At 40.6% G+C, this 144179-nt stretch overlaps 1 protein-coding gene across 9 annotated transcripts; it reads right to left on the bottom strand.

Annotated features, from left to right (window-relative positions):
* Window positions 1-23585: 23585 nt before the first annotated feature.
* Window positions 23586-133630, bottom strand: ARHGEF7 (Rho guanine nucleotide exchange factor 7). Of its 9 annotated transcripts, XM_090128900.1 has the most exons (24): window positions 133440-133630; window positions 122416-122549; window positions 97472-97497; window positions 91913-91941; window positions 90380-90464; window positions 87134-87264; window positions 84514-84715; window positions 78741-78829; window positions 72279-72373; window positions 71884-71979; window positions 63894-64016; window positions 54503-54641; window positions 53558-53617; window positions 52249-52395; window positions 50873-50959; window positions 48299-48377; window positions 47145-47284; window positions 46266-46490; window positions 44272-44365; window positions 41867-41956; window positions 38473-38649; window positions 30133-30232; window positions 29492-29546; window positions 23586-27055 (listed from the first exon to the last, which is right to left on the bottom strand). In XM_090128900.1, exons 1-24 carry the CDS (start codon window positions 133602-133604, stop codon window positions 26933-26935), a joined length of 2691 nt encoding a protein of 896 aa, XP_089985026.1. In that variant the 5' UTR covers window positions 133605-133630; the 3' UTR covers window positions 23586-26932. The 9 variants fall into 9 exon arrangements, with proteins under 9 accessions (XP_089985026.1, XP_031469653.1, XP_031469652.1 ...); XM_031613792.2 differs by lacking the exons at window positions 91913-91941; window positions 97472-97497 and having other exon boundaries at window positions 23592-27055; window positions 122463-122549; XM_031613791.2 differs by lacking the exons at window positions 38473-38649; window positions 91913-91941; window positions 97472-97497 and having other exon boundaries at window positions 23596-27055; window positions 122463-122549.
* Window positions 133631-144179: the final 10549 nt, after the last annotated feature.

The following is a 144179-nucleotide window of genomic DNA, read 5'->3' as shown; positions in this document are numbered from 1 at the left end:
CATCACAAACAATTTCTTTCATAGGTGCTTTCAAGTGCAGTTGGAAGTAGTTGTTTAGAAGAATACTATCAAAGAACATGCTGTACCAAGAAATGGTATATTATAAACCTGATTCAAGCAGCCACATCTAAATTTCACATGCAAGTGGATTGAATGATTGACTGATTATTACTGGCATTTATTTCACAGAAAGAAGGAGGTTTGGTAAAAGTGTATTATTCAGTCAATGGCGTGCTATGATGGATAAAGAGGTGAAAATCACAAACATTTAAATCCAACAAAAGGAAGAAGCCAAGGAAAGCAGTGAAAAAGAGGAGAGAAAATTTATTGCTAAGTGATCATCTTTTAGTCTCATCTATTGATGGTCTACTCTAGCAAACTGTCTCAGAAACAGAATCACAGCTTGTCTTTAGAGCCCAAAACATGAGGAAAAGCTGTAATTAACAATAAGATATCACACTAGTCCTTGAGGAATCAATAGGTAGAAGCATCATTGTTTTTACTCTGTACTTTAAAGTCAAAAAAGAAATATGTGGAAAATTATGCCTTAGCCAGAATTTACGAATTGCTTTCAGGCAAAGGAGGAGCAACTACTCTTTCTTTTCCTTTCTGCCCGTGGCACATATCCCACTGATATTTGTTTTACTAGCAAGACAGGTCTTCGTTGTTTAACTCTTGCACACCAAAAAGCAAATAAAATTGCAGCAAATATTGGTCTCGTATGTCAGGGAGCCAGTGTGCACTACTTCAACATATTGTACCACATAAACCAGGCATGTCCAACCTGTGACCTGCTTGCAGCCCAAGCACAGCTCTCAGTGCAGTCACCTGTGACCCTACACCATCATGGCAGCTGCCCTGCTCTGCCAAGCCAAACCATCAGTGTGCTGTTAGCTCTGTCTGGGCTGAAAGCAAGGCAGAGGGAGGGCACTGGGCAGTGCCAGCTCGAGAGATAGCTAGTAGTTTTATAGATTTTGATGCTTTGACTAAACACAGTCCTGTGAACAACAAAAATACGGAGCCATGCTATCCGTTGTGATAAAGGAATTTGAGAACATTTCGAGACTGCAAAAAAAAAGTTTTGGTTTTTTGTTTACGATTCTATTTTCAGTTGACATAAATTACCTGCACATTTTCAAATGGAACATATAGAGTTTCAGTCAGAAATTCAATTCAAAGAAAAATGTTATTAGGTCTCTTTACCAGGGAGCCATAATCCTTCTCTTACCAGAGAGAGATAACCCTAGCTTCACAGTCACGCCGTATTCTTGCTATTCATAGAATCAAAGAATTGCTCAGGTTGGAAAAGACCATAAAGATCATCAAGTCCAACCACAACCTAACCATTCTACCCTAACTTTAACTGCCCCCCAACTAAATAATGTCCCTGAGCACCACATCCAAACAGTTTTTAAAAACTGGGGATGGTGTGACTTCTACTTGCTCCTCCATGGTTTACTCGCACAGTGTTCAGACAAAGAGGGTTTGGAGAGCCTGTTACCTGAACAATGCTATATAAATCCTTCTAAAAAATGGCATCTCAATAATATAACATTCCATTTCTTCTTAGCAGACTTATTTTAAACAAAAAAGTTGCCGGAATTACATGAGCTGGTAAAAGGTACTGTTCATCTTTATGCTCCCACTTTCCCTAGTCTTTAGGTTCATACTAAATGACCAAAAAAACCAGCTTATATGACATTTCTCATGGCACAAGAATGGAGCTGGGAGAGGTAAGGATGGTAGAAACAGATACATCTGGAAAACTCCTATTCTTAGTTTTGGGCCTTTAACACTAACATTCCCCAACACTAGAAGAGATTCTTGTAAAAGCGAACCAAGCAAGGAAGCCTTGAAGTACACTGAGAAATATCTGAATCTTTTAAATATTTCATTCTTTCAATATTTTCTAGATACAGGAAAAAAAAAAAAAAAAGTGAGGTTTGCAAATAATTTTTTTTCTACGCTTTTTTATTTTTTCTGTCAGCCAGCTCTTGCAATAGAAATGGCCGTTGTATACTGATTTCTTTTGCTTAAAAAACATTGACTGGAAAATCCTTGCTCTCCGTAAGTCTTTTTTGGGGTGAAAATGAGAAATCAGCACCTGTTTGGTGCTGGAATAGCAGCTGCACATCTCACTCTGCCCTCCTCCTGCAGAAGAGCAGTATTCAAACAGTGTATTCTGCTCCTTACACTACCACTTAAGCCCCTGAAAATCTTTAACACTTGCTTTTCATGGTAGCAAATGTCCCAGCAAACAGAAAAGTAATGAGGACTACATTATTTGGAGGTTTTTATTAATCATAGCTGTCAGATGTGTAAACAAGGACACCTCTTTCTATCTCTTGCAAGTTTTCCATAAGGAATCCGATAGTAATAGCATACCTCATTTGTGTATCTCATGGCCATATTGTGAAGAGGGACCCACAAAAAAATGTCAGCAAAGATTAATCATAATCTCTGTTCTCCATTCATGAAGAACCTAAGAACTTGGATTGACCCTTAAACAAAAATTGTTCAGACAAGGTTTAAGCAGAAGCTGGCCATCCAACTTAACAGAGAGAATACATGCCTGTAGATAGAGTAGCTACTGACAAAGCCACATGTCAACAAAAACAAAAACCCACAACAGCCCTAGGGAAAAGTACAGTGAGAATACAAAGCAACTGTGTTCTGTCAAACACAGAAGTTCTGGTGGACATATTATTTAAAATAGGCTTAGGTAGTCTTCAACTCAACAACTATAAGTGAGCAAACAGACTGTATTGAATGATTTGGATGTTCTTTGATACAAGGTCAGCTGCATCAGAGAAATATCTTACTTCATCATAGGCTTTGTTCCTGACACAGGAAACTTGCTAGAAGTCTGAAAATGGGACTCAGCAAGGACTCTGTACAGGGTCCAAAAGGAGTAATGTTACACACTGCCTTCTCCTACCTACCTCCACTGCCCACCCCTTGCAGCTCACCATGCTTATTCATACAACAGTCTCGTTCTTCAAGTGAATCTACAGTACTGTTGTCATGGGATAAAGAAATCATAAGCTGTTTCCACAGATCCAGATGTACAGAAACTTTTACAACAACTAAATTAGATCCATAGTAGCGACTTGAAAGAAAAAGTGCAGTATACAGTATGATAATCCATACAAGCATGCACTAAATTTTCTTTCTTAATGGAAGTTTTTTTAATCACACATGGCTTAAAATTATTCAGGATCCCCAGAAGCAACATGCCATGTTCATGTTCTCATGAGTTTTTCCTTTGCAATATAAACTTGGAAGTTCACTTAGTTCAATTGTATATGAGGAAAAGCAAGGAAGGGAAGACATTTTGCAGCTTCAGAATGGTAAGTTCTTATGCATATGGATTTTTTTCAGATAACATGATTGATAGGAAACAAAATTTTTATTTCCTAACAATAACTGCCTGCAAAACAATCATTTGACATAACATTAAGAATTAAAAGTCACGTCAGAAAGAGGTACTACAGCCAGCATTTTTTCTTTTAGAAAAAAAAAAAAAAAAAACAGGAAAAACTAAACATACCTGAAGCTTTTTCATGCCACCTGTAAACTCACAAAGTCCTTGGGAATCAGTTAGTGACAAACCTGTTATAGAGAGGGCAGGCGGACAGCCACCAGAAGGGCTCTTGGCAGTGAGGGAAAAACTAGTCTCTCAACATTAGGCTCAGGGGAGTAAATAGAAGAGCACAATGTTGCCCCTGCCCAAACAAGGCTCTCACCAAAACTCTTCTGTCAGTGATACCCCTAAAACCTCCCTGCAATTTCTACACTCCAGACTGTCCGGTTTGTTTAGAGAGCTGCAGTCTGCTGCCCCTGCATAATATTCCATTAGTCAATAGAAGCTCTCTGCATGGTGGATGTAATTGTTCCTGCTGATGATCTCTTACTGGTGGCAACTTAATGTCATATAATGCATCTCTGAAAGGTTTACTTGTTTAAGTGTCTCAGAAATCCCCATCTCTTAGACTTACAGACTTATGAAAGTATGTGAACAGGTGTAAAATTGCCCACATTAAACTATGAAGGTGTTAAAGTTGCCTACAGCACTTTTGTAAGGCCTCTCTGCATGCAAGCACTGGACCTTCCTTCCATCATCATGATCTAAGTATTGTAGGACGTAGGCATGTGTTGTACATACTCCACTGCCCTCTCACATTTCCACATAGAACATCCTGAGATCTTTACCATAACACACTCTCATGCCAACCAGCTACTTCTGAGGTTGCCTACAACCTCAAAACACACCTTTCATCTAACAGAAACATCTAAGCAGCATCCTCTTTCTGATCGACCGAGGACAACCTAAGCTTTCTATTAGAAGAAGAACAACGTAGCAGAAGTGGGCATGCTTTCAAACCAATTATTTTAACCAAATAGGAGGTTGTGTACTTGTGCACTTAGAGATGAAACCTGTTGCTTACAGTCTAGGAATCAGATGTTGAGAAAGTATTCCGTACATTTTTTCTATCTCATCTTCTTCAAAGTTTTACTCAGGCCTTGACAATGATGCCAGCTATGAACATCAGTCTTTACAATCTGTACAACTCTGAATGGAGATAGATAATGAGAAATGATGAACAGTCTTTTCTGCCCACCCAAAATATCAGGAATAAATGAAGCACAATCAATTTCCAGAACTGAGACCAGTGCATCCTGCTTGTGACAAAGTGAGTAGAAAAAGCTACAGCTTCCTGAGAGAATAGATGCTTTGGTATACTTTAGTGGTAGAATTTTAAGCATGAGATTATCTGCATAGCTAAGGGTCTCTTCCCACACACACTTCCCAGACAGTGAAGTCTGGCACGCTCCACACCAGGGGTTTTTCTCTCTGCCATCCCTTCTCCAACACTCCACACCTGGGCTGCCCCTTAATTGATAATGTAATTATCAGCATAGTCATATTACTTCACACTAAGCATTTTCAACCATTTATCACAATGTTGATCTTTATTTTAAATATAAATCAGGCAATCATTTATGTCTTTTATGTTCTTTGTATTTATTCAAGAATATTTAACTGTAGACAAAGGGTGACTTATTCATTATTCATCCTGAACAAGGCAAGTATGGCAATTTGAAAAGCCTGACATTTGAGCTTTTTGCCAACACTAGCAAAATTATATCCTTCCCATTGTAAATCAATGAAGTAGAATCATTGTGCACAAAAGAATTAAATTGCCTTGTCACTTTAATAAGGCCACCTTATATACAACCTTCAACCAATGCCATTGTGCAGAAAAAGGGTGCATCCTTTGCCTCAGCTGCTTCAGATCTCAGTAGGCTTTCCAATTAAATGAACATCCTCTTAGTCTTTCACTCCACTCCACTCTTTCTCTTTTGTGAGAAGCAATGTCAGAATGTCATAGGCACAACTTGCTATCAGTGGCATGCACACATCAATGCGAATTAACTTCCTCCAACTACTGCTTTCTTTTGGCAGCCTTTTTAACTTGTTTGTCAATTCCAAAATGACGGAACTCCAAGAAAAGGGATTTATTTTTTTTAATTGTTTACCGTGCTTGAATAAAAGTTGGATGGAAATAGCTATCTGCAAAACAAGAACGCTATACAAATGTGAGAATCCTTTGCCGGCGACGCAGATAATGTAAAATGGCAAAGAAACAACGTGTCCAATCAAGCAGAGCACAAGTGGCACGAGCCAGAAAGAGAACAACTTTGTGTATTCTCAATTCACAGACTAGGACCCTATTATTATAATCAGACCTGATTTTTTCCCATCTAACACCCCTTGGATGCATTTCACCCTGAGAGCAGAAACCTTTAACCAGCCATTTCCAGGCTTTTAAATGGCCATCCAGAACAGCTATTTCATAATTCAACAACAGATGGCTGTCTGCAGTAGTCATTTGCCTGCTCCTTCTTTTCAGCGGTGCACCGGCGTGCAGAGGTAGAAAAAGGAAATTCAGCCTGGATGTTTCTCAGAATCAGAGAAACAGAAAACAGTGAAACAAAGCTGTGTGTGCTAACAGCTGAAACGCGGGCACGTGAGCAAATCTCCATCTTTCAAAACATATTCAAAAGTTTGCTGCGTTACAATTGTTTCGGAGCATCAATATTTTGCCCTGTTTTGATAGCTAGCTGAAAGGTACACCGTAAGGAAAAGCACGCGCAAGCGTAGAAATGGTGGCAACAATATTCCTGATGTTGTTATCATTTTGAGTTTAGTCAGAACATGTTAATAACAAATGACCTTTTTCTGAAGGGTATTTTAAGGAGACCAAGCAATTTGCTGTGATGTGGTTACCATAGTGATTGGCCTCTAAAAAGATCAGACAAAAAAAAAAAAAATGATGTACATCTGTAATCAAACAGCTACTGCAACAACAAATGGTCTGATAAAGCAACACTTTGAGTTTAATTCTAAGCCGGAAGGATTCTGTCTTTTGAAGTATAAAAGAAACTATTTATGGATGAAAAATAGCTCCTTCAGTAAATATTACAGAACATTTATGCTGACCCAGAAGGAATTTTCCTTGAAAAATACATTAGTGCATAATAGAGCTTTTTTTTTTTTTTTTCTTAGAAAATACATTAACTCTACTTTACTGAGTAATTCAGAAAAATAGCCAAGTACACAAACATGACAAATAGGAACCTCTGCCTCCCCCACTCCCTGTCCCTTGTCTTTCTCAGTGCATCCCTCTAAAGAAAAAAAGAAAAAGAAGAGAAAAAGTTAAAATAATTGCAACAGGTTTAAACATTTTGTGCAGCTAGACTTACAAACTAGCACTGCAGCATTTTAGCTCATCATCTCATGTAAGGTCAGTGATCACCACATAGTAGTAAAGGACAGGAAGTTCAAAGTGCTCATTAGAGAAAATATAATGGGACTTTTACACTCAAAATTAATGTTTTAATACTACAGCCACCTTCTGAGTTCTTTTCACTGCTATTTAACTCTGGACAAACATCAGAGCCATCCTATTTTCCATGATAAAGACCCCTGGAAGCCTAGTGTGATGAGCCTGTCCTTATCTGAGAAGCCCTTGCCATGGCAAAACGCTGCAGTCTGAAGTCTAGAGACAGATATCCCTCCCTTTATAACTTCCAAGATTTAGGATCTGTCTAAGAAACACAGCTGTGCCAACTATGATGTAACTTGTTGCTTTAATTTGAAGTATCTTTAAAAAAAACTTTTGAGCAATCATCTTCCAAATGTTGATAATAGAGAACAGAATAAGAAAATACAGCTTAGGAACTCACTTTGTGAATGGTGATTCAGAAGATGGTTACTCTTTAATCTCAAAAGTTTTTTTTTAAAGATTCTTCAAATTAAAGCAACAAGTTGCACCATAGTTGGCAATAGATGGGCTGCGTTGAAGAGGATTCTTCCCATTTGATCTCGAATACCTGCAAGCATGGTCGAATCTCTGCTTCTTTTATAACCAATGGAGAGAGCAATTACAAGCAGAGAAATTCACTTGACTAAAATTTGCTTGTTGGGTTATACAATAGCAGTTCATCTGCACACCCACAAAGGAATAAAAAAAAAAGAAACAACAGCAATTGATGACACCCAAATAACACCTTCCCTGACATCTCAGAGGTCCGTTCTAGGAGACATCTGCCCACCAAAGACCAAACTCCACAAGCTGTACCTAAGTCTACATAAGCAATATCCACTCCTGTTTCATCTACCAAGCCAGACATGTAATTATAGGAATGTACCAGGTTCACAAAGCAACTCTTTGGCCAACCCATGCTGCCTCCTGATGATTTTCTTGCCATTCACATGCCCAGAAAGATTTGTTTCTGGTAGTCCTCAATCCTCAAATAGATTCCATCATCATAAAAATCCAGTTCTCTTATTTTTACCAGCTACAGAACTAGAAGATTCATAAATACATAGATCTCAGCTGGTTCCCACATATAAGGCGGGACCACCATATAACTCCTAATCTTTCTTTCAGACCTGTTACTAGAAGAGCAATTTTTCTCTTTTCAATTCTGTATTAGGAAACAGAAACATGCTCTCTCTTTCTATCCTACCTCTGACCCTACCTTTGCCATTATGAAGAAGTCTCCTTAAGTTTACTTATCTGTGTAACAAATTACTTCTCCTAGATGCGATATAACTCTCGAGATGCACATTCTAGGCAGATACTGTGCAACAGTTAGTATAGCAAGAAACAAAATTACAAAAATCTCCCTGATTTCTGGTAGTGATAAATAAATATTTGAAATTATGGACATACTGACCTGAGTCTCTCTGTTGATATATCACCACCTCTTTCAAGAGTTTCCTAAATAATTAAAACAAAGAAACTCGGGATGCCATCAGGCAGGCAAGCAGTGTGATTGACATAGCTGTTAGCTCATGAATACAAGCCACTGTTTTAACAGCAGTCACATTATTTTCTTTTCCAGCTATCATTTAAATGACTTTAAAAACAACGATTTACTTGGATAAACAGTTGAAGTCTCTATACATAATTTAATCAGGCATTAATGACCAGTTCGTAATGAGAGCATTTCATGCTCCCAGTGTTACTGTGTTAGTTTGATCTGTTACAGCTTGAAGATTGTTTGGATTATTTGACTTTTTCAGCGTCAACATATGTTTGGTTAAAGCATATCATTGGAATGCTTGCTAATGCGTGCCACTGTGAAATGAATTTTGATTGTGAATTTATGATCAACTACAAAAGAAGTTTCAGCAATTTAATTCCCATGCAAACTTTTTTAACCAAAATACTTCCCCCCCATAAACCCGCTGAGCATCATTTCATGGATATCTTTGTGCTGAAAGTAAAAGGAATAAAATTTTCAGAAGTAAAACTTTTGTCAGGAAGGACAAAGTGGAATTCAGTCAGTGCAAGTGGAAAAGCTTCTTTAGAATCCTTCTGAAGTGCCAAGAAACCCTTCCTAGAAATGCTTGAATTTACAACATCCACAACATACTAACTTGCACATATTAATGACCCTATGCAACCCTTGGTTCTCCAAGCCACTGTACAAATATGAGTAACTTGCAGCTTCTGATAAGAGTTTATTTTTAGGTTCATATCAATCGTCACCTGTTGTTTTACCTTCACAGTCTTCTGCACTGCCCCAAACCAGTCAGGCTCAGACAGAACAGCGGTAAAGTCAGGCTCACAGGTCTAGCCTTTCAGATTGCATAGGCTTCTAATAGCACTGCACTGCCTGTGCACACCTGGGGGAGATCTAATTCCATACCGAAATGGGTAAATTCAGGTATCTGTATGTGCTGCACCTCTAAGACACTACTGCACACAACTGAGATCTAGTTAACACAGTGCTAACTAGTTACCATGAAGTAGCTGCCAAAGTATGGATAACTGATTAAGGCTCTAATCGAAGCACAGTGTCAAACTGACCAGACATAGGTGCTCACAATCAGCAGAACAGTGGCACTGGGGTTCCTGAAATACTTGCAAACAAAACCAGCTGCGACCCAGCAAGACTGTCTAATTTGGTACCTCTATAACTTGTAGGACTTCACAACATTTATGCTCAGTGATGTGTCTGGAAGGTCTTTGTTAAGGAATACAAAGCATTCAGGTTGTTCACCCCCATCCAAAATGTAGTGCTGTTTGAAGCATCCACACAGAGCAGGCAGGTAGGACATGACTTGCAGGACATGCATCTTGCTGCCCACTTTTGAACTGGTCAACAAGGATGTGGAAGGAGTTGGGTTGAGCCTTTTGTTGACCGTGCCTCAGGGACTAGGCCAGGAACTTGGATAATAAACTTCTGTGGAGAAACCTATCTGAACACATAGAGAGCTGTGCCTTTGAGCTCAGAAGATGCAGCTTGCCAAGCGCCAGGATGTCACAAGAGCAGGAAGGCATTAAATTCTCTAATAATAGACTGAAAGAGGACAGATTGATGAATTCCAGGTTTTTAAATTGAAAAACAATAACTATAGAGAGTTTTTATATGCTTTGAAATGAGAAGAATGGAATTTTGGGAAGTAAAGCCTAAAGATACCCTTCAAAATTATCATTTATGATCACACATGGCCCGATTTACAAATGCAAAGAAATGTGTGACATCCTAGGTGAGGGGAAGGGAGGTCCCTTTGGACCATAGACTGAGATTTCTGAACCTCACTTACGAGATGGATTTTTCTCCCTTAATGTCAGCATAGATATTTACACAGACCAGAATAACATCCTGAACTGGACTGCAAAGGCACTGAACGAAGAACAGGAACATTAGGGTTACAGAGCAAGGCTAGTTCCAGCCTTTTATCAACAGAAAATCCATGGATTTGCAGACAAGGGATTGTCAGGCATGAAGAGGCATCTCACATAGAAAGTGATTTACAAATCAGAAACGTGAAAAGTCAGTTTCTGCAGTGTTTCACAGAATAAAAATACACAAGAGAAATAAACATCTTGAACTGCTAATATTTCAATAGCATGGTATGTAAAAATAATGGGAAAAACAGAACAAATATATTATCTTTCAGGGCATCATCTGATGCATCTAAAGAAGAAATAGAAGAGATTTTAGGCACACAAATCCCACTCCAGGTCTGAAGAAGCATCACACTTGAGGCTAAGGTCAGAATGAGCAGAAGGCCTGGGAGCTTACATTAATTACGTTAATTAAACAGTCAAAAATACTTAGCTGGTACCTGTGCAGCAAAGGGAGGCAGTTAGTAAAAGCAAAAGCCTAGGGCACAGGGGAAAGTCAAATAGGTCAAATGAGGTACAGTGTTGATAAACACAGAATCATGTCAGCATTTGGTCTAAGCTAAGAGCAGGAATAACTTCAGTCACCACTGAGCCACAGCTCAACAGAACACCTGGTCTTTTCACAGCCCTGCAGCCCACACCTCCACGCTGTTTCAATGCCAGCTGAAGACATAACCAAGTTCACAGCTTTTTCCCTTTCAAAAATACTCCAAAATGTTTGCTGAAATAACTATCCATCTCACTCTATATTTTTTCATAGATAATATTACAGAAAACTTGAGCACTTATGAGCTCTCAAAGAGGTCCATAAAGTTGATGTGTATCCCCACAAGCCCAGTCATTAATACAAGTCTCACAAAGCCCAGAGAATTCTATTCAATGGGATCACTTAATAGTGGTGACCACTACCTTATAGGCAAACACCTTTTACAAATGATTTGGGTAAATCAGAATGTTTTTAATAGATCATACTGGTGCTTGGGATACACTGAGAGCTTTGCAGTCAACAAGACTGTCAGAAGATTCAAAATACTGATGTACACTTTTGTGCCCTATGGAAATATAAGATTTCATCCGTGGTTGTTCATTTCTTCTCCTGATTCTTTCTACACTACACTTCAGCTTTCTACAAATAAACAAACAAACAAAACCAACAGCATTGTTAGAAAAGAAAAAGCCTCCTTGCTAACATTTACTTTAGTACATTAGCAAATTGAAGTGGGCTAGGACATCTGTCTTTGGGCAAGTCCTGGTCTGAAGACTGATTGTATCTGGGCCTTCCCCAGCTGCTATCAAAGGCCCAAGACAGACAGAAATACTCTTCACATCCACATGAGAGGAAATTGTAGGGCAGCAGCTACACCTGCTACCATGAAAGTCTGGCTTCAAGAGTTGGTAACTCCATGCCCAGCTCTTGTGCAAGGATGTACTTGGACTGCCCTTGCTCTACCTATCTTTGAAATCTAACTCACAGTTTATGTAAACATGCACAAGTGAAACCTACTATAATCTGCATGAAGAGCAGCAAGTCAAGCCACAGCATTGCTAAGTTACTGAGGAACGAGAGAGAGACACTGGGAAAGTGAGTTTAGAAAGGATTCAGTCTTAGAATGAATCACCTAAATGAGTAACATGAGCTATGTGCCTAAGATCCCATTACAGACCATGCAGAGATAAGGCTTGTTTCAGTTGCTTATGTGTAGGTATCCAGTATTGTTTAAGATGAGCTGAGTTTTCTGATCAAACTTCAGCAAGGCAGGGGCATCTATAAGACATCTACTGAGGCTGACAGATGTCTTAATACCATAGGGCACCAGATTTGGCAAAATATTTTGAATTTAAGCAACTGAATGAAGTCCAACTCGTTGACAGAATATCTGGAGCCCAAAGTAAGTTCAGCTCATCCCATAAAGCAGACAGCAAATGTCTGCATGCTTCTCTAGACTCCACAGGGTATGTTGACATGATCCTTGGGCAGCTTGGATACTTAGCTCACACAGAGGTGATTTATTCATCTTGATTGTAGTTGACCTTCACAACCAGGGCAGGACCCAGCCATCTAAGCAAGGATCCTGTCAAGTCCATTCAAAAAGACCCAGACAATTTTTCTCAAGACCTCTGTTCAGTGGAATAAAATTATAATCAGCCTGTCACTCCTTTTCCACGGCTGAAAGAAGTTTGTCGCATCAAATCACCATCCACTCAAAATGGCTTTGCTGTGCTTCACCACACAAATAATTCTCATCTCCTACCTCTACTTTGTATTCAATGAGCAGGCGAGCACAGATGTTCCTCTGGAGAAAAAAAAAAGAAGAAAGGAAAGAAGTTCAATATCTGTGAAAGTTTCTCTATGCTCAAAACCAAGTTATGGAAAATATTAATTCAGATTTGTCAAAGCCAATAGAATTAAACAGCCTTAATAAAGTAAAAGCACTCACCTGCTGCACATAAAGGCGATGAAGGCCACCAGCAAAAATATTATTAACCTGAAGAACACATTCATGTGGGCTGAAAAACAGTTGCAGTTAGTCATCAACAGCTCCTCAGCATTATTCCTTCCTCCTCCTCTAAATAGTGACAGCAGCAGCACTCAGACTGCAGGCAAGAATGGCACAGACAGCAACATACTTTGAGATGTGATGAATGTTAGGTATCACTCCCAGTGCTGGAAAAGATACTGCTAGAGCAGACCAGTAGCTGGGCCTTCCTTCTAGTTTTCCTTAAAGGAAGGAGAGCGTTCTCTACTTTTGATTTGAATCTGTAGGGCTATAAGTTACCAATTATAAATGGGGAAAAGCAGAGAAGTAATTTTTATACAATGTGGAATAACAGAAAATGAAACTGAAGAAGGTGGACATGCATATGGGTGTCTCACATTTGTTTCACATAGAAAAAGAAGTTAGAGAGAGGAAAAAGGTTATGAGGTGTAGGGGAGGGAAGGGAAGCTTGCAGCTCTGTAACCTGAACATGAAGACACAACCACTGTCCACTGTTCCTCGAATATCCTAAACTTTTTTTCCACTCTGGAATTAAAACCTGCTGAGCAAAGAGAGTTTTTCAGGCTACACAGGTATAAGTCAGTATTTTCCCCCACTTTGGGTTTCATTTATTCATTACCTACCCAGTCATACATTGGCACTACAATTGGATTTACAACATTTTCTAAATTCTTCCTTATTGTTTATACAGGCTTTTCACAATGATCTGGTTTAATTTTACCCTGTTCAGTCAGTCTGGCCCACCATTTTATCTGAAAATCAGACCTTTTCAACCATAACATTTTTAAGAGGACAGCATTCCAGACATCACTGGTTTGCATCAGTAAGATCCAATTTACACATGTACAACCAATGCAGAAAAAGTCAAAAGAAAATCACCCCTCTCATTTCTCACTGAATGTGCTCTTCCACAGATTTCTCTCTCCCCCATGACAAAGGTGTTTGCTTTACATTTATACAGGCTCCTTCCTTAATTCTTCTGAGTGTATTCATTTCTACCCCATTATTCATAGATATCCTGTTTTCTAATGTGTGAATGCAGTGAATTTTACCTTAGCTTTTCATTTAATTCCACTGAAAACAGTTGCATTATCTGAATAATCACTGAAAGTGAAATCTGCAATGCATATCCAGACTAAATTAAAGCTGGGAGCAAATAAAACAAAAGTAGAATTGACTATTCACAGCAACATAGTCCTCAAGTCATAACACACTTGAGTGGAAGACTTTTGGTGATGCCAGTCTTAGAGCTGAGAACACAAAACAGATTGAATACAGTAGAAATGGCGAGACTCCATTAGTAATGTACAATTATTTCATATTCAAACATACGATGAGTCTAAATTATCCACATCAGAGGAATTCAGGATCTCTAGTCTGCGTAATGGAACAGAAATTTTTACCCCCAGTTTGACAGGAAGGAAGGACAATAATGAATATGTACTACAGAAGAAGATTAAAGAAAAGTACCAATGCTGTGACTGACCGTTTTCAATGCACTTACAATAAGTAAGCTCAACGTTTTCATCAGGAAGGCTTTTTATAGTGTAAAGTGAAAATGGGAATGTAAAATGATTACAGCTAGAAAAAAAAAAAGCTAAAAATGGAGAGCAGACTCAGTGCTGGCACACGGAGTGGCTCACACAGGACGCTGCCTGGAGCAGAAAAGAAGATGCTGAACTTACAGTAGGATGCTTCCCAGATGCAGAACTGATTTCAATTGAGCACAAACGTTAGAAAGGCAAAATTAAAAGAGCTGTTTCTCATCAGAAGTCCTTCGGCAGCTGCTCATTTGGATGTGCCTGTGGTGCAGAGCCATTGATGAGAGATTCATACCTGCCACCCCTTAACTACTGTGAGCAAAGGGAGAGACTCAGCAACCAGTGGTACAGCCCAAGGGCTCCAGACAGCAGCTTCTATTAGCCTTGTCTCACAGAGCACATATAAAAAGATATCTATGTTAAAGAAGTGTGGGCACTGCAGCACACTGCTGTCCAGTTCAAGCATGCTGTGTTCTCTGGTTAGTTCTTCATCCTTTGGGTTTCCAAGACCTGAGCAACTTGATCTGATCTCTAGAAGGACCCTGCTTGTAACAGGGGGTTAGACTGGAGACCTCCCTACGTTCCCTCCAGTCTGAATGGCTTTAATCACATCAGTGTCTGTAGCCTACTCTGAGTCCAAACCACTTTAGCTGACCTCTACCATCAGTGCTCAGACTGAGATTATAAGATGATAAACTTCAGGTGCGTTTCTCTTTGCTACATCAAATCTCTAATTTCATATAGTAATATAAGCTCTGAAATGTATTAACTGTGGCAAAGATGAGTAAAAACCCATCTAAAAACAAAACAGATAAACAAAAACACATGCAACTGCCTAGCCAGAAAAGGACAGCCCACTTCATCTTTTTCATCATCAGTTTGGAAGCTTTCCGAAGGTCCACAGCAGGGTTCAGGTACTTAGATCTCCTTGAGCAGAAACAGCACCCTGGGCCTGGAAGGAGTTATTGTGGTTTCTTAGAATCATAGAATCATTTGAGTTGGAAAGGACCCTTAAAGGCCATCTAGTCCATGAACAGGGACACCTACAGCTCAGTCAGGTTGCTCAGAGCCACGTGCAGCTGACCTCGAGCATCTCCAGGAACGAGACATCGACCGCCTCTATGGACAACCTGTGCCAGCTCCTCATCACTCTTACAGTAAAAAACGTATTCCTTATATCTAGTCTCAATCTCCAATCTTTTGAAATCGTTTCCTTTTGCACTGACACAACAGACCCTGCTAAAGAGCCTGCCCCCTTCATTTTCATAGCACGCAGCCAGACATCAGGCTCACAAGGCTTGGTCTCATGCGAACAAACATGAGCCTGCATGCAGGCATCCTCCCTGCCTGCAGAGTTTCATCGCTTTGTTAAAAAAAAAAAAAAAAAAAAAAAAAAAAAAAAAAAATAATAATAATAATAATAATAATAATAATAATAATAATAATTTAAAAAATAAAAATAAAAAAAGAGGGGAGAGGAAGGGAAGAAAAAAAGCAGGGGGTAAGACCCAATCGCACAACTAACCGAAGCCAAGTCTTGCTCGTGGGAAGCAGCGAGGCCGCCGGGGCGAAGGAGGAGCCAGCAGGAGGAGCTCCGCCACCGCTAATGGTGACCCGGGACATCGCACCCAGCAACGCTATTCCGAAGTTATTGGGCAGCCGTTCTCAAAGCAGAATTCGGCAATTAAACAAGCAAAGCGCTGTTGGCTTTCTAAAGGGATTTTTAGCAAAACTGCAAACGTTCACGGCTGCCCACGGGCACGACCTCTGGCCATCAGGAGGCACAGGGTGCTGAGCTGTGCGTGCTGCTGGGAATCCTTTCTGCACACTGATATCCCCAGACAGTGTTGCCCTGGTAGGTGCTGCATTAAGTCTTGACTCATTGCTTCTTGGGGGAAAAACGCTGCTTCAGAATGAAATGCCAGGGAAAGTGGCATTTTCAGTAAGATATGAAATGGCAATAAAAATGACAACTCTATCATATGTACAGTTGCCTTCTGCCCCGTAAAACAGTTGTGTTTGATGTGGACCAGATCTGTCGTATTATTTTTAGTTGCTTCAAGAGTGATGAGCAATTACTTGCTCCATTCCAAGTCTGCACACACCATTTTGACACTGCCTTCCTGGGATATCAGGAGCCATGAAATCACTTGGCCAGCTCACCTGCTTCCCAACCTGAACAAGTTTTGAAAGTCCAGGTGAACTTCAACCACGTTTGGCAAAGGGACTGAGTTCTTGAATTTCATGAATCAATATCAATTGGACGTGAAAAGCTCCGTAGAGAATGCTTTTTAAAGGAAGACAAAAGCTGACAGCACATCATTCTGATCAGTCATGGAGCCATTATAAATATTGCAAATACGGCAAAATGGGTGTATGAGCAGAGAAAGATTTGTGACTGCATTCCAACCCTACCTGAAAATCTTCCTTGTGGGTTGGTTAAAGACATCCTCATCTGAAAGCACCAATTGCTTCGCATCTGTGCTGTTGCTTGACCTAGCATAGTTCACGTACTTGACTGGAAGGAAACATTCTATGAGGATGAACAAACTAAAAGTAAATGCTTGCATGTGGAGAGCACCTACCTTGCTGTTCTTCTGTTGATAATGCTAAGTCTGCAAGTTTCATGAAATCCACAGGTCCACCTGGACATGAATGGAAGCAGTGAAGGAGAAGCCTAATGCTTCTGCATGAGAGAAAACACCAAAGCATTGGGTGCAGCTCGGGTCAGCAGCTGCTTCCAAGCTGCTCAGGACCTCATTCCCCACCTTTTTCCAACAGTGAAGTCATGCATCTACATGGTGTTCCAGTGTCATAGACACCATCAGGGAGGCAAAACTCAGAGCAGAAACAGCAGAAAACAGCAGAAGGAGGAGCTCAGCACCTATGGATCCAACATTTCCACTTCTGTTGGGATCATACTCATGGGCTGTATGGTATTTTCAGCCTTTTTCATTCCTTTGCCTCAAACAATGGCTGTGGTTCAAACCCCTTCCAGCAGCTGAGGCTCTGAGCATCCCTAAGCTTGTCTGTCACATCGTGCACAAGTTTTCACACTCACATTCTTCACAGTGTACAAAGCATACAGGACGTGCTGCCATGCTGAAGGACTGTACCAGCATTTCCTCCATTAGGATAAAAAGAAAAGGGCATTATCGCTGTCCTTTTCTTACCACAGAGCCCAGTCCTGTGTCACAGCTCCCAATTTCCTTGCCCACAGCACCCCATAGTGCCCCTCTGCATGAGGCCACCTAATTTAACTGCATACAAACCAAGTGACTGCCATTCCCTTGATGTGAAACGCAACACAAAGGGCAACCATTGCTACACCATGGCTCAACTGCTCTGCTCGAGTCTCTGCTTTTTTTGTATTGCCAAGAGGAATCCTTCCAGCACACACACACACAGCACCTTGGGTCTGTGCAGGACACTCCAGCTTCAACACGCAAACATCACTATTTAGGCAGAAACAACCCTTCCTCCCGTCCCATGTTGTTTCTGTTGCACAGATGCTTCTGAGTAGCCTGTCCTCTGCCTGGCAAAGGGTGTAACTGATCACTGTGATCACATGCTGATGAGATCTGACACTCGATGAACAGGAGGCCACTGGGAATGGTGAGAGAAGCACATGCTGCTCCTTTCAGGCAAATGTTTCCCCAGTCAATGCTTCTCACATCAAAATCTTATTTCACTTTTCTTCCTAATCTGGATCGTTTTAAAAGACATTTCTAATAGAAATTCAATAGGCTACAAACTGACAGAAGCAAAAATAACTGGAATACAATTTTTGCTATGCTGGAAGCCTTCACTGCCTTCAAAGTAACAGCAAAAAGAACAACCATTTCCAGGAACAGATTCCACTATGCTTTGCACAATGGTGATGAATGCTTTAGTTTAGTCCTGATGTTCCTACAGAACAGCTTCCCCCTGTCACGGCCTGCAGCAGGCACATCATGCAGTGCTGGTTTGCAGCCATCCATGGCAGCTCCTCAGGTATGATGCACTTCAATTTGATCATCGATGAATGTGCTTTGCAGCCCAAAAACTGGGCACAGAAATATTTCCATGCACCAAGTCCTCCATTCAACCAGAAACCAAACCTGTTCAATGAGAGTAACTTAAGATTCTCAAATCCATTTCTTTCTTACTTTCACAGAATAACAACACACTGATCTAATCACTAGGCTGTGTGACTGTTAGTCATCTGCTTTCTTCTTCTCTTCCACAAGTAGGAAAAACTACTCTTGGTACCCAGGTGCGCTTGTCTAAGCACACAAGACCACTCAAAATTGAAGGATGTTCTTCCCATGCAGGATTCGTAGACAAAGCTCATCTCCAGCTCTCACTGTGATGCAGGGGGCAAGATGCAGGGTAGGACACATTGCGTGCCCCAGCTATCCCTGAAAAGCTGTATCCCAGACACAGGAGTCTTGCATTGAGTCTGTCAGAGTAAATGAGATGCAACAGACTCTGTCAGAGAAGTCTGCTTTTGGGTAATGCCCATTTTGTTTCCTTTCCTCTAGCAGACAACCTGCTCCTCTATACCAGCGCTGCTCCAGGCAGAGGTCCCACAGCAGCACTGCCTTTTGGATGGGAGCTGGGAAATCCTTTACACCAGCACTGATTGTAGTTTTTACTTGTCATTAGCATTATACCGCTGCTGATGCACTGGTTAAACTCAGTACAACCCTTCTGCAGATTGTTTGAACAGACAGGACCTATGAGGCTGCTGGTGCAGCTGGGAGCTCTGCCATCAGCCTCTGGCTACCAAGGGTGCTTCCACTTCAGATGTTTGATAAAGCACTATGGTAAAACCCATCATTCAGATGGACAAATTCTGCTGAGGAAGCAGCTGACACTTTTGATCTTCTGGCCTTAGAGCCAGGTCAGGTAAACTGAAGGGATCAGCTCTCAATGATTAATTGGAAAAAATGAATCAGAAAACTACCACATCCCCTGGCTATTCAAACATAAGGATATCTCAGCCCTGGGGACAGAAGTTGATGGATGAAACACCCAATCAGCTTGTTCAAATGAACACCAGAAAACTGTATCAGAAGATATAATCAGAAAACAAGACTACATAGCAAGGATTAGCAATAAACACTCAAATCTCATTTGCTTTCTGTAACCAGGAAAACCATATTTGAGGAGTCACTTAGAGAAGAATATCTATGCTTGGCTGAGGAATGCAGCTCTTTACAAATGGAAACCACATGATGAAACCTTTAAGGAAACATACAATCATAGAATGTTCTGAGTTGGAAAGGACCCAGAAGAACCATCAAGTCCAACTCCTGGCTGCATACAGGGCCACTCAAAATCCAAACACTGCGTCTGAGAGTGCTGCCCAAATGCTCCTTGAACTCCAGCACTTGGGGCCGTGCCCACTGCCCTGGGCAGCCTGTTCCATGCCCATCGCCCTCTGGTGCAGAACCTTTCCCTAACCCCCAGCACTGATGACAGTAAATACCCAGTTTAATTATTTCCACCAAACAACATGAGGTCACTCATGCTGAAGGCTGTACTGAAGAGATGAAGATCATTGACCACTAAGACGACAAATTATTTTGTTGAAGCAAAGAAGCAACTTGGTTGCAATCATTTCTGCTGTTAATGAAGTAATAGACAAAAAGTATGTGTTCTCTCACAACAAAATCTATCCATCTTTTAAGTTAAGAAACTGCGTGCAGGACCGAGATAGAATAGGGCCCTGGAAAACTTCATTCAAAATTCATAAAGGAAGATAATGTCTTCCCATTTACAGATGACTACACCAGTGAGAAACCCAGCAGAACCTCTGGAAACAAACAGGACAGGAAACACACTGGGTAGGACCTGAGCTCCTCAGCAGCAAGTCCAGGACATCTTATTGGTACCTGCAAGAGGAGTCACCACATTCAAGATGTGAATCTGCACCTCTTGCCTGCATCTCAGCTGCAACTTGAAGTACAGGACCTTGCACATGGTCTTTTGGAACATGTTTGCACAGGCCTGCCTCTCAAGCCTGTCCAGGTCCCTCTTGAAGGCATCCATTCCTTCTGTTGTGTCAACTGCAACCACTCAGCTCGGTGTCATCCATAAACTTGCTAAGGATGCACTTGATCCCACTGTCTGCATCACTAGCAAAGATGCTCAGTAAGAATCTCAGCAAATACATGGAACAAGGTTTGAATGCTGAGGCACAAACCATTGTGAAATACTGGTGTTCCAGTAGCCCAGCATCAGATTCCTGAACATGTAGTTTCACGTCCTTGGTAAACAAGCTTCCCTCGTTTTACTAGTTAAGACCACTATACAGTGTTCTACCTTGCACAAGTAAGACAGTTCTGCATCTTCAAGTAGAATCAAGTAGCATCTTCAGCAGAAGTATCACTTGATGAAGTAGATACCAACAAGAGACAGTAGTGGATGGAGTAAACTGTGCAAGAGAGGACCTTGGGGAATGGATGAGACCTGTCTTACAGCAGTGAATATTTCTCAGTTTCCCTGAAATTCTGCCTGCCTCATAACAAGCTCTAAGATTAAATGAGCTGCTGATCACAGCACATTATCTCAACACTGCATTGTACTGAGATCCCTCATGACACCAGATATGTAGATGTTACAGTGATTCATGTGTGCCCCACAGAAATGGTAAAAACACACACAAAAAACATATTCATGGCTAGGTCAAATTTTAAGTTTCAAATTTTAAATCCTTTCAGCCCGTGTCTGGTAAATTTTGTCCAGTGGAACAGTAGGTTCAAAGAATCATAGAGTGGTTTAGGTTGGAAGAGACTTTTAAGATCACGTAGTTCCAACCCCCTGCTATAGGCAGGGACTCCTCCCATTAGACCAGGTTGCTCAAAGCCCCATCCAGCCTGGCCTTGAATGCTTCCAGGGAGGGGGCATCCACAACCTCACTTGGCAACCTGTTCCAGTGTCTCACCACCCTCACAGTAAAGAATTTCTTCCTAACATCTAGTCTAAATCTATCCTCCTCCAGTTTAAAGCCATTTCCCCTCATCCTGTTGCTCCATGCCCTTATAAAAAGTCCCTCCCCAGCCTTTCTGTAGGCCCCTTCAGGTACTGGAAGGCCACTATAAGGTCTCCTTGGACTCTTCTCCAGGTTGAAGAGCCCCAGCTCTCTCAGCCTGTCTTCATAGTGGAGGCTAATAGGTGATGTTATTTCTCTGGAGCTTCAAAAACATATTCAAAAAAAATTTTCTAAGTAAAGCACGTGTTAACATCTGCCATGCAGAGACAGCCTGTGCACATTCAAGCAAGGAAGGGAAGGAAATCAGTACCAATATTAAGGGACTAATGGGCAAGTTTTGGACTGCCATGATTTTTGCTATTTAAATAGCAATAAAATCATCACTGTTCACAGTAACTCATTGAACTTTAGCTCTCATCTTCTTTTAACATAAGAATTTGGCCACATAAATTAATAAAGAGCTCAGAAGGCTGATTTAGCCCCAAGCCCAGGCTCAACTACCATCCCAAGATTATACTTGGTTCATGCCAGGAGAAAGCTGAAGCACAGAGCACACCAGGTGAAACACAGCAAGTCCACATCCCTTCTCCCAATTACAGAGCATGCCTTGCAGAGCAAATCCATCTCAAATTTCATCTCAGCATTTCTCTTAAGGGCAAACTCCACAATTCCATGACAGCTCAGCATCAGCGCATACAAACACATACATTTCATCTACATCTCCCATTTCACCAAACATACCCTCCGATGATTTTAGTCCTCTCACTCCTATAATTAATAGCAGTTTCATACTTTCTCTTTACCCATCTGTTGCTGTATGAGATAGAGTAAAAGAGTTTAAAACAATTGGGTTACACTGGGTTCTGTAGCTAAATGTCTGAGCCTACTACATGCAGCAGATCCATCAGGACACAAATTAGATACCCCTTGGACAAATAGCAGCATATTGGAGGCATAGCCTTAAATTAGAAATGCTAGCACAGCTGCAATCATTTGTAGCGAAAAGCATCCCAAGATCTTTTTAGACTTCCTCAGAAACCCGTCACAATGTGAGCAGAAATAACTTTGTGCTGTGCTGGCAGCAGCGTATCTTCTATCTGCTGTATTTTCAATCTGCAGCTTCTACCAGCGCAACCTACAATATCATTTTCAGCTCCAGGTTCAGCACTGCCTGAAGGAAGGGTGGCCAGCACTGACATACTCCCATAGCTATCAAAGCATACAAAAAAGCCAAACGTTCTTGATCTGTTCCTATCAGGCTACTATTTCCCACTCACATCTGCCATAAGGTGTACCCACCTACCAAACTTGCCAGTAGTTTTGGTGTACTATACACAGGTTTTGGGGACATTTCCCAATCCCAGTGAACACACTCCTGGGCATTACTAAATGCACTGGGCTTACAGCAAGTTGGTGGCACCAAGGCCTGCAGCATGATCTGTGTAAGAGGCCAGGGACCATCCATAATGGATATGGTCAGTTCTGGCCAGCTCCACAATGGCCCACCACAGGACACGATGAGACCATCAGCCAGGCTGGTAGCACCTCTGGCAGAAGATATTTAAGAGTGCAGCAGTGATGAAAAGACTGAGGAAACAACCCTGCAAAACATACAGATCAGAGGAGGGGTGGGAAGAGGTGCTCCAAATGCCAGAGCGGAGATGGGCCCCACAGGCTCTGAAGACCACCATGGCAAAGCAGGCTGCCTCCCTGCAGTCCATGAAGACATCAGGGCAGACCTCCATGCTGCAGTCCATGGAGGATCCCAAACAGAAATAGGTAAAAGCACGAGGAGCAAGGAGTGTGGGAGGAACTGCTATGGACAGATGGCAACTCCCAACTCCCTGCCCAATCTGTGCCAGTAAGGACAGTGAAGGGAAGGCACAAGAGCCAGGAGTGAAGTTGAGACTGAGAAGAAGGGAGAGCTTGGGGAAAGTTTTCAGTTTGTTCTTCTTTCTCACCACTTGTCTCTATTTTTAATTGGCAATTGATGTTCTTGAAGTGACTAGTAAGTGATCCCACTGTCGTTATCTCAAGCTGCACCATCTTACTCTCTCCCCCATCTCCTATTGAGGAACGTAAGAATGACTGAGTGGAGATGTGGCAACAAAGTAAGGTCAACCCACAGAAATAAAAGACATACAAAAAGGGGATGGTGGGAGGAACAACACAATAAGAAAAGTAAATGTGGATTTCAAATTGTGGTTAAACAAACAACCTTCTTCTACCTTCTTCCTACTTCTACAATGATGAACCAAGAGAAGAGTGGGAAAAAAAATTCTTCAAAGAGAAGTTGTACAATGCTCCATTTCAAGTCCTCTTCTTATTCTCTAAGAATACCTCCTTGCTAAACTGAACTGAAATAGATGCTTTATTTCACAAATCTAAGCTCAGCTATTAACCCCTTCAAATATCTTTTGGAAAGACTGATACTTTTTTTAAGCAAATGGCTCACACCCCTCTCAACAACCGTTGCTTGGTTTTGTTTTCAAGGCATTGATTTGCTGGTATAAAAGATGATGAAAAGGTCCTTTCAAGACAGTATTCCAGCTACTAAATAGAGTTATTTTTTATGAAAAGTAATTTTAAAAGAACAAAACCAACAGGTATTCCTTCTCAACCTCATAAGCCACGCAATTAGATTAAATGTAACACTTCATTAGGTAGGGGGAAAACCATGGTTTAATTACAACAATGTAGCATGAACACTTTAGTAGTCGATACCAGGATATTATTGTGATGTCTAAACTAAACTTGACTTCTCCACAGATACTGTAAACAGACACCCTAAATGCACTAAATAATTGGCATTAAGAAAGTTTATACAAAGGCAGTCAGTTGTTTAATCTTTAAGATGCCATGACACGGTGAGACAAACACGCATACATCAATAAGTACAGAAAAATGTTATGCTACATTTTGGACAGTTTAGAACTGAAAGTGCTTCACATCTACAGGATAAGAAATGGCTTCATCTCCTCATCCCTAAATGATGAGAGCAAAGAAATAACCCTTTAATAGGTTAAATAAACAGTGCCCCTTTTATCCATGCTTATATAAAGTTTCCAACAATTCAGAAGGTCCATGGTGAAATTTACACTCTATATACAGTATAACAAATTGTAAAAGAAAAAAAGTTCAGATATTCCTTGGTTCCCAAAAGCCTGAATCTCGCTCTCTGTGCTAGAGCTAGGGACAAGAGCTACATATAATATTACGTGGGTTTGGTTTGGTTTTTTTTAAGCTTTTTTTCTTTTTTTTTTTTGTAAAAATTCATCATCCCAATCCACCTCAAATAAAAACAGTCCCCAAGTCCTGGTCATATTTAACATCTGCTTGATCCCAGTGTTTAAGGCATGTTCATTAGATATCAGTATAGGGGTACTGTCAGAAATTATTGTAACCACAGGTACTACGCGTCAGCAAATTTACACAGCAATGCTACTCTTTACAATATGATGTAAAACAAAGTTATGTTATGATCCAAGTTGTTCCTGAGTTAAAATTTGCTAAATACTGCTAAGATTCATGTTTCTCCTTTTATACTTACTTCCTCTGGAATGTCCTTTCACATATGCTCAACTGAAAGTTACAATTCAATCTGAGAACGGCCTTAATGTCAGAAGTAAAAGTGTTAGCAAAATTTTAATTACACTGTCATTCTCGACCCTAAATTTAGCCAATTAGCCATGAATTTGCAGGGCTTAATATCACTTAGCTTTTAGCAAGATCATTTTCTAAAGATGAAGATCATTGTAAATGCCAGCACATTATTTGTGCAACTGCTACGATTTTGCTAGGAAAAGATTTTGCTATCAAGAATTGCCAAAAACCTAAAGTTCAGTCAGTATATTTAACTAGATATTGCAGACATTCTTAAGTTTTCTTAGCCAGTCTGCTCCTTTAGATCTAAAGGAAAACCTTTAGAAATCAGAGGAACACAGATGAAAATACTAGAAATCTATTCGGTTTTTAAAAATCAGACAACTAGTTCAGATTAAGTACCCATTCTCACTGAATTCTGCAGTAATGTAATCATTAATATTCTTTCCTATTAAAAAAAAGAGAGAAAGCTATCCACATTTTCCTAGAAAGAACAGCTTTCAAAATATTTTTCATTAGATTCACAATGTGCATGATAATTTTTACCACCCTAACCATTTTGGCATCAATTCGTTACAGTTTACATAAACATTTGCTTACATTTAATGGGCAGCAGAAAATCAAGATGGCAAAAGGTGCAACTTGAGTCTGCGCTATACCTGCACATCTGCTGTCAAGTGAAGAAAAACTCCTGAGAAAGTTGTACCACCTACAGTTTGACCCACAGTTTACTGAAATCAAGGGGACTCTCACAATGAGTATTGAATGGGTATTTTAAGTGCTCCAAATGAAGCTCGACATCTGTGGTAATGTAGCATCTCCTACTTTAAAGAAGGGGAAGGATTGTGGTAATTGCACCTATCAGACTAGGGAATAAAAGTCTTCAGGTATGTTCATGATATGTATTTTCCAATCTGTCAGTGATGCAAAAAAAAATGAATTACAGTATGATGAAAAAAAATAGCATTTCCAGGTTGTTTCCATTTAACTCCTAGCAGACAGAAACCAGCAGTATGCTGAGAAAACAGGGTGGGAAAGGAATGACTACTTCCACACTTTGGGAATTCCAACCCAAATCTTAAACAGTGGTGAAAAAAAACAAAGCTCTGAGTGAAGTTTGCCCTGGCCCATGCATCTTATGCAAAAAAAAAAGTTAGCTAGAATTTAATTGTTGTGACCATAAAAAATAAATAGCAACAATTTATTCACAAAATTATGGATTAGATTGATTTTTTTTTTTTTTTTGCTTTAACAAACTGTATGATCCATTAAATTACCAGCCAGCTGTATGCTTAAGCACAACAACAAAAAAAAATGTAGTACATAAACACCTAAAAATCACAGTCAAAAAGCAGGCAAGTACATCAGTCTTCTGGTGGCCAAAGCACAACAGATTAGTCTGCCAAATAAAAGTACATGAACATAAATCATGGGCATTAGTATTGTTAAAATTTGTTTCCACCATCAACAAACAATTTTCTGTAGTTTAATACTGTTTCTAAACAATTGTAAACTGTTTCAAATGTATGTGCAGACATAAATAACAGTAAAGGATTTAAATACAATGGTCAATAGGAAAAACAAGTTTTTAAATTTGCATGTGTGATGAGTGAGTAATTTGGAGCAAATCCATAATTAGCCACAAAGAACTCTGACCCTTCTTAGCTAAGACAGTACTGCCACCTTTCTAACACTTGTGACCATTTTAAGAACAAGAGGAAAAAAACAACATATCAGCCCTGATATACCAACCACATATGCATTCAAAATTACAGATATTTACAAGAAAAATATATATATTTAATTAAAAAGCCACTGAAAAACATGGACTTTTAGTCAGATGCTGCACTCTCTGCAAAATGAGGTAATTTAGATGCAAACAAATTAAGTTTAGTAGAGTTCAGGATCCACAGTCTCCACACTTAACATACAGATTGCTTCAGTGAATGGCTTGACTGTTTCTATATGTTCAGAGCAAGAAATCACCAGATCCAGTTAAATCCTGTTTTGTAGTGCTCTTGATGCAACTCTGACTAATGTCAGAAGGCTTCCCAGCTCAGTTTTACAACTGGTCTTTCAATAGAAAGAAAAAAAAAATAGTTATAAATTGGTTTCATCCCAAGATGGATCATTCATGTTCTTTAGAACTTTTCTAACAAGCTTCTCCAAGTCCTTGCGAGCTCTTTGTTCTTCTTCTAATGATTTCTTCATCTTTTTGTTATCCTGTTTAACAGAGACAGAACTATTAGTTTTGGGTTGAGGGTTGTTTTTTTTTTTGTTTTAAGAAAAGATTTTTTCTGACCACACACACTATCAATTACAAATTCAGAAGCATGTTATTAACTATTCACAAGTACAGTCTTTTAATAAAATTTAAAATGTTACAGTTGTTTTGCATTGTAAAACTAAAAACAGAGATCAAACTATTTCCTATTTATTTGAAGGACTTGGGGGTCCTTCATAATGCAAGTGCCAGTTACAAATGGCCAGTAATCTTGCATTCTTCTGCCCAAAGCTAATCAACAGCAGCAGAATCTCTCTTGTCAATGGAGAAGGGAAACAGAGCAACAACTGTAGAATAAGTATCCCTCTAAGAACTTCCTGTAATTATACCTAGCTTTAAAATCCTAGAAAAGCATCTGAAAGCTTAATGCATATTAGCTTCCTTCAGTGAGTAAGCAAACAGCTGAAAGAAGTACCTCAAAAACCATTATGTTCTCAGAGAAGTGTTTTGTGACTTAAAGTTTAACACACACCAATACCAATAATCTAAGACGATTCTGAATTTTACTGAACATCAGTATTGAGAATATACACTAATGCACCACTGGATGATACTGAAATACCACAAACAACAAGACTGTAAGGATGTTTCTGACCGAACCATAGAAATTCTTACATTCATTAATCCTGAAGAGGCCAAGCTGATGCTGGCAACAGTGGGGAAGCAACCAGAAGATGAGACAAGGCCCTCAAGACAAAGAGTCTACGGGTGTTTAACACAAACAGGTCTGCAATCCAGGGGTCCCACTGGACTCCCATCAGCTGGGATTTACAGAAATTTCTACAAACAGAACAAGATCAACAGTTGCCTACATTCTCTCCTCAAATTTTTGAAAAACTTAGAAATTTCAACCTTTTCTTGTAAGTACTGAGAAACTTGTTGCCAATTCAGGATGAAAAAGTGATAAATAACTGATGAAAACCACTATGAGAAGGATCCTACTTTGGTTTACCCTTGGATCTACACTAACTAGTGCACCATGTACTCCCAGACAGCTTTTATGCATGAACTCTGGGGTCATTTAGGACCTTCCCAGCTCAGAGATTATTTTTGCTACTTCTCCACCTGACAACATCAGAGCAGCAGACCAAAAATGGTCTTCTAAGTTAACATCCCTGATATTACAAGAAAAGGAAGTTCGCCTTTAATAAGTCTTGGCCTTGGAAGATGCCAGATTACGAAGTATATTTGAAAAAGAAAAAAAAGAAGCAAGCTGTGGCTCTAAGTTCAAGAGAGGGTGACTTTTTGTTTAGGATCACAAAGACATCAGCAGGGCCTCAATGAGGCAGCACTTCTACCTTTGTACAGAAGCAGCCAGGCCACAGAAATATTAGTGAGTTATATTGCCTGTTTCTAAAAAGACTGCAAAATTCACATCAAACCTAGAATACATATGTTTCAATGTACACTGAAAACAGCAAAAATTAATACGTCAACTGTTTTGTTGCAAGAAACAAGCACAACACCCTTAAAAATATTTACAGATGGGCAAAGAATTCAGATACATGGTTAGAGCTCAAAAATTGAAGTAATTTGAATACAAACACATTTTACTTTAACACAAGAGATTTTATCTGGCTTCAGTTAAAATCAATTTGCAAATTCACGCATTGGAGAATGGGATAATTCTTTTTCACCTACGTTTTGAGAACTGAGTATGTAAAGTAGCATATAAATATGGCTTAAAAAGGCTTTGTCCTGTCAATAAAAGATTTTTACAATAACTCATTTGGATATATAAAACATGCTCAGAATATCAGCTGCAACTTCCCTACAGCAACTGAAGTGTAATATACTGGAATTTCCCACATGACAAACAAGCACACTAAGCTATCCCTAGGGTTAGACCTCATTAAAAAAGGCACATGATAGGCATACAATAGGATTCCAACTCCTGAAATGAGTATTTGTAGGAGGTGTTCAGGTCACTGGAAGACTGTAAATCAAAGCCTAGGTAAATCCAAATAATTATATTACTAAAAATCAACAGCAAATGCAATTCCAGTCTCTACGTACTTATTTTGCTTGCAATACACCAGAACTGAATTTAATGCTTTAAACATTTCAAAAGTTGCAACATCCAAAATCAACGAAACATAACTAAGACACCTAAAACATAAAACATAACTAAGACACCCCTCAGACACAGGATACATCATGTTCTTCCCAAAGGCTACTAATGACAACCACAAAAGCTGGTGGCTCTCTCTCAAATTGGTGTTGCTTACTTTTCAAACTGAATCTCAGATATGAATTTAGTCCAAAACCAGAGTTAATTCCTATGAAACTAAATCAACTTACAACCTGCATTTGTTTTAGGAACAAGCCTTATCTTTCCATTCTCCATGTTGCTATATATGTAGCAAGTTACTAACCTGTCTTAACTCCTGTACTTCATCCTTTAATGCATATACTGTGTCAACAAGGCTTCTAAAATGAAAAAAAGATCATCTGTTACAATGGTTTTCATAATCATGTTTAAATCTATTATTAGACAAAACAAATGAAATCTGTTCAACTTCGTGTTAAAAATTCTCTTATCCTGATTTATATTCTTTAACAGTAGCACAGGCCCACTATCAGCTTCTCTGAACAGGTTACACCCCTCAAAACACATACTGACTTATAGTAGTTCCTACGTTATAGTTTTCTTTAACAGAAAGACATCTGATTTCCAGAATGCACCTTAACAAAAGAAAACAGAATGACACCACACGTGAACTAGAAAGACAACATCAATTTAATAATGAAATCCTAAAGCACTTGGAAAAATTATTTACAAGTAAAGCATAACATTCTGGGGCATAAAAGGAATAAATTGAGAACCATTTGCAGAGAAGTCAGGCAACAAGCATTTAATTGAAGGCCAACTGCACTCACAAGGACTGGCAGCATACTCCAAGCAACTACATCCCCTTCTATTTATATACCATGCACATTGCAGTAAGAAATGGAAGGAGGAAGAGAAGTACAAAGTTTACTGTTTTAATCCATCATTCATTAAATGTTCTCTTACTTCTCTTCTATAACAGTCTGACCATTACTTTTAGTTTCTTCTACAATGATTTTCTCTTCTTCTGGAAGCAGGACTTGAGGAGCCGATTCTTTGCGGGAACCTGTTGTAAAAATAGATGACAAAATGAGAACCTAGCAAGCAGCACTGGGGAATTTTAAAGATCATTATTTCATTCACTGCATGATACACCCGCATGACCAGGATATATCACTTTCAATTCCCCCCCTTCCCTTCATACACACAGATTACTAATGCTTTTTTTTTTTTTATATTCAAAACCACAGCCTTACAACAAAAAGCTATAGTCTAACATTTCCATCCTGGTGATGACAACTCCTCTGCATTATTGATGGGGATGCTACACAGTTCAATGAATAGGGCACTGGTCACTACCAGCCAGATCTATACAAATTCACCATAGCTGAGTCAGAGAAAGATAATTATGTTCAAGAAGCAGCAATTTAAGCCTCAAGGACAGATTCTGATCTCACACTGATACAAATCCAAAATGATACAGTGACAGAAAAGTTAAAAACTCTTTCCCCAGAACACCAAAAACAACACTATTGCATATGTGCATAGACACACATACATGCACATATGCTTTAAGACAATCTTTTAGTCACATAAATGAAATACAGCAACCATATTTTAAAATAAGTTTTTAGAAGTACTTAACGGCTTAACAAATACTCAAAACATTCTAACATCTTCAAAATGCTTTCTATAATCATTACAGTTTTTAACATTAAAATAATTCATACAAATTCTAACAGTGTAGCTTATAATAGAAGAATCTAACTGCTATGCATCCATTCATAAAGTATGTACTCTAGAAACACTATTTAGACTGCAACAAATTTTTTAAAGACGGGCTGTAAACAAACTGCTGTCTAAACATTTGTCTAGAATTCAAATACCACTGATAAGACATAAAATTCTTGCATATTTTGACTGATATACAAGTATTAACAATGTATGCTTGTCTACCAATTCACTGTAATGAGTTTTTACTAATGAAGAATGTCTCCATTCCAGCACTGTTTGCACAGCTCCACAGGTACGGCAGGGTTACGTGCCTGTCAGGAGACAGCCCCCTCTGAACAGCTGTTTTGTGATAACAGTGTTTCTCTTTCAAAATTCATGATAAAACATATGACCTCAGCACACCAAGTTAAGGAAATTCAAGCTCCCCGGAAAATTGTGACTTTCTAACACCTGCAGTCTTGTGTTCTGAACAATGAGCTTTAGAGAACATAGTTTTGCAGTACACATTAAGCTCATTAGACTATTTAAACACCTGTAACGTAGAAAATAGGTTCCTTAACCTGAAAGTAAAGATCAAACATATCAGTACATGATGGTCAAGCTTCATGGAATAAAGACAACTGCGTATCTGAGAACAGAATCTTGTCCTTGAAAGCTGTAAGTTCTTGATCTTGTGAAGTGAACAAATACTTTTGGAATTAATAACCTCCCTCATTTTGCAGGGAAGGAGCAATCTACAAAACAAGCACAGCAAATCAGGCTCATGGATGTTTGTTTGCACTATCAACCTTTAGCTGCAAAAAAGTCACCTTATGTTTATTTTAATTAATTGGTTACCTCTTTGCTTCATTTGCCTGAGATGTAATATTTTACATTTAGTGAAATGTTATCTCAGGACGTTAGTTGGTACCAGTTACTACTAAATACTGAGTCTCTGTATCAGTCCTTATAATCCAATACAGTTATATACACACATGCATGTAAAAGTCTACACTGGCATGTTCTCATCCATGTACAATAAACAATACTAATGAGACAGAATACACTGCTTCATAAAATGTTCACCAACATTATACATACAAAGAGACCCACAACAGACATACACACAGTTACACAAGGTAAACTGCTCATGCGAACACTGGCTTTCCTGTGCCACAGAGTATCAACTACTGCAGAATTCAGGACATCACAGGTGTGACCCTCACCTTCACTGCTCTCATGTAAATAGAAAGTTGCTTTTTAAACTCGTATGCATTTGCTAACGAACAAATAGCTCATGTATCCTGCAACAAAGGAGGATCTTGTTATCGACTCAGTATGTGCACAGAAATGTCAGGTTTGATGTGTCAGGTCCCATTTGAGGTGTTAAGTTCAAAAGGCAAAATGAAGCTACATAATTGCCCTGCTTTTTCATAACATTTATGCCAAAAGCCTTATTTCTTTTCTGCATCTCAAATGAACTTCAAACAGAGTATTACTTGGTAACTAGTATTCAGCAATATTCCATAAACTAAACTTTCAGCCTCCACAAGCTTCTCAGGGACTGTTCTCCATATAACTATTTCTCTCCAAAAAGGATTACAAGCTACAGCTTTAGGACTTGAAGAGGGAGCTGCATTCTAGTACAGTGGAGGCTGTGCACAGAGCTGTACTAAGAGGACAGGTCAGGAAGTTGTTGCAACTTAAGTAATCCTAGATACTGAGCACAGAAGAATCCAGAGTCCAAGCCAAACAGGCAAAAAGAGAAGGTTCACCACCAAAAACTGCTCCTAAATGCCCTGATTCAACCAGAAGTCCTAGGTTAAAAATAACTATAGTGAAAAAAAAAAATCTCAAGCTTCACCAGAAAGGTTTAGTTTTGTTTTATTTTTTGGTGGAGTTCTTAAAAGAAGGGAGAAAAAGGAATGTGTGGCAAACTCAAATAATTGCTTGATGATCAGAGAAATATAAAAGCTGAGGAAGCTGCCATAACTTTTCAGTAGGGAAACTCATAAATCCAGGATCTCGGAAGAATGAGATATCCCACGTTGAGTGCTTTATAATTCAGACAAAGGCAAAATAAGAAACCGCTATTACTGAGATTCAACCTTCACTTAGATGCCATCGAGAAAGTCAAGGTTCAGCTTTAGTATTTCCCAGCCCTAGAGCGGTAAACAAAGGGTTACAATGCTTCTTACCAATACTGCACCCTAAATTGGAGATTGAGTTTGCTAAACCAATAGAATCAAGCAAACAGTAACACAGCCCACCAGGCCTTGAGCAACACATACATGTGACACACAGAGCAGGCCTGTCAGTAGCAGACCACTGCTTTTAGTTTTCAGCTCGATCTCCACCTCAGCCTAACAAGCCACACTGGCAAGCAGTTCTCAGCATGTCTGAAACAAATGAACTCATTAAGCCAATAACAATATGGAGGCGGGTACTCATTTCACATTCTTTAAGCTGTTGAATTCAGGCCTCATTTCAAAGCTTGCTCCCCTCACAAGTGAGAGAACAGAGCTCCTTCCTCCATTTAGCCATTCTGAGTAGAAGGCACAACCCGGGTACTTTACATTCACAGTGGTGCTATGGGTTTGCCTTCTTTCCAGTGATTATGAGGTTCAAGTTTAAGCTAGAAAGTTAGTTTTGCAGTGATGGTCATTAAAAAAAACAAACGAAAAAACCCTGACAATTTCAGACCATCAAGTTTTTACTGCACAACTTGAAAGAATTGCAATCTTATACATTTTCATACTCTTATTATGATTAGGAAAGGGGGTGAATAAAGCACAATAAAAAGATCAAAAATTAGAAATAATATTTACGAATGTATAGGTGTTTTCTACTGACTTTACTAGGCTCTCTTCATAAGCTACATAGTTCTAAATTATTTCAAGTTTCAGAGACAGAAGTCTGACTTGCCACTGAAAGACAAATACAAGGGCAGCTCCAAGAGTAATGCCTCCTATCTGATTTGTTGGCCCACAAAGTCAGAGGAGGATAGTGGTGGTGCAGCAGCAGGGGTTGAACCTTCCCACCAATATCCCATTACACGTTGTTGCCCTGCAACAGATGGCAGCAGAGGGGCAGTGTGACACAATGGTGTCTGACACAGAGGTGTGTAAGAGGCAAAGGAGCACAAAGGAATTCCTCCATGCAGGAAAAAAACTGCCATTCACAGACACGTGCTGAACACTTATGGACGACAAATGGTGGATGTGAGCACCCTGAGGCACTGCGCAGTGCGTTGCAGCAATGGCAATAGCAATATGAAAGACGAGCCACGTTCCTGACAGTCATGCAGATCATTAAATGCATTGCCCAGAGGCTCTTGTTCATTGATGGCCAAAATGAATAGCTAATGATGGTGACAGTGTTGAAAAAGTGTTCTGTAGCTGAGAATTTGCTCTACCAAATAATAATATTGTGCTCTTTGTATTTGTTGCAGTTTTCATGGAAATCAACAGGAGGCATTGCTTTCAGAGCGACCTATCCATGCTCATATACAATTTTTAGACAAGTTAGCCACTGGTATATTCAGACACATCATTTTCCTGTGGAAGGAAATGTTTAACAGAAAATAAGAATTACTTATTTAGAACACAGTTTTTCATTGTATTAGTTACATTCAAGTTGCTGAAGTGGATAAGCAGACCTGCAAAATTCATCTTCTGTTTCTCACTGCATCTGATGTCAAAGCTCCCAAGCTGTGTTGACATTAAAAGAACTGAGAGGAAAAGAAAAGCAATCCTTCATGCTACAGATCTGTCAGAAGTCAAAAGGGAGTCTACCCTTAAATATCTTGTGCAAAAACACATAATTTCTTTGTGAAACTTTCAAGTAGCAAAAAATTCTAGCACAAAAATTTTACTTTTTTTTTTTCCTCCTAGCAGCAATTCACAACTAGAAAAGAACCCCTCAAGACTCAGATGACAGATCTAGGCAGCTTACAACAAAACATTCTGATGAATAAAAAGAAAATAATTAGATCACACTGAAACAAACATACAACTCCACATCCAAGCTTTAGTCACTTAAGAACAGAATGAAGAGTTTGAAAGACAAGTTACATTACTTGAAGAAGTGGCAAATTTTTCAAAGACAATAATTTGAAAGAGTTATCCCACAACATTTACTACATTTCACTAAGCAATACAAATAAAAATGCAACCACAGTGCTGTAGGATAAAACCTAACCTTAAGTCATAGCAAAAAAAAAAAATATTGACCTTTCAACAGAACGGGATTTTGTATTTTGTTTGTTTGATAGAACTATTTTGTTCTATTAGTACATATATTAAACAATTATTTTAGAACACTCAAATATGACTTTTTTAAATAGAAACAAGATGACTTGCTTTAAAGAGAAAAATGTACGATATTAAATCCTGAAAATAAATAAAGTTGTAGAAACATTGTAGAAATCAATATATTCATAAACTGTATCTCTAGTAACAAGTTCTGCAGTAGCACATTTGAAATTGTTCCAATTATTCAACTGTGCTTTTACTGAAAATATACCAATTCAGAAAATGAAAAAAGATAATTAAGGAGGGAGGGAGACTACAAAAGCATTCTATGAGTGACAAAATTTCTGAACAGTTATTTGAAAATAAACACCAAGACACATACTTCACATTATACGGAATTTCCTGTGGTTGCCAATTACGTTAAACAAAGATTATACACAACTCAAAAAAGCTTTTTCACTTTAGCATTTGATTCTTCTATGGAGAAGGGAGGGAAGAAAGGAGGTACTGGGACAAAAGGGAGTCAAGTGTTAACAGTTATGCTGTACTTTCCCCCTGTGTAATAATTAAATATTAAAGTCACAGTCTAGCAAATGCAAAATTTATTTCAACTGTACATAACAGATGTCCTTTTTTATATAAAACAAAACACTTAATTGATATATGCAACCACAAACAATATGCATACTGTACAGTACAATGCAACATTCAGATATACATCCATTTTGTATTTTCAAAAGGCAGTTACCTACTGAAAATGGCTTCTCCCATTCACAAATGAAGTGCACAATATATATTAATTTTTCTATGTTTTACGTCACTATATACACATTACTGTGTTTTGGCAAGATTATGCAAAACACGCACTTAATATTTGTTGGCTTCAATTTATAACAAATATCAATTTATGGGAACACTGTGTAAGCCATGTGAAGAGGGGCTGACAATGGCTTGAACCTACCTTCTAACTCAGATTCTCCATCCTTCCAGTATATTAGTAACTGTACACATATATAATACAGAATTGCATAAACAGAAGGTACTATTATTACCATGACTGAAGTTCCACAAAAATAGAAACACTGAACCTTTGGACTGAATACCACCATTTCCACTTGGCTTTTTATTTTATTTTTTTTTTAAGCATGTTGCAGTAATACTGCTAATCAATTCACAATAGTTAGTGGTCTGTAACACTGCATGATTTAAACGTGTAATAACATTAGGGATCATAATTATGAACTTTAACTAAAGTTAACGACTTAAATGCTACAGTAATTAATGGTGGTAAACTGTCAAAGCTTTGGTGCATAGAAAGTCAATAAAATCTTCAAATCTTGACAACAAAACATTCTGCGTGATACGGAAATTCAAGTGCAGCAACTGTATTTCCAACTTATTTTACACTGTAACATGAAACAGACATAAAAGAATTATCATTGATCTAATGCAGAAAACATTACTTAACTAGAACACCACAGCTTAACAGGGTAAAAAAAAAAAAACAATCCAAACTTTCCATACATGTCAAACAAAAACTCAAAGGAAAAGGGGAAGTGAAGTGGCTTACAGATGCACTGTGGAATGGTATGGAGCACACACACTTGTTTCATTTCTCTAAGCAACACTCCTCCTCTTAGGAAAAAGTTCAACATATACAAGTTCCTGGCCATTCAGTTAATATATGACTGCTAGTAAGATGTGCCCCTAAAAATTCTGTTTAGTAAGCATTACTGCTTTTGTTAGTCAAGCCTTCAAATACAAGCAACAGTGATAAAACATAAAGCAGGTGATCAAACAATGCAAGATGAAATGCAAATCTACAAATATTAAGTGTTTTGAATTAGCTTCTCCATGTTGATCACCTCGTGGAATCATTCATATCTAGCAATTACCAACTTTCTGATCACGTAACCTGCAGGACGGTATTAATTACTTGTAAACTTTTAAATGAGTGATCAAATCCCCAGGCAGCAATTAATGGCACCATAATTACTCTGAATTTGCTCAGAGTAATAGCTGTACACTGGATAACACTTAAAGGGATAGAGGAATTGCATTCAGAGATCCTGATGAAAATGAGAACTATTTCTGTCCTTTTATCATCTGCTTTTCTCTAATGCTAAAGAAGATTTGGAAAACACTTTATTTTTGTTTCAATCCCCAACTGCATCATCCACAAGACAGAACACACGCTTCACCCCAGCCATGCCCCAGGTACAGGTTCAAGACCACCAGCCGTGTATAAGGTGCCACAGTTCTCTGAAAAGCCAACATGATTGTAGGTGAAGAGCTGTTGCTGAAAACAAACCTGCTCGTGAGAAAAGTTACAAGACAAAATCTGTCATGGACATGCTCCAAACAGTAAAACCAAAAGCCAAGCATTCTGTTTTCAAGAACTTTATACAAGCCAGTTTGATTGCAGTTGTACCTAGAGTTTCAGGTGCTGAACACTTGAGCTTTCATCTGGGGAACGATTTTCATCTTGTCTTTTGAGGAAGAATGGTCATTTGAAAGCTGTGCATTTTAACAGGGAAGTAAACATCTAAACCCTGTTTTCTGCCACACTACTGCATACAGTAAAGTGACAACATGACCACGGGTAATATGAGATTATCAAAACACTGCATGTGATGAGCATGGACTGCTGGGTTTTCATGACAAGCGCCAGACTGAGGGTGAGGGGGAGAGCAGTGCAATCCTTCATATAGATGTCTAAGCAACGAAGAGACAGTAGTATAAAAACAAGTTTTCACGGATTAGCAAACGCTTTTCCAAACAAACGGGCCAGATACGTGAATCTGAATGATTTTATAGCTCTTGTACTTTTTATTTTTAAACCATATTTTTCTTACTACCAGCTCCATGTTTTGTTAATAAGGTGTAGAAAATTCAACAGCTATCACTGAAGTATTTCCATATTGCTGGCATTCAGCTCATAAGCCAGTATGATTTCAGTACAAAATACAAAAATGTGCTGTATCCAAAAGGAGAAAAAAAGAAAAAAGGACCTGTTGCTACACTGACCAAAACCAAAAGTACATTCAGAGCTACAAATTAATATCTGTCACTTAAAAAACCCTCAAGAAATATCATCCTTGGCAGGATATACACTTTTTAGAACCACTTATTTGTATGTGCATTGGCAATAGAGCCTTCCACCAGGTATGACTGAAGTTTCAGAAGCTCCCTCAGAAGTTGTTAAAATATCACATTAAAGAGACAAGGAACAGCAAGAAAACATCTAAGAAAAGCAGGCTGTGATACAACAAGCATTTGTTAAGAAAAAGCTCAGAAGTGCATTAGTTCTGGTGAGAGATATATGAGCAACAGCTCTTACGAGATGTAGACCCCATTCTGTAACTATGGGCTGTCCATATACTGTCATAGTCAGAGTCTTCTGAGAGGTCTGAAGGCTCCAAACGAGAAAGACTACTGCGACGACCCAAGGAGTCTAGACTTGATTGGTCATCATCAGCCAAGACGTGATTATGCATCAGGTCAGTGCCTTGCCATGCTAAGGATGTATAGGTGAAATGAAATGGTGGATGTGGATAGGCAGAGGTGGGATGAGGAGGAGAACGTAAGGAATAGCCACAACCAAACACATGAAATAAAAGCAAAAGGTGATGGGAAGAGAAGGAAAAGAGAAAATATTGTTAAAAAGGCACCAAAGTTTTTTCTATTTTTCATTTTCTTTTTTAATTTGTTTGGGATTTAGGTATAAATTACACTCACTGTAGTAATTTTTGAACTGTTACAATAAAATTTTTGAAGCATTTTTTTAAGCTTACAAGCAGTCTCAGCTGAGAATTTTGAGTAACCAAAATCTTGCTTGAGGGTAGATTTTTTGGATGAAGGAGTTCGGTTCTTTTCAAGTAAAGAATCAGTTCTGGTCTGGGGGCATTCTGATTTGGGACAGATCAATAAACACAGCAAGCCAGCATGACCCAGTGCTGATGTGAAAAGCAACAGCCCCTTCCCCATTACACATCCATACCTTCATCCTTCCCCTCCCTTGCAATGACACAGCCATTTGTACAGCTGCTTGGTGAACCAGGTCAGGGAACAGCTTCAAATGGTAATTAACCCTTCATTTTTATTTTTCAGGTAGACAAATTATTTCCCACCAGCTCACAATACAGCCACATAAGTGCTTGTGTCACTACTACAAAGAGGAAAATGCAGGGGGAAAAAAAGCAAGGTTCTCATGCAGAGCAGAGCTGCCAACTTTCTACATGTGCAGCACCATCTCATACCCACTCAAAGGGATTGCCAAGCTGAAGCTTATTTGTGCCTGTAACCCTATTATTTGTTTAACCAAGTAGAAACTGGATTGATAGAAAAACAAGGCCAAGAGACTAACAGCAGTACAGTCTGGTGCCTCACACACCCTCACACACCTCTTCTAACTGGCCTCCATCTGAATCTGTCTTTGCATTTAGATACTTTAAATGCTTAGAATAGTAGATAAAGATGGTTAAAGACACTTTCTCTCACCTGTTTGCCCTTTTTGATTGTTGTTGTTGTGTTGCTATTTTGTTCTGTTTTTTTTTTTTAATAAAAAAAAGCTTGGCAGATTCTGAAAACTGAAACTATGTAAGTGGCCATGTTACAAGCCACAATCTGCATGACACTGCAAAAGATTTAAGCCTTCATTTGGAACAGAGATGTGAAGTAAACGTGGCATATAAGCAACAGAGGAAACTGACGGTTATTTTATTTGCATATATAACTAATCCCTACATCTGCCCCACCTTCAAAAAGAAAAAGTTGCACTGTTACCTCTAATGCCACTCCCATCCAACATGCACTAGTGCCACAGCAACACTAAGCTGGCATCACCAAGGGTAGCACTTCTGAGGCTTTGCATTAAGGTGCAGCTAGCAGAAATACCAAATCAGTGATGGAGGGCCAGGCAGAGAACTAGCACAGAGGTAAGCCAGTGGTATGTAAAAGTGGCATATTTCACTGATGATAGGCAATTCTTTCATTCTGTTTTTCTATACTGACCAATGCTTCCACAGAAGGAATCCCTGCATCATTTTCCCTTCAATTTCCAATTCCCATCTACAAAGGGATCTTCAGAAACTTGATATCTTAGATGGCAACACTACTCTTTCCAAACGAAGCAGCAAAACACTTGTTTCTTGCTGCAATTACGAGCAAATAAAAGCTGCTGATTTCTGATGTATGCAATGATACCAACTGCACTATGTATATTTCTTAAATATACATAGAAAGGAAAAAAACAGCAAGCAAAATATCATATCCATTAGATGTCTGCACACACACATACAACTGTGCAAGTGCAAATGTTTCCCCAACCATTTCTTGTCACAGTATCCTTGAATATAATCAACAAATCCAATTAAATACATTTAACAGCAACGTCTCAATTTTGTCGGAACAGCAGCAGATCTTCACAATTTTGAACACATTAATTTCCTTTTATCCAATTCAACACACTACAATAATGACTGTAGAGCCAGGAAACTGGTCAAACGTTAAGCAAAAATAATGTTATAGCAGCCAATTTTTGAAACTGATAATTATCACCTTGGAGATCTACAGTCTGTCAAGATCAAGAATTAAAATGAAGGTTTTTGCTCTCACTTCAAATGTTTTAAAAGCCTAGAACAAGGGTTATATTCCCATTTTTGAAGTACACGCGTATACAAAATTTCTGCATTTTTCAAGGTGATAACAGTAAGTGAACATGTATTATGTAAATATGTGATCTATGCCTGCAACTGCACTTTGAGACTTCTCACTGTCTGCAGAAAGTGCTTCTGCTTAGACACAGGCACAGAGACCTGTGGCTAGCAGTAACAGTGTTTAACACTAATTTAAACAATGGACTAGGTGTTATTCATTATATCTATCCTTCTAATTCCTGACAATAGCAAAAACAGCCAGGTACTCCAGCATCATTATACAGCATTTCAAGGACACCTCAATTAAATCCCTAATCATCAGTGGGAAAATGGTGCAAATTGGAACAAACCTAACAGCATTTTCTCCTTTCTTGTGTAAGCAGAACACATGCTGATGGACTCCCCTGCTTTGAGCAACATCTTACTTACAACACAGAGGAACTCCACATGGCAACCTTGATTTGGATTAAATGAAGGAGGACCCCAGAGGCACGTTACAAGTTTTCAATACACTAGATATTGAAACTGAGAAACTATAAATGGCTTTAAGCAACACAAAGATCTGAGAACAGTTTCTCCTGAAGTTACGACATAGGATTAAAGTTTGTAATTAATACTAAAAACAATGGATGGCAATTAAAAAGATTTGCACAGGTTCATGTTACTTTTCTGTAAAAGAAGACTGTTGAACCAAACAAGACAGAAGTACACTTCTCCACAATTGTGATTTATTCTTCATTCCTCAATACTTACCAACAACTTCTAGAAATTAATCAAAAACCACATTGGACAGCTGTCGTATTCTAGCAAGACAACTCAAAACCTCTGATTTATTGGCAATTTTAAATCCAAGCAGCCACTTCTAATTTATTTAAAATAAGCATTGAAAGAACTATATAAATGTGAATCTTGGCTTCCAAATACATAAGCACTATTACTAAGCCAAAATCAGATTATTAACTTATTTCAGGTCCAGCTTGTTGTTTATAAAGTTCGAGACCACTTACACTACACTTATCTTTTTTTAAACAATCTGATAAGTGGCTTAGTTTGTTGTATCGGTGTTTTCTAACTTACTTGAATTTAGTGTTTGACGTGTTTTGGCACTTGTGCAATATGCTTCAATGACTTTAAGAATTTGAGCATCTTCTTCTAAAGCAGCTGTACCTAGAAGCAATGGAAAATAAAGTTTTAAATATGGGCATGTGTTTCTTACTACAGACAGGCCTTTGTAAACAACGTTTGTTTAAAGCTAAATTGTACATATTTGAATTGAGACCAAAGTTCAGTCTAATCAAACCTTTAGAATTCTTAATCATTTCAAAAATCAAGCTTCAATGGCTGAAAGTAACAATGGAAAGAGAAATTACTATAAAAAATATAATGCTTTAAACATCATGATGTAATAGTATCATCTGTGAACCAGCGCATCCAGATTTGTTTTTTGTAATTTATTATTGTGACAGTAAAGTCAACTGTCCAATATTTTGTCAGGATTGCATAACAAACTAACTGTTGAAGTATCTTGACCAGGTATGGTTTACCCACAGTACAAGAGATGCAGGCATTCCAAAGTACAAGTTCCCTCTCTTTCAAGGCAAGAAAAATAATTGGATTTTGTTGTAGTTAGAAAGCAGCACCATATCATTACCACAGCAAAACAAGTATTTCACTTCTGAAATCAGTACTCAGCTGAAATGCCTTTCTTTCGTTTGTCTGCTATAAAACACAAACTTATTTATCAGAAAGCTTTAGTTTTGATAGAAATCCTTCAATGGAAAACTCTTACATCTCCACAGACTGTAACAGGCTGAAGGAGCACTACCACAAAACTTAAGCTCCTAATTACTCACGCAAGGGGGAAGAAAAAATCCCATTTTAAAGGTGAAGCTTCTATTTATGCCTGATACTTAGGCTGATGAAAACAGCAACTCACCACATGCTATCTTCTACAGCAAGGAATAAGACCGAACTAGAAAAAATGCTCTGTCATATTACAGAGAGCCATAACCATACTCAGTTACTGAGGTTTTTAAGAGTTTGGACAGATTTGGTCAATTCATAACAAATTTTTTAAAATTATAGAAAGGAATCATGTTTAAATGAAGTGTGAGCCAGATGACAAACAAATATTTAGAAGCTTCTTTTAAACTATAAACTTTATCACTAAAGAAAAACACACCCAGAGATTCATGGACTAAATGAGGGCCAAGACTCACACACATATACACCATCCAAGCCCATACACAGACGTCTAGTGTTCATGTAATGCTGAGTATCAGAGCCTGTTATTACCTCAGCTCTCACTGATACTGATACTCAGTTAACCTGGGTTTCTATAATCCAGATGTATTTCTAATCTAATCTGAACAAACAGAAGCTACTCCCCATATTTACTAAAAGACTATACACATGCTGCACACAGAAGGCAATAAGGCAGACCTAAAATACTGTAGCATCAGGGACATGACTAGAATGGACTGCACTGTATAATGCAGGACAATAGACAACCAATTTACTATCATTTTGTAGTTAAATCTAATTTTCTTCCTTATGCCAGTAACAAGATGAAAACTAAGGAAATCCTGAAAAGCTGTCTGATAGGAGGAGAGACAATGTTAACAGTAACATACTTCATGTATTCAGCAGTCAAGGCACATAGACTTAAGAAGCTCATGAGCAAAGAGCAGACACAAAAGCAGAAGCTGGAATAAAAGGTTCTGGCCTTCAAGTGTGAACATCAGCTATTTTAAACACCTTATCTATCTTTTACTGACACAAGCAATTGGATCGTTCATTCACACAAATTTACAAGGCACTTCAACACCCTACATCACCTGACCTAGTCTGCCTGTCTGCTTCAGGACCAAGCACCTTTCTCTGACCACAAAGGAACCTGCAATGATTAGACCTCATAGAACACATCTGATCAGAGGGTATGAGTGCCACCTAAAGCAAAGGTACCAAAAACAGTTACTTATTGGTGGGAGCAATAACATTATCCAAGTGGTAAAAGTAAAAAAAAAAAGTTTCTAAACATACTGAGATTAAGTTTGCAAGTTATTTAATTGCTAATTAGAAAAAGCAACACAGTACAAGTGCTGCTGACAGAGCCATAATTAGAAGTAAATAAATATCTGTGCATCATCCTGCTATTTCTGCCTTCCTCCTCACACATTTTTTCCCCATCTACGTACATACACTAACACAGGAAAGTAGGATGCCTCCCACCTAGCCTTGAATAAGTTCCTGTATTTTGTAGTCAACTGCATGACTCTAGAAAGCTACTTATGCTGGTGTGACATAAGTGCCTAAGGTGAATAAAAGAAACAGTCCTCTGTAGATACCTACCTTCTCTCCCCTGCCAGGGGAGAGGAAACCAGACTGTTTAGACTTACATCTAACTTGCTAAAATCTAAAGAATTTAAACTGATGTTAATTCCAGTCTTTGTACTATGCAGACATTTGTTCAAGTCTCTTACTTTTTCTCAGTGCAAATTCTTCATCTGATGGCTTCCGTTCTGGCTTGCGTTTGGGAAGCAGCTTTTTCATGGTTTTAGGGCTCTTACTTAGATCCTGTGTGGGGAGAATAAAAAAAAAAAGAGTAGAGCTTCTCTAAAATATTTCAAAGGTTAGTTTCTAAGACGCACAGTGCCATAATTCAGTTTACTAATATTCTTTGGCACATGAGATTTGCCTGAACCGGCTCATTTCCTTTCTATTCCTCCTCCAACTATACACCAAGTTGGATATTTTATCTGTTCTGTGAACAGAAATATACAGAAAAGCTGCTGCAAAAGCATGCAGGCTGTTTGGGAACTGGAGCAAAAGAAACACAAAAGCATATATTAGCACTTTTTTCCCTTAATCTTTGAAGAAACAACCCATTTAATTTGTCTACTTAGAAGCAGGTTAAAAAAGGACCAAAAAAGGAAGCTTGGGAGGTAGTATACTTATATTCATTAAAGTCAGCATTTTTAAATGTTTGGAGCTTTATCAGAACAGACCTACAGCAAAAGAAATACAGCTACGAACAGCATTTCTGCTCTAAATATAATCATGCTAATTTAGAGAAACAATGCTAACTTTGAGAAACTGCTAATTTTACAGGAACAAAAAGGAATATTCTCATCTACCCCTTACCTTACAGGTATGAGCCATCCTCTATAAAAGTACAGAACAAGAAAGTAAAAAGGTGAATCAGCAGGACAGATTGGAGATGATGAAGATAGACTGAATACCATCATAGGCTAAACACCTGATGAGTAAGACTTAACCATACTGGAGAATGCAGTGCCGTACACAAAAGACATGAAAACAATTTAACTTACAAAGAGATGAATATGTAGTACAGCTAATCTGGAGAACCTCTTGTAGCAACCAAGCCCAAATACTAAGCATCTAATTGAAGGCCACCTATCACTTACACCCTGCTGTTTAGCAGATGTACAAAGTGAGGAAAAAAGAAAGTCATAACTGTCACAAGTGCACACCCAGCACAAACAAACAAAAAAAACAACCACACTGCACTGTGTTTAGGCTGTGTTTAAACTGCAAATTCACATGCCTGCAAAATAACATTTTTCTCTTAACATCATATGGTTAAAGAAAAAAAATACGTTCACAGGCACAACTTTAGGCATCTTGATTTAGTGGAAAGTGTCCCTGCCCATGTCAGGGGTTTATAACTAAATGACTTTTAAGGTCCCTTTCAACCCAAACCATTTGGTGATCCTATGATTCTAAATTCACTACTCCTTTTGGGTCCTGTTGCTTAGTACTAAATTAGAATCATAAGAATGCCTAACAGAAAAATATTAAACCTGAAGATATCATCATGACACACAACATTCAGTATTCTCCTTCTTATACCCAGACCTTCATACATAAATCCAATAGTTTCTCAGTATTTACAAAGGCACACACAGTGTAACAGAAGGACCAAATTAACCTATCCCCATCGTTGTATTTCTCTTAGAGCAGATTCCTGCTTCATACCATATGCTAATTAAAAACTACAACAGCATCTTAAAATTTAAGCTGTGAACCAAGAGCCCATTATACCACCACAGCTGTTCAGAATGATTTCATACTGCACTTTCAAGAACCATAAGATCCCTTATACTAGATGCTCCTCAGTATGCTTAGCAAGCAACTTCACAGTAAGCTGGAATGATCAATTGCTAGTTTTTGTTGGATGGGTTTTAAAAAAAAAACTTCTTAAAGTTAGAAAATAAGTGGAAATACTTGGCAGGGAGGAAAAGGTGTCAACATACTCTTCTAACAAACCTTTGTATCTTCTGAGCCATGAGAATAAATGTCTACTTGAAATGAACAGCTTTCACTGTCCATTACCACTGATTCAGAGCTAACTCAATGCACACACACTCAAAACTGTAAAATGTTGGTATGTGAAAGTTACATTTCTCACCATAGGCAGACTGCAGTAATATTTTTTTTGTCTGCTGCACCTCACCTCTTTGTAACAAAGTGCTGCTGAAGGCCGTAGCGGAGGCGCAGGCCGTAAACAGCTCAGACTCCAGGGCTTGGGTGTTTTAGGAGGTTCCAGAGGTCCCCAGTTTATCGTGGTATGCGGAGTCCCATGATGTGACGGATGAGGGAGAGTGTGGTATGCAGGGGTCAGTGGTATCTGCTTGCTGTCCGAGTGCTTGCTGGAGGGTGTTACTGGATGGGAAGGAAGCTGTCAAAGACAGTGGTTGTGGGAAGGGAAAGAAAGCATGTCATCGTCATAAAGACAAACTATCACAAGGAACCAGTGAAAATCTCTTATCTAGTCCTTCTGTGTGTTACTTAAGTTTTTAAAATTTTAACACTGAACTATTATTTGGAAAAACTGAGCATAAAAACATTTTGTTTAACACAGAGAAAGCATGCATTAGAAAAAGAACAGCTACAAGCAGCCCAGCTCCCATTTCTTTCACCACAAAGGTCAGAGTTAAATTAAGATCTATTCATACCAACTCCAGAATACAAAAGATGCCAACAAAAGGAAATTGTTTCTCCAGACTCAAGTACACCATCACCAGTTAAAACCTACTATTCTAAGGGTACTTAAAAGATGATGACATATTACTTAGTCAACACAGAAGTCATGATAATTGTTTGTTGTTTTATTTTAACCTTGTTAAACTATTATACCAAGAACTAAACATTCTACTCTTCCCTCATGCAATTAAAAACAAAATGATATTTTGAAGCAAACTGTAGTTGTAACATATAGTTTTTGTTACTAATGGTAACATAGTAGAAAATGCTTAACATAGCAGCACCCTTGCAGATTACTTAATTCTGTACACACTGCTGATTCACTTCAATGCCTAAAGAGTTTTCTTACCGTGTGAGATGGCACAGAATGAGGTTTAATGGTGGGATTCCCAACAGTTGTGACTTTGGTTTGTTTCTGCAGGTGATCGACCCACTCATGCAAATCTTGTTGGTTGTTACATGACACCAGTATCCTTTCAATCATAGTTCCTAGGTGACAGAAAAAATAAGATGTAGGAAACCACAGAAGAACAACTTAGTCAAACTGACATGATAACACATGATGCACATTTCATAGAACATTATATTGATCAATTACTATGCAAAAAATTTAACCAGTATTTTTGGAAAAAAAGCAAGACATTTTTCCATGTGATAACATTTCTTCCACATATTTATTCCTCTATGAAGCAAAAGAATTCTACCTGTTTTTCTATCTTTGATAATTAAACACCATTATTATAAGTAATATATGTAAAACACAGGTCCACCCTCGGCTCCAGAGGATGAATCCACTAGCTTTACACTTTTCCATTTTTTCCAGGAAAGCTAACATATAGCCTACAATGTCACCCGTTAGTACATAAGCTTCAGTATAGGAAAAATCAAAGTATTGTTCAGAGAAGGTCGGAAGGTCAGGCCGAATCTAATATGAAAGATGAGGCAAGAGTCACTTGGGAACACCACTGGAAGATTTTACCAAGGGTTACTTCAATTTCTGCAGTTAACTCCACTTTAACCCATCACATTCCTCATCTGAGGTCAGCTTCATAGCTATTATCTCAGAAGAACAAGTGCCATCAACTGCTTTTTCCCTCCACCTTGAAGCACTGATGTGTTACGCTCCCTGCCACTTGAGAGCCTCAATTTTACTTCATTGAAACACATCCTGCTTGGAGGCAGAAGTGATCCAGGAAACAAACAAAGGCGTAAGTCTCCACGGTGAGGATTTTGCTCCAGAAGTATATTCCTATGCTTCTGACTTTATGGCCCAGGGAATTAAGTTACATGCTAAAACAAATCACTTGATAGACAGAAAACATCCAAAACAAGCACTATTGCAATCGTGAATAGCAGAGCTACTGAAGGTCCCTCAGTAAAGAAATTGACCATTCCTAAAAGAAAGATCTTGATTAAAGCTCCTCCAGACTGTCTGAAATTCTCTTCCTTAAAGAGAGCAGCACAGTCTAGTAAACAGCAAATAAAAATATTTATAACTAGTACCTGATATTTCAAATGCATTTTTATGGTTTTCACTGTCTTCTAGCTTTGTGATAGTCATTCCAGTCATTGGTAGCTTCCCCTTAAAAAAAAAAAAAGCAGTTAATGGTGAAGTTAAAGCCAAAATATACAAAAAAACATTAAATTATATACGTTTTACTTGGTAAAGTCCTGAATGAACACGTGCAATACAGTAAACTAGCAATCATGCAAACACATGCTGATGGCTTTAAAATATTTTCAAATCCACACAGACAGCTTGTAACAAAAGTTTTTAAGCCAAACATCTGCAAATAGCATCTGTGACTTTAGTGAGTCTATTTGATACCTATGCAGGCTACAAATTCATACAATCGTAACAGCAGTCATTCATCATAGTCTCATGTTCTGGGAACTGAGACATTCAGGGTCATCCCTATTACAAGATCAGAAGCAATGGTGACTGACCTGAAAGCATATATGTTTGCTGCAAACAAATTTTGTTTGTGGTATATTTAGAAAGGAAGATTTCATTAAACAAATCCATCAATTATATACTGAAGACTTGCATCAATTTGCTATCAAATTCACTCTCAAATATATTAAGAAAACAAACCTACTCTCATTTTAAGCCCAACCAGTCTGGAAAAAAAAGTCAGTCTGGGTAACTTTTTGGCCCTTTCAAAACACAGAAGAACAGGTAAAATGCAACACTGTCAGGATGAAAGGCTTTACCAAAAATGCAATGTTATTAAGAAGTTCTTTAAGACAGATTCTTTATTCTCTTACACAGAAGCACTATTCAGAACATGCTGGCAAAAGTGCAAACGCCATGTATTGAGGAATTTTGGCTCCAAAGAAGGGGAATTTTTATTATTATTTTTTTTAAATGACTGCAGGATGGACAAAGGCTTCTTACAAGCTGAACTGAAATCACTTGGTGTTCTCTATGCACAAAACATGCTCAATCACAAGATGCCAAAGAAAAGATTTTTTGCTACAAATTTTCCAATGAAGGAAACATGGTAGTGCTGTACCTTACAATGCAGCCTAAAATCTGTTTTTCAGTTTTTTACTGGTTCCTGAACAACACAGCATAGCCACAATAAAGTGAGGTGCAAGAATTGAAGACACGAACAAAAAAAGAGAATCTGGGAATGCACCAGGCAAGAGATTGACAACAGAATAATGACCACCTGAGCCACATGGAAACCAGAAGTATAAAGATATAGAGAGAGCTTGCGTTCTCCTTCCTTTCGACAGACAATTGTGAGACCCTCTCATAAAACACTGTTTGCACTCCTGACAACTTCCACTTACTACTGCTAAATACACTCCCCATTAACTCAAATGGCAAATACCAGCACTATGACCCCAGAACACCTGACATCTACTGACATCAAATACTCAGAACTACAAAGAGAATACACTGTAAAGTCAGAGAAGCTGCAGCTTACACCTAAACTTCAAGAATCAGGAACTTTCTTCTTTTCTCAGTTTATAAACATGCACCAATCAGGAAAAGAGACATCAGGTACAGATGCTGACTTCAAGGACACTGTTTCTTTTGGAACAACTGAGGGAGTTGCATCTTTCATCTGCTCATGTCCTACTTAGAAGACAAGAACCTCAAAATAGAAATCCGTATGGCAAATACCATGCAATCCTGACACAGCTCCAAGCCACTGTCTCACTCTCCAAGCACTCAGTGTGATTAAACAATTTTGCCTTGCTATGAGAATGCAGACATTAAGATATAAGGAGTTCTTAATGTTGAGAAAAAAATCACATTAGAACTTATGAGAAATTAATAGTTTAGCATTCAACAGAGCATTGGGCAGTAAATACTAAGGAAGTGTCATGAACATACTGAACAGATGCTGAAAATAAGTGCACAGAAAATTGCTAGTTTACTGAACAATGCTGTGCACCTGAAGGACAAAATGGGACAGAGAAGGAAAAAAGCATATGCAATGTAAAATAGGAGGGCAGAATTAAGCCTGACAGATTCATTGTTTAATTCTATATTGTGTGTTTCTTAGCACAAAAATTTACAGTCAGTTGCTTTTGTAACCAGAGTACAAGCATCTTCCTTCATTGAGAATTCTGATTGTGCTACTTGAGATCTAGCACTCACCTGCCTTTCTTAATATCTTTGTCCATCTACATCAGGACAGAACACTGACCAAAGGTTATTGGGAGCAGCACAAAGCTAACAGAAGCTTAATTATCTAAATGAACCACCTAACACACCACAGTCAGATAAATTCAGCTACTCCCATGAATACAAAAAGTGAACTTTACAATTTAATTGCTCCTAATAAAGTCACACAGTTTGTGACTGGATGCAGACAACCACGTAGGAATCTCAAATGGCAGATGAATCACTACTAATGAAGGAACAATTTTTTTCTCCTCATTATTCTAGGTTGTTTTCTTGGTGTTTTCTGTTTTGTTTTTTAAATAAATGATCAGTTCTTGTTGCAGAAACTACCTTTTCTACTTGTAAAAATAGAAGTTTAACAACCCAAGTTTTCTATGAAATATTTGGCAAAAATACATGCCAGCATTTACACAGATGTAAACGTATTACCTTACCTGATAGATGAACCCACTCATTCTTGGGCTGGCAGACAACATTAACAAAATGTTAGGGAAGAGAAGAAGATACCTTTCATTCTTTTCCTTATCAAAAAAAGAAAATGAAAAAGTAAATACAACATCACAAGACCCCTTCTCACGTTTTATATTATTTAAAATGATCAGCAAAATTACAACTCTACAGTTACACCACAAATACTTGCCCCTGGCAAAATTAAACTCCCATAAAGGTAGAACAAATTAGAATTATTTCATTTTCTATTTGAAAACTGCTAGTGACATGCCTATACTCCTTCCTGGAAAGCAGAGCTTTATCACTTAAATAATTAATTTTATAGTTTGGGTGAAATACTAGCCTTGTTTAATTTAGTAACACCCAATTTGCTGACTTCACTGAATCCAAGAACATTAATATATATGTGTATATATATATACACACACACACACAATATACAAAACTTGACCAGATACTGTTACTATAATGGCAAAACTTGTGTCTCTCAAATATAAAATCAGATTTTTACAAAATATCAGATTAGCATCAGAACTAGAAAAAGATTATGAAAGTAATGATGCTTACACTCAGAATGGAAACAACATTGCTTTGTTCTCTTTTAATTTGATGGTTGCACTTAAGATGAGCATTAACACAAAGTTTTCATTTTAATGACTAATATATTCCTTTTAAAGTGATTGTTTCAATTTCTAACACCTCTGCTATACCATACAGGTTCTTACCAAGTTAAAATGTTTCTATTTGTTTCTCAGTCTTTACAAACGTGTACATCATTTAAAAGACAAAAAGCAAATGCTTTTGCACTCATTTGTTCTATATCTAGTCAAAAAGCAGTTGCTACACAGAAGCTTCTAAGAGTCCATTACATTTGACACTGTAATTATGAGTTTGATGTGGATTCTTTTTCTTTAAAACAAGATGCAGCAATAGGAGATGCATTATCAGCTCTATTGATAGATTTGTTTTAAACAGCTAACATGATATCTGGTAGCAAGTTATCTGGTGACAAACTTTAAAGAATTCAGTTGCAAAAGCACTTTCCTCTTTCCTCATACATAAGGGAGGAAACTGATTGAATATGGTTGCAATACAAAAACTCCCAACAAGTTCAAAGCTTAATTGATTATACAGGAGAACAGCTTATCATTAAACCACATCAGAATCTATCTACAAATGAGAACACCTATATTCAAGTAGCTTATTTCTTATTTTATTATAAAAGCCTTAAATCAATGCAGAAAGATTTTATTCTAGATCAATAATAAAAATACATTCTTATTCTGCTACCAAATGATTATTATCAATTTAACTGCAAAAGAGAAAGGAAGACTGACAATAAAGATGAGAACTACATTACCTCACTTCCAGCACACTGAATCATGACCTGGGACATGTAAATCACATTGCCAAGTGTTTTAATATCTTCCCCCTCCCAACAACGGATCGCTTCTGTTAGTATTTGTAGTTCAAGTTCTTTCCTTTTCCGTACTTCTTGACATTGTGCCTAACAAACAGAGGCAAAAATATTCTCTCGTATCAACTCTATTAACATGGAACAGGCTGAGGGTAGAAATACAACTATATATTTACCACTGTCACTGTAGTACACAGAAGACAGGACCTAAATGTGAAGCATTTTTTTTTAACATTACTATTACCAGTATAAAACTAATCTTGCTAAACTTGAATATTATTTCTTTCTTTAATAGACCGACTTCAATTACAAATCCATAGTTACATCCTTGTTTTTTTAAATTTCCCTTTTCTTTACATTTTACATTTTTGGATTTGTAACAAAAAACAGCTAGGAAGCAGCAACACAGCTGTCTTGAAAACATATGGCTATACACAAAGAAGAGACTTGTTAATTGTGCAAACTGAATGCGTATAACCTTCTGCTCCTATTTCTATTACATTTCCTGCCAACCTATTTTCACTAACCATACTCCCAACTTGAATTTTTCTCAAGAACTGTTTCCTCTCATTTGTGAAGCACTCAGAATCGGGGATCCTCAAACCTCTTCTGAACACAGAAAACAGTACAATTTCTGCTTTAAAATGTAAAAATAGGAAGTGCCACCAGGATGCACTGCTAACAGGAAACAAAAGTTAAGTCTACTGTAATTGAGAATGCAAGAAATACACCTGTTGCAGTTGTAATTCTTAAATTCAAAAGTTATACTCTTTAAATTTAAGATTTATTGTCCTTTAAATGACAATAACAACTCATCTGTTCAAAGCAGGCTTATTCTCTTCATTACTTAAAGTTCCTACATTCCCAGCCTTGTTTGCACTATACCCATTATCACTTCTCCCTCAACTCCAACCCTACACCCCTAGAATGAATGCACCCTCGTAAAATCTCAAAAATGCAATCTTTAGGTCACAAATGCACATGGAAAGGAAAATGAAGCACAAGTAAGAGAGCAGACAGATGCAGAATGCTCACATGGCTCTTCTGTCATTAGTCTGTTTGCTGTAGCTCCCCAACAACATGCAGTTCTTAGCTCTGCCCACAAACTACATTATCTCCAAAATCCCAAAACTTTCACAAAATTTTCTTATACAGATGTGTACAAAAATGTTTCACATTTTAGAAGCAACAGAGATTAAGCTGAAAAACATGGTGCTGAAAATATACGTGATCTATTTTTCATTCCTCTTACAGAAAGGTTTTTGAAGGCTGTCATGGATTTCTGAATGTCTGGACGATCTGGATGATAATCCTAAAAGCAAGGAGAAAAACATACAATAAAAATTTTTGTTTTAGTAAAAATAATCATAAAAATGTTTATAGGCTTACCTAAGAGCAAATAAACTATCCCATAAAATAAAAGCTTTCCCACCTTCCTGTTCTCTTTCCATAGCCTTCCCATTCAAAATACTGGTGATCTTCCTCTCAGTAAAAGTGAAATAGAAATGTTGTAGATGACTCTTATGCTTACAACAGAGTCAAGGAAATTTTATACGTCCTTCTGGACACAAAAAAATCGCTTACCAACTTGAACTCCTAATAAAAAGCGTATATTTTAAAAGGTTTTATTTGGCTTGTTGCCTTTCATTGTAAATAAATCACACTTCCTTCAGAGTCATTGACTGACAAACCATGTGACTCAGAAACTAGTGATAGTTTCTATTTCTCTTTCTCCTTCACAGCTCACAAGTCTAGCCTATAAGATGAAAATGCAGAAAACAGTTAATCTTCAAACATCTTCCCACTATGGAAAGATCATCTTGACTTCTGCTGAACACTGTCCAGAAATGATATGTCCAACAGGTTGAAATCCTAAGATGAAAAGCAGCACTTCTACAAGATAAAGTTGCTTCATGTTGTGTGCAGGAGTCCAAAAAAAAAACCCAACATCAAGTCAACTGTAGACCCTGCAAGACTGTTCTAGGAGTGAAGGTTAGCTTCTCTGCATAGCTTTATTGTAAACATTTAGCTTTCTCAGGAAGTCTTACTGCACCACCTTTTGAAATATGGCAGCCCATATTATGGAAGGAAGACGAAACAAAGGTCATTTGGGGTCCCATCATGTTTGACATGTACCTTTAAAATAATTGTTGTCAAATCATCATTAAGCTGGAACATAAATGCTGATAAGATATACCTCCATGTGCCTTTCAAGCTCTTTGAGTAACGTGGGGTATTTATCCAGACGCATAAAAGGTTTGCTGAGGCCTGTGGTCAGTACAAGGATCCCAGGACTGTTGGCACCCTTCACCTCCATGAATTCTCCTAGCTCCTCACTGCACACACAAGATATTTAAGCAAATTAATATCAAATTACCAAGAAAATTAAAATTAAATTAGATTCTTCTCTTCAGTTTTTCACACTCAGTTAATTCTGGAGATAAAACATTAATTCAAACAAATTAAAAAATTCAAGAACTCAAGTACAACTTAAGAGCTCTCATTTGATCTACTAACCAGCAGCTATACAAGTAGTAAATAATCAGATACTGGTGTGCAGTCTATCCTCACGAGCTAAAGTTTCAAGGTCTTTATAACTACATAACACGTTTTTAACATCAGCATTAGTTTAAGAAACCAAAACTCTCCAAACATCATGAATTGGTATTTCCTCTACCCATAGTTCTTCATATTTGGATCATTTCTCACAACTGACTTCCAGCACATCCCTTCCAGTTGTTACATAAATTCTCATGTCGCTTTGCTACCTTTTAATGGAATTAAAGTTCACTTTGCTACCAATGAAGCTTATGATATCTACATTCTCTGCTTCCTTACACAGCAGAAATTTCAGAAAAATAAGGTAGAGGACAAGTTGCTATTGGTCATCTAAACTTCAAAAAAAAAATCAGCCTTTTCCTTGAGGAAAGGAAGGTACAGCAGTACCTGGGCTTATTTCTGAGCTTGAGAAAACACACGTTGCAGACATACATGCATATCTGAATATAAAATCTAGTTAAGAAAATTCAGAAAGCTACTTATTAAAAAGAAAATCCTTTCTGCATTCAAGCTATGCCATTCTAGTCATCTGCAGATGGAGCTGTTAGCATTTTGAGCAGTTGTTACTGTAAATTAACTAGCTCTCAAACAAACCCCTATACTATCATGTGATAATCATTAAAATCTTTTGTAAGTTATCCTGAAAATCATTACTTTCAGCTCATTAACAACAGTACTTCCCTGTAAATCAAGGCTTAAAACACTTGTTTGCCTTTGTAGTCTTACTTTTCAAAGAAAGCCTTTGCCAGCTGTCAGATTAAATTCTTTTGACAACAGTAAATAAATTAAGAAAATGTAACTGTTAAACAACTATTTGCAATAAAGGAGGAAAACTTGCACATTAGGGTCTCATTAACAAAATTCTTTTATTTAAGCCTAGGTGACAATCTGGGAGGTGCAAGTTTCTCCAAAATTAGGGCACATTGTTTTGATGTACTGAAATGAAAGCAAATCCTGGTCTGTTCAGCTTCCTAAGAAAAAAAACACTGACAGGACACTGCTATGATACATAAAAATACATAGGTTCAAATAACAGTGAGCTGTCCATATAAAAGCACAGATTAAGACAGAATTGACCCTGTCTACCCCTCCCCCCCCGCAAACACATCCCTTCCCATTTCAGAAGGTCTGACACTTTTATTAGCATAGTTTGTCCAAATAGATAACGAGAGCAAAGCAAGAACAGAGATCTTCTCATGCAGATACATCTTCCCCAAAATCTCTCTCCTTCCAACTATTACTTTCTTCAGGTTCAAAGAACAGAAAGTACTTTTCTTATTTGCCTTTAGTTAATTGGTATTTACTTACATTACCTTGTTTAAATACACCAATACTGCTTCTGTATTGCCGCCTGGTAGGACACAACCTCACATAACCTCCTTCAGAGGACACCAAGCCCTGGCACTTCTCAGTGCATACAGGTGTGTTTCTGAACTTCTGAACCAGAAGTTAAGAAAGCAGATAAGGAAGTTTCCCAACACTTTCTTTGTACTGTCAAGTTGTATAGAGAAGGGATCGGCACACCAGATCACCCAGGAGGCAGGCCTCCTTTCTCCATCACTTACAAGCAGAACACCTGTGTGACTCTAGGTCAGCCTGTGACATGACCAGGTTTGGGCCAAAACTCACTGAAAAACTTCCTACAATAAAACTGAGTACTTCTCCGGCTTAAATTTAGATATAAGAAGCTACCCAAGAGAATATCTTGATACTCAAGATTTACTTTGGTTTAAGTTTTTCTTTCGTTGTTGGTTTTTTGTTTTTTTTTTTTAATCACAAACCCTTACTCAGTGTAAAAAAAAATGTTATCAACTTATTCAGGTGGCACTCTCAAGGTGACTTAAGCATGAGTCGAAGTCCCTATGTTGGTTTACAGGGGTGCCAGCTACCCGTTCAACCCAGGATTTATGGCTGATTTCCTGGAACATTACATTGACTGGCTGTGGTGTGGTCATACATCCTCTATCTCAGACAAGTGAATGTGCAAGGTGACATAGGGGGTGGGTGGAGAGGGGACAAATCAGGACACCACAGCTAGATTCTACACAAAACTTTACCAAAGCTCACCTGTGAAAGCCTTTCTGTCACAAGATACAATGCTTTACATTCCTATTCACTCTGTATATAGTATTGATCTCAGGTATTCCATTGGGTTGATCTATCTTGTTTGTAATTAATTCTCCCTGTAAGCACCCCATACCCCCTTACCTATTATTGTTTTCTCTCCAGTGATATATGCCACAAGAACTAACAAGAAATGAACTCATTCTTTACTTTTTCTTTACTTCAGCCAGATGCAGCCCCTGCTGCCTAACTTTACAAACTATTTCAATTCTCATCCCTTGTTACTCATCCCCACTTCAGATAGATGTACATGTCTATACAAGCTTCTTTCATCTCCAAAATATCAGTATGTTTTATAGTACAAGCCAACCATTGATTCCCCTCATTCAATATACCATCATTCTTTCATCTTTAGATTGCCAAGACACAAACATCCCTAATTATTTTTTGCTATCTCCATGCTGCTGTGTGCATACAAATCCATTATAGAAATGGCAGTTGCTGAGCTACCCCACAACACGATGCTTTTTAAAATAAATATTTCATTATCTAATGCCTCTACAGTAGGAGGACCACAGTGCCTACCAACTCCATTTCACCCACATTCATATCCCCTTTGTTTGTCACTGTGCCTTTTCTTCCTGACCTCAGCACTGTTAACACAGGCATGTCAGAAAATGGGGGGAAAAAAAAAGCTCACTGAAGCCTGGCAGGTGACTACTTTAAAACCTGAAATAAAATATAAACAAAATCTTCTCTGCCTACTCTGCAACCCCTGACTTTAAGAAAGAGATTCTACCCTTAAGCGAGGTTACAGCGGTTGCCATGCTAGCCACTGCTCTCTAGCACAGGACACTGTTGTTTATTGCCTCATTTTTAATCACAGTGCAAGAGCCTACAGAGCAAGTTGAAGTGAGCTGAGGTTTAAAATGTACACAGCGTCCTGAAAAACTCGCTTAACAATTGCATCACCAGGAAGCCTTTTACACAGAGCTGCGTTAAAAGGTGCAATTAAAACTGAATTACGCAGTTTCCCTCCTGACGTTCCCAAGAGGACAATGTTTTCTTTCATTCACTTCTATAGGTCGCTCTGACAAGTTTCGACATGCTTGCTTGTTCAAAGTCTAAAAGGAACACGCACACACACTTAATCACAGGAGGCAAAGCTTTGTTCAAGCAGTGTGCTGGTGCAGTGCTGGTGCAGACCCTGGTACCTCTCTGGCTCAACCTAAACCAACCTCCTATCCCTACAGGTAGAGGAACAAAAAGTATCTGGCACAGAAGGAAATTATTTTAGCTCAAAGCGACCGTCCCTCATTTATTCACAAAGGACAAATGCAACTCTGAAACATAAGGGAAAGATTTGCTTCCAATAAAACGTGGGTGGGTTACAACGCTGTTTGAATACGACAACAGTTTCTTTAATTAATAGCAGCTTAAATATATCCGTGTTGTTAGCTTAAGAGCACAGCTGCTTTGACAAAGACAATGGCTCTTTCATGTCGCTGTTTCAAATGATGCTTATAAGTACCACCTTTCTAGTCAGTATATACTAAATCAAACTCTGGCCCACAATTAAGCCATATGTTACTTTTGTGGCTTTTGTGTTATTTTGTTGTTGTTGTTTGCTTTTTTAATAAAGAATAAAAAATAAAAATCAATTTTGCTGAACAGGAAAAGCTTTTTAACTGTTCAATCATCAACTGACTCAAAACTGCCTACATAAGTAACTTCTCAGAAAGAAGCAGTCAAGATTTCAATACGCAGCCTGCATCACTTTACAGAATAAAAAATGTTGTGCTTCAAATCTTGAGCAGAAGAGTTTTCCCTCCTCTCCAGACTACAGTTAGCTCACAGCAAAATAATTTTTAGAAAAGTATCTTTAAGCCATATTAACATATTCAAATCTTTCTTAGCACAGCTGCCTTGAAAGCTGCAAATCAGACCGGGGGAAGGGAAGAAAACAAGTTCAGATGTGCGCACAGTCACAGAAAGAAAAACACATCCAGGAACTAAAATGTAGCTTTAAAATCACAACTTACGCTTCTGAAGTAGGTCTCTGTTTGTAATAGATGGAGCACGAGCTATCACTGCTGAGAGGTCTGAGGACTGCACACAGGCACCGCATTTTGAGAGCGTCGCAGCACAGCTCGGCTCAGCAATCCCTCAGCCTCTGCTTTCAGTTCCCAGCTTCTCAGCTGAGCTCCTCACTCAAGGACTGCTGATCAGCGTATGACATCAGCCTGCACACTTGCAAGCTCAGAGATGCACATAAATGGGGGAGGCACAAAGAGTTTTCTGACTCAAGCTGATCTGTATTCCATGCTCCAGTTACACGGAGTAATTGTGATGTTTCAGCTTCAGCAGCTTTCTCCAGACTGCTAAGCCAGTGATGCAAACACAGAATGTACGTGGGACTTGTTATCTAAAAAAACTGAAGGATCTAACAAAACTAATACTTGAACAAGTGGAGTTCTGCAAATAGCTCCCAGCAATTCTTGCAGCTGAAAACTGGCTCAGAAATTATTTTGCAATAAAAGCAACAGAGATTACTGATTTGAAGCTTCTTTTTGAGCAAAATATTTTTCTTTTAGAAACATTTTTCATCCACATTGTTTAAACAATGCCATGTTTACTTTAAATGAAAGTCAAAAAGCTTAAGAAACCAGTCTCTCCCCAGTGATTACATATTTACTACCGATTACATTTTCTCCATGTTAAGAAGAGTTTCATTAAGAAGAGTTATAAAGTCCCACCAGACAAGTGAGGTTTTGAGAGTACCTCCACCCACCCATTACATTATCCACCTTCCAGGTAGCTCTGTACTTAAGTATTTTTTCCTTTGTCATTTTGGATATAGACTGCATACGTTCCCATGCTAGCTACTACTTCCACTTTCTCTTTGCTGGACTCTGTCTTTGCAATTAACTTTGTGGTTTCTGATCTTCCCAGAGGTAAGTAACAGCTCAAGTTCCTGGGACTCCTCACTCCTCTGCAATTATTCATCACTGTACTTTGTATTCAACTGTTTTGTTTGTTTTTTTATTGGTTTGCAAGAAATTCTTTCATGTCTTAGGTTGCTCATCCTGTTTCTTTCTCTTACTAGAAGGCAAACCTATTTCTCTGATCAGAAGCACAAATGGCAAATAACACTATTTAACATCCTTAAGGCAGAATAGCTTTGACCAATTTTCTCCAAAAAATAACATAACATTATTACAGTTGACCACCTACCCCTGCACTTGAACTGGGATTTTCAAGAAGAACTATGGAATAGTGAAACTGATATCTCATACAGTGCTGCCAAAGAGGTATGACTGTTACAGAATGCAGAAAAGAAAATAGAGGTTGTGTACAGTGGCACCACAGCTACTGCTGGAGAAGGGAATGTGGACAACACACAATGGTGGAAGCAGAACACTGATCTCAGCAAGGGTCACCACCCAGCTATGGCTGGCAAGCTCCATCTCTTAAGCTCTAGCCTGTGGCTTAAGACAATTACAAAATCTGGTGACAAGCCTCAAAAAAAATTACTCCATTCTTTAACATTCTTGAGTTTTTAGACAGAAAAAAATCTCAATTCTGGAAAAAAATATGCCATGGCTCAGAAGAAAGTCCCCAGAAGGCACCTACAAAATTTCAGGACTGCATGAAAGGCTGGAAAAATTATTTTGACACTTGGATAACATAACTGGAACCAGAAACAAGGATCTGCTCATAAAGCTCCAACCCTAATAGAAATCACACAGCTGTTTTTATTGTTGTTGTCAGAGGCAAGTAACTTGAGAAACATTTAGCTGTGGAATTTGAACACCTATATAGACTGTATTAGGCTTCATTCCTACTTCTGTACACTCACACACAGGTAAGTCTCTTTTGTATTCATTTTAGTAGTTTAACTATTAATAATTAACTTAAGGAAATGAAAGATGTTTGTGGCTTTGACAGTCTGAAGATGAAAAAGCTCACATAGTAATACAATGATTAATCCCTTTCTGTATTATACACATACATATGAACATACGTGTATACATGCACAAACACCTTATTTTCTACAAAGGAAGAAACTACCCATGGTTGCTTCTAGATATGATAGAGAAGCATAGATGATAGAAACAGGAAACATCAGGCCAACATCCACATGGAACAGCATGGGCAAAGAAATGCCACTTTCTCACTGAATGCCTCTTTTTAAATCTCAAGTAGAATTGTTTAAAATTATTACCATTTATTTATAAAATTGCTGTTCAAAAATATCTTTTCACTACAAGATCAAAACAATTCTGTATACGTTGGTATCAGTTTGCATACATATATACATATATGTAGACTCTTTACCAGGTGTCATCGACCTCTTAACAGGTACTACTACACTGTTCAAAGAGAACACTTACAAGACCAAAAAGTGATATAAGATCTTCATAGGTGGCATATTTCACCAAGGCAGATGCTGCTTACAGGAATTTTGATATTAGTGATCTATCTGGCTAAAGAAACAGCACAGTTAATACTTTAAAATGATAGCACCTAGAACAACCACCCAGATTTGGGTTTGTTTTTGAGTTTAATAAATTAAATGAATTTAATCAACTGCAGAAGTTCCTAACTTTGTGATTTAAGAATCTGACTTAAAATAACCCACTAGTTTCTCTGCACAGTGTGTTTCAGAGTTAAAGCACATGCTCCCTTTATGAAGCACACAGTGTTTATGGCAATAAACAATCTGAAGTAGACAATAAGAATTTATATTCTGTACCAAACTGCTGTAGACTGTTCCCCTTTCCTCACTCTAAAATGCCACTGAAAAGCACAGCTGTTAGAAACATGATACTCAAAATCCAAGAATCGAAACATTTCTCTGCCACATTTTTATTCGTATTAAAACACAGCCATACACAGCCATACCACAGGAAGAGCAAACAGATCATTTCTTCAAAGTCCAAACCTACCTATGAAGGTAGAGATTTTCCTCCCTGGAAGATCTCATTTTAATATTAATCAAGTATTAAATGCATGTATCTGTTTCATTACTATTACAGTCACAACAAGCCTCAAATCCCACAGTAATTTTTACATTAAAGTTTATGAGGGATGTTCCTCTATAATGAAGTCAACTTTCATTGAGCTGCTTGCTACCTATAGCATTGGCAGTCAACAAAACTGAAGGGCTCAGAATAATAAAATAGAGGTAATTAAAAAAAAATAAAGGATTCACTTCTTTTGACTCATGCATTGGTACACAGTAGCATTAAAACAAAACTGTTTATCAAAAATTCTTCCCCCTTGAGCTATCTCCTACGAACAACACAATTGCTGTGAGCTCATTCCCACACCTGATTGACTTAATTACCCCACAGTACTGACTCCATCAGGGGTTGACATGAAGCTGACTTCACAGATCAGGAGCTATTTTTTGCATAGGACAAGCCATGCCCAAAGCAACACAGAGGAGATTAAACACTTTTCTTCCCAATTTGGGAAACAATTCACTTACCTCCCTCACATTTTTATCACTGTTTCTCAAATACAACTTTTAGAAAACAAAGGAAACAGTTTTCTGAAAATTAAGATAATCCTTTACAAATGCCTTAAAATCTTAAATGCATGTGCTCGCGCATTTCACGATCACTTGCCAGCTCCCACCTACAGATTAAAGCCCAGATCTCTGTATGAAAGGAACATAAAGGCACAAACAACTCTAAACTTAAGATTATTTTAAAAGAACAAGCTTGAATCATCTAAACATTTCAGTATTTACTGATAATAGTACTGGAAATAAGCCATCTAAAAGAAAATATTAGTAGAATTTCATTACTATTTTATAAATTGTCTTAATTTTCATTCATTGTGTCTGAAAAAAAAAAACAAACACCTAAACAGCCTAAAAACAGCCTGGATTGCAACGTGAATTGCAGCCCTATTTTTCAAAGCAAGGAAGAACAAAAGCTTTACTAATGTACGTGATAGCTCAGTCTTTGGTAGCTGGGAGCTTTTGGATTAGTACTATTACAGGTGTCACAAATATGATACAAACTGCTGCTGTTAAAATAAAATGTGAGTTCTTGGAAGAACTTAGTAGCATAGAAAACAAGACCATTACACTACTCTCTATTTATGCAGAGTTAAGAATATTAAAATATTTTTACTTTGGTCCAACACGTCAAGACAAAAAAGAGAAAAAAAGGAAAAAAAAACAGGTAACATGCCAGAATGTATACTGTGTCTGACCTTCAAGAGAAGGTCATGGTTCCATACTGCATCACAAGCAAACAGCATCAAGTTAACAGCTGTTGCAGCATGTGGTCATCAGAATACACAGTGAAATTCTGTGGAAGTAGACTTAAAATCAAATTCTGGCCTCAACACTCCATCCTACATGCGATTCTAGCTATTTTCTATGCAAATTCAAGGTCATTTTCAAAGCTGTGCAACTTCTACATTGTTAACTCAGCATCCTATATCTCACACACAAGAAATACAAATTATGTGAACCTGAAAAGCTCACACTCCTCATGTTATTCAAAAGCAATCCAAGAGCAAATCATTGGGCACCGCAGTACAGAAAGGACACACACTGGAGCAGGTCCAAAGAAGGGCAACAAGGCTGCTTGGAGAACATGCCCTATGAGGAGGGACTGAAGGAACTGAGGCTGTTTAGTCTGGGGAAGAGGAGGCTGAGGAGAGACCTTACTGCTCTCTTTCAAGACCTGAAAGGTGCTTACAGTGAGAGCGGGATTGGTCTCTTCTCACTGGTGACAGGTGACAGGATGAGGGGAAATGGCCTCAAGTTGTCAATCTGGCCACGAGGATACAAACCAACTTCAAGGTATGAGTTTATTTTTTCTTCCCCAAACAAGTTCTACTATACCAAATGCATGTCAATAAAAGACAAGTCTTTACAACACAAGTACATGCTACACACTTTTCCTGTATAAAACTCTTTGAAGACCACAAGGTAAACATACCTGTGTTCTGTGAGAACATTTACTGCTGATGGATGATTGGCACAGTAGGCAAGGTATAAGCTTTTCATCTGTGACATCAAATTTAGAAAACATCCTCCAACTCTCTGCTGAGCTTCAGGCAACCTAAAAATGGAGTAATAAAGAAGTTACATTAATATGAACCAAAGAAAAAAGTTAAACCCAGGCTAAACAGTATATTCTTTGTGAGTGAAGTCCACCTAGTTCATACAATGTTAACCTCTTCATTATTATTTTAAATGAACATAAGGTTTCTCAGGGCATCAGCCAGCAAACAACAGCACCTTCTTTCTTCTTTTTACAACTTCAATCCTATATCTGCCAGGTTTGGTTACATCCTCAAAGCCTAGGCATATCTTGACATACTTGTAAGACATTCACTCAGCTGGCCTTTTTCAAGAATTAATCAGCATATTTTTTAGGAGCTTGATTTTTTACACAATGCACCTAGTGTTACTATCCATGTATACACCACGCCAAATCTTGAAATGAATATTACAGCATTTTGACAAAACTGGATCAAGTAAGCAATAGGATTCTCTCTCTACCCTCAACAACAAATATGACGTGCTTAAAATACTCATGAAAGTACCATATTAAGCTCTGATAGAGCAAATAGCCAGTTATGGAGCAACTACAGGTAGTTTTCATACAATCATCCCTCACCTTGCTTTCTAGGCATCATAAAACACCTTTATGGCTCATTTGCTACAAGGACAAAAATGCTGCTTTACCACCAATATAGAAATACTTCCTGTAACTCATACTTTGTCTTCCATGCTAGAATGAGCCACATCTGCTAAGCAGTAAATTCTACTTTAGTCTTTTTGCACAGGAGAATTCTTTTGGTTGAATAACATTACAACAGTAGCATTAGTTACTTTAGAAGAAAAAAATATTCTGTAAGTGAAACAGTATTTAGAATAAAAGGTTACTTTCACAGTTTTGGTGAACCTAATCAGTTTTGATAATGTTTGTCAGAAAAATAAACATGCATTTTCTCCATGCAAGTGACGAAGTGGTATGGACAGAAAAAAAGAATATGAATATGCAGCCTCTTTTTCAAAAGGTTGTAGCAGAAACTGTCATTTCAGACTGCAGTAAGAAAACATCTGGAGTGTAAATATCCAAAGATGGCTGAATCACAACAGCTTCGAACCTGAAGAATTTGCAGAAAGCCTGAACTCTGATTCTGCATCAGTATAAAAAGCAAAAACAAGACTGTGAGAGTTGCTCTATTTTAGCATCTCCTTAAGCTGCATACTTCTTACACAGGGAGAAACACTCCCATTCTTTTTAAAAATACAAAGAAATCTTCAGGTTGAACATACACCAACGGAAAGTATGAAGTCTGTCTAGTCTTGCTTCCTTACTGCTACTACACCACCATTCTCAGAACTGATCATTAAAATATCCATACTAGAAAGAATGAATCGGACTAACAAGCACATAGTAAGGATGGATGAAGCTACTTTCTTATTTTAAAACAGGGAAACCTCCACTTGAAAGACTAAGCCTATTCAAGAGCCAGCAATGTGAGGAGGAAGTTCTTCACACAGAGGATGGTGGCACACCAGAACAGGTTGCCCAAGGGGGTTGTGGATGCCCCATCCCTGGAGGCATTCAAGGCCAGGCTGGATGTGACTCTAGGCAGCCTAGTCTCATGGTTGGCAACCCTGCACATAGCAGGGGGGGTTGAAACTTTGAGGTCCTTTTCAGCCCAGGCCATTCTATGATTCTACAACATGAACCATAGTTGATTGTATAACCCACAATGAACTCACCCAGAAGACAGTGTAAAGTTTTCAGCAATCCTAGATTACAATGCTTGTCTGAGAGGCTGTGTCCAAATAGTGTCTTAATTTCCTTCATACTTTCCCTTTCTTGCATAAAGGCTGCATTTCTTAACATCAACATCAGCATGCCAAGCCTTTGACTCATCCTGGCAACAGGCTCAAGAAAACAGGAATTTTCGCTGTTGTTTTATCTAACTACTCTTAAATCCAATATTTCACCTTGCTCTGAAGCTAGGTGAGTCCTCAGCAAACACCCAGACTACCGTTAGCACAATCTGGTGGTTTCATGCTGACATTAGTTCAGACAATTCTCTCAGGTAGAATATTGTTTTTCTTTTCAAAAATCAAAAATCTCATTGTCCTGAACATGTTCGTAACATTTCTAAATATCAACAGATAGCGTTTTCCTTCTGAAGAGAGATGCTGTTTAGTCCCTCTGTATGGCAAAGGAAGACCAAGTCGCTGAAAAATCAGAATTGACTGTGGAGATGTTCAGATGTGAGACAAGGGAAACCTTATCCGGTAACACCATTCACTTGAAGACATCCAGAAAATGATCACTGAATTCCCTGTTAGCACACCATGCTAGCTGTATTCTGATCACACTGTCAGGGGCTCCTTACATCAAGAGCCAGGGCTCATATTTTATTGTCTGAAACTATTTCTCTTGAAATAAAATTTTAAATTTTGACATTAACAGGGCAGCAGCTTCTGCAGGCATTTGGGGCATTCCTCAGTAGACTGAGAGATGTTATTCATACAGCCATCCAAGCAGGATTTCCCTTCTAGCAGTCAGTCTCCTGTAATAAATTTAAGCATGAGCTAACAATACATTCTTCAAGCAATAGATGCAGTGAGAATCTCAGACTCTGTAGACACACGAAGGAAATATAGCTCAGCATTAAATAGTAAGAGGCCCCAATGAACAACTGCTAAAAATGGAAAAAATTGTCTCTTCATACTGTATTGCCTGGGGGAGGGGGTGGGGAGCAGTGGGAAGTGAATTATGGCTTCTCACATCAAGCAGACATCTGTGTCTCCTCAGCCTGCTGTTCTTTTAGCAGAAAGAAAGATCGATATTATTCTCTCTCACATGCTGCACATGCACTGTAACTTCATACTACATATTCTTTGCTGAATTAAGATAATCAACAGACTTCACAAGGGGGTGGCCACTTATTCCCTTCAACTTTTCAGCTACATACATTAATTGAGAACGTTCTACTAATTTTACAAGAATAATTAATAAATTATCTCCATTTCCTTTAATTGCCTGAAAAACAACAATTTAATGCCTGTCACAAAATCATACAAACCTTCTGGTAATTATGTGTTCCAATTCAATAAAGAGCATAGTTTTATAATTTATTCTCATGCTGGCATCTAAATATTCTCTCATTTAATACCTCAACTAAAAAGGAATTATGAGCATAACAATGTACATAATACAGGCACACAAATATACATGTACATATATTTAAAGAATGAAAAAAGCTTCAGTTATAAGAAAACCAAAGACATGTTTAATTTCATTTACAGGATTAGAGAACATTAACAAAGCCTATACAGGCACAATTATTGTACAACAGCATCTAAATTACTGAGTAAATACATTTTTTGTTGCTGTATCTGATAGCTACCAGCTCCGTTCCCCAGGTTTAAAGTGGGTTCCTATAGCAAAATAATTTGAGAGCAGCAAGAAAGAAGATGACTTTGTTGCTCAGTCACGATTACTTCCCATGGTCAGTGATCATAACAGGACTAAAGCTTGATTGGCAGCCAACAGAGAAACAGCAACACTACAGAATTATATCAGAACACTACAGAATTATTATCTTAGTTGTTGCATTGTTGCATCATTGACCTTTACAACACCACAGTAAAGGTTGTTGTAAACTGATGAATCCAGAGAAATTATAACACAGGTTAACAAAGGCAAATTTAAAGAAATATAGATCTCATGCTGTCTATAAGCTTTCTTTTTTGCTAGGATGAGATTACAACTCTAAATCTCACCTTGTTGTACGGTTACCAGAAGACTGTCACGCACTATCATTTATGTCCCTGTACGTACAATTACATAGCCTGTCACAAACTGAAGACTAACCATTAAGGAATTTAGGGAGTCTGTTTTAGCAGGGGGTTGGACTAGATAATCCCTGAGTTCCCTTCCATTTCTTACAATTCTGTGAATTATCTGGGCAGCATTTTCTATTCCTCTCCATCTTCTTCCACAAGAAATTTCCTGTCTCTTCCCATCTCTGTGAAAGGCTTTGATCATCAACGGTAACTTCATTTGTTACAACTGCAAGATTGAAAACAAGTGAAGGTCTACAAAGATGATTAAATGATGAAGGTAGCTAATAACTTCAAAGGTGCAGTTTGTGAAAGGAACGTGAAACAACTGCAAAGCCTAGGGAGATGACGTGAACAGAATTGCTGAAATAAGGAAAACTTTCACAGTCTTCCAAGCTATTATTTTCACAAATTGAGACACTATTCAACTTGTAATCTATCTACTTTTCAGTGCTCTTTCAGTGTCATACCTTTCATATTTACCTTACTTCTCTAACATCAGTGAAGTTGCACGTTTGCTTCACACAAGCTGAAGGTAATGTGTTCAAGTTCACTTAACATGGATAGCCTTATTTATTGATAGTCACAGTAACCAAAAGCAAGAGGAGGTACCAGAATGAGCCTTTAACAGACATGACAGACAGACACTCAGAATCAATTCTGAAACACCCATTAGTCTTGGGTTACAGAGAAGCATTCTCTTGCTCACAACTAAACCTTTCCCCTCCACCCCATCCCGTTTTTAATCCCCATACCATTCCAGGACCATCCCAGAACAAGATGAAAAACATAGCCGTGATGAGTAAGAATGAGGATGTGAGGGAAACAGAAGGCAAAACCCCACTATAGGTGTGATGGTGCAGGAAGATAAGTAGATTGCTAAATAAAAAGCAGCTCAGCCTTTACTTTGCTACAGAGAAGATAATACATAGGCACTCTGGCACATCTTGGCATCTCTGGACAACCTGCCCTGCAAACTGCAACCACAGATTGACAGCTTGTACTCCCAGATGAATGGACAAGTTTTTTTCAGAAGAAATAACTGATCAACCACTTGCTCCAAAAACATCTAAAAAGCAGCACTGCAACAGTAGAGATCACTTGGATCAGCCCAGATATGACAAAATAGGAAGAAATTTGTTCATTGAGACACTCCTCAGATTTGGTACTAGATCACAGATTTTGAAAAGAGCTTTAGAACAATGGACCACTCCTTCTTGAGACTGGGGCACTCCCCTACTCTGTTTTGCCATCATAAATCCTCTTCTGTAAGCTGAAGACTCCAGCAGCACCTCTCTGCCTTGGCCATTGCTGTGCTTTGACATCCATCAAAACTAAGCACACTTGAAAAGAAGCGATCAGTCAGCAGATTCTCATTCAATGCTAGTTAGATTCATTTAATACACTGTTTTTGTTTGCTAAACAATAAAAAGAAACTGCAAAGGCAGACGTAACCTCAAAGCATCTGCTACACAGTCCCTAGCATTCAGGCAGCCAGACAGAAAAACTCCCAAGACTGCAACAGATGGAGCAGTGCACAGGAGCACAGCAGCTGTATTGCAGCAAAGCCAACCTGGACAAGTTCAGAGAGAACAAACCTTCAGCAGTGCATCAGCAGAGCTTTCAGGTTTGGAAAACTGGGCAGGAACAGGAGGGAAGTGGGACACGATCAGAATCGGATTGTATCCAAATACCTCTCTCCCCCAAAACACACACACACAAAAAAACACTACAGCATGAAGTGCTGTGAAAGCAACCAGTGTTTAACAACACGAAGATCAGAAGAAGTCAACAAGGTGCAGGCAAAAAGAAAAAAAAAGCACCAGGAAGTTCCACGTTCAAGGTTTTATTAAAGAGAACTAAAATGACAAATAGATGCAAGCAGAGTTCAGAACTTAACTAACATTCAAACCCACAAGCACAAGAGCAAGAAGTTGTTGAGCTATGTTGGCTGGCAACACCACAAGTGGCAGAACATCTGTGTTTGGTCACTCTGACAAGTTTAAGATAAAAAAAATAAACAGAACAACACACCGGATGCTGCAACTTGAAGTGCCTGAATGATGGCACTGTAAGCTCCCTGCCAAAAATAAAATAAAATGATAAATCTATTTTCAGCCTGGGAGTTTAGAGAACAGGTTTACCAGCCAAAAAAACATGGCAAAATGACAAAAAAACAGGGCAGCAGGGCAAGCATTCTTCTACATTACAAGAATTATGATGGATTAGGTTCAAAACAGGAGGAAGTTGGATGCTCAAGTTGATATGCTATGATGAAAATTGAACTGAAAATATAACTTGGCATGACCAGCATATTTATAAAAAGAAAATAATTAAAAACATTTGTAGTAACCCTCCAGTAATCCTGAAGCATCACTTCCTCTGCCCACCTACTACAATCCATTATATTTCCTAATTTATTACATGGTAATATTTCACTTACCCAGAAGAAAAACAAAGGACATTATGAAAGAGTGTGCCAATATGATTTAAATCACAGAAAATACTCTAAAACATTGCTTTAAGCTTGAAGATAAAGCATTAATCTACATATCAAGTTAAAACGAAGCTAGCATTAATATTTGTTTGAAGGCAGTATTTTTCTTAAAAGCATTTTAATCAAAAGTTTTGGAAGACGACAGTCTGTTCATTTTCTTAACTTGTGATTTATAGAAGCAATATAATAGTAAAAAAGAATTCAACAATAGGAAGTGGAATGATAAAAGACAACAAAATATCTAAGCACGTGGACATACAGTCATCCTCAGGGTTTTGCAAGTTGGTCAGCTATGTGTTTGAGTTGAACTTGCCAAAAAGAATACCCTTCTTACTGAAATGCAGCATGGAAGAAAGATCATTTTGAGAATGCCTCCCTTCCACTGCTAACTCATTAGCTCCTTTTCATTCTCTCCAGTATAAGCTGTCTAGAGAAAGAAGACAGGGAGAGAAGCCAGATGGTAGGAGGACATGAGATCCAAAGTCAGCAACGTGCCCAGACAGAAATTAACGTCTAGAAGAGGCACAACTTACACTTTGTCAAAGCTTCCTCTTAACACAGATCAGCTTAGAGGAACAGAGGAGGAAAAAGTCAAAATAAAATACACGGAATGCAATCAGTGCTGCCAAGATAGGTATTTTCTCCTCCGTCCAAGACAATTCACTCCTACTCGCAGCCAAGTGCTTCCAGTATTTCCCCTGCGCAGACTAAAACTTGTCTCAGCCTTTAGTAGCAATTTAAATGACTGATTTGGCAGGAAACTAGCAAATTTGGATTAGCAGTCACAGTAGCTCATCATGTGGTCAGACAAAACCAGAATACAAGCAAGGAAAAGGACTCAAGCAAGATTAATAAGAGGAACTACACTTTCTGCAGAGTTTCAACAGCAGAAACCTGTAAGGAAAAGACAAATGTGGTGGTCATCTTTCTTACACCTTCACTGCAGGAATAGTGAAAAACATCCTGCTACAACTAATCTAACCTACAGAAGGAAAAGAGATGCTTCCATTCTTCATGCCGCTTTTCCTTTCTGCTTCATGATCCTTAGATAATACAGTACAGGCATTGAGACTGATTTCTTTTTCTTTTTTTTTTTTTCAGATTTTTCTGTCTATTCTATATGCATCTCCCAGCACATGTTGATGACTACCACTGATTGGGACAAAAATGTATTGACCAAAACTCTTTTCATGGAGTCCTTCATCCAACTCACTTCCCCCTCCTCACCTCCACTGTTCCATCACAGCATAATCGCTACCTTCATTCTCTTCCACTCTTAAGAAAATCCTTCTTCCACAATAAAACACACACCACTTTTTATCACCTCCTTGCTAGCACATAACAGGTTATGAAAACTTATAAATTGTTTTCTAACTATTTTTAAATTCCTACCTCTGCATTTGCATCCCAGGGCCAATATTTACCTGTACAAGCAAGGAATAATTGTCTAAACATCTATTACTTTCTTTTTTTTTGTTGTTGTAGCAACTACCATTACAATGAGAGGTACAAAATTTCATCTCAAACATTAACTTACAAAACAAGTAATAATAAAATATTTGCTTGTTAGAATTCTACACCATCTGGTATGCAGAGTACTTACTTGGTGCATTCTTCTAAAGACTGTACAAGCATCTGCTGAAAAGAACTTATTTCTTCCAGATTTCCCATTAAGTATGAAGTGTTTGTCGAGTTTAACCTGTTGCCAAGGTAAAACAAAACGTGTTTATGTTTGTAGTTACTGAGTATTTGTTCTTTAAGAAAACCTAGAACATAAAAAAATGCTTACTGATTCTTTGAACAAGAGCCAGAATCAACCTGTCCAAGTCAGCAAGCAAGAAGAACAGGAACTTGAGACAGAAACTCCTGCCTCAAGGATCTCAGTCCACACAAGAAAATGCACATTAATATTAGAACTAAAGTTTTGATGACATAAGCCCTCCCCAATATCCAAGTGATCTGCAGCTTTATTTTAAAAGTTAAAACAAACTCACATACTTTTCACTGGCTTGTAACGGTCGCAGGTAGTTTGAAAGCATTGTCTGTAGCTCCTTAGAATATTCATTTTCTGTTTCTAATATATTTTGTAGCACCTACAATAAATGACAATGGCTAATGGGTATTTTTCAAAAACATTCATACTAATACCAGTCTTAAAACATATTTATTTAGCACTGGGAAAATTTAAAAGAACGCTCTTATATTAAGACATTTAGCATCAGCAGAAAAGCATTAAGTACTATATACTTACAGAACTCAAAGAGAAAAAACACACACAACCACACAAGCTACCCTTCAGCCACACACCAGGAGTGCAAACAATAATTACATTATGCTAACTAACTTTTACTGTTAAGAGAGAGTGTCCTTCCAGAGCCAGGAGTAATTATTCCTCCTGCGCACTTCAAAATGGTCACAGATCAGAGAATGGCAAAGCACATTAGAAGTTTTAAGAGAAACAAACAACAACTTGTTTTCTCAGTCTGAGTCACAGCACAACTTATCTTACTAGCAAAGAGTTCGCTTATTCAGATGCACTGTTCTAGCTAAAAGGTCAGATTCATAAATATCAAATAACTGACGACTTCACTTTGCAATATGATTAGTATTGTTGCAATAATCTTTTTAAATGAGGATGCTCAAACTTCCATCAAGAGTGCAGTAAAATACAGTACCACGAGGAAATTTTAAAAAATAATGTACAGTAAATACTTGCTTTTTGGATGAATATGAATCAAACAACTGGAATACTCCCAAGTATGTACAAGAAAGCATTTTAATGGGTTATCTCTAATGAGCCTGCTTTAAGAGAACCATGTCAAAATCTACAGTGCTTCTAGCAGACAAATTACTTTCTGCCTTCAAAAAGCGAGTGATCTAGCAGGAGATTCATCAGAATTAAATGCCACACATAAAACACAGTAAGCTGTGAAAACTTTCTGAAAATTATTGCTCATAAGCCATACCACAAACCTCTTTTTTGCTACATGCCGGGCCTACAGCAATATCTCATTTCAGCATTTATAGTAACGACTGTAATTGAGTGCATTATTCAGTGTTGTAGTCAATACTCTTTCTTAGGAAATAAAAAAAGCCATTCATTCCTAAATGCAAACCTGATGAAATAACTTTAAATAGTTCAGTATGTCAATGAAGAATTCACTGTTCCTTTCATTGGTGTCATTGATTCTGCTTATTCCTTGAATGGTTCTATTCATTTGGAGAAAGAGAGAGACCACTTTTGAGTTCATTCTTTTGTTGGAAATCTGAATCCTGAGCTGAAGATTAAAATGTCTCCATTCTCTGCTAAACATGATGACAGAAGAATGTCACAAGGAAAGCTGTAGCTATTAAATAGGAATCTACAGTATGAAATACAACGCAGAGCAAAAATTACTCTTAAAAAAAAAAAACTAAAAACCTTTTTAATCTTCTCTGGTCTAAGCAGTAAAACAAGAGAAAAATACATTTCCAGTGATCATGGAAATCAAACCAAAATAAATTAAATCCTGCTTTCTAAAACAAATATAATACAAAAGAAGTCAGCTGTTAACGTGAGAGCATAGAAGTACTTGCAATCCATATGGTTCAAAACCAAATGCAAGATCAATGTTTTCAAATACAGCCTTTCCAACAAAAATCTTCCTGCTAAAGTCATTAGTTGGGAAAAGGAGACAAAGCCAAGGACAAAAAAAACACAGCAACCTGACAAAACATTGAACATTTCCAGAAAACATGAAAAGACAAAAAGACCAACAAGTTTGCTGGAGACATTGAAGGACTGTGCTCCATTTTCTCAGAGTATTTCCCACCCTTTGCTACAAACAGCTTTCTGAGAAGGCTGAAATAAAACTAGTTTCATGTCTAACAGCTCAATTAATTTCCTGTGCTAACTGGGATTTTTATTTGAAGGCTTTCTTTGAAATATGTAGAAGTAGTTGGAGGAAAAAGATATGAAGGATGAGGGGAAAAAAAAAAAATGGGCATCAGCCAGATAAGTTAATTGGAAAAAAAAAAACTAAATAATACTTTGCATGACTTTGAAGTAGATACTCTTATACTGCTTTACATTATTCTGCACAATAGATCAGACATAAACACAGCGTTAAATACCTCTCAAAGTACATTCAACCTATTTCCTTTTTTTCATACAGCATAGTTCTAATTGAATATGTTTTTAAAGAGAACAATCTTGCTCACATCGCTCCAAAACATCCGTTCTGTGAACTTCTGCATCCTTCCAGCTTGACTTACCAACCTCACGACGAACCAATAAGGATAAAATCCTTGGCTATGCTTTGAAGAACTAAGTGCTCCGTATTGTAATTCTGTATTCTGGCACCAGAGCACCATTATATCCCTCATATCCACATCTTGCCCGTAAACTCTGATAATCACCTTTCTTCCCTTTCCTGTTTTCCGCGTGTTCTGGCTGCTGCAAGACCCCATGAGACCTCGAAGACCTTGTTTCCACAGCTCCACCACAACATTTGCACAGATAAGTCTGGGTACCAAAAGAGCAGCATTGAAGTGGCAGCTTTTACAATCCGTAACACTGATGAATGGCAGGCACAGAAAACTGAGCTCACAGAGCACAAGCTCTCTCAATCACAAGGCATGGAAAATTCAAGCTTGGTTAACAATTCTGTCACACAAAACCCCAGTCATTTCCCTAAGGGGAAAGCTACCACCCAAAAACGGATTTAAATGACCTACGCAAAGCTGATCACCTTCCAACACAGGGAAAAAAAGCAGATTTCATAGTGGCACTTGGGCATGATCCTGCAGCACATTCTCATTTTATGCAGGCAATAAAGCATTCAAGTGGAGTATCGCACGTTCAGCAAAAGCAGTCAATGTCTAATATTCCTGGATCATGAAACTCAGACTATATTCCCTAAAAGAGGTCTCAAGAGGAGCAGTGTAAAGCACCATAAAAGTATCCCATTATCTCCAGTGCCCTTTCAAACATTCATGAACTTTGATAAATACAAACACTTGCTCCAACTTAAAAAGCAGGGCCTCAAAAGGCACAGTTGTTTTCCAATCGCTTATCAAAATACTCATACTGTAGAGAATGCTGTCCATTTCTTTACTAGCTTTTAGAAAAGCTGCTTAGACTCCACACAATTATCTTCTAAGCCAAGATGATTTTATGTGGGATGCCAAGTTTTAAATTCTCAAGGAATCAACAAGAAAAAATAAAACATAACCCATTCTGTCCTCAGGGAATAACACGCAATAATACAATCACTTCACTTCTTCAGTGGCAGGCTACTGAATTACTTCTACAGGGTCAAGTTGGAAACACTTCCAACAAGTCTGGTCCATATTATATCCTGTTCAGTCTTGTACCATTTAATGGAGAAGATGCTGCAGCACAGACACTCCACTAACCCCCCGGTCTCCAACTAGGCAAAGCGTAACAATAAACCAAATGTATCCCATACTTTTAAGCAACCCCAACTGCAAGGCACCACTAACAAAGCAGAGACCATCATGATCTGTGTTATGAATTTCAGCTGGAGTTCTGCAAATCCATAAACATGTTTACACGGAGATGAAGAACAGAAGAAAGCAGTCTCATCTTCATTTTAAGCACTTTCCTGAGCCTATGCAGTTGTTTTCCCAGAAGGGGAGATTAGCAAAGCCTCTCCTACCACTTCCTGAGTTTCCTCTGAACTGTCCTTTGATTCTTTTCCTCAGGCTGACCAACACACTCACAGGTGCTACCTGCAGCACAAATCCTTCCCTAGGAAAGATAGCAACAAACAGTCATGAGGTTTACAGCGTCTCAGTATCTACGAAGGAATACAGTCACAACTCAACAGTAGCAAGGAATCCCAGCATACTAGTCCCAGAACATGCCTGGCTGTCAAGTGACAGCAACACAGTTTTTAATGCTTACTCTAACTCAGGCCATGTTCTTTCATCTACAGTTCATTAGGAGCTACTCTTTTTTGACCCTTAGTATGGGTTCCATGTGGATTGATGATGAAATGTTTATCACAGGGAAGAACCACATCTGTAACAACGACCAGTTATACAAAGCAGGAGTTGCAGTTTACGCAGCAAAACAGAACAAAAACTCAATTCACAGTTTAAACTGTTTGAATATTAATCTACCTATAAATATCACTACATATTAAAGACTTAAAATAATTATTTGGATTATATTGCCATAGTAAGCACTTAGAATTTTTCAAGAAAATGTAGATGCCCTCTATCCTAATTTAAGTTTTAAGAACAGCAATAAAGTTTTACCTCTTGGAAACAAAGTGCATGCTATAGCACAGCCTCTCATTCTTTAAACAAAAATAGTAAGGTGACGAGATTAAAAATTGGAGGTATTCGTTACAGTGCAGAAAAAGAAATTGTTTTGAAAACAAAACAATTATCTAATTCACTGCTAACAGACTTAAGAACAATATTCTAGGGCCAATGCTTTAATTTACTATCTATATTATTATGGATAAGTCAGTTTTGCCCCTCAGGACACAACAGACCCTCATTAGTTAATAAATAGCTAGCAGTCAAAACTGAAGGAAACTTATCCCATCAGATGAATGCACCTGATCAAGGTGAAAATAGCCTAATTCTGAGTGTATGATGTCACCAATGTCACTATTTATCATTTACAACAGGAACAAAGACAACTTTAGAATGTAACTATGGCTTCCTAAAGCGGATAGTAACTCAAATTTCTGTGATAATGGCAATATGTTATTCAGGAAACAAATATAAAAAGAAAACAAAGACATTACTTCAAAACTGTATGGCCTTTTGTAACTTATCCTCCTTAACCATAGTTTTAGCCATTTACTTTCAAACATTTACTTTTTTTATTTTCAATGAAGTACACTGTTACCCCTGAAACTGGCCTAAATTATTAAGTAAAATAGGCAAACATAAGATTTAACTTGTTTTGGACACAGTCAAACTGGAGCTTTAACTAAACCCTGATTTAACAGATGATATTATTATTACACTAGGCATATTTATTATGACTGTATGTAATATGTGGGCCTATCAGAGAAACTCTAATATTTAGCAGCCCTCTTATAAAAAATAATAAAATGTCAGCTTATTTTGACTAAAATGTCACAATGGATATATGTTCAATTGAAGTAAAAGCACTCTTTTACCCACTGAAACAATTAAACCTTATCTTTGCTATATTTGTGTATTCATTCCTGTTTTCTTGTACAGAAAAAAAACCATAGGTTTTAACATCAAAACAGCAATTAAAGAGAAACAACCATCACACTACAGCAACTTCAAAAAAAAAAAAAGAGTGAAATGGGCTATGAAGATACACAGGGAAAAAGTAAAAATGGAAGCAATCAGGTATTTTGTTGCTGCATGTAGTACAGTGAGAGCATTATTTCTTCTATTTGAAGATATGTGCCTTTATCAATCATTTTCATCAAGACTAGCAGGCGTGGAACGCAACAGCCAAAGCATCAGAGCCCATCATTTGCCATGGAATTATGGCTGTTGACAGACAAATCATGCAAGTGAGTGGGGAGGAGCAGGAGGGTGCTTCAGTATTTTCAAATAGAAGCCTATATGCAAAACTGCTCCGTTCTCCAGGTGGTTCATGTTATCCATGCCACAATCACAAAAGATGAAAGCATGACATGATGCTGATGGTCCTTCTAACCCTGACAAATAAGATGAAGAGAAAAGAAAACCAAAGACAGTGGTTCAAAGAAAAAGGAAAGAATGCCTGTGCTTTCTTCTTACACCAGCAGGGAGCAGTGGTTAACAAAAAGCATCATACTGTTTTTGCTTCCCAAAGTATCTCCTGTTAGTAAACAAAGGTTTCGCAAAATGGTTACATCAGGTTTAAAGATTAGATTTCACATTTCTTATCTATTAAAGAGGTACAAATATTAGACTAAAGAACCCCTGGGTGCCTACTAAAGGCGATCCATATTTTCTAGCTATGCAAATTCTGCCACGAAATCAATTCGTCAGTTATAAGGGAGAGGTTCTGGAAGTTAATAACCAGGTCGACTTATAAGCATGAATACAAAAAAGGTAAATCATTGCAGATGTTCAATGTCTTGTACAACAAAAGAACAAAATATTCTTAATCATTTTCATACATCAGAATTTCATTAATTTATAGTGGCTGGAGAAGAGCGACTGCATATTAAGGTGAGAGAAATGAAATTAACAACTAGCCAAGCAAGTAAAATGAGCAGAATACATTACATTAATGCATATTACTCATTTACTTGAGACTATAATTTTGAATCATGCTTAGAATCCATATGCGTGATATTTCATTAAACTGAAATGATCTTGTTTGTGTGAGAACTCACTAAAATTCCTATCCAGTTTCAACACTAGGGTTCTGACAAGGCTCAATTTCATTGTAGTGACAAGAGCATTTAATTAAATGAGGTTCTACTATATATAAAAAGCTCACAAGGAGGAAAAAGGTCCACTCACCACATTGTAATAGCTTTTGTTGATTGCAGACGTATCAAAGCCTTTAGGTGGACTCTTCAATGTACCTGATTTGGGGGAGACTGGCTTTTCTGAAATAAAAGGTATTTTTGTGTCAATGGGATGCAATTTCATAGCTTAACACTAGAGGTCAAACAAGCTGCTTTAAAAGAATAAGATGGAAAAAATAATGTTTCATTAAGAAATGTTCATATTTATTATGCTAGGCATTATTGGTAAGGAATCCAAATCGTTCGTATGGTCATAATAAATGTAACACTAATCTCAGTGAAGGCAAACAAAACCTCTCTATTCTTTCTCCTGGAACTAGAAAGTCAGTTAATAAAATCAGTTTTTTTTTTTCCAAAAAAGCTATATTTATTTAAAGGCAAAACATCACAGACTGCAATTAAAAACAAAAGTGTTTTACACACTATTGGCACTTTCAAACAAATTTTGGTATCAATTTCATGAACTCAGTAAAAACGTTTGAGCAAATAAAGGTCAAACATACCAAAGGCAGGACACTGCAAACAGAATCACCACACAGTACAATGAAGTGTTTTACCACGTGCCTATCTCAGAAAACCATTTAAAGAAAGAAACAAGATAAGCTTTGTCAATGAAATATTAAAAAAAAAACAAACCATGCTTACGTATTTGAGAACAGAATCTACTGTAGCAATAAATGCATGCCTTTATATAATAATCCCATAGGAAATCAACCCTCAGCTACACATGCTCTTCTGGAAGGAGAGCCTGTGTCTTCAAGATCGGAGCTGTTGTCCTTAAAGCTGAGTGCTGGCTCCCAGAATGGAGAGACATGACACTAAAGTCTCCTCTTGCACTTTAACTATTCCCCTGACTCAGGCAAGGATCATGCTGCACGCTGGGAAAACACAAGTTAAAATCTATAGCACCTCATTTTGATCTCTCACATTTGACTTAGCACACCAGCAAATGTGGATGTGGTGTTTGTCAGGACACTGGTGTTTTGGTTTGTTTTAAATAAGCATGCTTGCCTAAACATGCAAACTTCAGATAAGCACTTCAAGTCGTATTAATCTAAACAATACAAAAAAAGCATCATCAGAGCACACCAACTCAAAATTTTACCTTGATTTTGAAAACAAGTTTCTATTTCAAAAACATTTTAGTAAGCATATATAATTTAACTCTAGTTAGCCTGATACCACGTGGCTATTAAGAATAAATCATGCAAGTCTCAGAACTGTCTTTACAAGAAAAACCCAGTTTGCTCCATTATAGGACAGCTATGGGGAAATCCCATGCCAGAAAAGCTGGCCAGGGAGGCAACACTATCAGGAGAATGATGCATAAGGCACCAGCCTCCATGGGCCTGTGCCCAAGGTGTAGTGACTCAGTGCTCTCGCAGGCTGCCCAGCAGACCTCTCAGGCACGCAGCATGCAGGTCGTCCTCCTGCCTCCTGGCTATGCTAGCAAGCCAAAGGGGTTAGCCAGCAGGCTGATTAGTCCCCAGGGGCACTCGTGGTATCTTGAAGAGGGTTTTCTCTGAATTGCATTGGAATTTTTCTCAGAGAAGCTATTTTAAAATACAGTACGGTCTTAGAGCTACCAAACATGGGCAAAAACACTTCTCCATACCATATCCTGAGATGGTATGAAAGCCTTTTCGGTGAAGAACCCCCACCTCAAGTCAGCTGTAAGCTGACAGAGCACAAAATCCCATTAGCTCCCAGCAATGCAGCTGGAAATACTGATGCTCTCACTAGGTGCTTTGCTATGCAGTCAAGTAATTCCAAATGACAGCTCCTGCCACCCAAAAACCCAAGCAGATTTGTGATCACACAGTCTATGCAAAAGAAACATCTAAGTTAACACTCTATACGCAGCTACTTATTTACATATTTATGTAGAATGCTGCTCATTTATGGGACAATTGCAACTTGCTTCATTGTACCGAATGATGAAAGTGTCATTTGCACATAGGTGATTTATTTTCATTCTCTGTGGGAGCTCCCATCTGATTCTACAATTTATAGTGACTTTCAGGCTCACTAAAAACCTGAAGGTTTTCCACTTGCCAAAGAACATGAAAGGAAGAGCTGATGAAACTGATATACTCGAGCAGAAAGGTAAGTACTTGTTACTGAACTATGTCACAATACAGATGTCTGACCCTTGCTAGTCTGGAGCAAATTGACTGGTCATAGAACACTGGCTACTTTGTCATCTTAAAGGGTGTAAAAATATCTCTCTTCCCTAACATTATTCTTCTCCTAAGCTGCTGAAGATAGGAAATTTTTGCTGAAATAAACAGTAATTTATGTTACCAGCTGCTCAGCTGACTCAGTTATCCACATACAAGATTAAATTCAGATTTAAAGAGCAGACACAGAAAAAGAAGCATGCATTAGAATCCTTTTGCCTGAACAGCCATAATCAACGTTCAGCTTGTAGAACACAAAGGCTGTTTCTATTGTAGAAACAGAATTAGGCACAGTAAATCAGTCTATCTATCATGTCTGGTATCCTGCCTCTAAGCACTCCTTGCTTCATAAGGAGGAATAAGTGTCTTGTTGCAATTAGCTCTATTACACAGTGTGTTACAGAGAAGAAAATCCTGATCTTGTATGTAAGATACCACTTTCTCAGCATAAATAAAAATAACTGTTACTCTTTATGATAGAATATCAGAGTACTTTCACAAACATGCAGCATAATCCAATAAACATTTCAAGCAGGTGTGACCCACATCCAACATACTGGGAACGTATAAAGGTTTTAAGCCACAAAATCCATAGGTTTCAGTAATACTAGTTAAACCCTAGCATCTTACCCATTCCAACACCTAAGTGCCACTTCTCAAAGCACTGAAAGCTATAATTTTTCAAGCATGTCCTAATCAGGCTTCCCCATACAAAGTGTTCTTTCCTTCTGCCTACTTGTCTTTTAGTCCCTACATAAGCCTGTTACATCAGCACTGAAAATGCAGTATGGACAGCACAGGACCAAATTCAAACTAAACAAGCACCCACTCGAGTACTACTCTAATCTATTTTTGCTTGTAGAATACCACTTGACAGAAGAAGAAAATATCCCTCCAAGTATGCATGGGCGGGGAGAAGAAAACCAGCATTCTTGTTCTTTCTTTCACTAAGCTGGAAGTATATTTGTCCATTTTCATGCACCACAGGATGGTACCACCAGATGCACTTGGCTTTTCCATACTGACTTTTCCCACGGCAGAAGAACTATTAACAGTAATTTGTACTGGGCCTGCTACCAACATTAACTGTCAAGAGAGCGTAACAGAAGAGAAGCTAGACAGTAATAACACATTAATTTCTTTGAAGAATTAGAAAAATGTTTGTGACACCAAATGTCATTTTTCAAAGCTATATTCCTGTTTGCATAATCATGCCATTAAATGGGTTATAGTGATAAAACCCAGAAAGCTACCATGTGAATTCTTTTATAAAACTGATTGGCTAATGACAGTTGCTAAGCGAAGTGCTTCGAGTTCTGACTAAATACTATTCTTTCATTGGAAGGTAATCCACAGCTCTCTAAATCTCCTCATCTTTCTCCTGTGCAAGACAGGACCAGCAGTATAAGACACAAGGCTCTACCTAAGTCTTCACATTCCCTTCTGGCTCTGTGCAAGGAAAAAGCTCAGTAAAGCCACAGTGTCAAATATCTAATAAACTTTGATAGTATGAATCTTTCACCCTCTCACGTGCAACATTGCAGCAGGATGAAAGTAAGTCCTCACATTTTAAAATATTCCTGACTAGCAATCAGAAAACACTAAAAAGGACAAGATATGAGAATTTGAAAAGTGGAAACTGAAAGCATGCATAGAACAGATGAAGAGAAAAAACAGACCATCTCTTCCTTACAGTGTAGGCATACACCTGGAAAAAGAAAACCCTACTACTTCAGTTATTCTTTTACTCGCATGTTTGATCTGAAGTACCAAATTTCAAGGTTTTTTTTCTCCATTCCGAAACTTAAAAAAGCAAGCTTTTAAACGTGATAGTGTCTTGTTTGCAAAATAAAAATCTTTACTATCCCAATCAAATTTATTTCCTCAAAGTTTACCAAGTCATCATTTAGCATGAGAAAACTAAATGCTTGTTTTGCTCAAAAATCTCATTATCTTCTCTCAACCATTCATTACAAGTATCATACACATATCAGCTTAGCATACTGTGCTAGCACTATTACAAATAAGCACATATTCCCTTCCTGAGAAGGGAATCAGCACAAAGTGCTCCAAGAATGCAAGCAGCCTTACAGAAGTAGAAGATAGCATAGGAAACATGCCTACGAAGCACAGTGAAATGAAGATCTTAGCAGAGAACTCTTCCATTGGTGAGAAGTGAATGTTTAAACCTGAAATCAGTTCATTTTGGCCCTAGAAATCAGGTATCAGAAAAGGCTGCAAGAACTGGCAAGAACTGTGCTTTGTACTAACCTCAGCTTCATAGCTTTCTGGCTTTCCTGCTTAGAAAAGTCACTTTACTGTGTCAAGTGTCCTTAAAAGACTGTAACAACCTTCCTTCTAGTTGCTGGCAGCTTTTGTTTCTTATATGCTCACTGTTAAAAGCTATTTCAATTCTAGAGCCTTCTGGCTGACCCAGGTTTCAATCTCCAGAGTCTGATGACATCAGAAGTGATGCAATTCAAACAAGATCTATGCAGCAATGTTTTATGTGAGTAACAATGGGAAAAAAAGTTCATCATGGCTGAAAGACTGCCACAACACTACAGATATCCTGTTTTCAACTAGAGTATCTAGTTGAAAATAAAAACAGAACTGCAGATATTTGAGACTCCAACATTCTGCAATTAGGAGGAAGAGGAAAAAAAAAATGTAAGAGGGTACAACTGGAAGAGAAAGAATACATTTTAAAATGGGGTTTTAACCTCACAGAGATAGCAATTAAGCATCTGTCTTAGCTGTCTAAAAAGTAGTCATAGTCACCCCAACATTTTAGCAGGGCCAGAAAGATTTGTTTTGGTTGGAGCTATGACAAGGTTACAGTGGCAAAGCTACAGAGCTTGTCGGGGTAGAGCAAAAGGTTCGTTTCCAGTCAACAAAAGCAAGTAGAGACAGGAAGAGACAAAAAGTAGATCATGTCACCCACATGGATGTTCAAGTAGGTCAAAAGTTTGTTCTGATATTTAGTCATGAAGACGACATTCACAGAAGGCACCTTCACACATGATTTTCAGCATCTAGGATTGGTGTAAGAGCACGGCTTGTACAAAGAAGAGAGGAAGACATGAGAACAATAAAGATAAAAAATATCACAAATATATTGCCTAAAAAAAAGAAACTGTCTCTATAGAGGATTTGGTAGAACTAGGGATTTTTCCTCCATGAATGAGACACTTCTGTTTGCTTCATGCCTCAATTTTTCTTTTTTCTTTTCTTTTTTTTCATATTTGTAGGAAATCCCTTACTACTTAAACCCAAAGCACCAATTCAAAGCATATAAACGAGAAACAAAATCTAGCATTCTAGAAAGTCAAAGCAATCCAACTGCAAAAGAGACAGACAAAAGAACGTGGAAGTTTTCTGCATGCTTACTGTTAACTTAAACTCCTGGAGTGATCCACATAGCAAACTGGATAAGGAGTATGAGTTCCTAAGCACTAATGTGTTCCGTGACTGAACTTCAGTAAATACAGTCAAGCTGAAACTTAAAACAGTACAGTTTTTAATCAACTATACACCTCTACCCAAAATAAAGAATTGTATGAATACAATCTACTTTAAACTCACCATTTGATTTTACTTCTCGTACGTAGTTACTTGGAAACCACCCTGTTTTGCCATTTAGAGTTCCTTCCCACCAGCCTCCTTCTTCCACTCTTGTTACATGAATAATATCTCCTTTTGAAAAAGAAAGTTCATCTTCATTTGTCTGCTGAAAATTAAATTTTGCTCTCACCACCAACTGATGGTTGCTGTTATCTGTCATGTCCTAGTAAGAATACAGAAGGATAACTTTAGATATTTAAACAATTATTTCATTAACAGAAGCATATATACAAATAGTTCCTGCCCTCTTCCCCCAAAACACAAATCTCCTGCATATTTTATTCTAAGGATTTGCAAGGGATGATCTGTCATTTCTGGTGTGTCTCATTTTCATTTCTTGATATCTGCAAGTCCCAAGTGTATATCACCTTATTACAGCCTTTTCAAATCAAAATGGGGAAACAGAACTAAAAAAATGAGAGTAATTCCTATTAAAACAAAAACCAACTCCTTTCTCTATATAGCATAAACTGAAAATGCCTTTTGCAGCTACAAAGATGCAACAGTTTTATATCAGAGAGTTTTCTAACTCATTCCAGATCAGGAGTGGTGATCCTGAGTTGGGTTTGACTCAGAACCTTTACTGCTGGATAACAAATAGAGTTTACAACTTGAAGTTTCCCTTCCCTGGAATGTGCAAGTCACAGCGGCCTGCCCTGAGAGAAAGACTGTTTCCTTGCAGAAAGTCTATGAATCAGTTATGCAATCTACATCAAATAAGTACTCACAAAATCAATTGCTGCAAGGTTAGAATAGGTGCTAATCTGATGCATATTCAGCTTGCAGCTGTCCATGCACTTATCTCTCATAAAAATGAGGAGGTTTATTGTTCTGTAATAACTAAATGCTCACAGCTACTTTCAAATGAGCAATGTTCAAACTTGGCATTTTGTTCTTGGCTACCTGTAGCAATGTACAATTAGGACGAACTACTATGCTTTAAAAAAGCTAAAAAAGCTAAATACTTGAACAGCTTTAAGTAATCCAAATACATACCACTGCACTGTAACTGAGAGAATAAGATTACTAAACACACCCATCTTTACACAGTAATGCCAGCTACCTGTATAACCAAAAAATGTAACATATGTGAGAAAACCTCTGTGTAAGCGGTCCAAGTCAGCTCTCCAGGTTAACAGAATTCCACTTACATATTTGCTATGCAGTTGAGGTGATTAAAACACTTACCTTGTAGATTTTTTTTTTCCATCATTACATACAACATCTCAGCTTAGTTCGTATTTGTAGCAACTATGTTACTGTATCACATCTCACTTCAACAACCAGACTTAATAACTGAGAAAATGTAGGAAGATGAGGGAAAACGCAACATGGAAAATATACAGAAAGCCTCACGATATTCTGAGTTGCAAAATGTCTGATGATTATACTGCCACAGATTCAAACAACCATCTCTGCCTTAGCCCTCTGCTTGTATGTCACGTGTTTTCACTTGCTAAAACTGCTTAGCAAGATTAGTAAATAGCAAAAAGTCACAAAACGAGCAGCAACATTGCATAGCTATATCAACTACAGCCAATTCACTTTATCAGAGTGGCTCCTCAGCAGAATCAAATGAGCAACATATTCAGTGAGATCAGTTCAAAACTGATCATCTACAGCAGCAAAACCAAATGACATATTTTCCTCATTTTGGTCACCAGCTCTCTTCTCCTCATTCTTGCACTTGCCTTTGCAACTGTCTGCACAGCTGTTCAGATCTGATACAAATTCTTAAAGCTTGTTATTTCAGTTATCCAGCTAACAGCTAGTCCTACAAATGGTTTCATCAGCAAAACAGAGTGGGTGGTGAACAGCACAGTGGGAGCTGGAATTAGTGGCCTAGGGCGAGAACTTGCATGGGCTCTGCTGTAGCAGAGAAAACACAGCAAGCCACACGTAGCACTGGGTTAAAGTTCCACACAACAATCATCACATAGTTCAAAACAGCCTCCTTTAAGCATGAAAAAAAGCAGTTACAAATTGGAACCTTCCTTACCAAGCTTTTAATTGCTAAAAGCACATTTCATCACGATCAGTTTCAATGTAATACCCCACCCTGATTAAGGCTGCAGTGTGAAGCAACTGCCCATGCCACTCTGTTACCTGAAGGCTGTTTGAAAGATTCATCTTGAAGCATAACAGTAAAGGGGAATAACTACCAGTATTGCCAACACTAGAAGTACCATCCTTGCTGAAGTCTGAATATCTTTCATTAATTCTCCCTAAACTCAGAGAGAGTACAACCAGTGACAAATACAGGATTTTGTCAGAGTATGAAATAAATGTTGCAAAACTATGTGCAAACAACATGGAGTGGTAATCAAGAAAGGGAAAAAACAAAGGCAAAAAGCTGCCAAGAAAAAAAAAAAAACACTATCCTAAGTCACAGAAAGCTGCTCGTACTTTGGAACACTGTAAGAAAAGCTGCAAAAACGGAACTTCACAGGCTTGAAATACAGGGGTAAAAGAAGAAAAATAGTAATCAGTTGTTTGTTACACAATTGTTTATTTATAAATTCAATAAAAAGGAAAAAAAATCAAAAAGTGCATCTCAGCACATCTGAATTACAGAACTTACCAAACTCCGATACTGTCCCTGAAAGAGCTTTGAAGTTCTGCTGTGTAAAGACTGAGATCCCAGAGAATCAAAAGATTTTATCCGATGAGATGAGGGACGTGCACATACAGAGTCACTGCCCAGCCCTATGTCTGGGGAAGGAACAAAGCAACAATTAGAATTTGAGAAATCTGCATGTAACTTTCTGCCTACTTCTGAAAAACTCACATGCTTAAAAAGCAGGCTTAAGGTATCCGTAGTTGCTCAATAACTCCAGTTTTAAAAAGTTAAAGCAACAGTATGATCTGAAATCCAGACACACTCAGCTTCTTCCACGTACAGACAGGAAAACAATTTGAGCTGCTTAGGAAGAGGAGGGTTAGGATCGCATTTCTCCATTCCTACCCACTACCAGTCTTTTTAGAGGTAATTAACCAACATCATTTTAGCTAGTGGCTAAGAAATTCAAATCCATAGAATCTGCTTGAAGTAAAGCCAGCCACATCTGTTTCTTAATTCTTCCCCACCACCACCATCTCCTTCACAATTAGAGCATTCTTTCCACTGTCTTCCTACGTTCCTCTCCCATCCTTTTTGCCAGATCAGCTATTTCTTCTTCTTTGAGGGCAGGGGGGAATAGCAGAATAGGAAGAAAGCTGCTTGCTTGAAGGAAAGAACACCAGCATCGCCCTCCCCCCTCCAAAAACAAACGAACAAAAAAAACACAAAAAACTTTTCCATTCTTTCACTAATCTCTTGCTCAAAAAACAAAAAAAAAAGCCCACATCATTTGTGATGTATCCTTCCCAAAGGGTTGACAGTGAGGGGCAGCAGGGCTGGGTTCATTCTGCCACCCTACTGGGTATCAGGGCAGTAGAGGTGATCAGTCAGGTCCTCCCACCATCAGCCTAACCACGGTGGAGGTAGAGCTGTGTATCAGCTGGGCAGGGGCTCAGCTCAAGCAAGGCATTAGCTGTGCAGAATGCATCTTCTCCATGTCACAGTCCCACCACGGAGATCCACATGGAGCTCCATCCAGCATTACGAGATTACAAGGGGCTGCTTTCAGCCGTTCTCAGCCAGCCCCCAGCCCTCACAGCCAGGCCTTGAGAATGGGGATTGTTCTCATGGCCCTTACACACAAGGCATGTTAAAGCAGGCAAACACTGCTCCTTTGCCTGTACACCACAAGTCATCCTTTTCCCTCGTGTTTTCCATACATAACGAAACTGAGCGAGCATCTGAGCTTCAAGGAGCCCTACAAGCCATGTGTCCCAACCTTGGACACCATGAAGCTGCACGAGTCTCCCACCCTACCTGCTCTCCTGATTTTTATGCCTGCTAATCCCTCCTACTTGCTCGCTGTGCACCTCCAGCATTTGACCTATATTAGAGGTACACAGACAACCATATTCCCCTGTTTGGCTGCTTTCAGACTAAAATGAACTGTGATTACACAATCCGAGTTATTTTTGGTATAGAAAAGTGACACAAGCAGGTTCTGTTCCACACAGAGTTAGGTCAACAATGTACATCTGCTGTTTCCATATCAAATCCAATGGGACAAGTCTACTAATCTCAAAGAGAACGCCTTTCAACTTCAGCGCAGCATCTAACAGCAGCTGAAATGCAGGAGAAGGACAAGGGTGAGATGGGCAATGTGCACAGGAGAAAAATGCTTGCAGAGGATGCCCTATGCCTACAATTATTACCTTATTTGGGTATATCTTTTTAAATTAGTCATCACATTTATATACTTTTTGAAGGATAAACTTATTACTCAAATAGCGCAAGACTAAAACTATTCATTTTAACTTGAGTATTTTGTAAGGATAGTATCATTACACACCAAAGTCGTAAAAACTTCCGCCTCTGAAGTTGCTTTCTTAAAAGCATTTGAGGCCACTGTATTAAAACAAATTATTAATATAAATAGTGGCGATTATATTCCACTACAGAAAGAATAGTCAAATTTGTTTTCATAAACTGCTTGGAGAAAAATGTGACAAGATCATGGACTTCATTTGAAAGTCATAACTTTGTTAATTTCATACTTCCAAAAGGATTATTGTCCAGGAAAGTGAAAAAAATTTTAAAAAAATCAAGAATCTCCTCCAGCAACAGAGTCTGCATGTTAGATAAATATTTAATCTGTTAGTTTTTACAGAATCTTCCATCTATCCAAAGATTTCCAGGATTTGTAACACTTCTTCACAGTTATCTCAACTTCCCTGTAGCAGCTCCTCTCCCCTTATCCATCTACAGAATCTAACTGGTCCCTTGAACTTATCCCTCCTGAAGTTAAAGAACTCAATGGAGCATACATACTTAGCCTTTCATCAGTCAATCTTCAGGTTCACTACTCACACTCCTTCTGTTGTGCAAAGATCATCTCAAGAATCTGTGTATCCGTGTAATTTATGCAAACCCAGACCTGAAAGCCATCTTCCAATACTAGAGACTAGGGATATTTAGACTCCAAAAGGCCTCCAAGAAAACTGTTAGGAGGAACAGTTGGTCAAGAAGATTTATGCAGTTCTGTTTGCTTCTAAAATGAGGCACAAACACAGTTTGTACCTGGCTTTCATTTCTGTATCAACGCTACTACCTCCCAACTTCCGTGAAATGAACCAGTTGGGGTCCCTTCTAAGACCACCTGCAATAGTGACTTTTTGATGTGGATATTACTCAACTGATGTTTGGATCAGACAAACACACTTTCCCCTCCTCATGAAGACTGCTATGGTCAGTGTGCAGTAGCAGCTTTAAAGATGCACTGAAAGTGATAGCATTTCCACTTGAAGTTAAGATGAGAAGCAGTGCTATAAGCAGCTTCAAAAGAACTGAATGATATTACTCCACGCTCAGCTCACTAGCCCTAATAATTTGTTTGCAGAAGTCACATCTGATGTACGAAAAACAATAAACAAAAAAAAAACTTTTCAGTAACGGACCAGAGATGTACCGTAAAGGGGACAAGATACTAATAGCACTATTAAACAAAGGTCCTTGATTTCTAAGAGCTATTGCTAGTTTAAAGGCTCAGTCTTAGATTCACTGCAAAACTTCCTGCTGCAGAAGAAGAGACTACAGAATCCAGAGGGCCACTGATAAAGCTTCAACAACAAGATGCAACAACAAAGAAAGAAACACCTCTAAAAGGCTGCAGATGCTTATATTATCCTAAGTATAGCAACAGGCATAAATATTCATTGCTGCAACTTGAACACAAGGCAAGAGAGCACCAAAAGAGTAAGTTGCACTTACCTGCAGTCACCTTATTTAAAGCAACCAGAGAGCTGAGAACTTTGCTGAAGTTCTGACCCTGATACAGGTCATTTGCATCGAAAGTCTGAAAACAGAAAGAACATACATTAAGTCATGGAACCATTTAAACAAAGCATTTCTACCCTTATGCAAACCATAATTGGAGGAGCTATTTCCTGTTCAAGGTGATCAGTCTTCAGGTGGCTGTCATAGATCCATCAAATTGTGGGGTTCTTTGTTAAAAAACTTGTTTTTCAATAGAAATAAAACATAGGAACAGATGAATTTGAGTCAAAAAGAAAGGAAGAAAATATAAGCTAAAGATATCAAGTGTCATTGTGGCAAAAAAAAGTTCAGAGTGCCGCACTACCCTCTCAGCACACTCTTCTTATTCTGTAGGAGTCTGCAAGCACTGTATCCAATTGTTCATAACATACTTTTAAGATATTACAGCAGCATACACACTCCTTTATTCTACAAGACAGAGATGAAAATAGTGTTCCTTGAAGTCAATGAATTCTACATTGCTGGATAAGTTATATAATTAGAATGAGTTTTGGGAAGGGAAGCGATGATGAAAGCTGAGGATGTTTTTTTTTTTTTTTAAACTGTGGGAAGTAGATTCAAACCTTAAACTATCTTGTAGAAAACATGCTAGTAGCTCTTAAGCACGCAGTGATGACATTAAACATCTGGATTTTCAAGGGAAGAAAAAGAGAAAAATCATAATATTTGCCTGAGGTAATGAAAACATTCATCCAAAATCTCATGAAAACAGCTCTCGCAACTGATTCTGCATAGATTCAAAGGAGTAACAGTATTCCCTTGCGTAAGATTAGAAAGAGGACAGCAAAAAGGCAGCCATCACTGCTGCCCCAACTAATTTCAGAAACAAAAAAAAAATCAGTTTCCTGCAGTGTCCCAACCATTAACTAAAAGAGTCAGCAAGAACGTGGCTGTTTTCCTGATAACAGCCACATCCCACCGGCAGATCCGCAGGCCTGCACCCATCCTCCAGCAGCCTACAGGGACGGAGAGGTTGCTGCCCCAGAAGAGAGAACGGAGCATTGGGAGGCAGCTGAAATGGAGCAGTGAAAGCTTTCGTGGAAGCTTTTAAAAGTAACCACATCACAGACTGACAAACAGAGGATCATCTGCTGCCAGTGCCAGCATCTCCCAATTGGCGGAGAGCCTGAGGATCCCACGGTCAGAGGCAGAGCTGACAGACACCAAGCAGTTCCCACTTGTGTTAACTAAGTCAGATAACTTCCACCAAGTTCTACTGTGCTACAGATAGTTCAAAAGAGCATTTGTAAAGAGTATTTGAAACAGTGGCCTTGAGCCTAAAAAAGAATGGAAATAGACATAGGCACTTGCGTGGACGTTGAACCAGAAAGGTACTGGGGGGAAGGGGTCAGGCAGAGGGGGAGAGAATTATTTAAAAGGTACATTTAAGAAAAACATTATAAACGATAGCTAAAACTTACTGAAATATAAGAAATAATCATAACCTCAACTACATTTTCAGCTCACCTTCATTCTGAGCTTGGTTTCAGCCAGGGCTCTGCCAGGCCAGCTAAGCGGAGCACAGCAGGATGCGAGTGTGCCCCGTTTCCTGTTGTGCTGGGACTATGAGGGACCCAGGAGGAGCTGATTGGGCCTTCCAACATGTTTGAGGCCGTAAAAAGTGCCTGTATCCAGGGTGTGCATCCAATCTGCCTCACAGGAAGCGGCACAATGACAGGATAAGAGAAACGTTTGCTTCCTTGTGGTTTTATATAGAGGCATTCCAACAGGAAGCCTCAGCACTGTCACAGCCAGTAGGTCGTTTGTTTTTTAATGAAAGGGCCATGACACCCTCATGCTGATTTCACAGTACACCCAACAAGCCCCTCCAACTAAGCGAAATTATCTCAAGATGTTTTATGAGGAGCTTTGTGGGATTTCTAGAGTAAAGGGTTAAACGCAGACTTTACAGTAAGTTGGGTGTGTGATGGACTGCCATCTCCGTCCTGCTATTTACGTGCAGAACCTAAAAGCTGACCCTTGAAACATCTCATGTGGATCTGAGAGTCCCTCAGCAGCTTCTCCCTTCAGCATGGCTAAAGGACATCCATGCAGTACTTTGGTAACTGACAGAACCAAGGCTGGATTTTGAGATGCGAGTAATGAGCTCAGTTATTTTCATATTGCACACCGTTACCAAAACAAAGCCTGCACATTAAATTACTTCCCATGACAGCAGTATAACCCACTTTTCAAATTGCAGAAGCGTAGCATGAATTCAGACTTGCCATAGCTCTTAGAACCTAAATATGCAAACAAAATATATTAGCTTGAGAATAACGCCACTGTCTTTTAAACATTATGTGACAGGTATATACAGACACTATGCAAATCTGCATGGAAAAATACTTCCAGCACATCCTTCCTTGCTGTACAGGCAAACAACTTTGAACTCTGCAGACACACCACCTGCAAGGAAGTTTTATCCTCCCCTTCATCCACCTCCTACCTTCCCCCACGCCACTTAGGGAAAACATCAGTCAGGATGTGACTGTACAACTGCATAAGTCACACTGCACGAGGACACAGATAAGCCAAATCCTTCCAGCAAACGATTTAAAGCAAATAAATATCAGCCCTTTGATTTCAAATTCCACAGAAGTGACCACAAAGCAGATATGCCTTTTAAGTATTAACATAAAACACAGCTATTAAATAAAGGTAGAGCAGGACTATGTTATGAAACTCCTTACAGTTTATAAAAGTTCACTGGAAATCAATGAACTCCAGAAGGTGAGCAGTCTGATTCCCCTTACACTCTTGCTCAGGAACAGGAAAACAGGCCAATAACATCATTCTCATGTGATTCTCTCTCCTCTCCTGTGTTTCAACGTCTCGTCTAGAAATCTCCTGGACACATGCTATATTCTAAAGCAGACCTGACCAAACTGCCTTGCATTACGCACAGACCCCCAGGAGCACAGCAGCCCTTTCTGTCACAGCCAGCAGATTTCCTGCAGCTAAAATTTCAATGGGAGGCAAACTTTACTGTTAACTATATAATGGCCTCTCCTGAGCAATTAATGAAATGTTAAACAACATGAGTAGGTATCAATGCAGCAAATACCCTATAGAAAGATGTACGTTAGGTGGCAATTCTTCATTTATAATTGTATTAGAGGCTATTAATTAGACAGTTCTTAAATTCATTTCATAGGAGCTATATTGATTTTCCCATTAGTGATGTTTCCTAAACATCAAGCTAAATGCCTCAGAGATCCATTTCACCCGTGTAATGGTTTTCAGCTACCAAATCCATACTCTCATTTCACAGCACAACTGACTTCCGTATCCATCCGCTTAAATCCCAATGCATAAAAAAGGGACAGAGTAATAAACTCAGATCATTCTAAACCACGTGAGCTGTCAACTCTCGGTGAGTGGAGAACTCGTTCAAAAGGTGTTTATGACCTAATATTAATGAAATAAAACCAACACAGGAATACTCATCCCTTTTATCCCTGAGGAGCAGTATCCACTGAAGTCACAAACACACTGACAGAGGAATAAGTGAAAGAAAAAAAAGAAAATAAGGTCAGGTAAAAGCAAACTAATCAATACCAAAAATATGCAGCAATGACTTGTCTTCAAATTAACCATCTTCAAGGCCAGCTGATGATAAAAAGCTGAGAAGATTGGCTGATGCACCTGAAGACTGTGCTACCGTTCAACAAGACCTGGACAGATTGGGAAGCTGGGAGAACCTGATGAGGTTTAACAAGTGCAAGTGTAGAGTATTGCACGTGGGAGGAATAACCACACGCACCAGTACAGGTTAGGGGATGATCTGCTAGAGAAGAGCTCTGCAAAGAAGGACCTGACAGTCCTGGTGAGCAACAGGTTGGCCATGAGCCAGTAGTGTGCCCTGGTGGTCAAGGTATCCAAAGGCATCCTGGGGTATATTAAAAATACATGTGGCCAGCAAGTCGAAGGAGGTGATCCTCACCCTCTGCTCTGCGGAGGCCACATTTAGAATACTGTGTCCATCTCTGGGCTCCCCAGTTCAAAAGACAGAGATCTCCTAGGAGGAATCCGGAGGAGGGCCGCAAAGATGATTAAGGGCCTGGAGCATCTCCCATATCAGGAAAGGCTGAGTAATCTGGGTCTGTTCAGCCTAAGGAGAAGGCAACTGAGAGGAGATCTGATAAATTTTTATAAATACCTGAAGGGAGGTGGGACATAAATGGATGAGGCCAGACTCATCTCAGAGTTGTGTAGCCACAGGACAAGGAGCAATGGCCTAAAACCTGAACACAGGAAATTCCACTCAAACATGCAGAAGAACTTCTTTACAGTGAGGGTGATGGAGCACTGGAACAGGCTACCTAGAGAGGTTGTGGAGTCTCCTATGCAGATATTCAAGGCCTGTTTGGACACCTACCTGTGCAACCTACTGTAGGGTATCTGCTTTAGCGGGGGGCTGGACTGGATGATCTCCTGAGGTCCTTTCCAATCCCTGTAATTCTGTGAGACAAGAAAAACTACGGGTGGTTGGATAAGCTTCTAGGCACACACTTTTCCTTCAAGTAAGTTTTCTATCAATCTGAACTGGCTTAAATTATCATGGCATTAGTAAAGCTCCATCTCATAGTAAGATAAGTTCACGTACTGGTTAAGATAAAAAGGGTTTTTTTAAATATATATTTCCTTGCTAGACTAATGCTTCAAACTTACAGTACAGGTTCTCAGCAGATATTAATATTTCAAGCATCTGACAAAGATAGATGACAGCTTTCTTCAAAGCCCAGCACTGTGAGCAACAGCAGCTAATTTAGGGACAGTCCTGCTATCTGTGAATCACAGATAGGCTGCCACTGCTAACCTACCCCTACAACAAGCTGTGACCCCCAGGCTGTGCGTTCCAAACCAGCAGGACACTTCCTAGCTCAGCTCGGTGGCCTAGGGCCCCCTATGAAAAAGATTAAAAGAACATTGGCTTGCTCCCCTGGAGGAAATGGAAGGAAATGAGCAGGGTCTCTGCATCACCTGCGGGGTTTGGCAGCAAGCAGCATGACCACATGCAATGCGTCATCCCACCTGCTCCTGGCAGACAGACCACAGTGCTTTTGGCCATGGGAGCATAGAGAAGTGAACAGCAGGGAAAAAGGAAAAAAACAAAACAAAAAAAAACCTTTCAGTAAGGAAATAGTGACCTTCACAAACAAGAACCTCCAGCAACTCTTTCAGTTCCACCACTACCCCGGTGTTTTCCTGCCCACAGCAGCTGGCAAGGGGCCCATAAGGCCACCACTGTGTTTCACCTCCTTGTGATTAACCCTCAGACATCCAGAGCACATAGGTAAGCCTGCAGGCAAAGCACGGATGTCTTTGTTCATTCCAACGGTGGGTCAGCTGTGAGGGAGCTCAGCCTCACTCAGCTGTTATGCAGCAGCTGGCTGGGAGCAGGGAATTATCATCTGAAAGCTGCGGCAGTAAAAGAGGAGATAAGGAAAGCAGGGAGCTATGACAACAGAGAGGAAGGGAAGGGGGAGAAGGGAAGAAGATTACAGCATTCTGGAAATTTGTATGATGCATACAGTTGCCCAAACTGTAATGCACAGCACAAGGGAAAGCTAAATAAATCAAGTCGTTTGACAAATTAAGACAAGACAAATAACTGGGAGAACAGATCTGCAGTGTGGGGTTTCTGGGCTATTTGTAACAGTTCACGAGGGAAATTAAAACTCAGTGGTAAAGAACATATAAAGATTCAGATCTGAAATAAAATTTATTGCTCATATAAATGTATTCCTCAAAACCAAAAGAGCTTAATTGTAGTACGAGCACCACATCACATAAATAGCTTTAATCTCCACAATGAATAATACTTTAAAAACCTGTTATCTACTAAAGCAGGCACTGGCAGTGAAAGCATATAGAAGTCTGCAATATGCACACCTGTGTGTACAGATGCACGCATTCATCTGAATACACAAATCTGAGTAGGATAAAGGTTAAAGAAATCTTGTTTAGATTTCCTGAAGATGAGCTTTCCATCTCCATTTTGTCCCAAAGCCAGCTGCGAGGCACTAATGATTCACTTCAAACACCATACAACATTCCACCCAAGCCACTGCTTCAAAGGCAACATCTAAACATCACCAGAACTAAGCATACAAAAGTTTTCACAAACCCCAGAAGAAATTACATGGCGAACAAGCTGCACAGAAATATTAGATTCCTTTCTGAAGATGAGATGCACAATTCCTGAGATTATCCAAATTTTGTACATTTTTAAACACAAAACATGGCAATTTAGCATCTTCAAATGAATTCCAGAAGGATTTTTTACTAAAGTACAACGTTCTGTAACTTTCTTAAAGTATAGGCTTTTAGCAGTAGCCAAAAATATTTAATTTAAAAATAAATATAGGCAAGTTAGCTACACCTGCGTGTGTTTTTCATTTACAAGAAGAGCTTGCTCCATATTTCCACCTGCACAGGTAAACAAGAACTACGCTATCATAACCCATCAAATCACAATGTCAGGAATTGGAAGGGGCCTCGAAAGATCATTTGAGTCCAAATCCCCCTGCTGGAGCAGGAACACCTGAATTATCCTGTATCTTAAAAGAATCTTAAAAGATATTACACACCGATAAACTCTTGTCACTGGGGGACAGAGTGGAAAAGGAGAGTCATTTAGTGACATGTAATAGTAGCAAATGATTGAGTCATGGGGACTTCAGGAAGCTCCCACTCTTGGATCTACAGATAGAAATTATTGGAATGAAACTACCCAACAAAATTTCATCAGGACACCAAAGCTGAGATTTCTTGGTGATTGCCAACACCATGGATTAGAAGCTCCTTATGCAACTGCTTTGTTTCAGCTATACAAGATGCAGTGTCCATGAAGAGAACTATCTCAGCAGGGAAGGAAACTCAGAAGCGTTCTTTAAGACAGACTCAGCCTCGTAAAGCTCACCTTTAATTCTCATATATAGAGACGAGAACTACGTAAAGCTCTTTCCTAAATAAGGAAACACAGCTGTAGACATCCAGGTCAAAATGCACGAGGAATACTCTCTAAACAGCCTAACCAAAAAAGCCTATAAATTACATGCTTGGAAATACAGATAGCACTGCTATGAAGTTTCGTTATTGCTTTCACAAGAAGAAGAGCAATTAACTCTCAATTCAGCACAGACTGCCAACACATCTGACTGTTACATAGTTATACACACTGGGGGAAAACCACATGAGAAAGGAAAGGGTTATTTTATTGCACTCTAAGTTGGTTTTCTCTCTGTAAGTGAGAACTAAAAAAAATCCACTCTCTCCATCTCCCAGTTTCTAACAACAGTAACACTAAAGATATTAGAAGGAACTCAGGAGTAAAAACTGCAGTGCATGCCAAGTGAAGGGCTTGAGCATGTGTGTATGTAACAAAAAACCACTGTACAAAATAACATTTTCTGATACCTGAGATCAGGTGCTCAGTAACTCAACTTACATTATTTCCTCAGTTTGAGGATGTCAGTGAGCTCACAGAACTGCCTCACAAGAATGCAGCAAGTTTCCTCTAGAATGTCAAAGAAATTTTCTACTTCAAAAGCAATATCATCCAGCCCTATAAAAGCAGAATGCAAGTGTTTCTGAAGCCTCTATCAGCACAGCACTGGCGTAAACAAACTGCAGTGTATCAGCAATATTTGGCTTAAAAAAAATAATAATAAAGGCTCCTAATCTCAGTGTTTTAGACACCACAGATGACAAACTAATGCAGCACGGAAGGATGTGAGAGGACCAGAAGCCAAAGCTGTAAATGGGACTGGATGTAGTGTCATAATTAAAAAGCCCAGGCCAAATTTTAGAAACACGCAGACAAAGCAAACAATAAAGCACAAAGAACTATCAGGAGACCATCTCAAAATAAATAGGCTGCAGGAAAAGAAGGCAGTTTCTAGCTCCTGCTTTTCTGAGAACAGTGCTAACATCTACTCGAGGATTGTTCCTGTCATTCTGAGAATAGCTGCTTATACTGAAAACCATTTTCTTCTCCCTCATATGACTGTATACAAATCAATGCAGCAGGATAAAGTCAGTTACGTTTTTAGGCCTTTGTATGTTTGTATCAGTTTGTAAATAACTAGTAATCGCTTAAAAAAATTAAATGGTAGAATTTGGTCTTCTACATTCCTGGGATGCCTGCAGCAATAGTGACCGGTGCAACTCCGCAGTCCTTGTCAGATGGATGGATGCAGGTCACTGCAGTGGCTGAGCTTTCTTCCTTTTTAAAAGTCAAAGCAGTAGATCAGCTTTGGGCAGTTAATCCTTCTTTCCATGTCCTCTATTTCAGATCCTTGTTGGGCACCCTTTTTCACACCAGTTCCATCCAACACCCCCATGAAGAAACAGCATGGAGAATGCAAGCACCCTTGAGTCACAGTTTAGAGGAAATACATGTCCTGAAGTATTATTAAAGCTTACAGGCAGATCTGCACCTTATTGTCCATGACAAGAAGAAAGCTTCATGCTTTCAAGTAACCAAAAGAGAATCTCCAAGTTCTTTCCTGCCTTGATATATAAACAAGTGAATGAATCTAGTGTTATCTAGCAATCCACGCATCACGGCTGCATATCATTTCATGGCTTTTTTTTTTTTTTTTTAATCATTTAAATATTAAGTTAGAAACAAGTTAGGAAAAAACTTCAAAGGAAAAAGAATGCAAGAAATGGCTCTTCACATTTAAACTCTGGGCCAACACTGCACACTAACTGAAAATATCAAGAGCAATGAAAGTGAAAACTGATCCCAGAGCAGGATCACACACGATCAGTGTGCAGGAACTGAGATGACTGGACAGCAACAAATGAGAGTCACTTAGGACTTCAGAAACTGTCCAGTTGGGCTGAAGACTAGAGGAAACTCAGCCCTCTGAATAGGTTCTGAAGGCTGATTGTCAGCATAAATATTCCACAGAAAGAATTCAATTTTGATAAGTCAAACTGCCATTTGCCAATGCCTGAATTCCATAGCAACACTGAATTCGATCTTCTAAGGCTCCAAATCAACCAAGCATTAATGAAAAGGGAAACAATATAATCAAGAAACCTCAAGCTCAGGACTTCAAATATTAGGAACTGAGATGTTAATATTTGATTTATTTTCTAAAACAAAGTATATATCAGCTAAATTGTAAACACTTCAATTCTCTTACTGAAAAACACAGGAAAGATGGCTTACCACAACTGATCTCAGATGCCTTCTGTCTAGCTACATACATATTCTGCCAACAATTCTCAAATGATTTCTTCAGTATCAACTCAGTATCAAAAGCCATGCTGTAAAGAGTGGCAAGAGTGCTATGTTGTGAAGCCAAGTACCTCATTTACATCATGAAAAATATGCAGAAAAAGTAGGAAAAACGGTTAATCTTGATCCAAAACATGTAGCGTTACCTGTTCTATCCATAATCCAGGCCTCCGCTTGCAAAACAGAGATAACAGTAGCTAAATACCAGGTTAAGTCACTACCATAATGCATAGTGAGACCACAGACTTCCAACGCCAATGTTTAGACGGAGCAGGGCAGAAGGTAAGAGCTGGAAGTGGAGGAGGGACGTGTTAGAGAAGAGTCATTTTACTGCAAAAGATTTTGTACTAGTATTTTACTGCAAAAAAATTGGTTGCTTGGGTTGTAGTGACCACGAGATGGTGGAGTTCAAGATACTGAGTGAAAGAACTAAAGCAAAAAGTAGAATTGCTACCCCGGACTTCAGGAGAGCCAACTTTGATCTCTTCCGAGACCTATTTGGAGCTATCCCACAGGCTAGGGTCTTAGAAGGTAAGGGGGCCTGTGAGAGCTGGTCAGCATTTAAACATTTGTTCTTCCAAGTTCAGGATTTGTGTGTCCCTGTGAGCAAGAAATCAGGAAAGGGTGGCAGGAGACCTACATTGATGAGCAAGGAGCTCGTGCACAAACTCAAAGGGAAAAAGAAGGTCCATGAAATGTGGAAAAAGGGTCGGACCACTTGGGAAGAATATAAAAATGTTGTCAGGGCCTGCAGGGATGCGATGAGGAAGGCTAAAGCCCACCTGGAATTGAATCTGGCAAAGGTGATAAAGGATAATAAAAAAGGCTTTTTAAAGTATGTTAACAGTAAAAGGAAGACTAGGGAGAGTATGGCTCCCCTACTAAGTGAGGGGGGTGTACTGGTAACTGGGGATGCTGAGAAGGCAGAGATACTGAATGCCTTCTTTCCTTCTGTCTTCAGTGAAAAAGCTCCCCCTCGGGAATCCCAGACCCCGGAGATTAGTGAGAGGGTCTGGGGAATGGAAGATTTCCCTTTAGTCAGGGAAGAGGCGGTCCAAGAGCGTAGGCAACACCAATGATCATAAATCCATGGGACTCAATGGGATGCCTCCACGGGTGCCGAGGGAGCTGGCAGAGGTGATTGCTGAACCACTCTGTCATCTTTGAGAGGTCTTGGAGAATGGGAGAGGTGCCTGAAGACTGGAGGAGAGCCAATGTCACTCCAGTCTTCAAAAAGGGCAAGAAGGAAGATCCTGGTAATTACAGGCCAGTCAGCCTCACCTCTGTCCTTGGAAAGGTGACAGAACAGCTTGTGCTGGATGCCATCTCCAGGCAAATGGAAGAAAAGCAGGTTATCAGGAGTAGTCAGCATGGGTCCACCAGGGGGAGGTCGTGCTTGACCAACCTGGTAGCCTTCTACGATGTTGTTATCGGCTGGGTGGATGGGGAGAGAGCAGTGGATGTAGTCTACCTTGATTTCAGCAAGGCGTTTGATACTGTCTCCCAGGACATCCTTATAACAAAGCTGAGGAAGTGTGGGATAGATGAGTGGACAGTGAGGTGGGTTGAGAACTGGCTGACTGGCAGAGTGCACAGGTCGTTGTTCGCAGTGCAGAGTCCAGTTGGAGACCTGTGTTCCCCAGGGGTCGGTGCTGGGTCCGGTCTTGTTCAACATCTTCATCAATGATCTTGATGGGGGGATAGTGGCCATCCTCAGCAAGTTTGCTGATGATACGAAGTTGGGAGGATTGGCTGACACGCCTGAAGGCTGTGCTGCCATTCAGTGAGACCTGGACAGGCTGCAGAGCTGGGCAGTAAGAAACTGAATGAGGTTTAACAAAAGCAAGTGTAGAGTCTTGCATCTGGGGAGGAATAATTGCATGCACTGGTACAGGTTGGGGGATGACCTGCTGGAGAGGAGCACTGCAGAGAGGGACCTGGGTGTCCTGGTGGACAATAAGTTGGCCATGAGCCAGCAGTGTGCCCTTGTGGCCAAGAGGGCCAATGGCATTCTGGGGTGCATTAAAAAGAGCGTGGCCAACAGGTCGAGGGAGGTGATCCTCCCCCTCTACTCTGCCCTGGTAAGACCTCATCTGGAGTACTGTGTCCAGTTCTGGGCTCCCCAGAACAAAAAAGACAGGGACCTCTTGGAAAGAGTCCAGCGGAGGGCCACAAAGATGGTGAAGGGCCTGGAGCATCTCCCCTGTGAAGAAAGGCTAAGTGAACTGGGTCTGTTCAGCCTTGAGAAAAGAAAACTGAGGGGACCTGATCCAGGTCTATAAATATCTAAGGTGTGGGGGGCAGAGTGGTGAGCCCAGACTGTTTTCAGTGAAGACAGGACAACGGGAAACAGCCAGAAATTGGAACATAGGAAGTTCCACACAAATGTGCACAAGGACTTCTTTACAGTGAGGGTGACAGCACACTGGAACAGGCTCCCCGGGGAGGTTGTGGAGAATATCTCCAGAGAAGGAGATATTCAAGACCCGCCTGGACACCTACTTGTACGACCTGGTGTTGGGAACCTGCTTTGGTAGGGAGGTTAGACTTGATGATCTCTGGAGGTCCCTTCCAACCCCTACAATTCTGTGATACTACATGAGGTTATCACCTGCCCTTTTAAAACAACCTGCTGGTTGTTCTACTACAGTACCACATGATTTAACCACAACTTAAAGGCTACCACGTGCTCACGTGTCATCTGGAACAAATGCACACAGCCAAGTGATCAGATGATGCGCAGATTCAGTATCAGTGATGGAAGAGCCATAGACAAGGCACGAGCCACAAGAACAGTCCCACTGACCTTAAACTAGCACCACATTTGGCCTGCTGCTCATCAGCATGCAGGAACACTTCACACACACACTTGTTTTGTTTTTTAAATAAAGGTATTAACTGCCAAAACAGAAAAATGCTTGTACAATTAAACGTGTACTAGAAGCTAAAGGAGGCAGACTGAAGGAAAATGGATTTTGACATTTCTGGCATGGGTCAGAGTTTGAGTAAAAATGATAAAAATGTATAAGATTGGGGAAAAACAAGTGGGAAAGAAGAGGAAAGGTAGTCCAGAAATTCAAGAACAACAAAAAACAAGGGAGTGTTATCCTTCACCTCAGAGAGAATTTATCAGAGATTTCAATTGCTTCCTGAATATACCATGGAAAGCACCAAAATAAATAACAAAGGCTTACTGAATTTCCATAGGGCCTGTTGAAGCCTCCATTTATATCAATGGAAGAAAAACAGTAAGTCTGCAACATTTAGCTAAAATGAGCTAGCCTGAAAAAAAAGAATCAAAGTTTAAACTGGATCCAAGCTAACTCATTTTGACACTTCCATTTCAAGATCCACTAACTGCTCTGAACCACGCACATGCTCTGAGCTACAGCTCCTCTGAAGTGGGCCCTTTTCTAGTCACAGCCTGCAATTCTGATTTCAGCAAGCACAAACACTGTTAACAAAGTCCAGGGCTGGATCTCTCCCTCTCTTCCAGCCACCTGTAATAACATGATCCAGGATTACCCACCATTTCTAGGCTGCGGGGTGACCTCATTGCAGCCTTTCACTACCTAAAGGGAGCCTACAAACAGGAGGGGAATCAACTCTTTGAAAGGGTAGATAACTGCAGGACAAGGGGAAACGGTTTTAAGTTGAGGGAGGGAAGATTTAGGTTGGACGTCAGGGGGAAGTTCTTTACAGAGAATAGTGAGGTGGTGGAACAGGCTGACCAGAGAGGTTGTGGATGCCCTGTCCCTGAAGGTGTTCAAGGCTGTTGGATTGGGGCTGTGTGGTCTAGTATGAAATGTGGAGGTTGGTGGCCCTGCATGTGGCAGAGGGGATAGATATTAGTGATCCCTGAGGTCCCTTCCAACCCTGGCAATTCTGTGATTCTGTGATTCTAAAGCACAGGACTGTATTTGGGAACCAGGGACAAGTTCCACCATCTCTGCTCTGCCTCAGTCACCACTCCATATGCAAAGCTGTGTTGGCTGCCTGAGCAGCAGCTGGGCAGCTAGAGGGCCCAGCATCTTCATGCAAAGAACATCAAAAACCAAAGCCTATTAACCACAACAGACCGCACCTTGAGGCCATCCAGCAGCAGCCAGGAAAGACCAATCATGCCTGCCAAGGCAGATACCTAGGGGCAAGAAACACTGCACAGCCCCAAGTAAACCCTTCTGACTCAGGTTCAAAAACCCACAGATCAGCACACAGTTTGAAATGGGGAATCTCCCTTACTCCCATCTCCCACGACCTCACACTCATTTAACATGGGATTCATTAGACTCCCACAGCAATCTCATTCTAACAGCTGACATGGCAAAAAAACAAAGTGCATTCAGCAAGAAGTAGGAAGCTTGCTGCAACTTTCATGAGCTAATCCAGCCCAAAATAGGACCAAATTAGCACCCAAGCTAACGTGTGGGAGGGAAACATTTAAACACTTTGTCTGTCAAAGGAAGAAGATTCACTTGAGGCAACGGGAAGCGTCACAGGTCAGGTATTTTCCAACAGGGAAAACTAGCTACAGTCTCCCCTATTCTCATTGTCCAACATCACACCGATGCTGGGCAACAGATTTCTTTATGAAATTCACACTTGCAGTCTATGGAATTTGGAATTTTTTAACACGTATTTCCAAATTCCATAAAAGATGGCCTATGGCAGATTGCAAACAACAACAAAACAAAATCCACATCAATTCTGTTTATTCATAGTAATGCCTGGGGATGCAAGCTGAAGGAAATAAAGAGAACTTTTCCAAGAAACTAGCTATTGCAGGAGTTGTAAGGTTCTGACTCACCAGTCAACGGGCTTGGGTACCCCAGCTGGCAGGGAGAACTGAAGGCATTGCTGTGAGCAAACAGTCTCAGCAGTATGATCTCCAGTACTCTTTATCTCCCAGTAGCACAACCACTGGCATTCAGACCTTGGCAAAGCAGGGTCCTGAATCCAGCCGCCCACTTACCTACACCCTACCTCACCACCACCTGCCTGGACATCCTGGACAACCTGGCATCCTGAGGCACAAGGCAGCACTGGGCTTCCTCATCAGACAGAACAGAGCAAACCACCACCTGGTAACAGCTTGGTTATGGTGTGACAAAGCATTTTTCCCAACCCGGCCAGTTGTGGTTTACCCTGGCAGCAAGGCAGCAGCTTAGCACCACCCAGTCATTCACTCAGTGTCCCCACCTGGAATTGGGGAGAGAGAGACTTAAAAACAAAATACAGTTTTCATGTGAACACACCAGCTATTTATCTAGACAGAAGAAGAAAATGGAAACAAAATCACAACGCTAACAATACATGCAGTCTCAACGCAATTACTCACCACCTCCAGACCTGCCAGCAGCATGAGGTCTCACTACCCCAACCAACCCCAAAGAAGAGCCCAGTCACCTACCTGCAGCATTATGGCCATAAGTACCACGGTGCCAGATAGTGCAGGGTAACCTCCTGCCTAATTCAGGAACCTGTGCAGGCCCCACCTCATGCCAATGGCAGCAGCCCAGCCCCAGGTGCACTCCCACCACTCCGAAACAATCAACATCCCTGTGCAAGTGACACTGTTTCAGATACTCATCTCTCCTTTAGGTAGAAGGAAGAGCCAACACATCCACTAGCAGCTCACATAGATTCCAACGCTTACTTTTCCTTGCAAAAATCAGTTTTAAGTCTTCAAATGGCTGACTGTTTCCTTTAAATACTTTTCTCCCAGGTATTACTATAAAGCTGGTTATCTCCATGCCAGAATTCACAGGAGACTGAGTGAGACTGATCAAATAGATCTCTGTGACTTACCAGCCCCAAATGATACCTGTCAGCTTAAGAGAAGACAGACACCAAATTGAAACGTTAAGGATTGCACATAATATTGTATTTGACACAGCCACAGAAGGAGGAATGGAAGGCAGCAAACACAGGCTTTTAGAGATCTAGGAAAAGGGAGAAGGGAAGGAGTCAAGAGAAGTGCAGACCAATAAAGCAGTTTCTCAGGCTTAGACACTGGCAAGAACTCTAATAAAGGGCATAGATAGAATGGTTTGAACTGGAAGGGACATCTAAGTCCAACCCCCCTGCAAAAACAGGGACACCTACAGCCCAATCAAGGTGCTCAGAGCCCCACCCAACCTAGTCTTGAGTGTATCCAAGAACAAGGCATCCCAGGCAACTTGTTTCAGTGCCTCACCACCGTTATTACAAAAAACTCTTTTCTTACATCTGATCTAAACATTGAGGTAAAAAAAATTTTCTTTGTGAAAAGTCAGAAATACTCAAGAAGAAACAACAGCTATTCACAAACAATTGGTTTTTGCTAGGAAGAGATCATCTAAGAAGTGTCCCAGAAGGATCCTATTTAGGACCCACAGTACTCAACACACATCATTTCACAAAAAGCCTAGAGTGAACATTACTGGGATACCTAATCATTCAAGTTAATCACTACTTGTATTCATAACAAATAACTACTATAGAACCTTAGAGGTGACCAAATATTACCATGGCAAGTGAAATTCAATGCCAACAAAAGCAAGACCTCACTGAAAGGAGAGTGGAGGAACCTTCACTATTAAAGAAAGAGTGTTCTGTAATAGCTATTCCCATTGACAAATACAAGAGGACAGTCAGTTAATAACTCCAAATCAGCCAAATCATGAAGTTCTAAAGTAACAATGCTGGAAATAAATAGAAAGATTGAAGCAACAAATTCATGGCTTTTGTTATTTCCATACTACCTCCACAATTTAAAAACCATTCTGGCCCATCACCATATGGCAAAATGCAACAGGACACAGATGCAGTAAGGTTTGTTACTGTCCCATATATAGTCACATACAGCATGGAGAAAGTCATCCATAACGTAAGAACAAGAATACCTGTTGGCATCAGCTGTAGCAGCTAAACAAACAAAAGGAAGTTTTTATAAAATGCATAAGCAAACTGTGGAACTCATTGCCATGGGATTTTGAGGTAAAAAAAAGCTCAAAATAGCTTCAGAAAGCTTTAAAAAAAAAGCTACAGAAGTCCATCAAGCTATCATACATACATCATTTCTGTCTACAACTGCCTCCTGTCAACTAAAGGTCCAATCCTGACTCAGAGCACCCCATGGCTGTACCCTGCATCCCTCCACATTTTCCACATGATCAGCTCACTGAAACATCTAGATTTCAGTAATAAGGAGACAGGCAAGAAGAAGCAACTCCACATGTATCACTGTGCCACTATGGTGAAACTATGGTAGAGAATAGCAATGATAGTAGTTTGTTATTAAAAGGTGTTGTGTGGTATATTAACACATTTTGAGTGTTTTGTTTCCCCCCTTTCCCCCCATTTAACCTTTGCTATTTAAATATCTCAGTCTGCACAGCCAACAGAGTTGAGTTGAAGCAGTTGGTGCAAGTGAGACTTCTGCTGGCAGCTCACTAATTTCTTTGATACATCAATGCGAAGTATGATGTATGATGGAGGATGTGGCTTCCAGAGCAACTGAAACACCTAGAAGGAAATACTTAAAACTGAAGTTGCCATTCACATAACACTTTAGGAAGAAAAGATACCAATTGAATTGCACAAAGCTACCGCATTCTAAGAAACACTACATCAGAAGTCACTGTAAGGCCATAAACAGCTACAATACTCTGCCATTTAGCATGAATCAAATCCAGCCAAAATAAGAGAACTCATGATCCTTATTTAGACTGTGATCTCCATTATAACGTGGCCAAAAACCATGTGAAACTAACACTGAGGACATCGATGTGACCGACAGCAACCAGCCATAAGACCTCCCCACCTTTTGGCTCTGAGATCACAGAAGGTCCTGCTGATCTCCTGTGAACCACACTGCACTGCAAACAGAATCCAGCCTCACAGGTGTTCAACACAAAAATGATCAAGATGTTCTGCACATGGCAAAAGCAGGCATCACATCAAGCAATGCCCAAGGTGATGTCCTCACATGTTCCTTGTTTCTTAAGGCAAAGGTGGTATCAGTTGTTAATATCTAGCTTAGCTACAGAAGGGGCAAAAGCTTTTCTTTGTCTGAGGACACCCAAAAATACAGCCCATGACAAAGCTGTTACCAGAACTGCAACTTACACTGTATTTGAAGCCTACTGCAGCTTGTGCCTCAAAACTGTCCAAACACAACAGAAAATGCTTCTCTGTTACCTATAACTGGCAAACAGGGAAACTAGGCTGAAGGCACAACGCTGAGGCACTGTAGGGTTGCTCCTGGAGGAAGGGACAGTTTTTATCTGCAGGAATTTTTAATCCTAATTCAAATTGCAACAACAAAAGGCAACAGAAAGCAATGACAGCACAACTTCAAATCCTTGGCATATTCAGCAACTAAAAAGCCATCAGTAAGTATACAGAAGCACAAAGTTTCCATGTGCAGGTGTGCTGTATGTACCTGGAACAGTGATGCTCAGTTTCTGGGGAGTATCTTCTTCAGCTGTGTTTAAATCCAAATCTCATTTCAACAGTCACTGCACATCTTCCTCTTTCCCAATCAAAAAGCAACAAATGTCTGCAAACTGATAACTTTCCCAAGCCCCACTATTTCCTTTCAGATGAATGAGAAGTGACATTAGATACTGCAAGCAGGAAGAAATGAAGCAATATGATAATACAGCTGAGTAAAATATGCAGTTCCAGGTCGAAGAATTAAGCAAATCTTTCCAATATGATGTTCCGGAAACACCAGAAAACAAGCAATTCTGCTTTGTTGGAACCACATCTTTAACAGTCTCCAGTAACATTATCTCAAAAAGCTGTTGTCTCAGACATGTTATGCATACAAGACAACACTAAGAAGTTGACTCATATTCAGAGGAATACATTTAAGTTCTTTCAAAGGTGAGAACCTTTTCACTTACACTGCAAGAAACAGAATGCATGGCTAAACAGGCTAGGACAATACTGAGTTCTCTAACATCTCAACTCCTAATGAACAATTCCAGGTGAATATACTGTTTTTATCCTCCTAGCAGTAACACCACATATTTGAAAGCATACACTCTCTTTAGACAAATCTGACCTACAGTTACTAAAAAGCACTTTTCTTTCAGTTGAAGAACAGACTGAAAATGCTTATATTGTCTAAGTCAGTCTAGCCACCTTGGTTTTAACACCAGCCTTTGCAAGGCTCTCAAAATAGCCTGCCTAATTTTGTACAAAACTGGCATGTTGTACAATACTGCACACCTGATACAGTAACAGACATACAGTACATACTCCTTACATTCAGTGCTTTGGAGCATAATTAGTTTCGGAGTGGCCAGATAACAAACCCAGCGATGAAGATTGCTCTTAAAGCATGAAGCAATAGCTTCCATTATACAATCTGGCAGCTGGGAGAGCAGTTTCTTCCAGAGACAGACATTCAAACTACCACCTATACTTTCTTTCTAAAATTTAATTACTACTTTCTCAGCTTGAGTTACTACAACACACTTCAAAGGAAGCAGTAGCTATGATGTGACTTCTGGACGGTACCAAAGCAATAGAAGTTCTACTCATCTACTCATCACCTTAACTACACAGTCATCCACCTAGTGTTTTCTGAGCAATTTAATCCATTAAGTCCTACATAAAACCTTAGTACCTTTCAACACAAGGGTGTCTCCTTCCCAGTGCTATCCTGCTGCTTGCTGGTCAAAGAACTCAGCCCCAAACTTTTCCAACTCAGGAAGTAGGTGAGCAGCTGCACTCTCTGCAAGTTGCTTGAGCAGAAAGTACTTCAACAACCAAAACAGCCAGCTCAACAACTCCAAAGGCAGGCTGCATCTGCTTCCAGAAGTCCCCTCAGAGAGACTGTTTTCAAAAGCCAGGAAAACAAAGTAGAGCAGTTTCATGTTTTAAGGGGGATTTCACATCCTTCGTTAACATGGAGGGAGAGCACCTGAAGCTTCCTCTTTCAGACTAAAAAGTTTCCATATTCTACAACAGCTGAGAGATATACAAAGCGGGAGAAACTTAATATTAAAAATCATGATTATTTCCAACAAAGCTCAGCGTACTTCAACTCAAGCATCACCACAGATACCTGATGGTAGACATGACCGCAAAGGTACAATTATTCCACTTGGGCAGTTTTATCTAGTGAAACTACTGGAATTCAGCTAGCAACAAGGCTGCTCTCTGATGAGACCTGAATTAACTACTATCAAGAACAAACCCAGACTCCAGGGCAATTACAGACAGCAATTAGGTGAAATTCAGTCTGGCTCCACAACTCTCAGTAGTAAAGCAAGAACACAAAGATCCTATTTGAAATGTTGAGCACTGTGGTACCAGTGCACTACCAGATGTCTGACAGGCCTCACTACAAATCAGCAACCTTTCTGCAATCAGCATATTTTGGTTATTTTGCTGCAACGCATACTTTTTATACTTTAACAAATTCACATGGCTGATTTGGGCCAATTCTGTGCTGCTGAAGCACAGATTCTCTCATTACGAGTCTGACTTAAGGCCAATTTAGCCTCTGCACAAGAGAAGTTTCATCTTCAAGTCATGTGCACCACATAAGGATATAAAATCCTGACATGAATACACAACTGAAGTGTCAAGGCCAGCAGCCCCAGCAATGCTAACACTTCCCAGTATTAGATTTATTTTCTATTACGCTTTCTTAAAGTTCAAACATTCCCAACATTCTTCACGTTGTGCATTTGCCTCATGCCTTACCTTATTAACAGTATTTTGTATAGAAGCTCCCAACCCCATCATTACCAGCAATGAGACCAAGAAAACAATCCTTGCCAGGACTCAGCTTGTAGAAATCCAAACTTCCAGCTACCCTTGCTTTGCAGCACAGGTTTAAGGGCTCTCTATTCTGTCATTATATTTTTGCAGGAATAGAATAGAATACATCATCAGTTGGAAGGGACCTACAAAGATTTTGGCTAGCACTTCAGGACTAGCCAAAGTTCAAGTATGGTACTGAGGTCATTATCCAACAGTCTCTTGGACACTGACAGGCATGGAGCATCAACCACATCTTCAGGAAGCCCATTGTTTGACCATACTCATAGCGGAGAAATGCTTCCTAACCACTCTTTGCTTGTGGCACTACTATTTTAGGTAGAGGTAGTTCTCCACCGCTTCAGGGAACTGACAAGTACCACAGCCACCTTACAGGGAGCAGCAGAAAGAGATGGAAAAGCACCCTTCTCTTGAGCAGAGACACCGTCCCAGAAACCTGGAAAGCCAGGAATAAGACAGCTGATGCTAGGCTAACAACGATAGAGAGAAGGAAACAGCACAGTAAGCCACTAGTGAGAACATGCAGAAGGAAGGATCAGAACTGTAAGCCCCCAGACAAGTGGGACAACAAAGCCAAGAAGAAAGGGAGAATGGAAAAGTTGAAACAGAAACAGCTGTGAAGAGCTTAATGTATAAACTAAGTCATGTCATCCCTCTGTTTCAGTAACACAGCAGCTGAGCATGTGTGCACCTCTTCCAGCCCGGCGCACAGAAGAAACATGAGCGTTCCAACTGAAACTAGGACAGTTTCCTACAGAAAGCCAAACAGTGACATATGATCACAGAGCACATACAGGCCTATGCCAAACCTAAAAGCTTCTCTTCAGTTTTTCTCAACATCTCAGTAGCATTCACCACTAAGTTAGACTTGAGGGAAGCCTGGTATGCAAAAATTGCGTTGTGAGCCTGAGATGCTTTTGTAGTGAAAAGGTAAGCAGCCACCCCACCTACTTTAAAAGCTTAAACCATCTTTTTTCTTTTTTTCTTTTTCTTAACATCTATGCAAAATAATCCCCAACTAAATGCTCCAGTGCTTCACTTCAGAAAAAAAAAAAAAAAAAGACTGGATGAACCATGATAAATATTCCTTCTGTTCACTTCTGTACCAAAGAGTATTTCCTGAGATCACAGATATCCCTAAAAGGTACATCTACATTTTCTTCCTCAGTTGCTGACAGTAGCTATAAATAAAATCGCAATCATTCACTTAATTCTGAAAGACAGACTGACATTTGAAAATGGAATACTTCTCCCTGTAAGCAGTAATAACAAAAACTTAAAACATGAACTATATTAACAAGCAAGTATAGGCAGGAAAGAAATGAACAAGCTGACAGATGTCAGCAAGTCCAGAGAACCCTCCAAGCTAGCTAATTAACTTAGGCCATAAATATTACCTAGATGTGGTCAATTCAACTATCAGTAGTTTACAATATCAAAGTCAGCTAATTACAACAACTGTATCTTAACAATGAAGAATTGCTCTATCAGTTTCACTGTCAAGAACCAAAAATGCTTTAGCTGTATTTATAGATGAAAATTCCCTTTTGCAAAATGTTCCTGTGACACAAGATGTAGCCCATGGCAAAGGGTATGAAAATGCATTCTCTTGTAATTTCCTTCATACTCTGCTCACAAGCCTGTAGGGTGGATAGATTTACATGGCTTACTCTAAAGATGATTATATTAGTATAGTTTAATATCCTGTTCCACATTTGTAGTGTAAGCACTTTCCTAAATGTTGGGTATCAATCTTGAGGAAGAAGTGGGATAGTATTCCATCTCCATACACTTAAAATGCTTCAACATAAGAACCTGATGAAGTGACAGGAAGTGATGAACTACAATGTTATTCCTGCACTTAAGCTGCATTTAGACTGCACACAGCAATCAGTTAAGATGAGCATTTTCAAAGGCTCTCTATGGAGCTAATAAACTCCATATAGAACACGCAAGAAAAATGTTCCAACATGTTTTGCATGTAAAACCACTTAAATACTTCTACCTCTGTTTGTTGTCTCTGCTGATCTAAATAAAACTGCTTCTAGGCATTGCCTGCTGACAAACTTCTAGAATTAGGAGCTCTCTTTTTTTTCCCCCCCAAACCTCATTTCTATTCATTACATGAGAGAATATGTGAGAGTATTGGAGGTAGGGGGCTGATGAATCTTCTTGCTTCACTGTCTCCCATCAACTGAGTGAACTGAGAATATCTGAAGCACAAACTGACTCCAGCTGCAAAGTTATATTTACTTTTGATTGGGGTTGTTCTTCCCTGTTCTTCACAAACTAGCCCAATAACTCTTGTGCTGACACACTCAGTAAATAAAGAGGAATAAGCAACAGCAGTGTCTTAGGTTGGCAGTCCCCAATACTTTTGGTGCTATTTATCACACAGCTAAGCCATGCCAAAAGCCCGCTGCTGCCAAAAGAGGAGGTCCCACTCCACTTCTTCCTTTGTTGTGTTCTTTATGCCAGTCACTGGGCCACTCCACTCTGGTTCAGCTTGGGGGAGAGGGGGAAGGCAGTCATGATGGAAGAAATCAGATCCACCAGAGACTGGCAGGAAAGCACCAAACAGTTAACAGTGAATCCGGCAGTTCATCTAAAAATAAAGCAAAGGGTGTTTCTGCTCACACTTCACAAGAAATAAACATGAAACACAAGCTAAACAGAACTAAACAAAGTAAAAATAGAACTTGGGCGATGCATGCTTGCTGCCAGAGTTGTAAGGAAAGTCAAACTGGTGGATGCCTGCCCGGCCAAGGGTGTTTCCATAGCAGCTTGCACTCATCTAAACCAGGGTGCTGTCCTGGTGTGACACTTTCTTTCTCTCCAGCCTCCAATTACACAGACAGGGATTGCCCATCAATGGGATTACCAAAACTAGTTTATTTTGTTTGAAGATTACAGCAGGACTCCAAGTTTCACCCAGACTGAAATACACAGCCTTAACCCACATCCCTAATTCCTCCAAACCTGGCACTCAGACCCCACACTGAGGCAGCCAGGCTCACTGTATCAGCAGTTGGGGGATTGGGAGAAGCAGATTTTCTCTTGCTGGCAGTTCTGCTTTGTTTCATTTTTTGGGGGTGGGGAACAGGTTGGATTTCTGTGGATTTACTCAGGCAGCTGGCTCCAGAAGACATCTGGCACACACCAGAAGTAGCACAGGATGAAAGAGCCAAGCAGGGATGTTCCCAGAAAACAATGGGACAGAGCCTCCCCCCCCCTCCCCGTTGTGGCTGCAGTGACTCCTCAGATGGGCAGATCACTTCACGGAGATTCACCACCAGCGATGTCATACCAAACCAACAATAATCCCATCACCAAATATTTTAGCTCTACTGCAACTGAACTTCAGGTTTCTGTTTGCAAAGGACACGGCCTGGTGCACAGCCACAGGGAGGCACGTGGAAGCCCCGCTGTACCATGCTCCATCACTGCCAGAGCAGGCAGCATGTTTAGCAGCATGCAGAGAGCATGGGATACCTGTAGCCCCTTCCCCCGGTGTTCTGTAGAGGAGAACTTGGTGCAAAAGAACAAAACAGAGCGATTGCACTTTCAGCCCAGAGACTAGAGCGCTATTCAGACAAATTTCAGTACGCTTAAGTCACCCCACAAATTGAGGAGCATTTAATTTTTCTCCGGCACTGCAAACACCATTAAAGGAAAAGATGTAACAATATCCCCCCTCACCCCTCCCATCCACCAGTTCAGCAATCTACACAAGGGAGTCCAACCAGTTAACCCCCTTTCTGGAGAGATGGGATGAGAGGGAAGGAGAGCCAACCTAATTAGCACTAGGGCATCGGCTTAAATTCCAGCATTGATAGCTATTCCAGTCTACAACAGGATCTACTGCTTTCACTGGTACTTGCAGCTAATGATCCCTTTAATTGATCATGCAAAGCAGCCTAGAGTGGGCATCAGAGGGAGCCGGCTTCACCAGGCAGAAATTTCACAGGATACTTAACAAGTACCTGCATAATAAAACTGCCATGTCATCACTAACCACACCACTTGTTCTCCCTCTGATGACCACTGTAGTGCCCCCTCCCAAAGAAAAATAAGTGAAGGGCCATAGAAAATAAGAGGTGGAAGTGCAAAAATGTAAGTACATGAAAATCACTTAAAATCACCCAAAGCTACCAGGTCAGGACCTGTCCTTCACAAACAGTACATCAGCTAGTAATGCCTCCTATTTGTTTGCTTGTTTTCCTCTCTGTTTTTTTCTTTATTTGACCACCTGAGGCAGTTCCCTACTGTGCTGTGCTTTCTGTAGGGCTGGCAAAGCAAATAGCACTGAGGATTTGTACTGAAGCAGGGGCTTGGCTCAGTTGTTGATGTTTTGTTTCTAAATCAGACTCAAAGGCAACTACAAGTTAATTGTTTCTAAATACTCCACTCAAAGAAGCTCAGCCAACTTGATGATGAAATAGAGCAGTGGTCATATGCTACACGAAAACACAAGTCAAAAGAAATTGGAAGAGCTGGTGCTTTGGTGAAGTTTCAGGGTTTTGTTTTTGGTGGTCTTTTTATTTTGTTATTTCTTTGTTGTTGTTTTGTTTGTAACTCCAGCTACAGCTTACAGGGATAGAAGGGAATCATCAGGATTAATCAAAAATATTATCCATTAGCTACGAGCCTTCAGTCCAATCTCTTCAGGAAACAACTTAGCATGAGAGCCCCTCACCCCAGCCCTCCACTGACCCCATATGCTAGAGGTGTAAGAGCAGAGCATGCTTCCCCCAGGGGCACAGCAGCTCACCACACTGAACCAGGGCACTGAAACAGAAAGATGTCAGGCTGCTCACTCTCCCCACAGCAAAGGCTGGTGTGAGGGGCAGGAAACCACTAAAGTCATCCCCCACTTCGTTTTAAATCATCAGGCTCCGGCTTCGTGCCTGGCCCACAAGATGGCACTGACAGAAAGACATCGCTCTCTCTTTCCCCCTCTCTCCCACACCGGGCTGCACCACCGGCTCTGCAGCGATCCAGAGAAGACTGCCACCTACTGCAACATCGCCTCATCTTCCCACATCACTGACAGCCTCCGGACCTGCCATCAGAACGGTGAGGCTGGAGGAATGAGGACATGGCACCTTATTGTCAGTAAGACGAGGCCGAGGTTATCAGCACTACAACTTGCTCTATTATCTAGAATTTTTTCAATGCTCCCTGATGTAAAGACATAGGAAAAGCGAATGACATCAGAAAAACTGCTTCCCATAGGCTAGCTGTCAGTAGCAGTGCCACAAGCAGCCCAGCAACTGGTGAAATGCCTACATACAGTCAGCTACAGCGAAATAGAAGGCACAAGCAAAAATATCTAAAAGCTACAACTAGCTGGATATTTAGCTTGACATACTAAGATTAATTCCCCCAAAAGAAAGGGGAAAATCACCACATTCTAAGTATGCCTTCTCCTTTCAATTAGAGGAACCAAGCAAGGTACTTTCTCCTCTCATCAAGACAATCTTGTAAAAAGCAAGCTTGCAAGACCTCCTCTCCTCAACAGGGCATACATCACCTTTCCCACACATGCCAAGAAATCTGCATGCGAGCAGAAGCCAGGAATAGCAGCAACGCTGGAAGCATTTAAGGAATTACATCAAGTCATAAGATGACCTAGATTTGATATTTCGTCATTGTCACACCCAAGAATCAGCATAAAAGCTCCCAAACAGAAATCAGAGAAATATTACACTGAAACCAGCAAAGAAAAGCAACAGCCTATTTCATGGAGCCAGACTTTCTCAAGTAACCTTCAAAGTAGCCGTTCTGCTGGAATTGTTCTTCAGCTCTTCTTCAGCCTGGAGGAGCTGAGGGGAGGCCTGATGGCGGCTGCAGCTCCTCACAGGGGCAGCGCTGAGCTCTGCTCTGTGTGACAGCGACAGGGCCCGAGGGAACGACATGGAGCTGTCAGGGGAGGGCAGCTGGGGGTTAGGGAAAGGGCTGCACCACAGGGCGGTGGGCATGGAACGGGATGCCCAGGGCTGTGGGCACGGCCCAAAGTGCCAGAGTTCATGGGACATCATGACACTGCTCTCAGACAAAGGGTTTGAATGTTGGGTGGCCCTGCACAGAGGCAGGGGTAGGACTCCATGATTCTTGCAGCTCTTTTCCAACTCAGGATATTCTATGGTAAAACTTTCCTCTGGTTGCATCCTATTTTTGATAGAAAAGTTTCCCAGGTTCCTGCAAAGACCAACCAGTGCCACTTGCTATATACTGTAGGATGCACTGCAGATGTAACTACTTTTTGGTAGCTTGAAAGGCACACAATGCTACATAACTCAAGCTGCTGGTATTCAAGTTATCTTCACACAGAATATACCATCTATAACACATACTGTATGTAGGGAGGACAAAAGATCTGTGTCACACACAGGCTTGGGAAATATCTGACACCTAAGAGCAAGGCGATGGCATTCAGTCCCTCCTGTCACAGTGCCTGCTAGAGCTCACCTCCTCTGTTCAGGAGCTGCCTTCACACACATTCTCGCACCTTGTTCAGTGCTAAGCAGAAGAGAAGTCCCTCCTCCTCCTGCAGGGCAAGCAGAGCAGCCCCTCTTTGCTGAAATTCACACCAAAGAGCTGGAAGGCAGGGGTGGGCTAAAGAAATCAGGGCAAGAACTCCTCCAGCAAGCCAGAAGAGCAGAAGCCAGCAAACTACCTTTGTATTCTCTGAACTCCTGTTTTCCTTGCGTGACCTGATGCTCTGTGCAAAAGCCTCCCCTCCTCTGGCTCTCTATACCGACCCATTTCTCCTGATTCTCCTAGCTTCCACGCTTCTTCTATCAGGAAAAAAGCACTGAAATGCTTTTGGGAAAACTGTTTGCTGTATTCAAGCATATGAGTGCATTGCTGAAGTCTGCTGTGCATTCTAGATTAACCGTGCAGTATATTTTTGTCTTAATTACTGTGCAAGGGTTTATTCAGATCTTCAAAATAAAATGAACCACACAAATGAAGCAGTAACACAGAAGCCCCTCCTGAACCACAGCACTACCCATTCAAGCTGTTGCAAAACCACTCTGAACAGATACATACCAGATAACAGTTGCAGCAAAGCAGTACAGTGCGTGCACCTCCCCAACTCCCCCTGTATGTAGTGCCAACTGAAATGCTCTAGGCATATTTTGGCATGCCAGACACCCTTCATACATGGTCCACGAAGTTAAGACAAATGGATCAATGTCCATGGCACATTCACCATGCCATACACACTCTACATGCACACCAGTTTGTGTGTGCGCTTCAAGTATGAAGGTCACCACGCAATACAATAGAATTTGCAGGTATACAAACATTTAAAATCTAATTTTAATCTCCAATCTCAAATAAAAATCTCCAACAAAATCTGATCGTAATATTGGCCTAACACTCTTCTCTACTAGAACCTCAGCCATTCCTAATTCACCAGCAGACATCAGGTAGCTCCATTCACGACAGCAACTTAACTCGACAGCTTCCTTGCACAAACAGATCTTTGAGTGTTGACTTGCAGAGTACCTTTCAGAGGTCACAAAGGCAGCAGGACTGCAGCCATCATTATCTTGGGAAATATACAAGGCTCGGAGAGAAAAAGCAGCATCACCTTATAGATGAATTGCTATGGTTGTGGAAGGGGTGGGGCAGGGAAGAAGAGAAAAAGGTGTGTAATCCTGCTCCCAAAAGATGAGCTGGTCTAACAGAACAACACTGACATCCCCTGCAAGCTTCTCCCCAGGGCTACAGCTGTATCACAGACACATTTGCATATCTTGATATAATTCATAGCTCTCAAGATTTCATTTCCCAAATTTGCATGCAGCGTTTGGAACCTTAAGGGCAAATCCTTGCATGAGAGATTTACCAATGAACAAACAGAGGATCTCAGATTCCATGGCATTGCCAGGTTTGCTTTATTTCTTCTTTAGTTATTTCACCGAGGAAGTAAAATCCTGATTTTGGCATCGCTTCCTCTGTAATAAACTGACTATCATGAATGCCAGAAGTAAGGAGGTCTCTTGACAGGTAGGGAAAAGATTCTCAAGTCCGTGGCTCACCTGTACTTTTCTATTAGCCTGCTGTCATCTTTTCCATCACAGTAACAGTCAGAAATACAAAGTATGTTTGAGATCAAGACACGCTTGGCAAGATACTACTCCAGGAATTCGATCAAGTAGGAATTTACTACTTTGATAAAGTAGGTGGCGTTCATGGGATCCATCAAGTGTTCAGTGCTTTAAACAATGAGCACTATAATGTACTTCTCTTTTTCTCTTAAGATATTACTTACTATTATCCTACATAGAATTGCTCCTTAAATAAACTCCTCCACTGTTGATGCTGACAAAGTTCATCAGAGCTTTTTGGCCCCGCAGACTGTTACGTGTCTCTGGTCAAAGACAGACTGCAAATACGCAGGAAACTAAGACTTCTCAGAAAAAAAGAACAGCACTGGAGTAACCCAACGTAGGAGACAATCATCACAGACAAACTCATGGGGGCTCATGAAGAAACAAACACTCCAGGACCATCACTTCTTCATTTCTGTCTCTCCTGCCAGTGTTCAGTGGAAGATACTGCATATCTGCAGCGAGTTCCATATCAAGCATATCTAACAATCCTGTTCTAGAACAGAGTCTGCCATGCACAACCACTATGTTGCAGGCTTCTCCTGGGAATCTATTTTGACAAAGAGGTCATTCTTCCTAAAAGAGAACGTCATTAAGCATCTTCTCACACAAAGGTGAAACTGTGTGGAAAAACAGCCCTTAAAGCAAAATTGGTAAGAACAATATACAGCAAGTTGTCTCTATACCTGAAACTGCACACTATGTTATGAACTTGCAAAGTAGCCAGCTGTTCCTACAGTCTGTTCCATCTATGCAGACATTTGTCAAACGCACGAAGCTTCAAAGCTTCAAACCACTTGACACTACGATTATTCTAAGCAAACTCTAACAGCTTCCAGAAGGAAAAAATAATAGAGTTGAAAATTCAGTCTTTCAACTCTCGCTGAGATCTCAGAAAAATTTTTTTGTGGTCAACAGGTCTTATATTTTTTAATCTATATATGAGAAATCAGTATTTTAAGAAGTATTAAGAAAACACTTGTAGAACAATCTAACAGTTATTAATCGAAACTATTTCTGCTTTACCAACTCAGATTTCAACTTACAAAGGCTTACTGCAAGCCCCAGATTAAGCACTCATTTTGTTTTAGAACACTTACACATCAAATATCGTGGAAGGAAGAAATGGATCCATTGGTTTCCCCTGAGGAACAGCAATATTTCTCATTAGAATTTGAACTATGCTTTCTGAACATCTTATCTAACAGTTTAAACTTATTGGGGAAAGGAAGAAAATAAGGATAACTTTCAGACATCAGAATATTCCTAAACCCAAGACTCTCACATCTGCCCTTATCTTCACAGTACAGAGAGAGCAGTCATCACATCCTCCAACAGAAAGCATAGAGGAAAATATCTGAAAAAAGCTATCCACTGAGGCACATCTTTCTGTTAACCATGGCTGTTCATCAAGTTCTCAGGCACACATCTAAGTTCCAAAGCTAGAATCACACAGCATAAAAAGCAAGGTGCTCTGACAATTTTGTAAAAACCACAATTCTACTTTACTCATGATAACTTCAGATCTAAGAACAAGAAGAGATTGTGCAATGTTGAACCTAGGCTAAGCAAATCAGTGCTGTGTTCTTACCACACTCCAAAAATCAAAGAGGGAAACCACCCAACCTGACTACACACGACTCAGTGCCAGTCTAAGTCAACTCCATACAAAACTGCAGGTAGAATACATATCTTACACCACATCCATGCACAGAAGGTGACACGTCCCCGCTCCAATCCAGAGTTTCCTGTTACCTGCACTGTTCAAACATTTATTCTATTTAAAGATCACAACCACATCCACTGGCTTGTCAGATATTTATACTCACCACTAATTCATTATCTAATCTGCTCTCCCCTGAAAAATCTCTGCCACTGTTTTCAGAGACGCTCTTCACTCAATGCAAAAACAGAAGGCGTTCTTCAAAACAAGCAGCCACCCTCTTTCCAAACCCAACCACAAGTAAGGAAGCATTACATCAATGCTGCATGGAGAAGCTATGGCACCTCCCCAGTTCCCACAGCAAGTGAGGCAAAGATCCACAAGGGCTGACTCACACCTTGTTACAGCAGAGAGGAGAAAGAGCCCAGGGTTAGCAGGCGGCCCAGAGGCCCCTGCCAGATACTCACTTGTTGAATCTGGGCTGCCCTTCCTCTCATCTCTGGCCACAGCCAGGGGGTTGGAAAAATTAATGAGAAAACAACAGGGAACGGACAACCTCCAAGCATAACCAAAGTTCCTAAGACAAATACAGAAGGCTCCATAAGCCTAAGCATTTGTGCCCCTTCCTGCCAGGCTCTCACCTCTCTTTGGGATAATTCCTGTTCCAACACGCTGGGCTGGAAGCTACTGCAGCCAAGTGCCTCCACGTAAGAAAGGAGTTTCCGGCAACCTTGCTGAGAAGCCCCTGAAGCCATGCTAACCATTTGGTTATGCTCAAAAATATTCAGGCTCCAAGCATAAGACAAAAATTATCTTTTTTTAAAATCACTGTTCTTCACTTTCTTACCACTCTGAGCAAAAGAGCTGACAAAAGCTTTCTGCAAACTACAACTGGAAAAGCTCCAAGCTCAGTGAGAGACCTACCAAGGGAATGAGTACAAAGAGATGGATACTCACTGTATCTTTTCCCACCTTTCGTATTTGCAATTTATTTCTGAATTGAGACTCGAAGCGTCTCCACTCATCAACTCCCTGTAGCTCACGTATCTCCGCTACTTGAGTTTTAGGTCAATTCTCACACAGTGAGGTTATAAACACGGAAAACTTAACACAGCCATAAAATAAAAAATGAATGGGAAGTCAGCTATTGGAAGAGAAAACCAAATGTTACAGACAATGCAAAGCTCAGCCCAGAGCCCAGTTTCTGAATCCCATAGAAACTGTTCTTGCCTCCCAGCAAATCCCAGCACATTTTCTTTGAAGGGGGAAGTCTAATTTCACAAGGGACAGTGCTAAAAACTATTTTTTAATCTTCTCCCAGAACAGAACCTAGGATTAAGTGCAAGCCCCACATCGCTCATTTCAGTAATGACAGCTCACTGTGCAGAGCCTCAGGAAAGCTCAGTCTGCTTACAATGATATTCTGCCCCACAGCATTATAGGCAGAACCAGAGGCACCGCAAGAACCTGAGAACTCATTAAGGCAACGCAGAGCTAGTTCACATTCAGAAGCACCAGAAACCATCTTTTCCACCAAAAAAAACCTTTAAGAACAGAGATTACAGTGCCTCTCCCTTTCCAATGCGGAGAAGTCGAGCAGTGCTTTGGATTACATCAGTTCTCTCTCCCACACACCCATCAAGGAAGCGAGGCAGCAGCACGTCCCTCTCACAGCTAAATATAAAAGGAACGTGGGACTCGCTAATGTGCAACCCTGCGAACACATGTTTGGGAAATATGGCACTTCGCTGGGTTTTTATGTAACCCGAAGGATGCTCGGGAGAAACCACGTCTACCATTTTCCCCCATTAGCGCTTCATTTCCACAAGCCGACCCCAGCGCCGCTCCAAGCGGGCGGTCTCGCCGCTAAGAGCCCGCCGCAGGAGAGGGGCAGAGCGGCACCGGCACCACGGCGCTGCCGCGCTCCGAGCAGCGCTGAGACACGGCGAGCGGTCCGGCGCGCCGCAGCCCGGCTGCTCCGCCAGCCCCACGCGCAGCCCCCCCACGGCCGGGAGCCGAGCCGAAGCGCGGCGCTGCCCCCGACCCCGCAGCCCCCGGCCCGCAGCGCGGCGAGGGAGGGGCGGCCGCCACCATCTTGTCCGCACAAAGGCACGAAGGCGGCGGCGCCGCTCCCCCGGGCACCGAGCCGGGCGGCCCCGCCGCCCCTTCCCTCGGCGCCCCACTCACCTCCAGGCGCAGCGAGGCACCGCAGCCCCGCAGGAACTCGCGGATGTTGCTCAGACACTCGCCCTCCGTGCGCGGCTCCGGGTACACCTGGAAGAGAAGAGGCGGCGGCTCAGCGCGGACCCGGCCCCGCGGGGCGCGGCCCGGCCCCCGCTCCCTCACCTCCCGCTCCCTCCGCTCCTGCCTGGGAAGGGGTTGAACCGGGAAGTAAACACGGAGCGCAGGAAATGGCGTGCGAGGGCGGAGGGCACAGCGCGCAGCCCGGCTGCCGCGGCCCCGGCGGCTCGGCGCGGAACGGGAGCGGGAACGGGAGCGAGAGGGGCGGGGCGGGGCGGGGCGCGGCCGCCGCCTGGCACCGGGCTGCTCTGAGAGCGGAATCCTGGGCGGGTTTTAGAAATAGCTGTGAAAAGCCTGGGAAGAGCTCCGTGGGAAATGTGCCGGTACCCGGTTAATAAGCCACTGGCCGCAGGGCCCAGTACTGACTAGCTGCTTGTCCGTGGTTCGACAGTCAGCCACAGCCCCTTCTTGCCTCGGGAAAAAAGGATCCCCACAGCGGAAAGCCGTGGCTGGACCTCACAAACCTGCCCAAGAAGCCACGTTCACGCCTGGCACAGCTCAGCCTCTGTGCAAAATCTTTACTGGAGCCTTGCTTAGCTCTCCTAATGGCACACATAACATTGTTTCACCACCCCACCCCCCAGAAAAAGAAAAAATTGATTTTTTTTTTTTTTTAAACAAATTAGTCCACCAAACAAAATATTGCTCAAACCAAGAGGTAAACAGACCTCCAGCCCCAGGCACGTCCTTCTGTGTGAGCTGGAAAGCCAAAGTGCCCTGGAAGCCTCTGGGTGCTGTGCCCTTTGCCTGCACGTTACACTAGAGGAAGGTTTGCTTCACACACACTGATGGAAATCAATCTGCATGCATAATGTCCACCTCCACAGCACATGGAGCTCAGCATAAGGCTGAGTCCAAACATCAAGCTGCAACCAAGGCAGGGCCGTCCTGCGGAGTTTGTATCGAGTATTCTGGCCTCACGGTACTACAAGCAGCAGTAAACACACCTTAGAACAAAGAAATGTAAAACATGAGCTGCTATGGCTTTCTCAAGACAAAATTCAAATTAATTTTACACAAACACCACAGTTTTTCACCATACAAGTAGTTTGGCAGCAATACGAATAGAAGTTGTTCCACTTTTTTCAAGCAAACATGCACACAAACACATTGACTGGTACTGCAATAAGCTGCCATGGGTTGAGAATAACCCCTTGACTACACAAGAAGGTAAAGGCAGTGCCAAGGAAGTCCCACGTGCATACAACAGCCTGAGGAGGAATCAGAGTGCATTTGGAAAGCGTACAAATGGCAATGGACTCTGCAGGGAACGTGGTGAGTGTCATTCCTCCTGTGTTGTTTTTTTGCTAGCTTTGCATTTATTGCGTGCTATACATTGTGATTCTTTGGATTCATTCACTAGAAGTAGGAATCCTCAAGCTTAGCTGACCATCCCAACACCCACTGTTAAAAACACTTCTGGAGAATGCTGTGGGTATTTCCTCGTTTACCCTTCTAGCTTGCTCTACCTCATATTCCTGACTGACATGGGATACACAATAGCTACACAGTTGCACTCTACAACTTTTTTTCTTAAACTATTTGCATAGCAGCTGCTTTTGATCAACCTGCAGGGTAAAGGCAGGTAAATAGAGAAAACAAATGCATTCAGAAAGCAAGGATAAACAACAAAATAAAAAACCTCAGAGATTGAAGTAGGGTCATACTCCAGAATTACTTAGCTTAACAGACTACCTGTACGTAAAGGCAACGAAAAGGAGAGCTTATATAGTAGGAAAACTTTACTTTTCCTACCCAGTACTTGTTTCCTCCCCTGGCTGCCACAGATCCACGCTGTCAGTTCATTAGCAGGGGCTGCCCCCTTATTACAGGCCCGGAGCACCCGGAGCACAAAGGGGCCTCAGTGTTGAACTGGAACCTCTACGTGCTACAGTCATACAAATAAAAAGGAATACATGTAATTAGAAAAGACAGGACTTCCAGAGGGACCTGACAGATTCTTAATTAAGGTTCAGGGCTCCACAGTGGAATTCAGAGAGACACGGGAAGGTAATGCACAGAGCAGGAGCAACAGCCTACATCACTTCTATGTGGTTCACGGACAGGCTCTGATAGAGGCTGAATCTCTCAGGGAGCAATTCTAGAAATTAGGGATAGCTCAGCAAGGACACGTATGCAATGTATCACAACTGCAAAGAAGTGGACTACATTTTTCTGCCATCCCGAAACAGTGTGTAATACAAATGGATGGCACCCAGCTAAAATTACATTTGCTTTGATCAAGTTGCCCAAAGATGTTGTGCATGCCCCATCCCTGGAGGCATTCAAGGCCAGGCTGGATGTGGCTCTGGGCAGCCTGGTCTGGTGGTTGGCAACCCTGCACATAGCAGGGGGGTTGAAACTAGATGATCATCATGGTCCTTTTCAACTCAAGTCATTCTATGATTCTACGAAGTCTACGGCTTTAAGCAAAACAGCAAATGCACTTTAAAAAGGGCAAAGCAGAGACAGGTAGTATTGAGCAAAAGCATAACAGGAGCTGCATTAAGAAAAAAAATATGAAAAAGGCCACCTTTTGGGCAGGGAAAGTAAACAAAGAAATTAAGTGAGGAATTTATAACATAATAAATGAGTTTAAAAGACAGAAAGATAGCTCCTTGATTGTAAGGAGGCTGCCCAGAGAGGCTGTGGATGCCCCATCCCTAGAGATGTTCAAGGCCAGATTGGATGGGCCCTGGGCAACCTGGTCTAGTATTAAACGTGGAGGTTGGTGGCCCTGCATGTATGTGGCAGGGAGGTTGGAGATCCATGATCCTTGAGGTCCCTTCCAACCCTGTTCATTCTGTGATTCTATAATGAGTAAACTATAAGTTAATAAGAAGGAGACAGCATCAGCTATATATATGGAAAATCAGCTGCCTGCTTGCACTTCTATGATGAGCAAAACGGGCAAAAGTAAGAGAAATCTTAAAAAAAAAAAAAAAAAAAAAAAAAAAGGAATGAAGACAATAGCAAAAGATGGATTTTTTAAAAACTTCTGTGTAGTAATTCTGTTGCCACTCATTCATTTATGTAGTGTGACCTAGTAGGTACAACATGGTTTAGTATGAAGGGAGAAGGGAGACCACCCCAGTTATGAGAAAATAGAAACCACCAGCAAACAGAACAGCTACTGCCAACCAGCAGCTGTGTCCAGCACAACCTTAATGGTGTTCTATGCTCTGTGAGTGTAGCTGCCTGAGTGTAGTTTAAAGATCCAGCTTTCATGCAGGCACACCAGGGGAAAAACTCCACAAAGGGCCAGTCTTGTGCTTTAAAGAGTGTTACAAAAGAATAAAACCATAAGAGAATGTGTTTTTCTCCTGTAAGTATCAGGATACAGTTCCACGCCACAGTGTGTCACTGGATCATTTTTCCCATATATTAATTGTGATATGAGGTGACAGTAGAGGAATTTGATAGTTAAACTAAAAATATGGAGCAGGATTCTTAGAAAGGCACAGCCTGGGCTTTAGGCTCAATGGAGCACTGCATCCTACTGTTTCTGCTGTACTGTAGCTCTTTGGTACTGACATTTCTCAACCTATAAAGCCTGTTGCCACACCACCTGCAGCTCCCTGCTCACCTGGCTTCTATTCCATCAGGGCACCCGGGGTCAAGAACACCTTGGGTGATGGCTTCTCCAGCTCTGAGCTCTTCTTCTGCACATGTCCCAGAACAGTGCTGCATCTAACCAGCCTTCATCAACAGTGACCCGCACTGAAACACACTGAGCTTCAGCTGCTTCTCTGCTTCTCTCTCTCCCTTATAGCAAATAGCCCCCAGCAGCCCTCAGCTAATATTTTCAAGTTTGGGAAGAAAATGTACAGTGTTCTTAGAATGTCAATCAATTCTGTGGCAGCCTTAATAAGCTGTTTCTTTGAGTCCCACACTACACTTTGAGCCACTTTTTTCTTTTTTAACCTGCCATTTGAAAATAACACTGTGAGCCTGATACAGCTGTTGGAGCTCATCCTTTCAGATCTGCACCTGTATTAAACAACATTCAGCAAAACAGTATGTTCTTTGCAGTGGAAGTACTGTACTTTTGTTAATTCCCTTGGACCCTGATCAAATTCCCATCTAAGTTTATAAACTAGCTCCCACGAGACAGATATTTGATTAAGGCTAAGATATAAACATATCAAGTTAAGGGCATCGTGGTATTCCAAACGATAGTTTTGTTTTCACATTACATTACATGTAGTTTTTTACTACATTTTTATATCTCCAGACATACTAAAAAAAAGAAAAAAGAAAAACAACCCTACGTTAAGGCAGCACAAAGAAACTGAGAATGCCAAGCATGGAAAGCTGAGGACTGAAAGCTGTTTTTTGTAACTGCAGCTCTGAGCCACCTGTAGGCCCACCTTGTGAACTGAACCAGGTGGGACCCTACTGATGCACAAAGCACTGTGAATATGCACACAGAGGTCTGGTTACACCTGGATGAGTATTTTTTCCAGCATTTCCAGATATTTTTAAATCCTTTTTTTTTTTTTTTTTCTGTTTTAAAGTAAAAGATGGTATCTGCAGGCATGCAGATGTACCAAGCCCTGTGCTATATTACCAGCCCCACTGAATTGCAGGAACGAACACACAGTGCCCACAGGAAGAAGAGCATGTTCCTTCAGTGAAGAAACACGAAGAAATTCTGCTCCAGGATTAAGGCAGAGGCTGCTGAAAGCCCACTGCAGCGGATAACTGGGGAGCACCCTGCAGGCAGGTGGGGGCTTCGCACCCTCCCACAGCCCCGGCAGCACCGCCTGCGCAGCACGAGCTGAGGCGGTGGGAGCCCAATCACTCAGGGTTTGTTTACACTGGGAGAGCTCTGCTGCTAGCGGTGCTGGCACCAGTCCTCCGTGTGGATGTAACATATGCCAGAGAGGGAATTCCTCTGCCAGCCGCACCGTACCACTTCCCCCGGTGACATCGACGGAGCCAACTAAAGCACAGCTCTGTCAGCACAGCTGTATCTACCAGGGGTGTAGGATTTGATGGCTTTTTCACCTCAGTGTGAGAAAATAATCCACAGGCCTACTAAAATCCCACAGCAGAGACCCTGCCCTGGGCAGAGTGCCAGCATTTTCCTATCTCACTCACAGCAGAGCCAGAAAATGGAGACCTGAATGACATTTTCCTAGACCGGAATAGCCCTTCGTGCACCAGGAGGGTCTCTGCCTGCTGAAGTCCACAGGGAAGAATTGGGCTGCAGAAATTTCTCAGCTCATCACCTGCGCCAGTGGCAGCTGACAGCTGCAACCTCACATCTACGATGCTGAGGGGAGAGAGCACTGCTTTGCTCCACAACAGGGGCTCACACCAGCTAGAGAAGGCTCAGCCATCCAGGGCAGAATTCAGGCAGAGCACATGGCTGGTGCTCCTGCTACATCACCAACTCACAGCATCTCTGCAAGCCCTGTTGTGCCTGAAACTTTGTGAAGTTTCATCTTCACAAACACTGGCTAGTAACAAATGAAAAGTCTTACTTATTAAATATGTATATTCAAAACACCCTCTCCACCCCCCAGTGGCACAAAAGCAGATTTTACATACATATATGTATGCATATGAATTATACATATATAGAATTTGTAAACTTTCCATTTTAAGGCCACAGTTGCAGTTTTTCTAAGGCTTGAGTTACAACCATAGGCATCTTAATCCAAATGATGAGGAGCATTCTGCCCCCTAGCACACTGGGCACCCCAGAGCTCTTTCTCTTAGCCACAAACATGTAGTGTTTGGAGAATGGTCTGGGTAACAGCAGGGCACCCAAGGGCTAAGGCATTGCCATGTCTGTTGTAGGTATTACACACAAACCTAGAAAGAATGTATCTTCTAGGAACTATGGACTGGGCATTATAGAGAAAAAGATAAGCAAAACTAAATTTCCTCTGTATTTTTTTCTCATTAAAACAATTCCCTCATCAACAGCTTCGTTAATTACCCTTTCTTCTGTATGTCTGGCATATCAAAAGGTTTGTCCAGACCTTTCAGCATTATCAGGGTGTGATTTTGAAGGAAAAGGGACAGCAAATGCAGATTCTGGTCCTCTGCTTCCTTGGCACACTATTTTTCTCTGGACATCGGAGCCACCAGAATTAAAGAGCCAGCAAATAAGTGCAAAAAGCAGCAGCATTCTCCATCAGTGCCCCTCCTGTACTCTGTACTTGCAAGGCAGTGTGGTCAATGGTAACTCCGTAAGGGGACCAAACAGTCCCATGAGGAAGCTCACAGGAACACTTTTGACAATCAGACCTACTTAAAAAGAAAAAAAAAAAAACAACAGCATTTTAACAATCTCACTCGGGCTAGCTTTCCCCAGGAGCTGGGCTCACCCTCCCTGCAGCAACGTCAGTCTCCCTGTGCAGGCAGCCACAGCTGCCCAGCAGGGAATACTCTTACCAGAAACGCAAATAATCTCCTTGGGAGTCTCTACGCAAGGACTGCTGCTAAGGGGAGAGAGCACATGCACATCAAATGCAGGTTTTGCTTCTCCCCTCCTTGGCCTAGTCCTCGGACGACCTGCTGCTGCTTCATTGCTTTCCCTTGGATCTTGATGAGCACTGACAGGGCAGTCCCTTGGTTCAGCAAGGTGTACATTGGCAGCCCTGCAAGTACCAGAGCTACTTCCTAAATTCAGACTGCTTAGGCAGCTGGCACTGCCACTTGATGGGTGGCACTGCTCACAGGGTGCTCACATTGCCTCACAAGCATCTGATTTCAGTCTCTGCAAGCTTGGTTGCAGCTCATCTTGCACTCTTGCAAAGGTCTCTGGCTGCAACATTCGCTGCTTGCGATCAGTGCTTGCTCCCAGGCACCTGCCCTTTCTTTGCAAAGTCTGAAACATCGCAGTCAGGTCACTCTTTGTCACCAGGAGAGAAGTACTTGGCTAAGTGGAATCAGAGAGAAGTGAACAGGCTGCCCAGAGAAGCTGTGGATGCTCAAGGCCAGGTGTTCAAGGCCAGGTTGGATGGGGCCCTGGGCAAGCTGACCAAATTACTGATTTAGTGGTTGACTAAGCCCAGGTCAGGGAGTTGGAACTGGATGATCTTTAAGGTCTCTTCCAACCCAAATTATTCTGTGATTCTATGATTCTATGAACACAGAGCTCATCTGGCCAAAGCAAAGGGCATTTACACTTACGATAAGGCAAGGCCACTGAGATGGTCACCACACGTGGCAGCCTGGACACTCCTTCTGGGGACTCCAACTTCAAGTGCTTGTGCTCATGAAGAGCATTCCATTCGCCTTTGGACTCTCACACAGCTCATTTCTTCCCAAATTAAAATTCAGAATGCCTCTCTTCTCCAGAGACCTCAACCATTAGTTCAAACCTCCCATCAGCACTGACACCGACCCGACCCAGCACTGACAAATAACCACAAACACCGACCCCAGTGCCCAGTTCTCAAAAGGTTTTGCTTTGACCATATGCTGAGCCTCCATCAGCGAGGAAACATATTACCCACCTGCCCCAGCCAGCTTCCCATGACTCCTCTTGCACACTTGCACCATTGGAGCATCCTCCAGGAGGCCAGGCCCCACAGGCACAGCAGTCAAGGCTGTCCTTGGTCCCTGGGATGTACCAATAGCAGAGGGGTCACAGACCCTCACAGAAATTCCCAGTTGAGAGACAGTACTCCTTCCTCCCCAAAAGAACATCCTGTTTCCTCTAAAGCCAACGGAGCTGTCCTCAAAGTAATACATTTCAGTCAAGCAACTGGCCAAAAATGAAAGTACAAACAAAACTTAATGGAGCGCGAAGCAAAGGATGACAAGGAAAATTCTCGCTCCAGCTTTAATCTCTATTTACAACACCAAAAGTGGGTCAAATGGGCCTGCGATGGAGGGATTTGTCTGGAGAATGATCTCTGCAGCAAAAGACATGCACACAGTGAACAACTGCATGGCAGTACGGCTGCAGCAGCCTCTCCCTGACCCCAAGGCCGCTCAGCCTTAAAGAAGCTGTAATACAAAACCTTGGCTTCCCATTCAAATGACTTTCAGTACAGCTCTCCATCCACTAGCACAGATCCACAGGCTGGTGCAACGCAACGCAAGTCTGAACTTTAAGGAGTTGAGGCATTGCTGGGTTTGGGCACAGGGAGGTGACAGTCATTGGTTTTGCCCTGTTGGTTGCAGGCAACTGCTCTGCCTTCTGCCCCTTTCCCATGTTACAAAACTGTTCATCAGGACCATTGCTCTGTCCAAATCCTGCCTGGCTTTACCTCCTTGTGGCCACTCTTCAAAAGCAATGCAACTGTAGCAATGGCCAGCAGCAGCCCAAAAGCAAGAAATGCAATGCATAGTAATGCTGCCTTCCAATGCGCTCTCATTCACAGTTCCTCGAATCAGATGAATTGAATACCTGTCTGATGCTCAAGACAGGCAGCTGTTCTGTAAACAAACGCAGCCAATGCTCCCTGACAAGGAGTTACTCTGCACAAAGACAACACAAACACAATGCAATCTACAGGAAGAACACCGACCAGCCCTCAAACCCACCAATTCCCTTTATCGACTGAAAAACAATCTGCTAGCTGACCTTCAGGTGCTTTACTCCTTCTATGGGCAGACAACCCTTATTTACTAAAATTGTTCTACTAATTTCTTGCAGGGTACCCAGAAGCTTTCAAAGCACAAAATGCCAAAAATATATTATTAAATTCCTGTGAGCGTTGAGTCCTCTTTCCAAACAGTTTTTAAAAGAAGGAAATGCTTTTAGAGCATTTACTAGAAAACATCTTCAAGAAACTGATAAGCAATCCTTCTTTGTTGGTTTTAGTCGCTACTTTGTATTAACAGGAAGATAAGCTGAGGGAGTCTTTCAATTTCTTGCCTATGTCAGGTATTCATAGAAAGTTGTGATGTTAAATGATACTGAGAGCTGAACCAGTCTACATCTGTGGCCCAAACCAGGTACTGGTGAGAGCTCAGACAAGTCTGGTTTGAAGTGAAGAGTTTCAGGACAAATAGGGAATTAAGGGGCTCATATTTAAAATGTGCTCAGTATAAAAAAAAAATCTCTATAAATGAACAGTTATAGCAAAAAAAAAAAAAAAAAAAAAAAAGGACATGGAGGAAAAAAAAAAATACCAGGATACAAAGACATAGGGATATAAATGTTATATGTTTTATTGACAAGCTACAGAAGCAAAAGAAAAAAAAAGAGAACAGTATTATGCAAATAGCTCGGACATACTCCTTTCGTGCTCCCAGCTCCCGCTGTGGGATACACACTGAAACTACAGAGAAAGCATATGCACAAAGTTGGACTGGAACATGAGTTCGTGAGTCTTTTGAAGGCACCTACGGGCTAGAAAGCACAGTGTGAAAGGCCAAAAACTACGTATAGGTCTGCTCACAAAACAAAGAAATTAGTGGATACACAGAGCTCTAACAGAGAGCTGGACATAGGCTGGCTGGGGTAGGTGGCAGGCCAAGAGGCCTTCTCTCCTCTGCCAGCCATCCCAGCCCATCATCACCCTCTGCACATCCCTGCACCATTAGGCTCATCTCTGTATGCAGAATGGATAGCAGCACCCCACTGACAGCTCCTGCCAGAAGCTGTGGCCCTGCACAACCTCCTCTAGGTCTGGGGTTGGGAAGGGACCCCAGTAGCAGAAGCATTGCCTCCTTTGACATGATAACAAGAGCACGCCTCTTTTTCACATAAAAGCCACTCCTAGCTGCACCGTATACAGAACCACGTGAAGTTGGGAAACACTTTCCTAGCATTTATTTCCATCCCACTCATATCTATTTCAGTGTGTCTGCAGCAGAACCTGTTCCCTATTCCATCTCAAGACCCCATCCTCCCAGGCTTACCAGGAGTGCAGGGATAGCCCTGTGTTGCCCCAATGCTCAGCACCCAGCTCCATCGGGCTCTGGAGACCAGAGGCACGGAGGCACAGCGAGACAGGCTGAGAAACCACCACTGCTGTCATGCAGACAGAAAGATGCACCAACAAACTGTTCCTGAGGGGGGTCTGCACCCCACTGTGTGACTGCTGCCAAGGAGCGGACACGCGTTACTTCCAGCTGCATCACACACACAGAATAACAGAACCATAGGGGTTGGGAGGGACCTCTGGAGATCCATCTAGCCCAACCCCCTGCTAAAGCAGGTTCCCTAGGAGAGGTCGCACAGGACAGCACCCAGGTGGGTTCTGAGTCACTCCGGAGAAGGAGGCTCCACATTTTCCTCGGGCAGCCTGCTCCAGGCCACGGCAGTCCCAGCCAGCTGTCCCCGTGGTGGACCCTGTGCTACTCATGCTCCTGTGTCATTTCCATAACACCTGTGGGCTCCAGTGTCATTTCCACATCCCCCATTTGCTTGCAGTCCATGAGGACAGCACCGAGCCGCCAAAACGTAGCAGGGTGGGCAACAGCACAAAGCAGTGACAATCTGCGGGGAATTGAAGAGCCCGCTCCGAACGCAGCACCCTATGTAGCTCAAAGGTTTCCAACTCTGAGGCTCAAGAAAGCCGCACGCCAGGTGACCACAGCCACCTGCCAGGTGACCTTCAGTAGTCACCGGCAAGATGGGGAAAGTTGGCTCCGCGAGGCGTGCCAGCGCACGGAGGGCCCCAGAAAGCCAAAATAAAGAAAGCAAGCAAGCAGGACAACAGCCCGCATTACACAGCGGCACAAGGAAATTAAATTGTGAAACGTGAACGTGAGGGGCGGCCGCGGGGCTAAGCGAGCGCTTTTTGTTCCCTCCCGCCGGCTCCATCCTCCCCGGGAGGAACTCAGCACCGAACCTCCGGGTCTCCGAGGCGGAGGCCGCCGTGCCGCCGTGCCCCCCGCGCCGTGCCGCCGCCCCCGGCCTGACAAAGCCCGCTCCCCCCGACTCACTTTCTCGATGGATCCCGGCAGCAGGCGCTCGAGCAGGCGGCACAGCACCACGCCGTCCTTCAGGGAGGACTGCAGGAAGCCCTCGGGGTCGGCGATGCTCTTCTTGGGCGACTCCAGCACGCCCAGGGCGATCAGCCACGTAACGGTCTGCTCGGCCGAAGTCATGGCCGCGCGGAGCTGGCTTGGAGGGGAGGGGGGGCGGGGGTTCGGGGGGGGGGGGGGGCGGCTTTATGGGATCGCTGTCTCCCCTCCCCGGGCGGGGGTTTCAGGCCGAGGCCCCCGCCTCCCCCATGTGAATGCGGATGACGACGCCCCGCCACACGCGCACACACACACACACACACACACACATGCAGCCGCAGAGCCGCCTCCTCCCCGCCCCGTGACGGCACGGGGCTTGCGCGTCCGCGGACCCCCCCCCCCACCCCCCTCCCGCGCCCGCGGAACCGGACCGGGCGGCGGCTGCCCCCCGGCGGCCCGAGCGGCGCGGAGCTGCCGCGGGTGCGGAGCGCTGGGGGAGCCGCCCGCCTCCGCAGGCTGCTTGCGGTGGGGCCTGTGCGGCACGGGGGCAGCGGGCTGCGACGGGAGGGTGCTCGGGATCGATCCGTTACTGCGAGCGCGGTGAGGCGCTGGCACGGGTTGCCTAGAGAGGCTGTGCGCGCCCCATCCCTGGAAGGATCCAAGGCCAGGTTGGATGGGGCTCCTATGGCTGTTATTGCCTCGTCTGTCAGCCTCTGGAGCAGTGAGGAGGTGCTGTAGATAGATGTACGGTTCTCCCTGTGCTAAACCGAGGTCGGGATCTCAGTGGGGAGGAGACTGGTTGAACATCGGTCTGACCAGAAACCAGAGCTCCCGCGCAGCAGGTAACTCTCACAGGAGATTCGCCCTATGGAAGTTTACATCCTCCTGAGAAAAAGTCTAACCCCTACAGAGCAGTACTTCACATTAAACACGCAAATCGTGGAATCACAGGATGGCTCGGGTTGGAAGAGTCCTTAAAGATCACCTCACTCCAACCCCATGCCATGGGCAGGGCTGCCCCCCACCAGCTCAGCTGCCCAGGGCCCCATCCAACCTGGCCTGGAGCGCCTCCAGGGATGGGGCACCACAGCTTCTCTGGGCAGCTGTGCCAGCACCTCACTGCCCTCTAAGTAAAGAATTTCTACCTAACATCTAAACTAAACTTTCCTTCTTTTAGTTTAAAGCTTTCCCCCCCCCCTTCCCCATTCTCCTGTCAATGTCAGAATGTGTAAAAAGGTCCCCCTCCTCTTTGTAAGGTTTCTTCAAGACCTAGAAGGTCACAAGGAGGTCTCCCAGTAGCCTTCTCCAGACTGAATGAGCTCTTCCATCTTCATGACCCTCCTCTGGACCCACTTCATCTATTTAAACAAGCAACAAACAAAACAAAACAAAACAAAGAGAGATGTATTTCTAAAACATGTTTGCAGAAGGCAGAGATCCCTCCCTTCACAGAGGAACACCACTGGAGGCAAAATCCCATGGCTGGTGCCACAAGTCACACCCAGCCAGCCAGACATACTCTGGGGATAGCGGGCACCCTCCTCCAAAGCGCTCAAACCTTCCCCAGCTACAATTTCATAGAATCATAGAATCACTGAAGACAGAAAAGACCACTAGTCCAAACCCCAGTCCACACTCCACCGTGTCCACTGACCACGTCCCTCAGTGCCACGTGCACACGGTTCTTCAACACCTCCCTGGTCAGCCTGTGCCACTGCCTCACTGCTTCTGAGAAGCTCCTTCTTTCCTAACACCCAAGCTGAGCCTCCCCTGGCACAACTTAAAGCCCTCAAGCCTACAGCCCCGTTGCTGTGCTACCTCACAGCAGGTGCTATTAGAGCCATGCCAAAGCAGAAATGCTGTCACCAGGTCAGATCACTTTTGAAAGTTCTGTTAACATCTGCTTCATTTTTCAGGTCAGTGAAGACAACTCCCAGCGTTATATCCTTGGAGAATTTGTAACTTCTACCGTGGCTGTGTTCTTTGGATGGAAGTGCCCTCAGAGCCCTCTGGCTAGTTTGCCACAGCCCCAAATGTAGCCCTGCTTCTGTACTCCTGAGACCATCAGTGCAACAGCTGCACCACATTTGTCTTCTAAGTGCAGCTTGAGATAATGGCATTGATCTGTTGTGTTCTTTATTCTCCCAGAAACCAATAATGAGCATTCTGCTTGAGGCAGAGATGTATATAGAAGCACAGTCCTCGCCTGGTCTACATCACGTGTGATAGATGAAGGTTAGAGCTGGGAAAGGAAGAAATGGAGAAGGACAACAGTCACGCGGGGCTCCCTCTGTAGAAAGAAATCTATTTTGATTGGCATTTTGGAAGTATTTTATTCACACTTAATGAAGACCAGGAAAGAAATAAAGATAGAGAACAGGATGGCTAGGAATCAAAGCGGCTACAAATGATTGAAAAGGTCCTGAATTTCAATTGAAAAGATTCAAGATTTTCAGATTATTTTTCATGTGTATTTACTACAATTTACCCTGTGTTCCGTTAGCACGGGATGCAGTAAGCACCTTCATAATGCTGCAGACTGGGTGGCAGTGAATCGGTGGTTCCCCTGGGTAAGATCCTGGGGGCAGGGAAGTTGGCAGCGCCTCCAGGTCCCAGCATGGTCTGCGTCCTATGAGCTGCAGGGGAAGGTCTTGGCCAGGAGCAGCTCTCACTGCTCCATCGAGCTGATGAATCTGTGACATCGGTAAGGAACGAGCTCTAAAACTTTGGCTGCAAACATCGATCAGAGAGCACTGATGTGACCATCCACAAAAAGAGGATTCTAAGATGTGCCTGATGGGGAACTGGGGCAGAGTAAGGGTAAGTGTTTTGCAGAGTCATTGGTAAAATCTCATTTAGACTGCAGCACAGAGACTTGGACAGATGTGTTCAGGAAAACTGAAATCACACTGGAACAGACTCCTTAGAAGCGTGGCAGTGATCTGAGAGCTTGGCTCATTCCATCTGGCAAAACAAAGCCTGGAGAAGGGGATAGGACCACTGTGAGTAAATATCACAGGTAGACATGAGGCATGTAAGCTTAAAGACAGTGCTATCACAAAAATAAATGGACATAAGCAGATTCTGATTACATTAATGCTAGAATTCAGAAAAAAAAAAAAGAAAAAATCCTTCTCTCTGTAAAATCTTTCAGTGCTTTTAAGAAACAATGGGGACAGTAGCCCAGCTGTTTTTAGAAGGGCATACGATGAGTGGTTAAAGCAGATCTATGACTTGGCTGCAGCAGAGATTGGGCTCACCCAGCCCTGTCCCTACCAGAATCAGCCTGGCCCAAGCATTCATCATGGTGGGTAGTGTTCTGTGCAAGTCAAACATGCAGAACCACACTCAAAGCCCTTCCTCCTCTCACAGGGAATGCTAATGACATTCATTCAGCACTGCATGGAGAATTCATTTAGCAAACTGGGTTAATGGAAGAAAATCTCTGAGCTATAGGACCTCTGGGCCAGAAGCTACGCACAGTGGCCCTTGCATGTCTTTTGCAAGGTCCTTTTCTACAAATGCTTTTCAGTCTTATGGAAGATTGCCACAGACCTCTGCCAGCTTATGCTTGCTCATGGTATGGTAACCCTTCTGCACTTTGAACGCAGTGCAAACAGCAGGTAGAGAGAAAGAAGATGAAACCCAGTCATTTGGTGGGGTTGGATGGCTGCAGAGGTTTAGAAGGGATCCTGATTTATAACTGTGTGAGTCCTCAACACACTGGGAATGTTTGATACAGCCATAAACCTGGTTCAGTCCAGGTTTGCATGGTAAATCACCCTCTCTATCTGGCAGTGCAAGTGTTACCCTCTGCTGATCCCTTGCTGTTTTTGGGTGCAGGGGTTGTGCTGCTGGCCCCACGCAGCACAGCTCAGCATGAGCAGCTGTCGGCTTCACCAGGCTTGTAAATGCTCCCTGGGCTATTTTTGCATCATACCACGTGAGTTTATAGGGTTTTTATTTTTAGTCCTACAGTATGATTTGTTGATGATGTGTATTTTGCATGCAGTTGGTATTGAAGCCAAGGTGATAGAGGCCATTTAATGATCTGCCAATATATGTTGCAGTCAATATATGTTACAATCAATAAATGTCACCGTTTGCCTTACAGTCAGCATCTGCACCCTTTCAGCCCTCGTGATCACATATTTATATTATATCCATTTAGGCTGTAGGTTTCTATATCACCGCTGTTTCACTCCAATTTTGCTCCTGCCACTCTCAGCCATCAGCATCAAGTTCCCCAAGTGCTCCTTTTGAAAGAAACCTCATGGAAAATGAACCATTCCTGCAAAAGTCTTACTGAAGATCTATCCACTTGGCTTAGTGAAGTTTCACCCAGACTAAAGGGTTTGTTATCTGGCACCAGGAGGAGGCTGGAGAGCCACCTTTTTTGCAGATTAAAACTGCAGTTATCTGCTGGAGATGGGCTATGGGGATGGTTATTTGGCTCAGCACTTTGCTTTTCTCTCTGTGAGCTCCCAGCGCTCAATAAATTGTGCATTTTTCCTTAGCTTTTGTAGTCCTGTGTGCAGCCATTGCCATTCTCGGCGCTTTTCATTTTAGCCAAGTAACTCTGCAAAGTATGCTCTGATGAACTGGCAGTCAGACAACAAGCAGCTTAGCAAACAGGATCTTCTAGAGGCCTTGAATCCTGATGATGTAGAAACGTATAAAAGCCGAGGTATATACTCAGAGTCACACCACATCTGCTTGGAGAGGAGAAACAAGAGAGTCGCTGGCAAGTTGGATTTCACAGAATTCTACTGGTTGCATATTGCTGTCATGTAGCATCTTTTGGGTTAGACCTCCCTTAATTTCTCCTGCAGTATCTTGGAGTCCAGTGTGAAAATGACCCTTGTCAGCAGAGGCCAGACCTTCGTTAATGAGTGGCCTTGTGATAAATCCCATGCTTCCAACAAAGCAATGGGATATTCTTGCTTTTAAGCATGGTAACTAGGTCAGAAAACATTATAAGGACCGTGGGCTGATGTTTTTTTCTCCTTTTTCTCTGTTGATATTTCCTAAACTCCCAGTGGAGACTTTCTGCTTTTACGTCAAGTGTATTTTGAAAGACAGCACTACAATCATTGCTTCAGCACCATTCAGCTAGTTTCCAGCAGGCATATTCCATCTCCTTATCAGATACAGCTACAAAAGGGAAACAGCGTAGGTAAGATAAAATCTCTTTTTAAATTAAGCAAAATGAGCTTCTCATTGTTTGGCTTGGATTTTGTAGGGCACTTCCAAAACACTGAAGATCTCTATTTATAATTTCCAATGTATTACTTGCCATGACTGGACGCGAAGGTATTTATAAGCTTACATTGCATTAATCAGTGATTACTGCAATGGATTGGCTCTGTATTTGCTTTCTGATCTGAAGAGTGTTCAGTCCCTTCTCTGCCTACAAAGCTGATCAGTGAAACAGGCCATGATAAAAGCTGTGTGAGAAAGCTTCCTTCTGTACTAATTGGATGAAACTTGGAAACCAGAGGCTTTACTGGGAGCGCTGCCTATTTTCCTCATAATTATTTGCATATTCAGTTTAACAGCAAAACAAGTCTATAATTGTTCAGTTCAGAAAGGAAAAGCTTCTCACCGCATACGGTGGTCAGAAGAAACATGTGCAACTACTACATCAACACTAACTAGGGCTAAATCACCACTACCTACACTAATTTAGGATGGGGAAGTGTATCAAACAATAACTTCAGAAGCAAAGGATATTAAGGGAAGGAAGCCAGCAAGAGCCAGGTTTAATGCATGCTTGTTAGTACAAGGAAGAAGAACTCTGCTGTTCAGCACGTAAATTACATTCACCATCTAATCACACCGCAACGATCTGAGGTGCTTTAACATTCAGATATGTTTTGTAAACAATTTACAGTTGATGCATAACTCACAACAGCATTGCCACTGCCTTTCAATTTGATCATAAGGCTGAGGTGAGACCTAAATGTGAGCCTCCCGCTTTGATGTCTGACATAAATAATGTACGCAGAGATCCTCAAACGCTCTTTGGCTCCACTGCTGTGGATTGAATGTCACAGCTTCGTGCTGCTGTGAAGAAGTAACGCCACCAAAATAACTTGATCTAGCTATTTAACCTTGCAAATATATACTAGGAAATGAGACAAAGTCTGCAAAAAAGAAAAAAAAAAGGGGGGGGGGGAGGGGAAAGCATTAAAAAAAATTTGAAATAGAATGTAGCCCTTGCAATTCGAACTGATATTTTTTTCTCATCCTTTTGTTCCATCCAAACCCATGCAACTGTCTGAACCAGTAATGGTTATCATAACACCGTTACACTCCAGCACATACATTTATATCTACTGGTCATGTACTTCTCCAAAATAGGATTATTGAACCAGTTGATATGGACTCAAACACTGGAGTACATTTTCAAGCAAATTCTCACAAATGAACTTTAAGTTTTACATGAGAAAGGACTGACAAAACATTCAAAAGTCACTCAGAATTTGACTGTTCTCCTACTTTTCAGTGCAAAGGAAAGGAAAAGTAATGTTTTAAGCATAAAGTATGACATTTCATATTATCTTTTTTTTTTTTTTTTTTTCAAAAGACATCACTGCAGATCAATTTCATCTATAGTAACTTCTACCTGTAAATTCTACTGACAGGAATAATCCCTTCCATCTAAATGAATAGTAAGCTAAAGGTAGCATCATGTTTTCTTTGGTGCAACTTCTTAGGTTATGTACATCATATAAATCTGCATAGCAAGAGTGCACACTCAGGGGACAGACAGACTTCCACCAAAAATGCTCCACCTGAGATTTCAAGCTCAGAGGACTCTAGCAATAAAAAACAGATGAGACTGAGCCAGGAGAAAGCAGATCTTTCATGGATGGTGTCCCCTGCATCAATTCCAACTTGTTCTTGACACTAAAGCTGCTCAAAAGTTTAGCTTAGAGCTTGGCTTGTTTTATAAACCAGCTAGGAAAAAAATGCCATCAGCCACTCTCATGCCTCTACAACTGCACTCCATTTGCTCAAACCAGCTTAAAAATAAGTCTCTTGAAATCTTCCATCTTGAAATATTTCAAGAGCAAAAGGCAAGTATCGCTGCTTCCTGTCATTAATAACTTTCTGAAATAACAAATGGAAACCTGGAGACACCATCCACTGATGCTATTTCCTTAAAAGTGGAATTGGACTATTTACCAGCTCCAGCAAGAGAGCATCCTTTGGAGTCTGTATCCCTCCAGAAAGGATGTTTCTCTTTTGCTGCAGAAGATGGATCATACACCACTAAGCACCATTGCACATGTAGAGAATGGATCCAACTGGCTATGAAAAAACTGCAAAACAACTGGAGGAGCACTGACACAAGAAGATCTCATGTTTTCCAGGCTCCTTCCTTCTCTATGTAGAATACAAACTTCTTTTTTTTTCCCCCAAATTATAAGTTCTCCAGGGGGAATTTTATAGGGATTTTTCTTCCTCACTCTCTCTTCTTGATTTTAATGCATGAAGAAATAATTCATGTCCAGGGAAAATTGCTCTGAATCTCACAGGATTTTGAATATTGATCTAAACAAAGTTTGTTTTTTATACAGAAGCTGTAACAAGCTATCTATTCAACAAATGCAGCACTGTGATTGGAACAGAGCTAAACAGTTTGCGCACATAAAAAATAAATGCAAATAATAAAGTAATGAGTTCTGCAGTTACTTGAGATCTTTATGTTTTTTCAGCTAGTATCGCAGTTATCAAAGGCTTAACTGGTGAGAATTATGGATCAAGTATTCAATACCTTATAAGCATTACACAAAAAGGTCTCATTATGCATTTGGCTTCATAGTAGCTACAGTCCAACCCTACAGTTTTTATTCCGTCCCTACTAGCTAATACAGGATCTGTGCCTAAACAACTATAAGAGCAGATGTTCTACAGCCATAATTAAACATAATGAAATATTGTGTGACAAAGTCTTATTTGCATGGAAGAGGCCCTAACTCCTCAAAAAGACACAGCAGGACTGTTTGAGGAAGAGCTTCTGATCCATACAATAAGAAGATAAAAGTTTGTGCTCCGGGCATTTTCGCTTAAGACTCTGTTTGAAAGCTTTAATTTGCAAAGTATGAGACAGATTATTTGCTTTATTTTAAAATCTGTTTTAGGGCTGTATTTATTAAATTCTATGGTTCTATCTGAAGTGTACATATTTGTTTTTTAGAGCAAAATAAAATAAGAGAGAAAGAAGTGATGGCATCTCATGCCTGCAGGACTACAAAGCTGGATATAATGCAGCTTCCTTTCCCAAACAGTGGAAAAAATAACTCAGAAGAACTTAAGCAAACAAACTTAGAAATAATTCAACTTTTCTAGTCAAGTAATGCTCTCTTTTTGGGTTTGTAAACACTAGGATCTGTCTCTCATAAGCTAATTTAGCTTCAACAAAGGTATTTAATTGTTTACAGCAAATTACAGCTTTAAATAAGCATTTAAAACCATGTTTCAAATGTTTCAACTTAAAGAACCTAAAAAAAAAAAAGATGGCTGTCAAGAACTCTTGTCTTTTAGACCATGAACTTTGACACTGCCCTTTAGTCATAAGCCTAAGAATAAAAAAAAAATTTAAAAAAAGAAGAACTATGTGCTACAACTGCATTTCCTGTAACATATGTTCATGATTGAGGTATTTAACCAGCACAGGATGTGCTCAGACAGAGCGGAAACTGTCCCTCTGCAGCAGCCAGCTGAGCTCCCAAAATAAAGCTTCGAGGATTTTGCCAACCACAATACGATGAAGGCTCCGCTTCCCACTCTGGCAGGGGGGTTTTAACACAGTGATGAGATGAATGAATATTTGCTTAATAATGCTGATACATCTTATGGAAGAAAATGATGGAGATATTCCTTTAAAGGCTCCAGATGATGCGAGCCTGCAAACAGATCAATTTTCAGCATGGCTTTCTGTTCCTAGTTGTTTGAAGATGCGGGAAGCATGAAGCACTAGAAGCAGAAAGGAGTGAAAAAGGACTATGGAGAGAGGTGCTTGCAGTGATGCTGAACACTAAATAAAACCTATATACTGAAAAATATTTCTTCTGAAGAAGAAAACTTACAGAAACAGCCTGAAGCAAAAGGAGAATAATAAAGCTGTTAAGTCAGTAGAGAAAATTCAGCACTGCTACATTAATGACCTGCTGCCTCATGTGTTCAGTGCTGGAGTGCAGCCAGCAAGGCAGAGGAAGAGATGGCTCCCAATTGTGGTGCCACATCTGAAGCACTGCATCCTGTCCTGGCCTCCCAGAACAAGAAGAGACTTTTCAGCAATCTGGAATCCTTCCAGCATGGGGCCTCAGTGATGGATGAGGGGCTAGAGTCCATGAAATAAAAGGAGAGGCTGAGAAAGTTGGCCAAGTCAGCCTGGAAGGCAGCAGGGTGTGGAGCCATCAGCTTGTTGCCTCCACTAATCTGATGGGGGGTTGCAAAGGAGATGGGCCAGACACCCCTTGGAGTGAAGTTGAGGGGAAAAGGATATGTGTTGCTGCAAGGAGCAGCATGAGAGGACATGAGAAGTAAAATGATGCAGAAGAGCAGCTAAGCGCTGGGTGGGTCACCCAGAAGAAAGAGGTGAATATCTACCATCCTGGAAGTTATTCAGAACTGAACTGAAGAAAGCCCTGAGCAAGCTGACCTAGCTGGAGGTAGCCTGGCTTTGAGCAGGGACTTGGACTGGAGGAGTCTTGAGGTCCCTTCCAACCTCAGTTATTCCACGGTTCTGCTCATCAATGAGGTGAAATGGTTAAGGTCTGCATGGTAGGGAGCATGTACACTTCACTGCTGTGAGCTGGGCTTGGAAGAGACCCAAATCACACAACAAGAGCTACCTGCTAGAGGAGGCAAGCCAAACTTGGCACATGCCTGTAGCCAGTCTTCTAGCTAATACAAAGCTAAATCTCTCTGAGACAAGATTTAGAGATACAGATGATGACTTAGATATAGATGATGACATAGATGATAATACAGATGATGATACAGACATAGACATAAAGACATGTATGATACATGTAGGTATAGGTATAGGTATAGGTGTAGGTATAGGTATAGGTGTAGGTGTAGGTGTAGGTATAGGTGTAGGTGTAGGTGTAGGTGTAGGTATAGGTGTAGGTATAGGTAGGTATAGGTATAGATACATACGTGCATATAAATATATATAGCCATGCTGCCAAAAGCTGTTTCACTGGAGTGAGTGGCACTTCCACAAAAATCATCTGACCTGTCATCCTGAAACCAGAGGCAAACAGGAGTGATCCATACCTGGTTTTTAGGCAGAGAGTGTTTTTACATTGCAGAGCTGAAAAGTGAAACAAGTATATATATGAATACTGAAACCAGTATTCAAATAAAATATTTAAATTTCAATGACTTAGCAAAAAAATATTGATGTATTGACTTTGGAAATCTTTATTTAGAATAATCCTACTAAAATATAACAAGTTTTGATGACTCACTATCAAGAAGTAATTCCCTGTAAAGGTTCTAACTGCAGGCATTTGTTGCAAAAATAACATTAAGAATAGCAAGAGGCACATATGCTAATGATGCTACTGATAACAGTAAGGGGGGTGCGAGAATGTGTGGAAGAAGCAAGAGCAAAATACAGAAAATGCATAACCCATGCAAAAAGATGGAGGAAATCTTCAAACACATTAAAAGGCTATTGCAAAACAGATGGAAATA

This window comes from Phasianus colchicus, chromosome 1 (genome assembly GCF_987193195.1).
Source record: "Phasianus colchicus chromosome 1, bPhaCol1.hap1.1, whole genome shotgun sequence".
In the NCBI taxonomy this organism is placed as follows: domain Eukaryota; kingdom Metazoa; phylum Chordata; class Aves; order Galliformes; family Phasianidae; genus Phasianus; species Phasianus colchicus.
The sequence above is the reverse complement of the archived record's forward strand: the minus strand, read 5'-3'. Positions and strand labels throughout refer to the sequence as shown.

Coding starts and splice junctions, on each gene's coding strand:
- ARHGEF7 (XM_090128900.1), bottom strand. CDS start 133,604: ATGACTTCGGCCGAGCAGACCGTTACGTGGCTGATCGCCCTGGGCGTG. Junction 97,498..122,415: donor GCGGGGCCGCCCGGCTCGGT/GCCCGGGGGAGC, acceptor TGTAATTTATAG/GCTTTTTTGGTTAGGCTGTT. Junction 47,285..48,298: donor AAATGCATTTGAAATATCAG/GTACTAGTTATA, acceptor TCTGTCACCTAG/GAACTATGATTGAAAGGATA.